This window comes from Gambusia affinis, linkage group LG09 (assembly GCF_019740435.1).
Source record: "Gambusia affinis linkage group LG09, SWU_Gaff_1.0, whole genome shotgun sequence".
NCBI lineage: Eukaryota > Metazoa > Chordata > Actinopteri > Cyprinodontiformes > Poeciliidae > Gambusia > Gambusia affinis.
This window is the reverse complement of record NC_057876.1, coordinates 23,946,843-24,052,019: the sequence shown is the minus strand read 5'-3', so window position 1 is coordinate 24,052,019 and position 105,177 is coordinate 23,946,843. Positions and strand designations below refer to the sequence as shown.

The 105,177-nt window shown below is 36.6% G+C and overlaps 7 protein-coding genes and 4 long non-coding RNA genes across 17 annotated transcripts; 3 read left to right on the top strand and 8 right to left on the bottom strand.

Moving 5' to 3' along the window:
• Positions 1-12,267: 12,267 nt before the first annotated feature.
• Positions 12,268-14,736, bottom strand: LOC122837327. Its single transcript, XR_006371757.1, has 3 exons — positions 14,710-14,736; positions 14,582-14,674; positions 12,268-12,414 (listed from the first exon to the last, which is right to left on the bottom strand). It is a non-coding gene; the product is annotated as an uncharacterized LOC122837327 (long non-coding RNA).
• A 2,301-nt stretch (positions 14,737-17,037) lies between these two features.
• On the bottom strand, positions 17,038-18,568 carry LOC122837326. Its single transcript, XR_006371756.1, has 3 exons — positions 17,861-18,568; positions 17,559-17,774; positions 17,038-17,276 (listed from the first exon to the last, which is right to left on the bottom strand). It is a non-coding gene; the product is annotated as an uncharacterized LOC122837326 (long non-coding RNA).
• A 5,635-nt stretch (positions 18,569-24,203) lies between these two features.
• Positions 24,204-25,399, bottom strand: LOC122837325. 2 transcript variants are annotated; one of them, XR_006371755.1, is made up of 3 exons: positions 25,384-25,399; positions 24,610-25,066; positions 24,204-24,481 (listed from the first exon to the last, which is right to left on the bottom strand). It is a non-coding gene; the product is annotated as an uncharacterized LOC122837325 (long non-coding RNA). The 2 variants fall into 2 exon arrangements; XR_006371754.1 differs by lacking the exon at positions 25,384-25,399 and having other exon boundaries at positions 24,610-25,343.
• A 3,399-nt stretch (positions 25,400-28,798) lies between these two features.
• Positions 28,799-33,988, top strand: LOC122837098 (serine protease 23). Its single transcript, XM_044127199.1, has 2 exons — positions 28,799-29,079; positions 31,260-33,988. Exon 2 carries the CDS (start codon positions 31,271-31,273, stop codon positions 32,399-32,401), a length of 1,131 nt encoding a protein of 376 aa, XP_043983134.1. The 5' UTR covers positions 28,799-29,079; positions 31,260-31,270; the 3' UTR covers positions 32,402-33,988.
• A 1,327-nt stretch (positions 33,989-35,315) lies between these two features.
• cfl1 (cofilin 1) lies at positions 35,316-42,496 on the bottom strand. The gene is made up of 4 exons (XM_044126173.1): positions 42,355-42,496; positions 37,482-37,792; positions 37,331-37,407; positions 35,316-36,284 (listed from the first exon to the last, which is right to left on the bottom strand). Exons 1-4 carry the CDS (start codon positions 42,355-42,357, stop codon positions 36,172-36,174), a joined length of 504 nt encoding a protein of 167 aa, XP_043982108.1. The 5' UTR covers positions 42,358-42,496; the 3' UTR covers positions 35,316-36,171.
• A 2,251-nt stretch (positions 42,497-44,747) lies between these two features.
• atl3 (atlastin 3) lies at positions 44,748-61,872 on the bottom strand. 2 transcript variants are annotated; one of them, XM_044126727.1, is made up of 14 exons: positions 61,852-61,872; positions 57,592-57,796; positions 56,119-56,253; positions 54,766-54,870; positions 54,640-54,690; positions 53,239-53,295; positions 53,046-53,138; positions 52,832-52,970; positions 51,112-51,239; positions 50,979-51,035; positions 49,628-49,699; positions 49,351-49,542; positions 47,235-47,474; positions 44,748-46,469 (listed from the first exon to the last, which is right to left on the bottom strand). In XM_044126727.1, the coding sequence occupies exons 2-14, from the start codon at positions 57,793-57,795 to the stop codon at positions 46,407-46,409; spliced, it is 1,536 nt and encodes a 511-aa protein (XP_043982662.1). In that variant the 5' UTR covers position 57,796; positions 61,852-61,872; the 3' UTR covers positions 44,748-46,406. The 2 variants fall into 2 exon arrangements, with proteins under 2 accessions (XP_043982662.1, XP_043982663.1); XM_044126728.1 differs by lacking the exon at positions 61,852-61,872 and adding an exon at positions 59,693-59,995.
• si:ch211-145o7.3 (forkhead box protein N2) lies at positions 60,892-67,746 on the bottom strand. Its single transcript, XM_044126729.1, has 5 exons — positions 67,610-67,746; positions 65,344-65,937; positions 64,020-64,141; positions 62,554-62,609; positions 60,892-62,178 (listed from the first exon to the last, which is right to left on the bottom strand). Exons 2-5 carry the CDS (start codon positions 65,923-65,925, stop codon positions 61,838-61,840), a joined length of 1,101 nt encoding a protein of 366 aa, XP_043982664.1. The 5' UTR covers positions 65,926-65,937; positions 67,610-67,746; the 3' UTR covers positions 60,892-61,837.
• Positions 67,747-68,917: 1,171 nt separating this feature from the next.
• Positions 68,918-76,845, bottom strand: yif1a (Yip1 interacting factor homolog A (S. cerevisiae)). Of its 2 annotated transcripts, none has more exons than XM_044126134.1 (9): positions 76,723-76,845; positions 76,319-76,367; positions 74,157-74,401; positions 72,765-72,869; positions 71,623-71,701; positions 71,483-71,540; positions 71,242-71,397; positions 70,903-70,996; positions 68,918-69,277 (listed from the first exon to the last, which is right to left on the bottom strand). In XM_044126134.1, the coding sequence occupies exons 2-9, from the start codon at positions 76,347-76,349 to the stop codon at positions 69,119-69,121; spliced, it is 927 nt and encodes a 308-aa protein (XP_043982069.1). In that variant the 5' UTR covers positions 76,350-76,367; positions 76,723-76,845; the 3' UTR covers positions 68,918-69,118. The 2 variants fall into 2 exon arrangements, with proteins under 2 accessions (XP_043982069.1, XP_043982068.1); XM_044126133.1 differs by lacking the exon at positions 76,723-76,845 and adding an exon at positions 76,488-76,620.
• fibpa (fibroblast growth factor (acidic) intracellular binding protein a) lies at positions 76,500-104,721 on the top strand. 4 transcript variants are annotated; one of them, XM_044126129.1, is made up of 14 exons: positions 76,500-76,622; positions 78,926-79,003; positions 79,903-79,997; positions 93,260-93,388; positions 98,965-99,049; positions 100,557-100,755; positions 100,855-100,981; positions 101,192-101,292; positions 101,704-101,837; positions 102,268-102,376; positions 102,495-102,558; positions 102,641-102,727; positions 102,798-102,895; positions 104,467-104,721. In XM_044126129.1, exons 1-14 carry the CDS (start codon positions 76,553-76,555, stop codon positions 104,534-104,536), a joined length of 1,446 nt encoding a protein of 481 aa, XP_043982064.1. In that variant the 5' UTR covers positions 76,500-76,552; the 3' UTR covers positions 104,537-104,721. The 4 variants fall into 4 exon arrangements, with proteins under 4 accessions (XP_043982064.1, XP_043982065.1, XP_043982066.1 ...); XM_044126130.1 differs by lacking the exon at positions 93,260-93,388; XM_044126131.1 differs by lacking the exons at positions 76,500-76,622; positions 78,926-79,003; positions 79,903-79,997; positions 93,260-93,388 and adding an exon at positions 98,525-98,870.
• Positions 79,917-86,468, top strand: fosl1a (FOS like 1, AP-1 transcription factor subunit a). Its single transcript, XM_044126135.1, has 5 exons — positions 79,917-79,997; positions 81,981-82,221; positions 82,904-83,161; positions 85,467-85,574; positions 85,676-86,468. The coding sequence occupies exons 2-5, from the start codon at positions 82,105-82,107 to the stop codon at positions 86,204-86,206; spliced, it is 1,014 nt and encodes a 337-aa protein (XP_043982070.1). The 5' UTR covers positions 79,917-79,997; positions 81,981-82,104; the 3' UTR covers positions 86,207-86,468.
• On the bottom strand, positions 83,251-94,608 carry LOC122836541. Its single transcript, XR_006371566.1, has 2 exons — positions 94,485-94,608; positions 83,251-86,269 (listed from the first exon to the last, which is right to left on the bottom strand). It is a non-coding gene; the product is annotated as an uncharacterized LOC122836541 (long non-coding RNA).
• Positions 104,722-105,177: the final 456 nt, after the last annotated feature.

Below are 105,177 nucleotides of genomic sequence, written 5' to 3'. Positions count from 1 at the left end.
ACTGCTGTAATACAGACTGCTATATACAAATCTAACAAGTAACTACAGCAATACACAGGAGCTTGTTTTAAATCAATAATTACTTAATAATGATTTAAAAAAAGTACTAGATTATTTCACTTAAGGTATTTCTATAAGAAAATCTCAGTAGATTACGTATTTAGTCCATTTTGTGGTGGTAGCTTGGCACATGCAGGGTGAGTAAAAAGTAAAGAAACTCGAGAGTGAGGGAATAAAGTTCAACAATAAAACCCACAAAATGAAAAGTGATGTTATAAAACCCAATTGAACAAAAATTCCATAAAAGTCAACAAGAAAATGTGTTTAAAACCTATAAAATAAACCCCACAAAAACTTTAGACGCATTAAAAAGATGTTAACATGCATTTAGTTTGCTACTCTCCTCATTATTAGGAGTCTGTGATGCTTCTGTTCCCTTTACAAGCTGATGCCACACAAGATGGGGAGAAAATACCTGCATGCCTGAACCGAAGGGGGGCTGTGATATATGCGTTATTTTCTATCACGGTGCTTAGTGCTGTAAATCACGGCTTCCCCTCCATTTTCTCATCCTTCAGGTCCAGTTTTAGCAAAAACCAGCTGTGAAAACAATTCAAAGGACACATCACACTGAAAATGTACGCTTTCTGTCTCAAACTTGGGTGTAAAGTAATTCACAAAAAGTCACACGTTTTTAGCAGCAAAATATGAAATATTTCTTTGCATCTTTTCCACAGAAATAGCAGGTCTTGTTCATCAGCTGTGAGGGGTTCACTGGTCCACAGAAGAGGTCCTGTGATGGCATGAAATGAAAGAGTTCAGTGAGCCAGCGTGAAAACATACACACTCATGCAGGGGTTGATTTAACCCAGCAGGGGGTTCGCAAATGAGCAGCTTTCACACTGACTCCAGAAGCTGCTCCAGTGCGTCTTCTCCCAAACGCAGGGATCATGACCGGCGAGGTCAGATGGCTAGGGAAGCCATGCGGCATCACTGTTTCCATAACTGAGCTGCAATACGGAGGGAGGCCTCCATTTACTGGGCCGTTCGTTTCTCCAGATGGCCCTAAATGCAGCATGACTGTAAGAGAGGCTCAGTTCTGAGAACAGGATGAGATCTCTGCTCAGAATGAAGATGTAAACATCTACATGTGTCAAACTAAAGGCCCAGAGCTCAAATCTGGCCCCCTATAACCTACATGTTCAACAACAAGACTGATTACTTGCTTTTGTTTTTAAAAAGATGTTTGAAATAAATAAATCTATTCACCACAAATCTGGAACAAACTTCCAGAAAACTGCAAAACAGCTGAAACACTGAGCTCCTTTAAATCTAGACTATAAACCCACCTGCTCAGAGTTTCTTTTGAATCATAATAAATGAAACATTGACCAAAATATTTGATAAATATTGGTGATTTAATTATGCCACTCATCAAAATGTACTTTCTCTTAATGGTTTTCCCAATTAAGTGTATGGTATTTTTTATGACTGTGTATTTTTATTTTTTTATGATGTAAAGCACTTTGAACAGCCTTGTAGCTGAAATGTGGTTTGCAAATAATACTGATTATCTGTATTCTTCCAAATGAGTCCTGCAAGTTTTTCACAATTTCAAAACTCACACAAAATGAACAGATCCCTTCAAAGAATTAGATGATAAGGTTTCTGAGGGTCTTTGACAAAATATTTTGCTGGTTTTTCAAGTACAAAAGCTGCCAAAATCCAAAAATAAAAAAATTGCAACAACATGTAGAAAGTCTGTGGAAATTTTCCTCAGGTCCAAATTAAGAATTAAATACTTTTGTCTGTTCTATAGACATATCCAAATTAAGAATTAAATACTTTTGTCTGTTCTATAGACATATAAATCATGATCAAAAAGAAGAGATCCTGGATCAAATTAGATGGTGTCAGCTTCCTTACGTTTATAGGCAACTGGGCACAGACTTAAGAATAGTGGTTAAAATTGGAAGACATTCATGGAAGATTTAAGACAGCTGCGTGTTTTCTCACAATCAGATGTTTCTGAAGAAAATGATAGATTAGATTGCCTATGTTTTTAAATGTTGCTAGGAGAAAGCTTTATCAGTCAGAACAGCTTTATTCATCCATTTTCAATGCAGAGACAAAATGGAAATTTTTTTAAAAAAGGTTCACAGACATCAAGTATTGCGTATCTTCTTTAGGGTATGTGAAAACACACTATTGTGCCATGATTTGTGCTGGTTTTGCAAGCACAGAACATTAGGACTCTGCAGTCACTGAAAAGACCCTGAACCCCAAAGTTTGCCAAAGTAAGAGTCAAAATGTGAGGTAATCTGAAACTAAATCCAAACTGGATCATGCTGCTTTGGTGAGTTCTTTCGAGCTGACCTAAGAACTCCTCCTGTGTGTAAAAGATGGACACAAGAAAGAGTTATTATTTAAGACTGTTGCTTAAGATGCTCTCATGAGCTATTGAGTCAAAGGGTTTAATTAGCCTTTAATTGACCACTTCTTTCATTATGAACAATGTTATAACATGTTGGTCTGAATATTTAAGGTTGTTCTGATCTCAAAAATGTCCAGTTTTATTTTTTCTAATGAACTGGAAAGTGAGAGGAACCTGGAATAACCAGGGAGAACCCAGATGTTAACGGAGAGAACAAACAGACTCCACTGTTGGGCCTCCAGCCATAAAAGACTGAATTTTTTTTTTCTTTCGAAAAATTTTTATTGTTACTTAGAACATTTTAAAAACATGGCATTTGAACTGAATTACAGAAAGCAAAGAGACTGGTATAAAACTGTTAATCCCAGAATGCACTGCATTGACCCACTTTCACGCTGCATTCCAGTTACCTGGGAAATGGAAATTTAGACTTGTCAGACTTCAGCCTTCTAGTTAACAAGCCCTGATTTCAACATGGCGACGCCCATTAGCATTGTTTGCAATAGCTCTTCTGAACATAATTTTGAGCTTTACTTTTTAAGTAAACACCACTTTTCGTTTTTTCGGTTTACATTTACAACATGTAACTTTGATTTTAGACGCCCGTCTATATCCGTGTCTTCACAAATAAACATGTTTCCGCGCATCTTACCACTGTTGATGTGAGGAGCGGCCATGTTGAAACGCGAAGTCGGAGTTGTTCCCAGTTTCCCAGTGAGAAATCCGACTTCAGAGAGCGTTCCAGTTGACTATTCCGACTGGTAAATCAGAATTTCCGAGTATAACTAGAATGCATCATCAATTTCCAGGAGAAAAAAATGTGTCGCCGCATGATCACATGACGAGACTAAAAAAAAAAACTGCTGGCTCACTGCTAGCCCCTCTCCGTGTAAGTCGCAGGTTAATTTGAACATTGTTAGTCATTATGGAAATGACTAACAGTCATTTTCCTAATGAAATATGAGCTTTTTCTATATTACCAGAGTTTTCCGTCTCACTAAACTACATTAAAAGGTCCGTAAAACCTGCGAAATACCAATTTTCTCCAAAGTTTCACTCTAACGGTTGATGCTAACGATAGCTAGTGCTCCGGCAATTCAAAAGTAGCGCCCGTCTCATCGGTCAGCCGTAGCACAGCAAAACACCATCTTCGTACGTCCGTTTAAACCGCCATCTTCTGAGAGAAAACACTGTAAATCCGTCATCTTTATATTACAAAATACAAACTTAGATTCACAACTGCGGCGATTGGTCAATAGTTGTTGATTTCTTATTTAGCGAAGTAATGAAATATTGCTTTAATTGGGAATACTAAGGAGTGTTTAATCTTTGATTATTTCATTTATACCAGTTGTTTGACTACATACCAAATGTTCTTACTTTAGAATTCATTTGGCTGCATTTCCATATTCTTCAGTACAAACATTTGTCATCAAGCATTCACATTCATACTTGACAGTTATTTTACTATACATCTTTCTATGAATCATTTCATGTTGTGAGTAATCCACATTACATTTTGCTCCAACATAACCTAAAATTTGTTGAAACCTAATTTGGCCTCATATCCAAATTCCTCTTTCTGACTCAACATTGACAGTTCATACTGTAAAATAATTTCATCATTTTATTGGTTCCATTCTTTTATATTTTTGCGGCTCTACATTTTATTAGTTTCATTATTCCTTTATATTTCACTTAGTAGTAAAGTTGAGTGTTGCTAGTTTAGTGAGGTTTTTTTTAAATCAAAGTAAGGTTAAATTTTCATTTTGCAAATAAGTTGTGTTTATTCCATACAAACCTAAACCTATCTTTGTCCAGAATTATGCAAGAAGAACTCGGGCTGGGATTCAAACTCACAACCTTCTTGCTGCATGAAAACGGCAAACTTTCCTTTTTTCTTTTTTTTTTTAACAATATTTTATGATTGGGCGTGCTGAGGTGGCGTAGGGGATAGCGCAACCCACGTTTGGAGGCCTTGAGTCCTTGACACGGCTGTTGCGGGTTCAATTCCCGGACCTGGCAACATTTGCCGCATGTCTTCCCCCCTCTCTCTCTCTTCCCTTTCCTGTCAGCCTACTGTCATATAAGGGACACTAGAGCCCACAAAAAGACCCCCTGGTGGGGAAAAAAAAATAAATATTTTATGATTTGGCACCATGTTGCTGGAACCTGAGTCTATACCTCCACTGACTGTTCCAAGTCTTAATGAGGTTAAGCATCAGCATTAGACAGAACAATGAAAACGCCTGTGGAAACCTCTGATTCAGAGCATGACTCCCAGGTCATGCTTGCATTTTGTGAATGTTTTTCAGTTCCCTCTTGGCTCCAGCAGTGGTCTCCTCACTGTCTGGCCAGGGCAGGCGGTCACTTGAGGGTACTGGCGTCTCACCAAACTTTCTCCTTTTGTTTGTTTCAAAATGAAATACCCAAACTGTGAATGGAAACATGCTAAAGTGATTACACCAAGAACCAAAGCCAAGGTGTTGCGGAGTCTCACTCATTACGCTCAGTCTCCTGCTAGGTATTGTTTGTGTACCTGCACTTTGGATTTAACACAAAAAGCTTGTTTAGTGTAATTTGTGTTTTATTCAGTATTTCATTAATCATGAGCCAAGCTTGTGTGTTTTCAATTTTTTTATTCTCACCCTGTTGCAGTTTATGGTCAAGTGAGTCAGGTTTTTACTTTAAGGCTCCACCTGCTCTGATCTTTTTCCAGGCGTCATTAAGGCGAAACTAGGACTGGGCAATTAATCTATTTTTTTTTTAGTTTTTGGAAAATGATATCAGCGCACCTAAGGCTTATTATTTTCTTTGGCAAATGTGTTTTATAAAGTTACCAGAAAAAATGCCATAATATTTGGAGAATAAAGTAGCAATTTTTAAGAAAATGCTAACAAAAAATAAAAGAAAATAAGGAATATTGAGCACTGTGTAAAGCATCAATGTCACAGATAATGCTAAATAGAAATACTCAGATTAACTAATTAGCATCAAATTATTATCAGTAGGAGGATTTTTGAAACAATTGTGCAAATCAGATCCTGATAAATAAGCATTTTCTCATTAAAACAACTTTTCTTCTTGCATTTCTCAGACATTTTTTCTGGTAAAATTGCATCTTTTTTCTGCTAATGTTAAGACTACATTCTCGCAATTAAACATTCTCATAGCCTGACTCTGATACTCTGTCATAGGAGTGACGCTGGAAATGAAATCCACAACATATTTTCTATCATTTGTTTGGTTTTTATCAGTTGTTTATTTAAGACTCTGCCCACGTCTGTTTGTATCTCTGTATCAAAATAAAATCGATTGAGATTGGATCTGGAGTGAAAAAATCAGGGATTTCATTGCTAAGCCATTGCGTCTAGCTCCGTTACTGAACATATTTAAACATGTTTGAGCATAATTTTGTCTATCTATCTGCTTTTCCTCTTGTCAAACCGCAGAGCTTCAAGACACTTCAGGAAACATAATATCTGTAAACATTGCTGCTCACTTCAGATTTACAGGCGCCTCTTCCCAGACTTGTTGCTGTGTGTATGTTGTTAATTAAGACATCGCAATGCTTTACAGTTCACTGCTCCGCTGGAGGCGGGGGGCTGTAATTCCAGTTAGTCAGGGATCAGATGGAGGTCACTACTGTGCACCACGAGCCCACCGAGCCCCTCCGGACTTTATCCCCACTAATGGGGTCTGTGAGGGGGGAATCCCCGGGGTTGGCGGGATTAGGATACCTGGCCTCGCTCCTGTCCATGTGAGCCGCAGCGAATCTGCTGGAGGAATCTTCATGTGTCTGAAGGAATGACAAAAATCTGTGGCTGGAGGTATATTAGCATTAGCAAGCTGTGGCTGACAGGCAGAGTCTGTTAGTTACATTTCCTCTATTACTTTTACTTGAGTAACTTTAACAGTAAAGTAATTTTATTAAGTTGTACTTTTTACTTTAACTTGAGTAACTTTATTGTGAAGTATTTCTACTCTTACTTGAGTAAAATTTCTGGATTTTCTACCCACTGAATGAAAAATAAAAATGTTTTAACAAATAATTCCAAGTACACCTCACTGCAGCACACAGAAAGGGACTGCGACGGACCACATGGCAGTCTCATACCTTATTTGGAAATGGGACCATTGCACTCCGGAAGTGAAGGGGCGCTATTTCCTATATTATTCGGGGTCTCCCGGTTTTATTTTCTTTTAAAATATGTGATATATCTTCACCTTAGGATAGATTTTCACTCTCAGTATATTTTTAAACTTCTCTCTCTTATTTACTTAAAATAAGTAAATAAGATTTAGTCTCTTATTTACTTAGAAATAAGTAAATAAGATTTTGTCTCTTATTTACTTAGAAATAAGTAAATAAGATTTAGTCTCTTATTTACTTTTTTTTTTTTTTTTTTTTTTTTGTCTCTTATTTACTTAGAAATAAATAAATAAGAGACTAACTCTGCTCCTTAGGCACATCTTTTTGGCCCTGCTACAGCCTCTAGTGGTGTGGGGGTGGTAGCACATATTTTCTATTAATTCTGGTATTACTGGAACAGTAAAAGATAAATTCCCTCAGAAGAGGACATACCTTTTAAGATTCTTAAGGAAGTAGAGTTAATTAAATGAAATAAATAAGACCTGAAAGTGATTCCAGTTTCACTTGATGGCCAACCTGTGGAAACTGTGGCAAATTTCAAATTCCTTGTGTCATTCCTGCACAGTCAGCTCAACTTTGCTGAAAACACTGTATCTTTAGGAACCATTCTCAGAGACTCCATCTTTTAAGAAGACCTAGTAATCTTCGGGTTACCCAACTTGAGGTTGTGTAGTTAGGTAGATGTTGTTGAGTTAAAATATTAAAACTTGACATTCTAACTTGAGTTTTAACTCAATTCAAGTCAAAACAACATTTTAAAAGTTTTAACTTTTCATCTCCTCAGCTGGTTTGGTCACATGTGATGTAGACTAACAGACAATCTTCTAAGAAAACTTTCAATGGCAGGTATTTTTATATAATTATTTTTCATGTCTCCTTATTTCCTTTGTTCTTCCTATTACTGATGGAGATATATAGATATTATTTATAATGTGTAAAAGTATTGTTTGTCATTTAATTAGCCCTACATCCGTAAGAATAGGAAAAAATATGGTATTTTATAAGATAATTTAGCTTTTATGTCGGCAGTAATGCCGAAATTAATAGTAAATAATAAAGACTTTATGGTATTCAGAATTAGTAATGTAATTAGTTTAGTTGTGTTCCCACCCCACGCCACTAGAGGCAGTAGAAGATACGACTATGAAGCAAATTTAGAAGTACATCAAAAGCAACTTCTTCAATCTTTAATATCATAGAATGTTGTTGTCTGCTTGAAAGCTGCTTTCGCTGTCGGTTCTGTTCAGGCGCTCTAGTTTAATCTTAAGATTTTCCACGGTCTTCTGTAGCTGCTCATTTTCTTTTTGCAGCTTTTCACGGTTCTTTTGCAAAATATCTACTCTGGTACACAAGAAATCCTTTTCTGCCATCTTCTCTCAAACTTCGGTCAAACTGCAAATGAATTTCTCTGTGGAATCTATGAATACAGTCACCAGTGATGTCACAGACAGGATGAGTGACATCACTGTTTGACATCAAAGCCACAAGAAGTCTGTTGGGGAGGTGGGAGAATGTTTGTTTTTAAACTTTATTTACAGACACACTGTATAACGACAGAGTGAAACATTTGTTCTGCCTCAAGAAAACACAAATACAGATAAACATATTCAAGAAAAAGAAAAAGCGAAGGGGCTTCGGTTCCCAACTGTACATACAAGGCAAAACAGATTTCAGTTGTTTTAGTAGCTAGTTTTTTGTCTTTGATAGTCGACAGTATAAAACTTAACTTCATTGTAAAATGCAGCAAGGCATGACTTCCCCTGACAATAAAGGATTTATGAGAAACTCTGAAATGTTAACCTGTCCGCCATCTTCCCAGAGCTCAGCCTCCTTGGATAATATAGGAAATAGCGCCCCCTCCACTTCTGGAGTGCAATGGTCCCATTTCCAAATAAGGCATGAGGCTGACAGTGGTCCATCCTGCCCCTTTCTGTTTGCTGCAGCCGGGTCCTTCTCAATAATTCAGTAGACACAAAGAAGCACCTGCAGTTTTTGTTGAAGTTTCATAAGTTTTTTTTATTGAAAGATACTGATTTGAAATTTTTTTTTTTGCCTTATTTTGTTATTTTTTGTTACTTATATTAATTATTGTCATTTTGGTCCTTAAAAGACTAACATTTCACTTAATGTTATAATTTGGTTCATCTGATTTTGTAATTTTTAAATATTAAATGATTGATAATTGGATCTGTGACTTGGTACTGGAATAGACTTTTTACCAAATATGTTTTACTTTTGCTTGAGTAAAAATATGTGGAAGTATTGCTGCTGTTACTTGAATATAATTTCTTGGTACTCTGTGGTTTTTCTGCATTAATCTGTCATATCTGCTGATTTGCAGGCGAAACACCTACTAGTTTATAAATTACAGACTAGTTATTCTTATTAAACATGGGGATTCAATATGTTGTACCAGGTTCACTGTTTCAGTTTTTTTCTACTCACTCCGTGTCTCTAAATCTTCCTCCTATAGATGCATATTTGATATTGATTAAATTAAACATTTTGAAAATTTGCATAAAGTTATTTATTTTTAATTCAGGAAATACCAGAATGTATTTAATGTCTAAATACCACTTTTAAAATACCAGAATTTGGACGCAACTCTATTTTTTTTCTGCCCCAACAATTTTTTAAAGATTAAATCAGATTTTTTTTTATCAGTGGCCTTTTTACCAGATACTTTCTTACTCTTTCTTGAGTAATTTTTGGACAGCTACCTTTACTTGAGTTAAAATATGTTAAAGTATTGCTGCTCTACCTTCCTCTTTCTTCTGAAGGAAAAGTCATGCTACCAAAGTAAAGAGAACCATGTTGTTCCTTTACAACATCAGATCAATTGGTGGTTTTCTCTGCAGAAAACAAAATAGTTTTGTGATGAAACGGTGTTTGTCGACCGATTTTTTTACAAAGGCTTTAATCATTGATGGTTACTTTTGGTTTGATGGTTATTGTACTCTTCGTTCTGCCTTTATTGTTTTGTTTTGGCTTTCATTTTATGTCTCAGATTCGCACATCAAACATTGATCAGCTTCCAATGTTTCCTTTCTCATTTGTCTGTTTTTTTTCTGATGTCGTATCATCTTTTGAGTTTAATTTGATTTTCATGTCCGACCTTTTGCCTCTGAGGGTCTGTTGATGAGTATTGTAGTATTTGTAAGTAGTTACAGTTACTCAATTCTAGGAGTATTGTTACCAAGCTGTACTTTTTACTCTTACTTGAATGAAACTTCTGTATTTTCTACCCACTGAATGAAAAACAAACCCGATTTAATCAAAAATTCACCATAAACAGGCACACACCTGCTGTTTTTGTTAAAGTTTCATAAGTTTTTTTATTGAAAGAAACCGATTTGGAAACATTTTCTTTTGCCTAATTTTGTCATCTTTTGTTTCTTGTATGAAATGTTGACATTTTTTGTCCTTAAAATGCCAAAAAATTCCACTTAATTAATATTTAATATTTTGGTCTGTCTGATTGTGTATTTTGCTATTATTAAATGATTAATTTGATCAGTTACACAGCACTTGAGTAGAATTTTTACTAAATACTTTTTACTAAATACCTTGAGTAAAAATATGTTGAAGTAGCGCTACATTTACTTGAATACAGTTTTTTACGTTAGCCTTCATAAAAGCGCCACGATGCCTTTTACTTCCTGAAAATTCAATTAAACGTTTGTCATTTAGAGAGATAATTACTTTAAAGTGTAAACAGGAACCATTGGGTGGCAGAGCGGCCTCAGTTGGGAGCAACTTGGCAGTGAGTGGAGCTGTTTTGGTCTTGAGGCTCTTAAAGTTGACATTTATTCAACACTCTGTCAAGTCAGAAGGTCGGAGTTCAAGAGCACCCTCAGGCTCCAGAGGAGGAGAGTGACAGCAAAACAAAAACACAGCCTGCTCCGTGGTTACTGCAGAGAATCACGTTGTAATCAAAGACGAGTAAATTTACCCAGCAAAACGCAAAGATGCTTTAAAAGCTTAATTTAAAGCATTTTAGGACATATTTATGAATACTTTGTAATTATTTCATGTTGAGTTTCTCTTAATCAATCAGCTCTGATAGGAGGGTGCTGTAAAACCTCAAGTTAAATTGATTAATCAAAGTGATTAATTGATTGTTGAAATAATCGTCAACTAATTTAGTAATAGATTAATCATTAATTAGAGTTTACAAACTCAAAAAGCGGCCTTTTGATGAAAGAATAACATTCTCAGTACAGTAATTAGGACAAAACGATAAAACATACATACATTTTGCATTTAAGACAAAAAAAACTAAAATTTTCTTCCCAAAACTCCTCAAGTGGCAGCTTCATTCAAATTTTGTAAAATAAAAACTTGGACAGCATTTTTTCTATCCAATTTGGATTAATGTAACAATCAGTAGATCAGCACTACACTGTATGGATCAGTGGAGTCCAAAATTTTTGCAATAAGTGCCAAAATTGTCAAGTAGAGATCACATTAGAGCCAATTTTATTTTATTTTTTTGACTCAAAGGATTCATTTATTAACGCATTTGTTGCTAGTAAAGCAAATCAGTCTAATTTTTGTACAAAAGGAATCTGTAATTTATTGCTGCCAAACAAAATAATCCCGTTGCCTGCAAATGGCCCCCGAACCACACTTTGGACATCCCTGGTACAGATGTTATATCAGGCTTTTAAATTTTTCACATGTTGATGTTATAAGTATATTTTTTAATTGCAGATGCATCCGTTGCTACAAATAGTCAAGCATTCACATTTTGGACAATGGAATGTTTATTTTCTTATCAAATTTTTTTTTTATGTATTTCTAAAATTAAACATAAAATCTGCATAATGTGCTAATATTTCATCCAATTAATGGTTGTTTCACTTAAATGTCACAATCTTGACATTGTCACAATAATAATCTCGGTGAATGTGAGAAACAAAATTTGAAGAACTCCAAAGATTAATGTCTTTAAGTTATTTTAATTCTTGTTAGTCTGACATTTAGCTTATCGTTTAGTCTAAATTAACATGAGACTGTAAAAATAAATGATTGTGTGACTTTTTATTCTCTCAGTGAATATTTAAATTAAGGACTGATATTTTAAATACTAAAAGTTCAAAACAATTTCCTCTCTGATTACATTTCATGGAAATCCATCCATCCATTTTCTATACACCCTTCATCCCTAATGGGGTCAAGAGGGTTGCTGCTGCCTCTCCAGCTAACGTTCCGCCAGTCTGTCGCAGGGCAACACAGAGACATACAAGACAAACACCCATGCGCACACACACGCCTAGGGAGAATTTAGAGAGCCCAATTAACCTGACAGTCATGTTTTTGGACTGTGGGAGGAAGCCGGAGAACCCGGAGAGAACCCACCATGCACAGGGAGAACATGCAAACTCCATGCAGAAAGACCCCGGGCCGGGAATTGAACCCAGGACCTTCTTGCTGCAAGGCAACAGCTCTACCAACTGCACCACTGTGCAGCCCTTCATGCAAACCGGTTTCAATATCAGTTGCTTTTAATTGGATTTTCCATACACTCTTCACCAATTCACAGATAAAACAGCAAACTTATATTACTTTCCATCAAACATGATGTTAAAACCCTGCAGCAACATGTTAATTTGTTCATACATGATGAAGACATGAGTGCAGTGCGTCAGAGTATTTTTATTCTCAGTTGCATAACGAATCTGGATCTAAGCAGGAGTTGAACGTCAGGACACACAGCTGCAGCCCAGCTTCGTCTGCTTGGCCGCCGTCAGCCGCTCTGCAGCCCGCCTTAAATATCAGGTCTGCTTTTCGTCTTGCATGAGTCAGAGGTCATCAATAAGAACCGCTGTCAGAGAGATTCAGACCCAAACTGAGTTTTAAACCTACAAAAATTTCTTCATGCTTTGCTCTAAGCAGTTTCCGGCTGTAAGTGATTTACTAAAGAGTGGTTTCATATTTCCAAAGGATTTCAGAGTTTTTACTTTTCTGATTTTTTTGCTGATTTATCACAAATGTACATTGTTGGATTTGGCATGAAATTAATAAATGGAGGCTGAACTATCTCCGACTTAAAGCTTTAATTCAGAGTGGCAAACAAAACAGCATTCCTCTGTAGGTGCTGCACTGAAAATGAGTGAAAATAAGTTTAGTTCAAAGAAAACCTCTGAAAGACCTCCAGAAATATCACCAAAAATCACTTTAAAGGTAGAAGTCAAGATCAAATCTAATATTAAACAACTCTTTACTCTCCATAAGTGCTGTACATGCAGAGAAAATAAATAATAAATTTTAAGAAACCAGAACACAAGGGAAAGTCTATATAAGAAACTGTAAATAAATGCCTAAAATATAAGAATCAGAGTTAAAATCACAGACAACTGGCATAAATATAAAAATAAGTCATTTAATTTTGTATTCTGGCTCAAGATCCTCAAATAAAAAAAGCTGAATTTATCTGCTTGTTCAAATGAAAATAATCATTCCCAGACTTTAGATCAAAGACAGAAAGTATGAAGTTAGCATAACTTCTTCCTAGAAGTTTATTTTTATTTTTATTCAGGCTTCTAAAAATAAACTCCCGAGTTTATTTTTAGTTTTGCATTTGAAACATTTGAGTTTGAAAACATTTTGTAACTAAGCTATGTAATGTCTTTGACTGAGTGAATAATGATGTTCTTATTAATCAAGATGAACCGGTACAAAGGAAATAAAAAGGATTTTGAACAGAACCCTGAGGGACGCCATATTGCTTCTTACTGATTGGACTGAATCAACTGAAAGGTGATTTATTATGTTAAATTCACATTTAGTTTTGTTTTGTTTTTACTTTCATTTGGATTTCCACTGCTTCTTAAAACAGATCACCTCCATCTGGTTTTTGGCAACAAGGATAATGATTTTTTGGTACCTGGAAAATGAGCCATTTCCAAAATTTGTTGAGTCACACTGCACTGTTACCTAGCAACCCTCCGGTCACTTTCTCGTTGGTTGCGCAGGAGGCTCCACTTCTGCGTTTCAAAGACGCACGGTTGAATAATTGCACATTTGTATGTATCCATTTTCAAGTGTGAGTGTAACAGTTGAGCTTATTTGAATTTAAAGTGACTAGATTCTCATTATTATCTAAGAATTACTTTGATCAAAAAGTCTGATGAACATGTTTTGTAATAACCTGTTCAAGGAAACATTATGGGTCACATTTAAGAATTGTTCTACTAATTAGAGAGCATAGATTAAGAAAAAATATGGATGACTCTATTTCACTCGGTCTTCCTTTTAGCTGTAAATTTTGATACAAATACAACTCTTACAATCATTTGATATCAAAGTTTTCTGGTCTGTTTTCTTTTTCTGATCCGTGCTCCAACTTTTTCTTGGCAACGTCTTTTCTTTTCTTTTCTTTTATTTTTATTTTCCCCTTTGTTATTACAAACAAACGATCATTTTGTGATCAAAAGAAAATTCCCAGGTCGTCTGAACCTTTTGTTTGTGAGGCTGTGGGTAACCTTCGGATTATTTACAATGAAGCTCTTGTCCCAGGAATGCTTTGTCCGTCCTCCGATGCCTCTTTAGGAGTTATAAATCTCCATTGCATGTCCTGTCTGTTGAATTTATAGACCACAATCAGGCGCAGATTAAGCGTTGGACAGAAACAATAAGCTCCATCTGAGCTACGAGTAGAAATGTTCCACGCTGGAATCCAATTATGAGCTTCATCAATCTGTCTGCAGCTGAATGGAGGAGCATAAAGCGAAGCTAGTGTCTGATCTGCATACAGATTGTCATTCTGAGTCGCGTTCACAACTCCGTTGGAATCCAGCGCTTTGTTTGTATGAGTGAAATGCAAAGTTTAAAGGATTAAACAATGATTGTTGAGTAGCCCTGAGCACTGGGACAGCCAAGTCTGTGGCTACTCCGAGTTCAGAGCTCGCATGGACAAGAATCGCTTGGCCTCCTATTCACAGAAGAACCGGGAACGGCTCCAGAAAAAAAAAAAAAAAAAAAGGCCAAACCTCAGTGAATTCCTGATGAAGGAAAGAATGCAGAGAAAGAAGCCACGTCCGATCCAGAAAGAAAAATTCATTGGCTTTCTGCAACATAAAGACCTGCAGAAAAAACAAAATATTGAACAAAATCTTACCAGGTATTTTTTTCTCCAGTTTCTAGTACACATACCTTAACAAGACAAAACTAATTTCTGTAAAATATAGAAGCTTGTTTTAAGTAAAATATACTACTTCCAATGGCAGATTATTTCACTTATAACAAGAGAAAAATGTCTTGTTATAAGCTAAATAATCTGCCAATAGAACTAATGCATTTTCATCAATATTAATAAATTATTGGCGTAAACAAGCTCCTCTTGAAGGGTGACGTCGTGCGTAAAATCCCGCCCCAATCTCCCTGCTAGCAGTTTAGCTGTTACAATCTCAATGTAACACACAAAATTATTGGGGGAAATGTTTGAGTGTTGAATCCTGAAACATAAAATGGCGTTGTTGTCAGTTGTTATGGCAACGAGTTTGCGCAGTAGCCGATACAGAGAGCGAAAAAAAACGCGGTTTTGAGTAGGCTAATTCTCTTGCGCTATTTTTCTCTTTGCTGTGGCGCACTGTACTAAATTAATAATACCAACATTTCCAAGTTTCATTTAGTTAATGGAATCGTTCAACCGAGGGACATGGATGGAATGTAATAGAATAGTCTTTTTGCCCTCCAGCTTTGTGCGCATGCGCAAAATCTCCGGATATAAACAATGACATGCATGGAGTCCATATTTTGTTGACAAGTTACTTCTAACTTATTTTTGTCGTATTTCAAAATATTTGGATTAGAAATTAGGCCAAAAAAACGTTTATGTTTCTGCAGAGGAATCCGGCTTTAAATCTGTTATGAAGGAAAAATGTTGAGTCTTTATATTCATGTTGAGGCTGTTTGGGAAATCGCCTCGGAAATGTTGGCTTTCTGATCCTCTCTGTGACCATGTTTAGCTGCTGTTTCGTTTTGTAGGAGAGCATTGTCAGCAAATTACTGCTGCATGTTAAATGATACGAACAAAGTGTCCCCATCCGGCAGCAAATCAGTTTGTTACAGTTGCATCTGGATCGTATGAGCGGCAGTCAGCTGAGAACAACAGCAACACGGATCGGCTTGATTCAAGAGATTAAATCCAGATATCAAAACATATGCACGCAAATTAAGCTATCCACATCCCTTGATTTTTTTTCCACATTTTGTGCCATTATAACCACAAACTATGATGAGTTTCATATGGGACAGACCAACAAATTCTAAATTATTAACTAAATCAGCGGTGTCAAAAATGAGGTCCAATGGCCATTTGTGGCACCTGGATTGTTTTTGTGCCGCCCCCAGCTGTAATTCAAAGATTTGGCAGCATTTATGGTTGATGGAGATGAAAACTTTTCACTTTTAATTGAGACTAAAATCATTACAGACAAATTAAAACCTTAATATAGAAAATAGGGTTTCACCAACTTAATTTTGGGAGATTGGCAATCAACCGATTCTTACACAAGAAACCAGTTTTATCCACTTAGCCAACATAGCAACTTTGTCACTATATTTAGCAACTTTTCAAAAAAAATGTTATAAGTTGCACTTGGTCCACCACTAATGGAAAATATTAGATAGAACGTGAAGTATTCATCTTTAAGTAACCTTCATTCTGCTAAAATATGTATAATATTTATTCTACATAATAGAATATGTAGATGTGAAATCTTTTCTCTCTTATGATAAACAAAATTTTCCAAATTATTGCTGTTAATTTTTGTAACACTATGACTTTATTCTTGTAATATTATACTTTTGTTTATTTATTTATTTTTTTTAGTCTGGCCCTGATAAGAGGCAATCTTAGAAATAAATTCAAATAAGCTGCTGCTGGCCACACACCCCAACTCAACGTTTACCCTCACATGTGAAAATGGCTGCAAACAGATGTGCATACATCTTTGAAAAGCAGAAGTGGAACCTCCTGCACAACCAACAGGACTGCAGCAAGTGGTTTCTAGATGGTAAGTCAACAAAACATTTGTCTTTTTCAGCAGCCGTTGTATTGTACAGCAGTAAAACCAACTGACTAAACACACTGAAACTCAGCTGGGGTTGCTAGGTAACAAACTGGACTTTGCTGGTGTTGCTAGGTGACGGCACAGTGCCTCAGGAATGTGTCTTAACAATTTGAAGGTTTTTGACACAGCACATTTTCCAGATACCAAAAAACATAGAGGAAAAATGACTGGGTGTTTTTTTAAGCACTTGGGCAGAAGAAATCAAAATGGAAGAACAAAAACGTGCACCCTTAAAAAAGACGACAAATAATCTATTTTCATAGATATCTAAAGAAAATACCACTCTTGTTGAATCACTTGACCTTTTTATTAATAAAATCAGCTCAGTAATCTGTGAGACTGTCCATTATGGAAGATGAATTAAAGTAAAAATGTGTGTAGAGATCTTTGCCACACTTCGTGGAGCCTGCTGCTGAGACTCTTATACAAACAACTTTGTGAGTCATTCATCAAAAAAGAGCCGCAGCTCAACGTTGACTGACAGCTGCAGTTTCTCCTGGCGTGATTCTGTGACTCAAACGTAAATCTGCAGAAACAGGATTTCTTTTCTCCAGGCTGAAGAGAGGAGAGGAACATTCAGATCTTGGCCTCCAGAACAAGAGCGCTATCACTGAAACAGTAACAGTAATGTTATTTCTGTCTGCAGATCAGGTTTCAGCAATAAATGTCAACTGAGCTAGAGAGCAACATAATGGCTTCCAACGTGTCTCTGAAGTAAAGGGCTATCAATAAAAATAATGAGAAAAATGAAATAAATATATTTCTGATCAAAATCCTATGCCTTAAAAAAAATATATATATATATATATATATATATATATATATATATATATATATATATATATATATATATATATATATATATATATATATAACTGGACTATTAACATACTTTTGAACGTAACTCTGGCTGTAAAAAGTGTTTCTCATTGCGTCTTCGAAGCCCGCTGGACAAACATGGACACAAACACGCCTCTTTACAATCATGGTGTCTTTGTTGCCTAGCAACCTCTTTGTTCCTGGACAGGACCTTCCAGAGGACCAAAGTACTGCTCAGCTGAGATCCGGTGGACTGTTGGACCTCTTCACGATGATACCAAAGGTTCTTCTGAATATGTTTTAAATCTTTTACACAATATTTATGTAAACTGGAGATATGTTTTCAATTTTTTAGGTAAAATGTGGATTTCTCACAAGGTAATGTGCAAGCTGAAACACCGAAATGAGGACACTGAAGTCATCCTTGAAACTTTTCTGCCTCATTCACAGCAATAGACGTTGACACAGAGGAGTGTCAGCAGGAATGTTCGCTCCCAGGCTGTAAATATTTAAGCTGTTTACCGAGTCCTTTCAGCAGATTTGTCCCTCTGCTCCATAGATCTGAATCCTTTTCCATTTCCAGTCCAGATCCAGAAACAGTGGGACATTTCTGAACCGTCTCAGATGTCCAGCATTCCCAGAGGAATGTTTCCCTCCTGGTTTTCATTTAAAGTATCCCAAATATTCAATCCAGATTCTGCTGCTTGTCATTCAGAAGTTTTTAACAAATATTTCAGCTCTGATATTTTGATCTAGCAGGGAGGTTAAGCGGTAAATAAATCACAAAGAAACAGGATGGATTTGCTTTAAATATTGACACCTGTTGGACTTCCCCACATTCTGTCATATTGCAAACACAAACCTGTTCAGAAATTATCTGGCAAAAACAAGGAAATTTCTGTGCTCCAAAATTAAAATATGTACAAGAAGAAACTCAGAAACTTTGAGATTACCCTCAAAATCTCTGAGTTTATTGGTGAAAGTTTGATCCAGGATTTTTGGTGATGGGATGCATCTAAAGAAAAACAGACGAAAATTAGGAAACTTCTAAGATTGATATAAAAATCTTTATTTTTCTGGTGAAAATTTACTCATTTTTTCTTTCTACAACTGCCCTTATGTGCTGTTGTAGTTTTTAAACCTGATAGTCCGGTAGACTTGGTTCAATTGGGGACCAAAATTGCAACATTTGTTACATTGTCAGCTGGTTTGGTTTGCTTTCTCACTGCTCTGTGTCAAACGAACCAAACCTTTTAAAAACCTGTTCACCTCCTCGCCTGTGAGGGCGCTGCCTCAAGTACAACTGAAGGAAACAACAGACAAATGTCTGAAGAAGACTTCTTCACAAAATGTAAACAAAAATGGAGTAGCATCAGATTTCAACAGTTGCAGGATTTCTTTTAGTCTTTGGTAAAAGGCTACGAGCTATTTCTCCTGCTAGCGCTAGACTTGCACGTTTGTTTTGGCTGCATTTACCCAGAATTCTTTGTGCTGTTGTCCGTTTCCTGCTTTGGTGTTCGTTTGGGGAGGTGTGAATATGTAGCTGTGATGCAGACCAAAAATACAAACTCCAAAGTTTGTTTTGGGTCTCGGTCTCTGTTCGATTGAAGTGAACTCAGGTACAGTTCGAATCCATATGTGGAGGTAAGCGGACCGGAGACCGCTCCAAAAGCAGGAAGCGGACTACAGAGCAAGGCATCCTGGGTAAATATAACCAAAACAAACATGAGAGTCTAGCACTAACAGGAGAAAAGGCTTGTGGCTTTCACAAAAGTGAAATCCTACAACCGCTAAAATATGAAGCCATTCCATTTTTGTTTAGATTTAGTGAAGAAGAAAGTTGCACTCATTGTCTTCTTCAGAGATTTTAATGTCGTTTCCTTCAATGGTTCTTGATGCCGCGCCACTACAGGTGAGGAGGGGAACAAGTTTTTCAAAGGGTTTGGTTTGTTTGACTCAGTGCTGTGAGAAAGTGAACTGCTTCAGCTGAAAATGCAACAAATGTCACAATTTTGGTCAAACCCCATTTGAACAGAGTCTGCTGGACTATCAGGTGTGGGAACGCCCTAAATTTCACAGTTCACTCTGTTAACTTCTGAAAGTAATTGTTCACACTGAATTTTATCTAGGAGCCTTACACATTTTCTTTCACCTCAAAGTTATTTTCACCTTTCACATAAAGTCCCAGTGAAGTTCATTTAAATTTATGGCTGAAACTTGATCAATTGTGAGAAACTTGGAGGGCGTTTAACTGCTTTTATTGTAATTTCTCTTTTGGACCAAAGTGTTTAAAGAGTCAAGGTCAGATTCTGATATTTTACCCAGGTTTGGGTAAAATATGCAGTAATATGATGAAATTAAGACTAGAATACACCCTGGTTTCTTCAGCAAAACTGAGCAGAGAAATTGCAAACGTAGATGTGTGGTCAACATCTGGCTGGTGCAAACTGACAGTTTTAAGAGTGATTTCATTAGAGGAGACGGGGAATAATTTTCTTTTAAAGAAGCTCACATCATCCCAGCATTGTGGCAGAAGCTCCAAGAACAGCAAACCGTTTGGGATGCCTCCCCACTCCTGCAGAAGACTCCCTCTGATTTCCTGCCCTGACTGGTTAAAGATATGGAAAGACTCCCCTCCTCTTTCCTGATGGACTTCATCGTAGTCAGTTTGCATTCCTGAGTTCATGTTTTTGCAAACCGTGCTTTCCCTCCTTTTTTCCCCCTTGTCCTCTCACAGCTCATGAAGCCAAACTAATATGACATCATGCTGAAGGGAAGTTATGCTGAAAACATACCCAGGAGGACCTGCAGGAGGACCAGGGAGCAACGGCGGAAAGGGGAAACTACCCACTAGAAGGAGGAAGTATTTATCACAGATAATTCCTGACACATGTCAAGCACTTTATCAAGCAAAAACTGAAAAAAATTTTGTTTTGACTCAAAGATGAGGAAAAACTGAGGACAGACAGATGAGATCAGATGTCTTGGGTGGAAAAAAATAAAAGGAAAGAAGCAATAAATATATCTGGATGGAAAAAAAGGGGGACATAAAACACTGCAGCTGAAGCTGGAGAGGAGAATGGGGACATTCTTTGAGCTGCTCTGTGAAAAGTCCAGCCTGAAGTGACAGAAAGGCTCCAGCCGAGAGCAGGTCAAGATTCGTTCCACCTCTTCAAACCCAAAACGGCTTCTTTGAATCACAGCCAGTTATCCGATTAAAGAGAGCAGAGAAAAACACTGTGATCCTGTTAATAAATTGCTAAATTGCTTTGAGAAACGGTCGCGGGGCCCTCACAGCAGGTGCTAAAGGCCTTCATCATTGGTCCAACTCGCTGGCATGAAAACGACACCAATTGAGCTCTAATGTTCCGTGAAAAAGTTTCATATCAAACAAAGTTTTACTCAAAAACAGATATCCTGAGTAAATACAAAAAAACTGAAAGTTATAAACGGAAAAAAGCTTCTAAAAGCAGCCTTAAAACATTTTTTGATGTCTAATGGTGAGACACATTTTAGCCCAGTTGTTTTCATTTAGTCACTTTGGATTATTTTCAGACAACCTGCTCAGCCACAGTGCCTCAATCAGCTTTGAGTCCAGACTTTGACTAGGCTGCTCCTTTCGAATCTATGCAGGTGAGTCTCTGATCATTGTCCTGCTGAATAAACAGCCCAAGGTTTTGGAGTGTTTATGGGGATTTTTGACCATTCTACCAGAAGCCCATTTGTGAGGTCACATACTGATGTTGGACGAGAAGGCCTGGCTCTCTGTCTCCACTCTAATTCATCCCAAACGTGTTTTATCGGGTTGAGGTCAGGCCAGTCATGTTCATCCACACCAGACTCTGCCGTTCTTGTCTTTATGGGCCTTGCTTTCTGCTCTGGTGCACAGTCATGTTGGAAGAAGAAAGTGGCCAGCTACAAACTGTTCCCACAAAGTTTGGAGAATGGAATTGTCCAAAATGTCTTGGTATGCTGAAGCATTCATAGTTTCTTTCACTGGAACTACGGGGCCAAGCCCAGCTCTGGAAAAACAACCCCACACCATAATGCCCCCTCATGTGCCAAACTTTACACTTGGCACAATGCAGTCAGACAACCACCAAACCCAGACTCATCCATGAGATTGCCAGATGGAGAAGGGATTCATCACTCCAGAGAATGGGCCTCCACCACCAGTGGTGGTGTACTTTACACCACTGCACCCAATGCTTTGCATTGCACTTGGTGATGTTTGGCTTGGATGCAGCTGCTCCACCATGGACACTCATTCCATGAAGCTCTCTGTGCACTGTTGTCTGGATCTAATCTGAAAGCCACATGAAGTTTGGAGGTCTGTAGTGATTGACTGTGCAGAAAGTTGGCGACCTCTTTGCTCAATGCGTTTCAGCATCTGCTAACCCCGCTCCGCTGACGTTCCCAAACACCTCCATTTTCTTATAATACATCTGACAGTTGACTGTGGAATATGTAGGAGCGAGGAAATTTTAATGACTGGATTTGTTGCACAGGTGGCATCCCATCACAGTTCCACGCTGGGATTCACTGAGAACGAGCCATTCTTTCATAGATGTTTGTAAAAACAGTCTGCATGCCTCGGTGCTTCATTTTATACACCTGTAGCCATGGAAGTGATTGGAACACCTGATTCCAATAATTTGGATGGGTAAGTAAATACTTCTGGATATATAATATGGCCACTGAACCCTCCCTGAGTAAGTTTTATAGTATGTACTTTCACTTGTACCCAGTTTGAACTTGTTCATCTGGAATGTAGCTACTCGTATGAGGAAAGTCAAACACTTCCGGTTTCCATAATTTGTTTTCCTCCATTCCTCCTTCATAAACCACTGACAGACTAATTAGACAGCTCTCTGAGAAGTGGTTAGATGTTAATGAACATGGCAACTGTTTCTTCAGAGGGCTTTATTAAAGGAATAATCTTGGAAAATGAAAGAAAATGGGCCTGTGAAAGTGATAATATTGAGGAGGGTTGGGTTGGAGCAGGAAGAACCTTCAGGGCTTTAAATGTGCAGAAGATGCAGTACAATGTAATCATCATTGAATCTCTCTTCTCTGCTGTGGTTGGCTGTTCACCACAAGCTTAATTTGGTATTTTTCATCTGCTTTTGGTGGAAAGCCGCTGTGTCTCATTTAAAAGGAATGCCATCCACAAACTGGCACCACAAAATTATTTATGATTAATCATTTATTAAAACAAAGTGTGGTCTAATCCTGGAGGATAAAACGGCACAAAGCCGTCTGCATTTTCTGCCTCAAATTAAGATTTATAGCCAAATACTCAACCAGGCTCAAATAGGCAAACTGTACCCAGAGGCAGCTTGGTTGGATCTTAAGCTTTAAATCTTGATAGGAGGAAAAAAATGCTTCACCATTTAGTGTTCTCGTTAAAAGACTAAATTAACTTTGATGATGCTTTGTCTCAAAGTGTAGCCCATTGTCTCCCCTGGGCCACTTCTCCACAAACAAGATGGAGTTAACTTGAAGAAAACAAAACAGATGCATTTTAGATCTGTGTTTCAAACAATTGGTTTCTTCTGGGTTGAAACAAAAAGATCATATCCAGAGTATGAACTCAAACGCAACATATTGATCACCAGATCTGCCATTGACTGAAGACCAGACTGACTGCAAAGTCATGGCAGCCATTTTGGAAATCCTTCGTCTTTGATGATGCGCAATAAACAGCAAAACTCAGAGCAAACATGTGAATGATGCAAACTCGAAAACATACAAGTACAGAAAACACAAAAATGCTGCACTTCCATTTTTGTTGCGTTTATGTTGCGTTATAGTTCTGGAGTTTGCATCACTCATGTGTTTTCAGAATCCAGATGCCTACGTTAGGTAATAAATCTGGATCTGGTCTGCTCTGCACCTCCACAACCAGAACCAAACATGGAGAAACGAGATTCTGTTTTCATGCTCTTCTCATCTGGAAAAATCTTCCAGAAAACTGCAAAGCTGCTGAAACACTGTATTCCTTTAAACTAAGGCTGAAAGCCCACCTATTGAGAGTAAATTAAACATTGATCAAGATATTTGATGTTTGCATTTGTGACTTTTATGATGGTATTTGATAAAATGTTATGTTTAATGCTTGTTTCACAATTGGTGAGTCATGTTTTTATGTTATAAAGCACTTTGAACTGCCTTGTTGCTGAAATATGTCATACAAATAAACTTGACTTGAAAGTGACTTGTTTTTGCAGTGTTTCTGTGTTTGTGGGCAATTTCTGCATAGTTTTTTAATTATGCTTTCCATATTTTCTTCCACTAGAGAATTCAAGCGAATTCTCTTTCTTCTAACATCTAAAGATAGAAATCAAATTGTTATGTCTTGGTTTAATCATAGAACCAGCATTTTTTATACTTTACTTCTGGAAAAAGACATAAACAGTTCAGGGTTTATGCTGAGTCATCAAGTGTAACTCTTGTGTGGTTGTTGGTAGTAAATAGTGTTAACTTTATTACCACTGTCTTTCAACATTATTATTGTCGTTTTTTAAAGTAAGTGGTTTGTCTCCATTCTGTGAAAGCATTTGAATTCATAACTCTTGTATTCTCCAAGTGTCACATGGATGCCGGCCCTGAATGATCATATTATTGTTTCTTTTTAGTTTCTTAGTCTAAATACATTAATAAATTTTTGTCCTGTTACTAATGTTAATATAAATAAAAATACAGAATATAGACAGTGTACAGAACCACAAACACTTTTTTTATCCACCAATATGTTAAATTAAGGACCTCTTTTGAAAACCAACTGGAGGTTAAAATATGGCTGATCTGTCAGCCATTTTGTAACATAAGCCTCCATTATGGTGGAAAATAAGCGATTGTTACCAAACTGTGACTGAACTGCTGGACCGATCTGCTCTTGAATGGCGTTTTGATCCCTCTCTTTATTAATGGCAGTGCTCTCACTCCCCTGGATGAGCAGCAAACCCGACACTTGGATTGCATCAGGATGCATTGCTGTGGGAAAGACACAGGAGTCATGGTAGCATTAACATTTTCCTCTCCTGGCAAATTATTTTCCACGTCTCGAACAATCAGACGGAGAATTCATCAAGTAAAACACCTTTGCAGTAACATTTACTCACATTCCTGCGGAAGTTCAGTTTGTCCTCGGTTATTTTTGAATGTGTTTTGGTGGTCCTGTCATGAACTTTCTAACAGTGTGTCAACCTGATGGAGTGAAAGATGGCGAACAGAACCCTGGTTCTACCCGGAGTTACATTAAACACAGTTTATAACGTGGCCTTTTTGATCTGCAGAGCACTTGGGGGTGGGGGGGAAATATGCCATCAAATTGGAGCAGAAGTGTATCTGTGTCATAAGATCATCTCTTGGTCCAGGAATTTCCTTTCATCTGGAGCCAACATGTTCTCAGTTGGGTTGATTTTCTATCAGTTTTGGTACCAGAGGTACGACAGCGAGGCAGATTTACAGCCTCAGATGTGCAAAATAAGTGCATTTTGGTATCAAGTGAGAATCTGCTCTGACATAAGCGCCCAAATGAATCCATCTTCTTCATTTTCATAACTCTTCCTTGTTCATCTAAGGTCCAGAGAAATAAAAAAATTAAAAAGCTGGTAGTTAGCATCAGTCATAACATAAATAAAACACAATAAATAACCCTAAACAGACTACAGAGCAATGGCTCCCAATGAAAAGTTGACACAGTTGACAGTCGTAAAATTAAACACGGCTGAAACGCGCAACAATCATTGTCATAACAGTTATAAAATATATACAAAACACGGCAAACTTAAACTTGAAACCTATATAATCAAATCTGTCAAAAAATATGCGCTAAAATATGTATATCCGTAAAGAAAACACGGACGGCAACAGAATACAGGGAAAGAACTGACCGTTACCAGTTGCCATGGCAACCACCAACCGTCCTTCGCAACGAAGCAAAACTTAGGAAACAATAAAAGTGAGGAGAAAATAACTTTCTGACTAAAGAAAATTAATTTGAAGAATAAATAAAACCCTTTGACAGACTTCACAATTACATTGTTAAAATAAAGCCCTGTTTTATGTAAATTGGTTTTATTTCAACAATATCAAAGTTGTGACGTTTTTCAAAAAGTCTGAAGGTGTTTTCTTATTTATTTATTTTTAACACCTCATTATTTTTAGCTTGACTGTCAATTAGAAATTTGCTTATTTCACAAAATGCTGAATGGCTTTGGTGATTTTTCTGTGACTCACAGTTAAAAGCAAAATAAATCTGCAATTGTAAAGAAAAGAAAATGCACTATAATTTTATCTAAGTGACTTGAGAGTATGGACTCCATCAAAAGCTGGTAAGCTGAGCGTGGCCAAGGCATGTGCAAGTTAAGCGGCTCTTCTTAGGCTCTCCACACCACCAGGGGGCCCCCCAAGAGCACCATTCCAGCATGAGACTAATAATTGTTGGATAAGTAGAAGATCTCAAACTTGTGAACTTGTTTACTGTAAATTTAGTATAGGCTATGAATTCAATCTAAATGTTGAATTCATAGCCACGATGTAAGCTAACAGTTAGCATAATGGACACTGGTTAGGATGAACGGTTTAAACGAAGGAAAGTGAAAGTGGGTAAATTTTTATATTTGAACCCTTTTAAATGGTGGAAATTTACTCTTGAATCAACCCTGCTCTGAGAATAATGTAAGCTAACGGTTAAGCTAACAGCTAAACCGTTGGATGCATAACATCCTTGCCTTCATCATGACTGAACTAAAATGATATCTCACTCCAGAGATTTCAATATTGTTATTTTGAGAATAAGTATATTTAAGTAACATACTCCTTCAGACTGATCTTGAGAGATTTCAGACTTTTAAGAGCTGAACTGGTAAGACAAGCTTGTTTTCTTCTCTATTCATTGCCTTAATGGTGTTATAATTACACCGTATCACATTCCACCACCATGTGATTTGAGATCAGCTTCCTCTCAAACCTTTTGCTTACACTTTCACGCCACCAAAGCATACTGGGAGCTCGCTTCTGCTCTCTAGCCAGTGACCCCTGGCAAGACTGAGCAGGTAAAGCCTGAATATTTGAATTAAGACTGACAAGCAGAACAAATCGCTTCGGAAATGAAAGAAATATTACCAACAGATGTTTATTTAACAAGTTTAAGACCCTTTTTTTTTTTACATTCCACAGGTGGCTCTTATGAAAAGTGAACCAAGAATGAACCTTGAAACATGAGTTTGACAAGGAACTGCTAATCGACCTACAGACAGGAGACAGATGGGATGTATGTGCTTTCTACAGGATGACAAACTGAGGGAGATGGACTGCAAAGGTTCTGTATATATATATATATATATATATATATATATATATATATATATATATATATATATATATATATCCAAACTTTCCATTCATTCTTTGGTTCGACTCTCCATCCATCCATCTTTCTCCTTGAAGTGCATTTACTCTAACATATATAAATTTCTTTGTGTAATTTGTTGTAGCAAAAATTGATTTGGAAAAAAAGTTTAACTTTTTAATTTTTTTTATAATTAAAAGAAAATATTTGGAATGTTTTTTGCTTCCTCTGCCTTAATAAGCTTTTTTGTAAAGATGTTTCTTTAATTTGTAAAAATACCAGAATGGGCCATATATTTATATTTCAATCAGTCTGATTATACTATTTTCTCAAATGAAATCAAATATTATGATTATACATTTACTCTGTACTTGAGTAGAAATACTGTTTTACTTTTAGATCTCCTACTTTAGAGATGTTCAATATTTCACATTGTAATATTAATGCCAAGTCCAGAGATAGTGTTACTGCGAATGTTGACGTTCAACAAACTGCTGATCTTTACATGTTTCTGCGGTTTTTCCTTTGAATTAGGACAGAATTTATATGTTTACAAAACACTTTAATAACCCATAAGACAATAAAACAATAGAAAACCAAATCAAAGCTGAATCTTTTTTGAGATAGAGATGAGAATCTACAGTAAAATAAAAAAGCAAGATGGAATTTGTAAAGTATTAATTCAATACCGATATTGACAATGTCAATAATTTAGTTGGATCGTCCCACTTTTTTAATTTCTTGAATGACTATTGTTCTCTCATATTTGAGTAAAAATACATTACAGTAATTCTTCTCTTACTTGAGCACAGGTTTCACCCAGAAGAGCGGACCAATCAGACCTCAGGTGACTAAAGGTCAAAGGACGGACTGAATGCTGTAGCAGACGTGCCGCAGCACTCCTCTGCCTGCAGGCTGCCATGATCTCTGAGCTGCTACAGTTGGTCTTTGACGTGAATCTATCAAAGCTCCTGCAGGGAACCATAATTGAAGAGCAGTAGTGCCAGAAACAAGATTTTTCTTGCTTGGGTGTATCTGTTGGCTATCAAAGCAAATGCCAAAGGCCTGTTATCACAAATACATATAATCTGTTACTGAGGCATGCAAACGTGAAACTCTCTCTGTTTCAGGGCCTGTAAAGTAAAGATACATTTCCACAAGTAAAAATGTCAAATCAGCGCTTTGCAGATTTACAGAGGGAACACAAATGTAGTGATTTCAAAAACTGTGAGTAATTAAGTTTTCTATTTAGATTTTAAGGTTTAATTAATGGAAGGAGTCAGAGTCCAGACAATGAATCTGTGGGAGAAGAAAAAGATTAGGGTGAAGAAGGGAAGTTAAACCATTAAAATACGAGAAGAAAGAAACAAAAAGCTGGTTTGATTGGTGTGATGCCAATAAATATTTAGCCAATGATTATGATTAAAAGTAAACTGGTCTTCACAAGAAGTTTTTCTCTTGAAAAGTAACAAAACATTTTTTATATCCTTTTTTAACGCTTTTACTCCTTTTAAATTGAAGTTTGTTTTGGGTCTTTTGTGAGTTTCTTAGTTGAATAAAAATGATGTAAAATCTTAATCTGCCTGGAATATATAAACTGAATTTATGTGAGAATATTTGTTTAAAAAAAACAGTGCGACTAATCACTTTTATTTTATTTTACTCCATAAATCCCAATAAAATTCACTTAAATTGGTTGTAACACAATTAAATATAAAAATACTTAGATATCAGGAGCAAATGTATGACAAGACATTTGTGTCAACAATAGAAAAGACAAAAGTCACATCTGGAGTACCCCAAGGTTAAATCCTGGAGCCCCCCTTATTTAATATCAACACTCCCGCTATCTCGACTTATCACAATAAATATAAGCTTGGATTAAATATTTGAATAAAGTCTTTTCTTTTCCAGGTGGACACTGACGGGTCAAATGTAAAAGAGGGGCGCTAGGACCATGGGGAGGGTCTGGGTCCGGGTAAACCCGCCTGTGTTCAGAGCGGATCGTGCAGACGCACATCAGTGACTGAACCGCACAGACTGCAGAGGAGCTCCGCACATTCACTGCGCACCTGGCGCTTCGTTTGCGCTCAGAGTAAAGAGAGAGAATAGGAATATAAGGGAGGAAGAGGAGAAACTTACCTGCGGATACAATGAGGGAACCCGGGAGAAATGATCCTGATGGAGAGGAAAACCTGACCGGGATGTGAACCGATCCACAGTCTCTAATCAGCAGGTAGGCATCAAAATAAAACGATTTACTTAAAAACAAAACCAGATTTTAAGTTTTCTGCTTCAAATCGGTGCTTGGTTACTTAAAAAAAGATTTAAAAAAGACAATACATGAAAAGTGCAACAAATTGCTGTCGTTTATTTTGAATTCATAGTCAAACTGAGCTTCATATTGCTTTCACATTTTCATCTTTATGACACAAATTTAACCCCAAACAAATTTAAGGTTTTTTGTTGTTTTTTGCTGCATGTTTTATCAAAATCTTTTTAATAGAATCAGCATGTGAATGTAAAAATCTAAGGAAGACAACTTTTCTGTCAGTTCAAAAGATAAAGAAATCAGCTTTATACCTGGATAAAAAAGAAAATCTGCATTTATTTTTCTTTGCTTGTGTGTGGCAGCTCATAGGTGTGTGGACGTGCCCCACCCTGTCTTGTTTCGGGAGTAATGATCTGTGTTGCCGCCCTGCCTCGACTTGCTGCTTTTTACTTTTCTGCACACCTGCTATAGTCCATGCGAGCCCAGGGATCCACAGCGGGGATCGAGTGTCTCTTTTCTCTGTTAATCTGCTCTGAAAGCCTCGCTGTTAATGAATGGAACCCTTTTTACCTGGTCTGCTCTTTATTAAAGGCCTTTCTCTGGAATTTGTTCATTGGTTGTTGAGCCAAACAAACATTAAAACGCTTGTTTTACTTCCATCGGGTGAAATCCTATTATCCTGGTAATCTATATTGCGGGGAACAAAAGGGTCATTGTTTTCTCGCCGCTCCAACTTCAGGCCCGGTTTGCAACACTGAAACGTGTGAGCTGCACCTACTTGCAGAAGTTTAGCAATTATGGTTGGCCAATATGGCTGAGTCAAAATCAATAATTATTCATTTGTGTTTTTGTTTCAAATATCTGAAATATTTAAAAACATGATGTTGTTTTCATTTTTATTTTTAAGCAGTAATGAGGCACAGTGGTGAAACCTGAAACTGCTGCTACTCAGCAGGCTGTTGCTAGGTAACCAAAAATAAGTGAGTGAGTTGATGCCACCAACTTTGCTTAGCTGCCTGTGAGAGGTTGGCTAAATTCTTTTTTCTGCCTACATCTCCCAGAATGCTGTGCAGTTATGGGTTGAAGTTCAGTGAATACATATCACAAAAGTCTGAACCGCCATATTGGTAGGCAAATGCAGCACAAAGCATAGATGAACCATGGCTTCGAGATAAACAAAAAGAAAGTAGCTATATTGACACTCTTGGCCAATGAGTGACAGAATAGTTTTTTGTTTTGTTTTTGCTGCTGTTGGGACCGACCTGTATGATGCAGAGAATGTGGCTTGCTTATTGTTGTCATAGCTACTTCATAGCAACTGTGATGACAGGTAGTTATCACAGTTGATCTACCAAGATCTGCCATCTTGGTAGATATGAATAGCTACCAAGATGGCAGCTTGTCAGCTACAAAGTTCCTGGTTCCTCACATGAGAACTATGTTCATTATGAATATACACAGTTCTCATATGATGACGCACTTCCAGTAACCTTGTTGCTGACAGCCATCTTGATAGGTATCTGTAAAGAGTTGCTATGACAACAACAAGCAACAAGCTCAGAACTAGCTCTTGCCTCATTCGTATCTAACTTCTAGACAATAAAAGACATTATAACTATTAAGTCTTAAACTTACTTTTAAATGCTCTTCGTTTTTGCTGGTCTAGAAGCTGCACTTGGCTACCAAGATGGCGGTTCAGTGCTGCAGATAACTTCTGATTCAGACTTGTGGAAACTATGTATTGAATATTGACTAAACTATTATCTATGGATATTGATCATCTATCACAATATGTATTGTTATTGATTTATTACCCAGGCCTTAATTGAACATACAGAAAAACATTGGTTTACATTATTCAGATTTTGTCATGTTACAATAAAAAAACATCAGTTTCTAACATTACAGATAATACAAGTCTTTGCCCCAACGCCTCAACCTCCGGGCTCAGCAAGTTTACTGGGGGAAACCCTGACTTGTTCTTAAAGGGTTAATGGGAAAACGTTGTGATATGTACTGAAGGTGGAGAGTCGGAAAGAGAAGTTTCTTAAAGAGTCAGCGGTCCAATCTGAAGGTGTTAAATTATGAAGTCAAATTTCTGTCAAGTCATGTTTGATAAATGATCATTTTGTGAATCTTTTCAGTGTTTTCCACCATGACGCCACGTAAGATCACCATCTCAACTCACCTGCTCCTCCATCACCTCCTCCCCTTCACCCTCTCTCTCCTCCAGCCTCCCCACCACCAACCCGTGCACGTGCCCACCCTGGTCCCGCACGCACCAACACCTCTGACCCGCTCGCGCTTCAGCGCTGAGGCCCAGCTGGACTTCACCACCCGCTGCAACTCCAGCTGCTTCCACCGAGCCGAGCATGAGGAGCAAATGACGGACAAACTGGCCTTCGAGACGCTGTACGCGGACGGCTTCCGCACCCTCACCACGGTGGAGGTGGAGGATGATGATGATGCTCTTCACCCGACTCACGCGCCCGCCTGGAGATGGAGGAGACGACTGAAGCGCAGGATGAAGCGGCAGATCTACGGAGCGGACGGGCGTTTTAACATCCAGGGTGACGACTTCCTGATGGATTATCCCTTCTCCACGGCGGTGCGCATCTCCACCGGATGCACGGGCGTCCTGGTGTCCCAGCAGCACGTCCTCACCGCGGCCCACTGCGTGCACGACGGGAAGGATTACGTTCATGGAGCCCGGAAGTTGAGGGTGGGCTTCCTGATTCCTCCGTCCGTAAATGGCACCAGAGCCGGGTTGATTCCCAACAAGAAGCCGATGGTCCGCTGGGTTCGGGTGAAGCGCACCCGGGTGCCGAAGGGCTGGATCCAGGGCCCGCAGGAGGTCAGCATGGACTTTGACTACGCCCTTTTGGAGCTGCGGTGGCCTCACCGGCGCCCCTTCATGCGGCTCTCTGTAGCGCCCTCTTCGGACGACCTGGCAGGGAACCGCATCCACTTCTCCGGGTTCGACAGCGACCGTCCGGGGGAGCTGGTGTACCGGTTCTGTCCGGTGGAGGAGGAGTCGAGCGACCTGATCTACCAGCACTGCGACGCGCGGCCCGGGGCCAGCGGCTCCGGGGTGTACGGCCGGGTGTGGGACGACTCGTTGGAGCGCTGGGAGAGGAAGGTGATCGGGATCTTCTCTGGACACCAGTGGCTGGAGATCGACGGAGAGAACCGGGATTACAACGTGGCTGTCCGCATCACGCCGCTGAAGTTCGCCCAGATCTGCTACTGGGTGCACGGGAACCGACTGGACTGCAGGCAGGACTGAACCAACCGAGGCCGAAGTGAATTAAAAATAATACAGGGTGAACATTACTTTTAGCTACTGCAGAACCATCCATAGGGTGATGTTAGCAAAGTTACAGTAAAACCTTAACAGCAATGAATTTGTTTTATTTAGCCTGTTATAAAACAAAGAAATGATCAGATATTCGAAGTTATATACTTTCATCATGTCAGTAAATCATTTATAATTAAGTAATTGAAGCTAAATATTTAGCTTCAAACTAAATATTTAGGAAGCATGCTAACTATGTAGCTAACAAGCTACATATTTAGCTTCAAACTAAATATTTAGGAAGCATGCTAACTATGTAGCTAACAAGCTACATATTTAGCTTCAAACTAAATATTTAGGTTGCATGCTAACTATGTAGCTAGCAAGCTACATATTTAGCTTCAAACTAAATATTTAACTTGTGAGCTTTCTCATATAAGACTTAAAATTAAATATTTGTCTTGCTAACTAAATACTTTGAAGCTAAACATTTAGCCTTCTAACTAAATATCTAGCTTGCTAACAAAAAATATTTAGATTGCCAACTCGATAATTGATTTAAAACTAAATATGTGGCTTGCTAACCAAATATGTAGTTAAGCCAGACACTCAGCTTCAGGCTATGCATATAGTTTGGTGATAAGAATTTAGTTAAATAACTAAATATATAACTTGCCAACTAAAGATTTGACTTCAAACTAAATAGCTTGCTAACTAAATGCTTAATTTGATGCAAACTATTTTGTGTGCTAACTAAATATTTAGTTTGAAACCAACTATTTGAATGAATGAATGAATGAAGATACTTTACTAATCTCAGAGGGAAATTGGCAATTTAATTTGTAAATTTGCTGTTGAACTAAGTATTTAGCTTCAAACTAAGTATTTAGCTAGTAAGCTAAATATTCAGTGTGCTAATATTTAGTTTGACACTGACATTTATAAATGAATGATTATCATGCTGAAAACATAAACCCTCATTTTCTTTCTCTTAGATTAAATAACCCAGATTATTGCTGTTAATTTTTGACAGTGTAACTTTACAAACGCACCTTATAAACATCCGAGTGCAACAGAAATATTTCCATGTAGAGGTCTTTCTTTACATCAGGGAAAAATCTACATTTGGCTCCGTGTTCCCTCTGCTGTGTTTAATTGGTAACCTCTGCGCCCGTTAAATAAATCTGCCAGTGAGATCACAGCTCTGATTTTTGCCTGCGGTCAAATTCATGTCAATGTTTCCACAATAATAGCTGAACCTCCTCAAGAAGAAAAGACACTTTCTCCTGGTACAGCAGCCGTCCCGCTGTAATTTACTGTAATTTACCGAGGATAAATTATAATCCTCCTTCCTCTTTCATCTGCATCCCGCTTTGGTGATGTTGGCAATTCTCCATTTATAACACATCTCCTTCTCCGCCCTCCTGCACGCATCTGAAAAAACAATAAAACATTAAAACTGCTTCCTACCATTTCGGCGGACACTTTAGACTTCTCATAGTTGACTGAGGACAGAATGTTAATTTAATTTTTTTCACAAATGCTTGAGATATTTTAATAAACAGAGTTTTAATTGTTTGTGTGAAGTTCTTTTGGTGTAAAGTGGGGTTCGACTGCCCCCTTGTGGCCATGATAAATACTGCATCTCTCAACTGTGAATGAGCCTCGTCGATGTTGCAGATAAATCGATTAAAAATGCTGCCCTTTAAAGAATTAACACGCTTTAAAACATATTTAACCACACTCTTGTTGTATGGATGTACAAACATAAATGTGAATACCCAGAGATGGAAGGATGAATGTATAAACAGCAGAAGACATATAGACTGAGACAGTAGGTAAAGTGTATAAACAGGACTGAAACGATTAATTATGATGAATTTATTATTGAAATAATATTTTTTAAATTAATCTTTAACTGGAGTGCAAAAAAAAGACCAAGAAGAATATATTCAGAACAGTAATTAAGGCAAAACTGTACAAAAAACTCAAAAAACATGTGTATTAAAGAGCCAAAAAAGAACCTTTGTAAATATGGTCTACCCAAAACTTCTCAGGTGTCTTAGCTTTACCCAGAAGAAATTACGCAATAAAAATATTTTTAAAACTACCTTTTTATATAATTTTATTGATTAATCCAAAAATACACAGATCAGCCTTGAATTGTATTTTTCCGCATGTTGGTGCTAAAAGCATTATGAACATTCAAATGGATCCTTTATGATCAAGTATTCTCTAAAAGAATGCTACATTATTGAGTTTTAGGCAATAAAATTAGTTTATTTGCATCTATTAATGTATTCTATTTTAAAAATGTAATTTGTATTTTTGAAATATTTTTCTATTGTATGACTTTAGTTCAGTAAAAAAAATAATCTAGGGAATTCAATCCAACTAATCAGAATAAATTAATAGATCAATTACTAAAATAATTAGTTGCAGTTAGATGTACTAATATAGAAAAATATAATTTTAAGATGAAAACTGACAATACTTGTTTCAAAAGTTAAAAAACTTTTGAAACTCATTTTCTTTTTCTATAAATTTCTGATATTAATCTCAAAATGTAATTATTTTTTTTAATTTTTCAAACTGAAAAATTCTTTGTTTTTCCTTCTGTAGTGAAAATGAGCATGTACAGTTTTAAGACAATGGATGAATGGGAGGACAAACCAATTTGAACTGGATGGACAGACGGAGAATCAAGACAGATGGGATTGAAAACAAATGATAAAATGACTGATTGATAACCAAACTGATTGCTAGATTGATAAACAGATGGATTTTTCCAAAACACTTAAATATCTTTTGTCACAATTTCTATATATTATGCAGCACAAATAGAAAATGTTTTTTGAAAAATTAAGTGACTGATGTCGAGTTTAAAAGAACCAAAAAGCAGAAGTCAGTAGTTTAGTGCTTTTATTAGAGATAAGGAGACGATACAAAACATCCACCCTTCGCTTCAGTCTGCTTGTCCGTCATTTACACGTCGCTCCATGTCAGACCATCAACAACACCACAAAGCTTTTTAAAACGAGGAAACCTTTTTTAACAAGTACGAGGAATGTTATGTTCACTACATCGAATGCCGAGTTCTCCGACACAACAGGAAATAAAACGGAATCACTCAAGTTTTCGGGATTCCATGAAAACAAAACAAAACAAAAAAAAAAACCAAACCAAAAACCAAATGGAATGACAAAAACAAAAAAATATTTAACCGTGTTCCCCCAGAGAAGGTTTTCATCCGTCTTGTGCAAACAGGAGTGAATTAGTTCATACTACGTCTAGTGTCAACTACACACAAAACTTAACTAGAAGTTTGGCAAAAAACATAAAATAAAATGTAGTTGGAATAGTTTTCATGATTTTAAGAACTGTCCCTTTCTCTGAAATATTTCAAGTGGAAAGAACAAAACCCTGTCCTGAAACGTGAATAAGTGCATTTAAATTTCATCGTCTTCATCACCGCCCTTCATCGTTAGTATCTTTAGGTGTGTTTTGTTCATAATCCTTATGTTGCATGAACTGGAACAACAGTCTGCCTGTTTGTGTTTTTTTGTTTGCTTTTCTTTGTCACTTGACCCCAAACCCACCCCAGGTTTCCCTCCCCAGGAGACCCACAAATGACGCTGGTTCTCCTTTTGCCCCGTTTTCTCCAACCCGACTGGAATGAACAGCTAAACCCAACAGATGTGTCTGAGAGGCTTCGACCGAAGCCGGTGGGAGGAGGAAGAGGAGGAGGAGGAGAGGCGTGTTTATATAGGAGATCCTTCCAGGGTGACTACCGACGAGCCGCCCAGCTTCTCCGCCAGCGTGCGTCGCTCCTTCAGGTCCTCCAAACCGTTCACCTGCCACTCGTGCTTGATGCCTGGAGAAAAACAAAAAATACACTGACCCGTCAAAGACTGGGAATATTTAATGAGAGGCGAGGTTTTCACCAGATTATTCTGACCAATATCTCTGTGATTAAAAGATAAAATTAATGATTCCCAAGATAATTAAAAAGAAAATGTACCAGTCAGCCCTACAGTACATAAAAGGAGTAAATTTTCACCAAAAAACTTTTAAATTTTAGTTTTAAAAGCTGAAAAGTTTTGACTTTTGAAACTCAAAAAATTAAAATGTTCAACTTTTTAAACTCAAATGTTTTCCTACAGTGTGTGAAACTAAACTGGGTTTTAACAGCATATCATTTACACAGAAGGAAGGATAAAAAAAGGGAGTAAATTTCCACTAAAACCTTCAAAATGTAGCTGCCTGGCCTTTTCTAAACAAATATCACAGAATCATTCAAAATAGTGATAAAGTATTACGTACACTTGATACTTTAGTATTAATGCAGTATGACGCAGTAATAAATACATTTTCATGGCGCTTCTCTAAGCACTTTATAGTAATCAAATAACAGCAAGTACATCAAACAAAATCATAAAAGAACAAATATATACGTTAAAAATAAAAACTAGCAAATAGAAAAGATGTTCAGCTGAACGCATTTTAAAAATTTATTTCTGAGCATTTTGAATCTATTCATAATTCCCAGAAATAAGAATTGCAATTCTTTATAGTGTCGATTTTTTTCCTGCACCTCTAGATTAAATCATCATCATCATCATCATCACAACTACAGATAATTTTGCCCCACATCTCTAGAAACCCCCGCTGTCTCTGGCATCTAAAAACAAGAACTTTGAACTTCAGACAGAAACATTTTGACGGGTTTTAAACCTTCAGCTGGCTTGATGCCGTAACCCAGATGGACTGAAGTGCAGCGAATGCTGGATGAATGTTGCAGGAATCGACTCGGACCACCATGAATTCAGAATCACAAACCAACCAAAACATGTTTAACGGAGGAAAATCCTGGAAACCGTCCGACAGAAGTAAAACCAGATAAAGTTCCCGGCTGCTCACCTTCAAATTTCCTCTTGATGGCGTCTTTGGAGCTGGCGTAGATCATCTTGCTCTTCAGCGGAGCGCTGTCCGGTGCCCTGAGGAAGAGGAGGAAAGGTTTAAATCCAGCGCCACGATTCCCTGAAAACATTTCAGCAACAACGATCCTCACCAGAAGATGAAGACCAAGTCCTCTTTCTTCGTCTCTTTGGTCTCGTAGGTGGCGTCGTACAGGGCGTAGCGACAGTCGTCGGGCGGCAGCATCTTCACAAAGTCCTGGTACGGGTCCTTGACGGTGTTGCCGATGTCGCCCAGCAGGATTTCTTTGCCCTCGTCCAGAACGATGTTCTTCAGGTCCTTGCTGAGGCAGAAGAGGATGGCCTTCTTCCTCTTCCTCTTCTCGTCCTCGTTCGCCTGAGCCTTACGGACCTTCATGTCGTTGAAGACGGCGATCACTTCATCTGTGACTTTCACACCGGAGGCCTGCGTCAACAGAAGAGACCTTAACAGGAGCCGGGCCCGACCCGATCAATCAATCAACTGATCGCTCGATAGGTCAGAAGGATTCCTCTCTTTCTACCAAAAATAATGATAAACGTCCTCAGTCTGGGGCTTTTTGAAGGATAATTTTGTTTACAGAGAATTCATAATTTATTTTGTCATTTCTGTTTTTTATTCATTCATTTAAAATGACTCCAATTCCAGTGTTAAATATTCATTTTAATTTAAAGTTTATTCATATTTGAGAATGTCTTCTTGCATTAATATTACTTTAATTACATTCATACTTGGAAAAAACAATATAATCACTTATTGTAATAACTTCTGGGACAGTTTGTTGTCCAGTAAATTTGTTAATGTCTTCTGATTATAAAATATGGAAAATGTTTTTTTAAATCACCCATTTACTCTATTGTTTATTATTTACAGTGAAGAACGTCACAAGAATTTTGATGCATTATTGTCTCGATAAATTTAAAATATAAAGTAAAATAAATAGAGAAAATGGTAAAAACAACATTTCCAATAATACAGTTTTGCAAAAGCATCAATTAATATCAGCAAATTCAAAAATAGGATTAAATGCTGTTACTGTTGGAGATAAAACTACTGCAATCAAGGAACCTGAAGCATTTATTTTATTTATTTTAAATGTTACGTTTAACTCCTAAAAAATGCAAAATTTTATATTTTGTTGAAGAAAACCTGAATCCCGGTGAGTTTAAAGAAACACCATCTTAATTTATACACAGACACGCTTTCCTTGATATCCATCTTATAACTTTTTAAAAATAGAAACTCTGGGAATTTGTGCTGATTAAAGCGTTTGCTGCAGGTTTACGTTTGCCAGCTGTGACCGAAGAGAGAGACGACTGGAACCTGAGAGGACGACATGTGACCGTCACGCACGGCACGAATCCTCCCAACGGCGGCGACTGATAAGACAGACTGGAGCAGCGAAAGTTGTGGTCACAACCGGCTGTTAGCCGTTAGCAGAGCTGGCGCCAAGATAAACCAGAACCCAAACAAAACTCCAGAAAGAGGAGAAACAATAAAAAGTACCATGTAATTACACAAGTAAAAAAAAGTACCAAATAACTGATCAAATTATCAATCATTTAATATTTAAAAATTACATCAACTGATGAAGCAAAATATAGAGCTAAGTGGAAATTCTTTGTATTTTAAGGATGAAAATGACAATAATTCATATAAGTAACAAAAAATAAAATCAGGCAAAATAAATTTTCCTAAATCTTTCAATACAAAAAAGGAAAAACTTATGAAAGTTTAACAAAAACTGCAGGTGTGTGTCTGTGTTTGATGAACTTTTGGTTAAAACATGTTTGTTTTTCATTCAGTGGGTAGAAAATCCAGAAATTTTACTCAAATAAGAGTAAAATTACTTTGTAATAAAATTACTCATAAAAGTAAAATTTTTTAAAGAGTTACTTTAGTAAATGTAATAGAGTAAATGTAACTAGTTACTAACAAACTGACAGACAGACGTAGTGCGGTAAAAGCAACCTAAAACAAACAACTTAATCAATAAAAATAATAATAAATAAATATATTTAATGTCTAAATCTGAACATGTTTCTGACTCCCAGTCGGCCTGTAGGTATAAAACATTACATAAGCTCCTTTGTGTCATGCATTCCTGCAGTAAAGATGGCCATGTGTGAGAGGCTGCGGTCAGGAATTAAACACCCAAAAAAACCAACAATAAAGCCTCTGTTTAAAAAAACTGAATCCAAATCAGTCCCAAACGGCCCATAAAGACACTCAGTCAGGTCTCCTGACTCTGCTTAGCCACTTCATGTGGAGAAAGCGCCGTCTCAGGCCGAGACGACAAACATATCAGTGGAAAAAAACACAAAGAGGAGGAAGTAGGCCAGGAAAGACGGGAGCCGAGCCGACTGCAGCATGTCTCTGTTTGCTCAGGGTGTTAAAAGCTCGTAGTGGGAATCATTAACCAGCAGACTCCTTAATAAGTAAACACTTCCTGAATATTTATTATATCATCCAGGTGCAGATATTCCCCCATTTCCTGAGCTTTTCATTAAAGGGTTAAGAGTCCATCATAATAATCCCACCTTCCTGTCAGACAGCTTAAATATAAAACTGGCTTTTTCCACACAAAAATTAGCATTTTATTTAGTTTCTTTTTTTTTTCCACTCATCTGCTTTGTTAGATTTTAAAAAATACCCTTTTTTTTAAAAGAAAACATGAAGTTTTTCTCTGTTCAAAAGAGCTTCACTTTGCTCTCAGCTTATCTAATCTTAACCATTTATTACACAATTCAAAGTTCAAGATCCACAGTCCCAGTGTGCAAAGCCTTCATTACCAGCTGGAGTTAAAATAAGGCCTTCACACCTTTAACACCGAGCATTTTCATCATTTCTGCTCATGTCAGACTCAGAAGAGAAACAAGTTAAACTGAGTCAGCGTTTATAAGCGTCTGCAACAAAAACTCAAAAGTATAAAATGATTTTTAAGCATTAAAACTGAATTGAAACTAAATTACACACATTACTTAGATTCGCTGACCAAGCTTTCCAGACGGTTACAGATTTCCTGGTTTTTTATTTTATTTTTCCCATTTTGACGGAAAGGAAGAAGTGTGTTGTAGTTTATATTTTAAGTTAATTGCAATATTTTGACAATAAAAGGACAGACTGGCATCTGATCTGCCAAAATATATTGACAATTTTGACATTTAGAACATTTTCCCTTCATATAATAAAAACAAAACCTTTAAATCTGAGAAATGATAAAATCAGAACATAATTTGCTAGAATTTGAGTTTGCTTTGAGGTCCGACCTGCCATTTTCATTTTTTATTGATTCCAATTTACTTTTGTAAGGGCAATGAAACAAAAATAAAGGATCAGGTGTGGTTGAGGAATTTACAGACCAATTGGCGGGACGCAATAGTCATCAAAACCAGTCTTGTTGCAGCTACGACCAAACCAACCTGTCTAACTTGTTTTTATTTCACAAGAATGATAAGTTCTGCACAGATTCAATAATTGGCCCTGTAATATACAGACTTGTGTAATGCTGTGGGTTCTCAGAGGGAAACTGGAAACCAAAGACGATGAAACATTTACACTCAAAGCCTGATGTGGTAAATTAACCAGTGGGTGGGTGACAGAAATGAGTCAATCTTTTGTTTACATTTAGAGTGATGAGTTGTTGATCATTAGAAAATCAGATCTAAATCTTTTAGAAAATAAAAAATAAGTCAGGTTTTTCACACTTTGAGTTTGGCAGTAACTAGTTACATTTACTTCAGTGACTTTTTGGAGGGGAAAACAAGTATCTTTAGGAGTATTTTTACTACGCTGTACTGAGTAATTTATTACAAAGTATTTCTACCTTAACTTGAGTAAAATGTCCGTATACTGTAAGGTAAAGTCTCACCTCCATACTTTTGATCCCTTTAATACAGCATGCATTATAAATCTACATCTCTATTTTGGTAAATTGATGTGGTGGGCCTTCATGTTACTGGCAGATGCGCAGCTACAAAACAAGATGCGGCAGTCTGCTTTAGCCTCTGCTAACCCTAATGTTACATAACCTAGATTATTTTGGGCGTCATTTCAGAAGAAAACAGCAAAAAAAAAAAAAATGCTCACAGCGAGCAAAAGAGCATGGAAAAGATGAGAGTGGCGTTGTAAAGCAGTGGGAGACAAAATGGTCTTTGCACCAAATTCAGGGTGGGGCCAAGAACGCAGCACATGTGAGCGCTAGCTTGCTATATAAGGCAAAACTACCCAGACACACACTGTGAAATATCACTTATTTATTCAGCATTGCTAAGGAATACTCCGTATGTTTTATTTAGAAACAAACTGGCTCAAATTGGCTTCGTCTGCAGCGCTGGGGTGACAGAAACTGAGCGCGAAGAGGCGGAGTAGAGACAAAGAAGGAGAAATCTCAGCTAGCGCCAGTCATACCAGTAGCTATGAGTGCTAACGCCACGGTTATATCTAGATGAAGCGCCGCTGCACCTGCCAGCGAGGCAAGTCTAGAGGTGTAATAACAGAAACATGATGCAGTGAAAACATCAGCGCAGTGTCATGGCAACGCCGCGAACGTTACCTCACACCTTTCCCTGCGAAACACACCAAGACTGCCGAAATGGCGCCAGTTTCAGGGCAATTGGTACTTTATCTTCCCCATTACGGCAGAAAGAATGTATCCTGCTGGGGTTATTCACTGAAGCGGAAAAAAAATATCATAACATATGTGAATGTTTCGGGAAAGCATAACCGGCTAAACCAGCAGGGCAGCATTAGCTTACCCTCTGGGTTGCTAACTGTGGCTGCTGCGGCAGCCAACCGGTCAGGAGAGTGTTTTGCTAAACCAACAAAAACACCAGCAAAATAAACACAAATTTGACCTGTTAAAAGAAGAAAACACCGTGTACTTTCAAAACATATCTATAATGGGGAACGGGAGCCGCGACGCTATTTAAAACCTGAACAAAAGCAGCAAAAAAAAAAAAAAAAAAAGCAGTAAAAAAAACACCTACCATTGTCAGAGCAGCGAACAGTTCAGAGTCTGAGAGAAATTGAATGGACCGATGACGACACGACTATATACACCGCGGGAGCGCGCGTAGAAGCGCGTTCTCGGCTGTAGCGGCGTGCACGAAGCGTGAGCGCATGCGTACTGACGGCTATAATCTGCTTTGTCTGAGCTGAGTTTGATCTTTGATGTTTATTATACTGACATATTTATTACAACTGGGTTTCGTTTTTATATATTCTTGTAATATTTTTATTTGTTTTTGAACGTGCCTTTATATTTTGCATTTGTTTTCCCAATAAATTACTTCCTACTCAAATTAAACTACTTTGAATAGTTAATTAAGCTTACTGTACTAAGTATCAATCAAAATGTATATATGGTACAATTTAATATAAATAATTATTACAATTTTTATATAGTGCCTCGAAATGACATTTGTTGTGAATTTGCGCTATATAAATAAATTGAATTGAAATTAATTAAATTCAATACATTTCAATAATAACACTCGACAAAAGGTAATGTTTGTTCTGGTTTCTCAGTAGGTACTGCATGTTGTTTTTATATATTTTTTCTATTTTTGTGTTTTTATGATGTAAGCACTTTGAACAGTCTTGTTGCTAAAATGCGCTGTACAAATAAACTTAATTGATTGATCGATTGATAATTTCCCCGGGCTTTGTGATAACAAACAAATATAACCCGTACTACTTAAACAACTAAGTAGTAAATTATTTTAGTAAATGTAAAAATGTCCATTTATGTATTAAACAACAACTATTATTATTATTATTATTATTATTATTATTATTATTATTATTATTATTATTATTATTATTGGTAGTAATAGTAGTTGTAAGCATGTATTCCCAAGTATTTTTTTACTTGTTTGCTTTTTCTTTACGTTTTACTCGCTATAAAATCTTACTACGCATTATGTGTGCAACTGTTGGTTTAATCAGCATTATAGCTGTTCTTGTAAGTGAATACGTGCAATTAATTATCTCATTAATGGCGAGAGGGTTGACTGATAGTTAAATGGCAGTGGGAGGAAATCCTCCTCAGCCCCTCCTTCCTCCTCCCCTTTGGGCGGTTTTCGTTTAACTCACTTCCAAATATGGAAATCGAACGATGAGCGGCGGGTGCACGCGCCTCACTCACGGCACAGAGGAGGGGGGGGAGGGGGGGCGGGGGCGGGGGCGGGCAACGGCGCCGAACACCATATAAGGAAACAAGGGACAAGAAATTTGCTGCACGAGATTTTTGTGGAGCATCGAATGGCGGAGGGAGGGAGAGAGAGGCAGAGTCAGCGCTTGGTTGAGAGAGGTGGATACCTAGCAGGAGCAGCAGCAGGAGGAGGAGGAGGAAGCCGGGAGCCGGATAATGAGAAACATGGATGACTCACGAAATTCAGATATTTGTAGAGCGGATACAAACACTTGAAAATCCTGGGGACCTAATAAATTATTCGGAGGCTATCTGCGTGGAAACGTATAAAAAATACGACAAAAGAATAGCAGGTGTTTCAGGAGAAATAGTTGCCTAAAGCCCTTTTTTATTGAGAATAGAGTAGACCATTTTTTCCTGAATAAATTACCAATTGAATACCTTTGTCTTAGGCAAACAAAACAATGGTTAGGGTTTACAGATCTCTTTCCCTCAAAAATGTGACTGCTTTATTTGTCAAGTTAAAATACTGCTTGTTTAGTTTATGGCATATCAGTACTTTTAAGTTTTGGATATACAATAAATAACACCTCCATTTTACACAAAAAGATTTACTGCTTTTCACATTTAAATAAAGTACTGCCACTTATTTTATTGTTGACTAAATATAAAAAACAGACAGTATTTTTATTTATTTTTTTTCTCTTTTTTTGTCCTTTTTTGATCTGTGAATCATTTTGGTCCACATGACAAAATGTTTGCTAGACCTATCATTTTAGCTTTTTATTTTCATTTTAAAGTTAGTGTAAGTTAACTCCTGAAATTGAAGGGAATAGTGAAATTCTCTCACTCATTAGCTTTGAATTTAGCAAACAAATATATTTTGTAATTCCAATATTAAACAGGAAGCATGTAGTCAGAAAGAGAAAACAATACAAATATTTGGCTTCAATTATACAAGTTTTCATTTGCTCTACGGGTTTATTAGAAGACTTTTGACTTGTTGTCACAATAAATTCTAATTAATGATGTTTAAAATCCCACAAACATGTTAATTTTACTATTTTCTCCACTGTTTGTTCAGTGAGAGAATCAGTACATGAAAATAAACCTCAAAATATGATTCAATGTTGTTACATAATGTGATTTTTATCACATTATGATACAAATCACACTTTTGTCCAAATGGAGTGTAAATAAGGTCAGATACAAGCTAACAACAGCAGGAACTGTGTGAACCTCTGTTTATTCTTTATAAAACAGCATTATGTCAAAGTCATGGTCATCAGATCAATGCAGAAGATTGTTACATTTGCCGTTACTACAATATTGCATGCATTTGTTTCTCACATTTGGAATGAGCTGTGTGCAACAAGCACCAAAGAGGAGGCAGAGTGCAAAAATAACTGCTTGTAAGACGTCCACAAGCTCCCTCTAGTGGACAAAAACGAAAAGAGAAACACAAAGAAACGCACAATGGTGAAAAATCATCTCAATAGTCACTTTTGGCCCTGAACACTTCAGACTTGCATATATAATTTAATGCATTCACTAAGAATAAAGCCCTAGTTTCAATCTTTGTGTACACAAAATATGATCAGGTGTTAAAGTGCACATTATGGCCTCCATTCCACGCGGCACTGGATATTTATAAAATACCTAGTGCTTTCTATTTCACTTCTCTAATCATATCATACTTAAAAATGACTTAATCTATTCAGAAACGGAGGACATTGTTGGAAATAATAGCAGCCCTTTAATCCGCCACCAAATTCCTTCTGATTTGCTGCAAAAATACCAAGTAAATCCAGTTTATGAAAACTGAAAGTCAAAACTGATCAGTCAAGCAGCAGATGCAGATGAATGAAGCCTGTCAGTTTCATTCATCTGCTCCACATGTAGGACATTTCACACAGACAGTTCAAGCTGTAAATACATCGTTTTTATGAGTAAGAGACCTTCAGACATGCTACTGTTGTTCCTCAGTATTCCCTGAAAGCTCAGATTATAACAAGTGAATATAAATATTACTGACGACGTTTGATGCAAAGATGATAAGATTTGCAACAATCAGAAATTTTATTTTGTGTTTTTGTATTTAAAGACGGTGGGTGCTTTGTGTTCAGGTAAATAATTATACCAACATGTAGAAGACATTACAGTAAAGTTTCATTATATTAGGACGTTTAAAGCTAACTCTTTGGCTGACTGATCGCTTGCTTTCGTATGCTGGTGATTTGACCTCATTATTCCAGAACCGTTTTCTTTTTCAGCTAGAACTGAAAAAGCTGCGTCTGGTTGAGTCTGTAGCGCCCGGCGTATTTCCATCAAGGGTATAACAGACAAAAGAATAAAAAATAAAAAAAACTTAGTGTCAATGACACAAAGCTCCCAAGAAAGTGTGTTTCTTTGTCTGCTAGTTTATCTTTCCTAGGAATGCTAGCTTGTAACATCTATAAAGCAAATCTACAAGGAGAACTGGAGGCTATGAGGAATGGCAGAAAATAAAAAAGAAGCTACAGAAGCAGGCGTTTATGTAAAAGCTTTAACGCTGCATTTTGAAGTATCTTTAAGACGGACTACAAAGTGGACCCACGTCTCAGCCCGGTAAGGCTTAAAAAACTGAATGTTCCCATGAGGTGAGAAGGTAAACATTGACCTTTCTGTTAAGACAAACTGTAAACTTGTAGAGAGGGTTTTTGTTTTGGCATGTTCCTGGACTTTAACAGGCTGATGCTGGTGAGTCAGGATGGGGCAGTCGTCACCCAGGGCCGGTGAGGAGGAGGAGGAGGATGAAGAGGATGACGATGATGATGATAAGGCTTTTGTGCTAGAAGTGTGCTTGGGTTTGTGTGCCGTCTGTCTGGAATAGAGACCCCCGGGACTCTAGCTGGATTTCTTCTTGACGCTCACTGGTGCTCCTCTCGATTTGTTCAACATCTCCGTAGCCTTAGAAAAATTACACAAAGATTATTTATTAGATTTGATTAAATGCTACCTTCTATCCATTTATCTATGAAGATAAAGAGACAGTGAAACAAAGATGGAGATTAGGGCTCCAACTAATAATTTTATCAATTATTCAGATGAAAAATTTGCACATTCTGCAGATTTTTTATTTAATTACTTTAACTTATTTTATACAATAATAGAAATACATAAAAAACTAAATTAAATAGGTAAGAAATCACATTATTGCCTAAAAGTCAACAACACACCATTATTTTAGAGTGTATGCTTGATCATAGGATGCATTTGCAGCTAAAAATACGTCCAACATCTACTTGACTTAAACAATCAATAATCAGTTAATTCACTCGATTTAACTCATTTCATCATTAATGTACAAATATTCTCTTATAACACTGACTCTACATGAGTGAAAATAGAGCAGGAAAAGAAGACAATCATGTAGAAACCTGCCTCTTCCTCAATAATTACAAAATAAATTTGTCATGGCCACATACATTAAATTATCTCCTCATTAATTCAAAAGTGTATAAAACGTAATAATTTTTTTATTTTGAATTGGTTTAAAGTGGAGTATGTTTCCAGGTCCTCATAAATAAATAAAATAATACATTTTTCTTGTCTGTAATATTAACTTTTTGTTTTCATACCAACCTTCCCCCACCCACACATTTCATATTCTGTTTTTTATTTGTAAACAAATATGTTTTCTAAATAAAAATCAATCAATAGTAAAACAAAAACCTGTTCTAGGACGACGCCGGCAGCCTGGTCGATGGCTCCGCCCACAGGCCGGTACTGGCCGGAGTAGCGGATGAAGGCCCACACCAACATGGCGACCATCAGCAGCCCCAGGCCGCAGTCGCACACCATGGCGAAGGTCGTCAGGCCGATGAAGAGCAACACGCCCGACACGATGTAGAGGAGGCACATGAGCACGAAGAGAACCGCCGGGGTCCGGAAGGCGCTGAACAGGTTCTTAGCCTTTTTGACAAAGAAAATATTTAAACATCACGTTATGAAACAAAACCAAATCAAAATCAAAGTTCTTCATGGCTTCTGGAAACATTTTGACTTTGGCTGCTTTTTTGTTTCAGATTTTTATACATTTTATGTGAAACACATTTTACTCAGTTACATTAAAAATGTTTTAGACAAAAATAATTACTTTTATTACATTGTACTTTTAACTTGAGTGACTTTATTATGAAGCATCTCTACTCTTACGTTCTGGATAATCCATCCAACTTCACCGAATAAAAACAAACATGATTTAACAAAAAAATCACTGATCTGCAGTTTTTATTCCAGTTTCATGAGTTTTATATTGTAATAAACTGACCTGGAAAATTGTTTCTTTTGCCTGATTTTGTAATCATTTATATAAATTGTTTTCATTTAGGTCTTTAAAATACAAAAATTACTCTCTCTCGCTCTACAAACCTCTGACCTCTCCACAAGTAATAATCCTTTTGGCCTAAATAGGCTTTAAAACTGACGCATTTATAAAAAGCATTTATATCTGGATTTCTAGCCACATCAAGAGATCACAAATAAATAATTTATTATGATTTCATGACTTAAATATGGAAAAACAAGATACCACAGATGATAAAGTCATAAGATAATTCCCAAGTTATCTGGAGATCTGCCATTAAAGACTCATAATCTGATATTTCTTCTTTTTCTAGTCTTCTTTTCTTTATTTCCTCGTTGAAGCCTTTATTAAGTGTCAAGGAACGCACAGAATAAAATTTAATGAAATAATAAAAAAAAAGATTTAAGCTCACAAAAAGTTTTGTTTATGAATAAAAAGGGGTGAAATGGTAACACGGCAGAACAAACTGTAACAAGTTTTTGTTTTCCACGTTTTTATTTTTTATTACTGAAGTTCGGTAAGGGGATGTTTCTCTACTAACTGCAGCTGATGATGATAAATGAGATTGAAAATAGTCTTTAAAGTTTTCTGTCATTTTGAGGGACAGTTTCTGTTTCTGAACACCAGTCCGAGGCTCTGTTGTCGCGTTCGGTTCGCTTTAATCAAACTCCAGTTTGTTTGTGTAGAAGGTCTCGTTCGTTTGCAGAGATGTGAAAGGAATCGAACACTGATGTGAAAGGAATCGAACACTGATGTGAAAGGAATCGAACACTGATGTGAAAGGAATCGAACACTGATGTCAAAGGAATCGAACACTGATGCGAAAGGAATCGAACACTGATGCGAAAGGAATCGAACACTGATGTCAAAGGAATCGAACACTGATCTGGACCAAAAGAGTGAACTCTGGTGCGGTTTAACTTTCAGAAATATAGTCCACTTTCAAGAGCAGAAAGTGGACGATAGCGCAGGGCATTCTGGGTAAATACAAAAAAACCGACACACATCTAGTGCTGGCAGGAGAAATGGTTCGTCGTTTTTTACCAGAGACAAAAGAGAAATCCAACAGATGCTAAAATCTGACGCTACTCCACTTTGTTTACGTTGTGTAAAGAAGAAAGTTGTGCTCCATGTCGTCTGAGGTTTTTGTGTCGTTTCCTTCAGCGGTTCTTGGTGCAGCGCCCCCGCAGGCGAGGAGGGGAACAGGTTGTTCAATTTGTTTGGATAGGTTGACACAGTGCAGTGTGAAAACAATCCGCAGCAGCTGAAAATGCAACAAATGTTGCAGTTTTGATCCCAAATCAAACTAAATCAGGTGTGAAAACGCCCTTAGGTAAACTAATATTTAAAAAAATGTTCAGGTTGAAAAGCAGGGGAGGTCCAAAGAAAAAACATTAAAAGTCACTTTAAAGGAATGCAGTTTCGTTTGAAAACAAATTATAAAACTAGATATGGACTTCAGAAATAAAGAAGAAGTCTCACCTCGTTTTGCTTGCTGAGCGACTGCCACATCTCGTTCAGCTCCTTCTGCAGCTGAGCCTGGTAGCGATCGCAAAACTCCTGTCCTCCCATCTTCTTTGTGTTTGCAAACATGTGGATGGCTTCTCCATGGAAGAAGTTATGCTTCTCCTCCAGCATCTCTGGAGCCACATATGGCAGATCTCCTCCACAGATCTAAGGTGGGATAAAAACACAAACATGCTGAAGAACCGGAACCGTAGAGATGCATGATGTGGTTCATGCATGGCAGAAAACTCACCTTCTCCATGTTCTTCTGGTACTGATCTTTAGCTGCTGCTACAGCTGCCAGGTTGTTGGCTTCTGCTGTGGCCTAGTAAAATCATAAACACACGTGTTGCTCATAGTGAAGAACAAAACAAAATAATTCAAACTCAGAGGCCTGTTCAGCTCCATAACACACAGTTTGTGCACTTTTCCCACAGCAAATTTCAATAATTTTAAGGTAGGAATTCAAACTTTTTCAGCACCAAACTTTGAAGATAAACAATACAAACTAACTAAAGAAATGACACTATTTTATATAATTTACCACCATGATTAAGAGTCTCGTGATATTATTCTACAGTCCTACAGCAGGGATATGGAAAAATAAAACAATAATTAAGATTTATGTGTTGAAATGTCTCTTTTACACACATCCTAAACTTCTGACTGGTTTGAGAAAGTTACAAAACTGTTTATAAGGTGTATGAAAATATCTGATTTCAATAAATAACATTTTACAAATTCTGGCTTTTAATTAAACATTATATTGCACCTTATTACCAAACTGTGTAGTTTGAATATCCATCACTTTCAACAACTTTATAGAGAAATTAATCACATTATTCAAAACAATCCAAACAAATTGTGTTCCTGCTCAAATTAAATGTTTAAACAAAATACACAAAGAAAGTCTAAAAAATGTCCTCAAGATGTTTTCTGGCATTTAGCAAGTATAAATATTTCTTGTAATTCTATCAGATATAAAATAAGAAACATTTAATTTGATTTAACTTCAGACAGAGAGGGGAAAAAAGGATTTTTATTTTATTTAAATATCTGGTTTCAACTATAATGAATGTTTTGCAAAATTAGACTTAATTAAATATTAGATTAGACAAACTGTGCAGTTTGAAAATCAACAAATCAATCACATACAAAACAATCAATAAGTGATTGGGTCACTAGGAATAATAAATTATAAACATAAACTGAAACAAACAAACAAACAAATCTTAAGGTAAATGATTTTTAAAAGTTAAAACACAATAAAAGTCACAAATAAAAAAAAATCTCTAAAAATATTCTCGAAACGTTTTCTGGTATTTAGCAAGTAGAAATATTTTCTATAATTCAAACAAATATAAAATAAGAAAAGTTTAGTTTTATTTAACTTCAGACAGTGAAAAAATTTATTAGGTGTATAAAAAAAATCTGGTTTCAAGTGTAAATAACAGTTTGCATATTTAAGTTTTTAATTAAACATTAGATTTATGACCAAACTGCTTGTCTTTAAAGGTCTTCACAGAGAAATCAAGAACTTGAAATTCAGGCATTTTCAAGGATTTGCAGCAGAAAACAAACCCTGCCAGCATGTGGACACGTACCATGAGCATCGTCTTTGGTTGAGGCAAATCTTCTCCTTGGTAGATTTTAATGTAAGCCTGGAAACCAAAGCAGGACGGAGTAAGAAAAACGGAGCGGGCTTCAGCAGAACTGCAGAGAAGCGGGAGATTTCACCTTGAAGAACTCCAGCAGGCCTCTGCAGGTCACTTTGTTCCCGTTTATTTCCTTCTCAGCCAGGTTGTCCGGATGCAGCAGTTTGGGAATCAGAGACTGGAGCTGCGTTTTGAACTCAACAGCAACATCTGGAAACAAATTAAACGTTTTGTTATTTGGTTAATGTGTGCAAAAAATACTTACAGCATGAAAGATAAAGTAAAAACTCATTATCTACCCAAGTAATCTTACATTTATAGCATGTATAATGCATATATAAAAAAACTTATCAATATAGTATCTATTTAGTTTTTATTACAGCGGCTGAAGAATAATTATTTCTTTAAATTTCAACAAAAAATATCAGTAACAAAAATGCCAACAATCAATATTATACATTATATCCAGGAGTAATTATATCTTTATGTGATAATTTGAACATTTTTATGTCTTTTCGTTGACAATGTGTGGTTAAAATTTTCCTACTGAGTTGTTTATTTTCTATTGTAATGTTGTTTATATTTGTATTTTTAAAACTATTTGTGAAACACTTTGCTTTTCTGAATATATATAAATATATATATAACATGCATATAAATATATATGCATTTTATTTAGATTTTTTTAATCTGGAACTGAAGTGGTTTTGTTAAAAGAGTTTGAATAATAATCATCGCTTTCATTGTTTTGGAAATTGTTCAATATTTAAATTATCACAGTTTGGCTCCATTTACTGAAACACAAACCTTTTTTTCTACTTGTTCTGAATTTTCATATTTTAAACTGTGATTTCTCCCTTAAATTATACATTTTGCTCCTTAATCTTAAACAATTTTTAGATGTTTTTCCAAAAATATTTTTTTTTAGCTTTGTAAAGAATTAAGAGTTGTCTATAGTTTCACTATATCAATAAATGTGATAAATAAATAGTGTTAGGGTTTGCTAAAATGGATTATGGGTTATTTTTATTAGGCTGTCAAGATAATAAATCTTGCTGGACGATAAAATGTCCCAGAAATTATTGCGATAAACAATATTATTGTTATTTTGAGAATATTTTCATCTAATATAGTAATTATAAAGGCCTGTGAATGCATGTAAAAAACTTTAATTTATAAAAACAAAAAGTAACACTGGAACCGGAAAACATTTTAGACATTTTAAGCATCCAAAATAAACAAAGTAATAATTAAAAAAGTGATTAGAAAGTCTCTGTAATCAATATTGCATTTAAAAAATACTAATAATCATTCAGTTAAGACGGGAAAACAGGCAAAACTAAATACTTCCTACTGGGGGTTAAATGTTTGCAGAATTTCTCAAAATGGCGGCTTTTCAATTATATTAAAAGTTAGTATCTCTTCAACATTTGGAAATTATTACACTCATTTTGTTATGCTATTAATTGATTTATAGCATAATACAATATGCTATAAATATTTTATTCTAGCATATTTTGTTATAATAAAATGTTTGCAGAATTTCTCAAAATGGCGGCTTTTCAGTGATATTAAACGTTAGTATCTCTTCAACAATTGGAAATTACTACACTCATGATATTTTATTATGCTAGTTAATGTCTGTAGTGCAGATTCCTTCACAATAACTTAAATAGAAACAATTCGTAAACATTAGACTCATCTTTGTTTAGTAACTCATATTTACTTCCAGTTTTTATCGAAACTCATCAGCAGAATCAGCAACGTTTGGATTTTCTCTATTAAAATCAAGCCAGTCTCACCGCTCAGTTGCCCCCGGAAAGCGGGGTGGGTGGCAACTTTGAGGCCAGGGTGGGGCAACAAGAAGCAGGAGATCTTGGTGAAACATGAATGAATGTGTTCCCTCACAGTCTGCAGCTCCTCATGTTGAGACTCCTTAACCTGAACATACATACACAGCGCTCTAGAAACGTGGCAGCACTTTTAAAATCATTTTAAAAACATTTAAACTGGTACCTGCAGCCGTTTTTCCAGAAACTCGTTGCCACCTTTGAAGCCGTACTTGTATTCGTAGGGGAAACTCCAGTCTCTGACCAGAAACATCAACGACTGCGGGATGAAAAGAACAGTGTTGACATGAAAAACATATCTATATTTAGCAACAACAACACTAGCATTAGTTAGTGTTGGATAATGTGATTCATGGTACCTGAAACGGCTTCTGAAAGATCTCATCCATGGCCAGACGGCCGTACTCTGTGAACAGCTGAGAGGAGAAAACACCAAAATGATGCAAAATGTCACAATTAACTTCCGTAATATGCTCCGATACGCCCACAAATAGCACTCCAATATAAAAATCTATTTTTTGGGTTTTTTTTTTACCCCTCCAGAGGGTCTTTTGTGGGCTCTAGAGTCCCTTAAATGAAAGCAGGCTGACAGGAAGAGGGAAGGAAGACATGCGGCAAATATCACTGGGTCAGGGAGTCGAACCCGCGACAGCGGCGTCGAGGACTCAAGGACTCCAAACATGGGCCATGCTATCACCTACGCCACGCCAATAAAAATCTGTTTTTAATATAAAAAACAAACAAAAAAAAAACACGGTATTGTGTGAAAATTCTGGGTTTTCTTTAGCTAAAAGCCATAATCTTCAGAAACGCTGACATGGATCAATGTTTACTGAGTCTACTGTGTACAATGGGCTTAATTTTTTTAAATTGAATCATTGAAATCAATTAACTCTATTGATGATATTCTAAATTACTGGTGAGAAAAGCGACTGAACTTTGGTTCCAGCAGCTGAAACCAAACTGAACTCTGGTTTCTGGAGCCTCTGTCGCTTTAAATCCAAACAAGCTGCTGCTGGCCACGCCCCCTCCAACTCAAAGGTTAAAGTGGCTGCAAACAGTCGCACAATTATACAACTGCACATTTTTGAAAAGCAGAAGGGGCGCCTCCTGCGCAACAAAAATGCCCCAAGTGGTTTATGGATGGTAAGTCAACAACAAAGCACTTGTCTTTTCCAGCAGCCATTGTACAGCGCAGACAGAGGTAAAACCAGCAGACAAAATATGCTGGAACACTGCTTGGGTTGCTAGGTAACGGGCTGAAATCGGCTGGGGTTGCTAGGAAACGGTGCGGTCCCCATGGAATGTGACTCAATTGGGAGGACTTTGAAATGCCAACTTATAGCCAAAAACTAAATGAGTTTGTTTTTTAAGTGTTTAGGCTGTTTGTAGATCCGGTTTAGAACCAAATGGAAGCACAAAAATGTGCAAAATGTGAAAGTTTAAACTGCGAAGGCCAACCTCCACTTTCCCTTATGCTTTAGGGAGGGAAGGCTGGACTGTACGCTTGGCATCTTATTTCATTACATGGTGGTTAGCTTCCTAGCTTCTGTAACAAAAATATACACAGATGTCTTTAAAATCGCCACACAGCTATTATTTTATTACAGCATTCATACAACAATAAGATCCAGGTGGGAATAAAAGTAGTAAACTTAGGTTGGAACTATAAGATGAACTGTTCTTTCTGAAAAGCTTTTATGAAACTGACTCATCTCTTAAGTTAAGTTAAAAAAATAACAACATAAACCCAGACTGACCTGGAGCTGCTGCAGGTCGTCCTCCTGGATGTTCTGTGAGAGATTGTAGATCTACAAAACCAGAATTCATGTCAGAAAACTCAACAATGACAAACTAATCAGTAATGATCACAGAAAGATGTTTACCTGGACTGAGCTGGTCATGGTGCTGAGAGCAAAGATGGTGGCACAGTCCTTCACTGTGGACTGGTCATCAAACGCTCCCTGAGTGTCCATCAACACCACTGCCACCTACAGGCGAGAGACGGAACAGCAGCAGACGTTCTTATTTTCTGTAATAACTGACTTTTTTTTAACTTTTAGAGTAAATAAATAAATAAACTGTATTTAATTAATAATATTTATTTACTGTGAAAAAAGTGGTGACAAGAAGCCCTGCGGGGTTGTTTTGAGGCTGCTGATTGGATCGCCAGCCACATGTAGAATGACATCATGACTGAGTGTATGACCAACTATAAAAACATCTGCGTGGACAAAACTATCCCCATTTGAAAAATCTTGAGTTAAAATGAGTCACAGCAACATTTAGTTTCCCTTTGGAAAGTATTTTTGAATTGAATTTGAATTTAATGTCAATTTAGATTAATAAAATTGTGTCTGATTACAGCAAAAAATAAACTCAAAGATGTAAAATACTGACTTTGAAGTAAAATAATAAATTGCTAGGTCTTTAGTTTGAAGAACTAGTAAAAAAGAAGTGTAATAAATTTCTGAAATAGCTCACTGAGATAAACTGAGTTGATACATTCATATCTGTGTGCTCTAAGGAAGTCTGACTAATAGAGTCGAGATACACAGAGGTATCTATAGATGTAAAACATTTAGAAACAACATTCAAAACAAAAACGGCCACGGGGGTCCGGGTAAAAACCCAAACAGAGGGAAACTTAATTTCAGAAAGCAGATAAAGGCACACAGATGTACAGACTCACCCAGCAACAACCTGCTTTCTCAACTGTTCTGCTGCTAAACGGAAACATCTTCTGTTTCCAACAGAACATGTGTTCATTTCTAAGTAAGTGGATTTGAAAGTTGCTGCAGTTAATAATTAATAATAGTTAATAATTAACTGGCTGAACTATATAAAAGAAGCACAAACTTTAAAACCATTAAAACCAAAAGAACACAAAAAGCTCAAGGCGCCTTAAGATGACCTGTATATAAATAAACTTTACTTAAGTGAAATAAATTCACTTTCATATATATTCTTATTTAATAAAATGTACCTGTGCTACAGAACAACAGATAACAATCCTGAGATAAAGTTTCTTTCCATTTTAACTATTGTTTATGTTTCCTGAGAAGAAAAATGTTGCGATGTTCTTTTTAAATTCAACATTTCCTGCTAACAGTAAATGTTTTTTCTCTCTATTTGCTCATTTTAATGTGTGCTATAACCTAAAAATCAAACTTTAAGTGACATCTGCTGTTTGCTACAGAGATGAGAAGTAAATTGACATCTCTAGATGACGTCAGTACCTCCGTCCCGTCACTCTTCTGAACTGTAAAAACTTTGCTCCACAGCTGGATGCCTGTTGTCTCTGGTTCCGACCCGCCTCTCCAAGAAAACCCAGTCAGCTCCTCGTCATCCCGACCCAGCCAGTTATTGTCGCTCTGCAGACACACAAGTTAAACCGTAAATATCAAACATGCAACAGACATTCAGATAAAACCTTAGAGCAGAAACCACTTCCATCTGGGTTTGTGTTTTGGGTTTTTTTTCTCACCATCTTGCCAGCAGCTCCAACTATCATTACAGCCTGCGCTATAAATAGACATCTCCTGTGTTTTATAACAAACAAAGTGGAGAGCAGAGCTCTCAGGTTCTGATTAGCGCCGCACTTAACAGCTTGTTTTACTGTCCACTGGAAGCTGCAGTTTAAAATTTAAAATGGTGCAACAGGAAACATTTTAGTGGAGGAGAGAGAGAAAAAATGTAAAAAAAAAAAATCAATAGCACTTATCAATCACAATCTCAAAGAGTGGTGTTTGTTGGACGCATACGAACAAACAGGAACTAATACATGCTGACTACACTTCATATGAAACCTGGCAACAAAAATCTAAATTATTATTCATCAGCAAACGGCTTTGGTCACAAACTGGACGTTTCACATTACATGCATGTTTTCATGCTGTGCTAATGAATCACTGCTTCCCAGATTCTGGAGAAACCAGTCGGATCAGGACCTGAGCCGTCACTTTAAACTGTCCCAGAAGTTATCATCACAAATGATAAAATTATTGTTTTTAGGTAACATAATGGTGACGGAGTAATAATGGAAGTCAAACTTTAATTTTTGACAAACATTTAATTCTGGAAGTGGAAGACATTTTAAATATAAAAAATAAACAAAACAACCGAAACAACAAATAAAATGAGGAGAGGTCAGTGATGTGGACGTAAAGTTTTATCACGATATTTATCACGATTATCACAATATAAGAATTTTTTACTACTTTCTTACGTAACTCTGTGGCTGCGGCTGTGTCACAGCTATTACAGCCCCACAAAAACAAATTCTGCTCTTGAAAAACATTCCCACTTACTTCTTTAGGAGAGCAGTCAAATAAAAAGTGTTTAATCATATTTTGAGATTTATTTATATTTGCTGAAACACTCATTGAACAAACAGTGGAGAAAATAATAAAACTAATGTTCTTTTTAAAAACGTTAATTAAAATATATTGTGACAATAAGTCATAATTCCTACAATAATTTAATAAAAAAACGAGACATTAAATGTTTCTGTAAACTAAATTGTCTTTCAAAAAACAGGCAAGTTGAGACCAAACCACCAAATTTAAAACTTTTGCCATCCAGTTGTTAGTAGAAAGAGAGAAAATAAAAACTAATGATAAAAAATGGACATTATCGAGCTTGTTTTAATTTATCAAGAGATTAACTGATTTACTGCGACAGGTGTCGTCATGGCAACACCTCAGGCTCACCTTTCTGTACATGTAGCGGAGCATGAAGTCCAGTAAGAAGCTTTTTCCCTTCCTGAAGGCGCCAGCCACCGACAGAACCACCACATGTTTGTCTCGGACCTCCGGGTCCAGCAGAATCTGAGCTAAAGCCTCGGTGTTCAACGTGAAGGAGTGATCGTCCTTATTTACGTCCACAATCTGAACCGGTCGCGCATCACTCCCCATTCTGTAAACAAAAAACAAAACCATTATGGTCAAATAAAAGCTTTACGAAGCTCTACATGAAAACATTAAATAAGCTTAAAACTTTACCAACATTTGGCATAAACTTCCTTTAAATATTTTCTTTAAGGATTCATTTAATAAAATTTTTGCTAATAAACATTAGGGCTGGGTGACTGATTGATTAATAAAGTTTTTGAAGATGTAATTTTTGGAAATCTGTATTTTTCTTTACCAATGCACTCCTTGGGTTTTTATAGTTCAGACTGGGGCTGCAGCTAACAATTATTTTAGTTATTGATTAGTCTATTGATTATTTGACAACAAGTTAGAAAATGGGCACATTCTGTAGATTTTTCTTTTAACCACTTAAACCTTTTTATACAATATTAGAAATACAATAAAAGATGCATTTTACAGCCTAACATGCAACACCACCGCATTCCTTTAGTAAATGTAAATGAGTCTATTTTAAAGAAAAAAACTACACAAACCGAGGTGGTCACATCAGATCATGATGACTCTACACAAGCTTTTTATATCATTAAAACTATTTTTTCTTGTATTTTTTTGCATTTGTATTCTGCTAAAACTCAGTTACACCCTCATAACTGAATAATTACAAAGAAATTTGCAGCCAGGCCTTACTACACCATCATGTAACTCACATAAGATTTGACAAAATATTTGAAAATATGTTCTGTCATTTGTAATTTCTTTTTCAGAAAATATATCAAGAAAACAATAGATTATCATTTAAAAGTGTTTTATGTAAAAGTGGTTTATAAACGCACCACAATACTGTACAAAAAATGTAAATAATTTATTTCTCTCACTTGGCTTTCGTAGTTTTTTAAAGCACCACAAACTTTCTGAAGTTTTTATTAGATCTCATTGTGAGAAAATGTACAGCATGGATGTAAATATAATGCTTTTAACAAGCAGGTTTCATGGTTACAACATTATCCTCCACAGTGCATCAAATCATATGTTTATTTTCTTAAAGTTTAATCAAAATTTGATGAATTTGATGCCTGGACAAATAATCTGCAGTCACTCATATCATTTTTAATTTTAAGCATTTATTTCATTAATGAACTTTGACGATAGTTGAATGATGAGCAATTTTGAATCAAACAGAATCTTTTCCAGCCAGCACATCTCCAGATGAGATAATTTATCTTAAATAAAACCCAACAAAGCGCATTTTTCTGTCCAGATCGAAACATGCTTCAACATTTTCTGCTAACAGATCTCCGACAATCACCCTGCGGGCATTAAAATACTAATCCAGCAAGTCAACCAATACAAAGTTGAGCTCTGTGTGGATGTGAATATGAACAGCCTGTGGCTGCAGGCTGTTCATATTGGTGTCATGCTGCTCTGCCTGCAGCTTATGGATTTAGCATGCCCTCCAATAATCTGGTCATGTTTCTTTCCGCATCAAAGGAGCGCATTGTTACGAGACTTCGAGGGAAAACCGTCCTCCATGGCGTCCATTAGGACAAGAAGGTGAGACGATGTGTCATCAAACTAAGGAGATCACTCCCTACTTCCAAGCACCTTGAGGGTGTGGCGTTGATGAGCAGCATGCCAGCCATTTCCTTGCAATGAATGTCCAGAACAGACTGGATGCAAAAAATGAGCACGATTAGAATTTATTACCGCTATTGTGCAACATCAACAGCTAGCAGAGTGAGTTTGGCGCAGTAAAGTTGAGCTGAAATACACTTTTAACGCGAACATCTTCGAGTCTGCATAACTGAGCTAACATAGCGGTTAAAACAACGAGAGTTCGACAAAAACAAAGAACTAGCTGTTAAATGAGCGCAGAGTAAGAAAAAAAGAATCCACGAACACTGTTGCGTTCAAAAGAACATAAGTGGAAAAATTAACATACGTGTTTGTTTTAGCTGAAGTTTCACGGTGCCGTGTTGTCTGTGGAGTCTTCCAGAAGCGTCTCCAGACACTCAAGAGAGCCGAGAAACGAACAACTTTTCACACTGACACGAAAACAGTCATGAGAACTTTTTTCCACAACTAGACTGCCCACTTCCGGCTTCAGTCCGCGAAACGTCACACGGGGAATGTAGTTTTCTGTGTGACCTCCTTCCCCAGTTCGAGCTCTAATGAAAACTACAAGCCCCTTCGAGTGAAATTCACCGACAGGAAATGGGAAATGTAGTTTTTATTCAGTGAGGGAGATGTTTACGCAACGACCGAGCAGGTAATGTAAAGTAGGAGCGGATACTTTGCGTTTATCCAAATCACATCCGAAAGGTTTCCACAACTGACAGAATCGGTATCCTAGCAACCGGAATTCGGTTGAAGACAAAAGAGTCATGCACAGTTGTGACGTAGCTGTAGCGCCCTCTGCTGTTAATTTAACCAACATAGGAGTGACGTCATTCATCACAGCACATCATAAATCTTCTGATTTTTTTTCGCTTGTTTTAACTAATCCAAAAAAATTTATTTTTTTATAAATATATTTTTAAACTGTATTTTTAACATTAGACTATGAAGAAAGTGTCTTTGTACATTGCTTTGAAAAAACAAATTTTTTTCCTATTGCAGAAATGCACATTTATACTTAGAGTAACTTAAAAATATCTTTGACAAGCAGAAAACTAAAAACATTTAAATATTTTAAAGGAATATCGACAATAGAGAACACATAACTAAAAACAGGAATAGAAAAGTAATACTTAAGTGAATTAAAATCAATAATTTGAATAGATGCCAAATTGAATAGAAAATAAAGAGAATATTTGAAATGGAATACAACTAAAAACCTGGGTTACCTGGATAAATTAGTAACAATAGATATGTTTTATTACTAAAATACTTTTAGAAATAGTGTTTTAGAAAAAGGTACAGTACTTTTTAGGAGAGTTGTAGAAGGTGAAATCACACATGAATTCAAGTGTTTTTTATTTTTGTTAATTTAATGGTTTTGTACAAGCTATCTATAATTAATTTCTGGCAAAGTATAGAAATTATGAAAAGAGAAGACAAAAATATTATCTTGATCAAACAAAATAAAGATTTTATTTCACAGAACAGAAAATGAGAAACACTGAATTTACAAAAAAAAAAAAAAAAGTTTTAGCCCAACTTATTACTTTTAAACTAAATGGCAGTGGTTGTATTAAACTCACAAAGAAACTAATGCTGTTTAACGACAGTTTAGCTTAAAAGTCTTAAAATAATCAAGAAGAAAGGAAATCTGGGATTTAAAAACATACATGACATCAAAACCATCAAACTATCTCTAACAAACAGGATCAGATAAAAGAAAAGAGATTATTTATATAAATATCACTACCAGTACTTTACTGTTATTCCTCTTATGCTTCTCCATACTTCTTCAGTACATTTATGATTAATAAGTACATAATAAATTAAATACACTTTATTGCCAAAATACTTTTAGAAACCATTTTCAGAAAAGAAAACAGAAAAACATAAATTTATTACAACTGTATATTAGAAAATGCAATTTTTCAACTAAGTGTTCGTGTCTTGATGTGGTTTTATTTGTTAAACTTCATGGTTGACTATAAGAAACTTTAACCAAGACGTAATAGTAACAGTACGTCGTCTTGGTTTGGAAGCGCTCTTTCCACCCCTGAGATTGATGAGCTCGATATAGGGGCGCACCAACGAATCGGACCAGATTTCTTTAATTTCGCCCAATACTTGCTGCCAACAATATTCAATCATTTTTCAGACAAAAAAAAAAATTGGTATGAGCAGGTCAGCCTTTTTAAACATCGTGATCGGCAAGAAAAATGTAATCGGTGCACCCCTAGTTCGAACTGTTAGAAACATTATAGCAAACACTGTAAAACTGAACTTTTAATACTTCCAGTTTTAAAAACATTTGTTCTGATCTGCTTCAACAAGAGTTCAGGTTGGGCGTCCAAAGTGCCTGAATACAGGAGGATTTTTACTTCAAACCTTTCCATTCTAATATCTCATAATACAATAAAGTCTAAAGGGGAAACACCTGTTAATGACTGAAACATCTGGGTTAATTGAGCTAATATACGCCACCTGCCAGGTCCAAGAGGGACCCAGCAGCTTCCTGGGCCTCCACGTCCAGCTGCAGGATCTCCACAGTCTCCAGGTCCAGTTCGGACTCGCTGGGCAGCACCAGGTACTGGCACTGGTCGGACTCGTAGTAATGCAGCTCGATGTAGCCGCTGTCGGACAGCGGGTCCTTTTCGGCGTCTTCGCTGACTTCGTGCGGCTGGTATTCGTGCGGCTCCATGGTGACCAGCTCCTCGTGATCCGGGGTCAAAGGGCACGGCAGGTCTTCGGAGAAAGGCGTGTGCATTTGGGGAGAAGAACTAGAAAGGAGCAGGGCGTGAGAAAGAGAGTCTGCGGGAGGTAAAGAAGAAAATAAGAGAGATTAATCACTAAAACCGCAACATCAATAATCTATTTAAGAGTCAGGATTATTAACAAAGCAGTAATTAAACACGTCACGAAGCAAATTATTGCGTAAAGCGCAGAGATATAGGTGTAAAACAATGCGGACTAATGACGAAGCCCGTTGCTAAGGCGAAGAAAGGCGGTTGCCACGGCGACAGAAAACAAACACGGGCACAATGGCGCGCGCTGAAAAAAAGCCGCTATAAAAATGCCCCAGAAAGCTGCTCCTTCCCTGACGGGAGCTGCGGGCTTTAGGAAAGGCTCACAAACGAGTCGGTCCGTGTCTTTTCTTAGAAACGTGACGCTGGTGTCGGTACCGACCTGAGATCTCCACCGTGTCGCACACTGCAGGCACCTCGTAGCTGGTTCCATCTAACCTGCAAACAAAACCGCAAGACAAAAAAGTATAAAGACAGCTGGTTGGCGTAAGATTACTCAGAAAATCCTCAGATTGTACCTGGAGGGAGTGACGATAGGGAACAAAACAGCTTATGTTTTAAAAATACTTTTGAGAACTAGTTAAATAACTATAACTTTAAATGTTTTCCACTCATACAAATCTCACAAGTTTACTGCTTTACTCTGAAACTACTAAATGAAAAAGATAAATAAACAACAACTGTCCTCTTGTTGTCTTTGTTTCTGTTACTCTTCTTACCACCCAAAATCTGATGGACTCAGACAATGAACCTTCAGAGACACATAAAGTTACAAAGTCGGTCTTCTATCACCTGAAGAATATTTCCAGGATTAAAGGACTACTGACCAAACAAGATCAAGAGTAACTCATTCATGTATTTCTCTTTATTCAAATTCAAAAATAATTAAATGATCCCAAAGGAAAATAAAATGTTGTAACTCCATATTAATTCAGATTCTTCAAAGAGTTATTGTAGATAGTGATGGCTGTTGGCAGGAAAGACCTCCTGTAGCAGTCTGTATTACATCGAATTTGAAGAAACTTCTGACTTAAGTTGGATTGAGAGTCCCTTTCTGAGGTTAAGCAAATTAGAAGAATAATATAATGTAGTAATATAATGAATAAATAATCAGTTAATTTACAGTAGGGCTGCAACTAACGATTATTTTAGTAATCAATTGTTCTCGATTATTCTGACGACTAATCAGATAAAAACTTTGGTACAGTCTGCAGATTTTTCATTTAACCATTGTATAAAAATGATTTTTATACAATGTTTGAAGTACATTAATAAAAGCAAATAAACTAATAATTCCTGAAATGTTATTGTCTAAAATGTAATAACAGCATTACTGTTGATCAATTGAAGGTTTTGTTTGGATGCATTTGCAGCTAAAGAAATTCTCCTAACTGAGCTTTTCGTAGGTGAAAAGCTCAGTCCGTTCTGCTTGACTTAACGTCACTGCAGTTTAAGAATGATCTGTTATTTTTTTATTTGATTAAACAGTTAATTATCGGAAAGAACAGCTCTTAATATTGATATATTTCTTTTTTATAAAGAATTTGAACTAGGTCAACATAAAACAACTTTTGAGAAGTCCTGGGTAGAACATATTTACAAAGATTTTTAAATGCAAAATGTACATATATATATATATATATCTATATATATATGTACATTTTATATATTTCTGGTGTAACTGTTGGTCTGTGTTGTTCTTTCAGCAAATTGCCTCTTTTTTGAGTTCTTATACTGCAGTTAATGATCCACTAGATTAAATTAGTTGATTATTTGAGTAATAGATTTATCATTAATATGATAAATCTGAATTGCTTCAGCCCTAAATTACTTTTTGATTGAACTCACAGTGCAGGCTTGTTGATCAGACAGCTGCTGGTACCGTGATAGCTGTGGGTCTTCCTCAGACCCTCCAGCAGTGCCGGCCGATACTCTGGACACACACACCACAGCGACCCCTTCCCCACCGACTGCAGCAAAACACACACATACACTTTCATAACACATTTGGCTGGATGATACATTTTTCCAGCAATTATTGCGATAAACAATAATATTGATGGTTTGAGACCATTTTCAAGTAATACATATGGCTGAACGATATGGCAGAAAAACACATGATACAAGCGTGTCATATCAGTCGGTACTGATAACTGTTAGTTATTGATTAGTTTTTTATTTTAAATATCTGAAATACATATGACCTTTCCTGTTTACCCAGTTTTCACTTCACTTCATAGTTTTTTTATTTTTAAGTAGTTATGAGGCACAATGACAGAACCTGGAACTGCTGCTGCGCAAGTTACTCAGCTGGTTGTTGCTAGGTAACTAAAGAGCGAGTGATTTAGTTGATTCCACCAACCTTACTTAGCTAGCTGTTGAAGATTGAGCAACTAAAGCTTTTCTTCTGTCTACATCCCCCAGAATGCTGTGTGGTTCAGTGATTGTATTGAGTATTGAATATTTTATCAGGTGTACTATCTATTGATATTGATCACGTGTCTATTACGTGTTTCATGGCATAAAAATGTTAACCTTGCAAAGACCAATAAACTTTAATTCAGTAGCGAACACTAAACACTGGAAATAGAGTATATTTAAAATCACCAAAAGAATAAATGACAACAAAAAACAATAAATAAAACAGAAATGAAAAAAACTAAACAATTGAAACTATAAATAAAATGATTATGATGTCTCTGTAAACTAAACTGCCTTTAGGCAAGTCACGATAACAAATTTTGCTGGATGATAAATTGTCCGATGATATCCGATAATATTGTCTTGAGACCATTTTAAAGTAACAAAATGATAATTACATAATAATGCAAGTTCAACCTCTCAAAGATCAATAAACTTTAATTTCAATAAAACTTTTAACATTGGAACTAGAAGACATTTTAAATATTACAAATAAGCAAACAAAACAACAAATAAGATGAATTATTAAGTCTGTAAACAAAACTTTCCCTCATAAAAATGGTCTAGTTGAGATAAATCTACCAGACTGAAGACTTTTTAGTAGAAAGAGAGAAAGATGTGGCAAATTAAAATAGTTTCAATGCAGTTCATTGATTTACAACTTTTTGCGGCAGGCTTACTTTTATATAATATAAACATTTGGATTCAGTCTTATAATTTCAGCTGACTTTTGTGGAAATTGTGCACACACCTGGCTCTTGTCCCTCTGAATGCGCCGGAAGCTCTTGCTCAGCGACAGGTTGTGTCTCACCGAGTTCCTCCAGCCGCCGGTGGCCGTCCTGTAGTACGGAAAGTTGCTCACGATCCACCCATAGATGTCCTTCACCGGGAGCCTCTTCTGAGGAGAATCTTCTATCGCCATGAAGATGAGACTGCTGAAGGAGTATGGCGGCTTGGAGGAGGCCGCCGCAGGAGGAGGAAGCTGTCCGGGCTGTCGCCAAGGTAACGGGGTCACTTTGGTCAGAGGCTGCAGGGGCAGCAGGTCGCCCCTCTGGTGCAGCCAGCTCAGACAGGTCAGGTCATCCTGGTCGGATGTGTCCCCCTGTCCCAGGCACTGAGAGGCAGCAAGGTCTGAAACAGGAGAGGACGAACGAGCGGACTCGGCTGCAGCCGGAGACAGAGACGTGGGGGAGGGAGGGAACGAGACGGGTGACAGAGGGAGAGACGGGGGTGAGGAGGTCAAGGTCAGAGAGCCTCCGAGAGCAGCGGGAGACGAGGACAAAGGTGGCAGCGTGTGAGAGCTGTTCTTCATTTCTGTCAGATCCAGACTCATTCAGCTGCCTGGCTGTAAAAGACAGAAATTCAGAAATACTTTACTGATCCCACATGTTGCAAGTTTTAATTCAAAATGATTCAAAATAAATGTTGCAGATGGTGATGGAAGAGGGCAGGAAAGATCTCCTGCAGCAGTCTGTATTGCAGCAAATTTGAAGAAGCCTCTGACTAAAGATACTCAGCTTTTCTAAAACAATCTCATAAAATTACTCAGTGACGACTTAAGCAAATATGGTAAAACAAAAATCAACTAACAGGCATCAAGCCAATGGAACAGAAGTGAAAAGAAAAGAACAAAAAGACATTTATTAATCCCACGGTGCAGAAATTAACCTTTTACAGCAGTATATAACAAAACATAACCCATTAAATATATATATAAAACAATATAAACAACTGTGTACTACTAAAATAACAATAGATAAAATAAAATAAAATAGAATCCTAAAAATCTGGGAGATTTTTAAAAACAGAATATGGTTTTTTTGGATGTTCATTTTGCAGCTTTACAAAGCTCACCTGCAGTTAACAGCACATGTGATATATTTTAAAAGTCCCAAATGCAATAAGTCTTATGTACAAAAGAAATTAGACTTATGTGGCAATTTCTATATTCTTATTAAATATTATTACATCTATAAATAGTGCAGTGGTGACTCCAAGGGGGGCAATGGGGTGCCAGAGTACCCTCTTAAAAACGCAGAGAATCATCTTTATGTCATAGAAATGAATAAAGATCCATCTTCTTCTTCAATGAAGAAATAAATGGAAAAACAATACATTTTGTATGTGAAATAATAAAAAATTATTTTATTTAGCTGTGTCCCACTAATTTTTTTACTGGCCTTAAACAATAATAAAAAAAACAATACCAAATAATAAAAAATCTCTGTGTATGTTATTAGAATTTTATATGATAGATGAACACAAAGCATAACTGAGATTAATTTAATTTTACAAAAAATTAGTTAAAAAGTGTGGTGTGTGCATTCGTTTTCCGCTCAGTCTCTGACGTCTCTAAATGATGACTAAGTGGAAACCACATGCAGTTTTCCAGGAGATTTGTAAGATGTGACCAGAGCATGTTTCACCATTCTCACTGTGAAACATGGTAGTGGCAGCATCATGCTTTGAGGATGCGTTTGTTCTGAATACACAGGTAGGCTGGTCAGGTCATTTTCTTTTATCTAGGTGTGCAAAGCATGTTTTTTTTAAGACTTCTATTTGTAAAATGTATTAAATATATATTCATGCAGTACTTTGTGTTAATCTAGCATCTAGAATCTTCTGTAGTTTACATTAAAGTACAACCTTAAGAATGTTCTCTGACATCCCAGGTTAGATGAGTAACATGATGGCCAGCAGTTTCCCTCTGATGAGCATCCTTTCTTTGTCCAAAATCCAGACTCACAGTCCCATTAACTTAAACCTTGAACTTTAAAGATGATGTGAAAATAAACTCATATCCTTCAGCCTAACCAGGACTATCATAAGCTGCATTTATAACGCTCTAAAACTTTGTATGAAGCCACATGGCTCTGTTGTGGGGCAGGAGGCAAATGGCGGAACAATATAAAGTTTCATTTAGCTATACAAGAAAGCCGCCTTTCTCCTCACAGGTAACCCCCCTGTCGGTGCTTTTCGCTCTTTAAAAAGCAAAAAATAATATTTTTTTTACTCACCAGATACCAACAAAGATCAGTCAACCGGAGCTCAACTCTCATCCGAAGTCCAGCAGGGTTCGGGTGGAATATTTAAGGCGGAACCCAGACGGGTCAAAACGTGAAGAGTCGCAGCCGGACACCTCTTCCTCCGTGCCCTGTTGATATCTGCCGTAACCATGGAAACCGCAGAGAACGCTCTGCGTGCTGCGCGCTCCCGTGCGCAACCCCGAGAATAATCACGCTGCCGCAGTTAAAATAAAAAAAACTTTAAATATGGCTACAAACCGTAGGAAGAGTCACAACACAACCCCAATAAGAAAAGAAATGTTTTGTTTTCTTTTCTGCAAAATGTCGGATTTAAATGGAAGGGATTTGTTTTCATTAAATCTAAAAGTAAAAGTAATTATTTAATTCAAAAATACTTTATTGATCCTACAAAGAAATTAAATGTCGCAACTTCCATTATTACAATTGATTTTATGAAAAAAAAAAAAAGAAGGTGTAGATGCAGGTAGCTGAGCGCAGAAAGGATTTCCTGTAGCAGTCAGTGTTACAGCAACAGTGACAGAGCAGCAGAAGACGAATGTGACTTTTATGGTAGTCTAAATTGATTAATTCAGATATTTTCGACATTTTCATATGTGGTACCAAATTGGATCCTTATTTCCATATCTTGATACAACAAAACCTGCACCAAATCCAAGAAATACAGAGGCTGGATGAAGTACAATCGTCCAGCTAAAAATGTTTGAGTTTGTGAGAAAAAAATAGAGATAAAATTATTTTTTTCTTTATTTCGAAAGGGATATAGTTGATAAAACATATAAGTTTTTAAACAAAAATATTTACAGCAATCAGATCTCAACGCAGAAGAGAAACTGGACTCAATCTTGTCTCAAGATGTTTTGTTTCTAATCTGAAACAATTTATTCATTTCCCTCTAGTTTGGGTGTTTTTGGTTTTCAGATGAGTGGAGAACAGATTCCAGGATGTCCACTGACTTTTCCTTAATTTGGATTTTCACTTTCTGTAAGCACTGTAAAATCAAACTTGACTTTATTACATCTTTACAGGAGAAATCTTACCACAAAGAGAAAAAAACTAGATAGACAAAGCTATATATCTGTTTATTTTTTCATCACACAAAATCCAAACTTTATGATGTTTTGTCAAATGTAGATAAATAAAAAGAAAATAGGAGCTGGGCGAACCGTTTGGTTTAAACACTGAGAAACATGTCCAGAGACATAATATGAAAACTAATCTGCACACAATCGGATCTGATGTTAAAAACCTTGGAGCCCTTTTAGTTAGGTGTTTAAAAAAAAACAATAATTTACCAGCGTTACTTTACAACCACGCAGCAGACAGAGAGGCGCTTCATTTCACATATTCTGCTCGTTTAGATGAAGCAGAAAAGCTTCGTAAACACGCTGCAGCTCAACACCAAACAAATGTTCTCCGTTTACCAACAAAAACAGTAAAAGGGCGAGAGCACAAACAGTCAATAACCTTCTAACCTCACGGTCACCTGACTAAGTGAGACGTTAACCAGTAGATAATGATTGGCTGGAAGACGGCGGTTGCCACGGTGATGTAGAGGCGGAGCTGAGGCTTGGAGTTGGATCCCATTCCCATCGAATCCGAGGAGATGGAGGGCAGGATCTTCATTTTCAGAGATCGAACCTGCGGGGTTTGTAATTAATCAATCACATTTTAATCATAAACTTTTAGTAAGTAGCACTTTTAATTCAAAAACACTTTTTGGTACTTCATTATTGAATAAATAAATAGACGTATAAACTAAACAACAAATAAATTTATTGTATGTAATCTGTTATTTAACCATCATATTGGTTCAAAGTTTTGTCATATCCAGAGTTGAGTTGAGATACTTGAAGAACTTTTTTGAGAAAAAAAATTTACTTTTAGGAGTATTTTTACTGATGTGCTTTTTAACTTCACTTGACAAGTTTTATTTTGAATACTCTTACTAAAGTAAAATTTCTGAATTTACTCAATAATAACTCAGGCTTGTTTTTGGAAATAAGATTCCTTAAGACATTTGCCCAGATTCTTCCAAATTAAAGAATTTATTTCACCCAAAGCAGAAATTAGATTCTCAAAGAAACACTAGAAACTTGAGCTCTTTGATATTTTACAGTGCACTAAACAGCTTGGCTGGATCTCAACAAGTGTTCGGTTTGGACATTATCCCTTCAAAGCAGGTTTAATCAATATACAAGTGCAGTACCTGAAGCTGCCAGAAGAGGACACAGATTTCCTATTCATGTAAAATAGAAAACATAAAAGTGTAGCTGGGGGAAAGTAGAGAACTGCTGACAACCTTTAGGGAAGAGATGCACCGAATTTGTCCAGAGGTCGGTGGATTTGTCCAAAGTGGAATTAAGCACATTAAAATGGTATGTGTGTGCTTTTGCAAACTAAAAAAAACTTGAGCCCAAAGTAAATTATTTACCCTAAAGCAGTGGTACCCAACATTTTTATCACGGATCGGTCAAGATTTTTTGCTGCGGCCCAGGGGGAAGGTGAGAGGGACCGTCAGATAATGCTTCTGCATGTTGGTGTTTTCTTACAACGTCCTGCAGTGTGTGGTGTGTTCAATGTGCCCGATCTAAAATCAGACACATTCAACATTGTCTTGGCCTGATTATCGCAGCCTGTGGAGTTTTCCCTGACTGGGAGCCTGTTGAACGTGACAGGTAGCCGATCAGAAAGCGCGGTGACGTAAGAACGGAAGGGGGGGGGATGGGGGATCCCAGACAGTTGACATGGCAACTGAGAGTCTGGTGGACATCGGAGGTGATATGTGGAAATGTTTATTACTATATGTAAAGGTCATTTCTATATATGTTTATTATATGTGGTTAAGTTTATTCAGTTAAAAATGTTAACTATGAAACAAACATAACTCACCTCCAAATCAAAGCACCGCAAATAGAGCGGCTGCTCCATCTGTCTTTTATCAAAGGCCTTTTCTTTTTGTTCCGTCTGCTATAGATTAAAATGAGTCCACAAACTCTCACTGCTGCTTCTACATCGTCATCCGTGTTTGATTATTCTAAATTCCCGTACGGTTTGTTGGGGGTTTTACTGGATTTTCTTCTGGAATCGGGATGTTTGTGACTGGAATCGGTTCGTGTGATAACACTGCAGTAAACGACGCATGCAGACTAAAACACCAACTACAACTAATTTTCTAAACACTTAAAATAATAGAATAAAGTTTGTATTTAGTGTTTAAGACCATATTTAGTGTTTTAGGGGAAAATGCAGGTATTAATACTTACAATGAAGAACATCAGGGCACAAGAGGACCAGGCCAGGGCAACATAATACCCGTCGCTGCCGAACATTAAGCCACACAGCACCGTGAAGATCATTCTGGGTGAAATACAAACACAAAGACAAATTAATTAACTGGATATTTTAACACATTTCATTTATTTAACAGTAGAAATAATAATAGAACCAGGGCTGAAACGATTAATCGATTACTGAATTACTTGACAATTATTTCAATAATCGATTAATCGTTTCAGATGTGACTATAAAAGAGGTGATTACAGCGTTTTGATGGATACCTGATTTAATACATTTAAAATATGAGCATTAAAATGTGTATTTACCCAACATATTTGTATCCACTGTAGGCGATGAGGTCAAAGGTTGAAAGGTCGCTGTGTACGGTCAGCAGGTACAAACTCAGCAACATGACCAGAACCTCGATGATCACCCAAACCAGGGCGGTGCTGGCACACAGGCCCAGAACCTCTGGACTGAACCTGCACACAGTCAACAGACAATCCTGATTAAGATCATCCGACACAAAAACAGCATAAAAACGTGAATAAAGAGAGAAATGTTCACCGTTTTTGAATACCAAGAGCCATTCCAGCCAGTAAAATGTAAGTAATGAAAGCCATGGCTGTGAGAAAGAGGAATAAATGTTAAATAAACAAACATCGCAGAATTTCCTGGTCCTGATTGAGTCTGTACACAAAACTTACTGGGTATGTAAAGATCAGGGGCATTTACGTCTTGCCTTGGAGTGAGCGGAGTGTCGCGATGGTACCGGACCTCCCAGTCCTACAGAAAAAACACCACAGAAGAAGAAAACTTAATTTAGCGAGACCATGTGAAGAGTAAAAGGTGATTTTAGTTGACAAGAAGACATATTTGAAAGCAATTCTGCTGAAGATTTCTGCTGAAAAAGGAAAACATTTTGAAGCACATTATTTGTGTAATTACTTGTTTTTCTGTAATATTTTATTTATTAATTTAAACATTAACTAAACCGCAGTAACTTATTTGTGAGGACTAATTTCTGCTGTGTTTGATACATCACTGGGTTCTTAAGCATTCTCCATAAACTAAATACAAAACCAAATGTTATACAATTTATGAATAATAAAGAGACTCATTTAGGTTTAGCCCAACTAATATCTCTCTCTCTATATATATATATATATATATATATATATATGTAGGGATGTACAATCTAACCCCATTATTTGTTAATTTCACTTTTGAAAGGACAGAGAAATTTATGTAATGAATTAATATCAGTAAATATCGGATAAATATCAGCCATATTAAAAATCGGCCCAACCTTTTCAGATTGGGACGTTCCTATTCAAAACTGCAATTATTGTGTTTTATATCAGTTTATGAGAACAGAGCCTCTAAATATCTGGTTTCAACTGCATGTCTGTAAAAGTTGCTACGGGAGTAAATCTTTACTTTTTATAAGATTTATAAGATAAATGCAGTTAGGAAGATCAGAAATATCAGCAGAAGTTTATGAAATCTTTAATACAGATTTGATTAAACTTCTGTTGTAACGTTTTAAAAGACGCAGAAAACATTTTATCCTTGTTTTTTTCAGAAGCGTTTGCATCATTTATACTTCATAAAATGTTACGTCTCTTAATAAGAGTAAATGAACTCTGAGTGCTTCTAAATACTCAGATAATCGCATCCCATAAATCTTCATAAACAGCAGTGAGTGACTGATAAGGAGGCAGATTGTCTTGTCCAGTTTCAGTGTAATAAACATTGAAAAATAAAACAACTCTGGATCACAAAGTACTGAGCGTTTTGCTTCATCGCAGGGCGTGACGTGGAGGGCGGTCAGGTGTAATCAGATTACCTGATGTGTGTAGGGGAACATGAGGATCATGAGTTTCTTCAGGACGTATCTGGTGTCCACTGCGAAGAAATACTTCAGCTTGTTCACAGACATGAATCTGTTAATCTGAAATGCAGAGTGTAAACATTAACAAACACAAACTGGAAGTCTGAAGAGATGAATGGATGGAAATGAGTCATTTATTTGAACAAAAGGAAGTAAACTCCTTTGCTTTTAAACTTCTAACCAAGCAGAACACGCAGGTTTAAAGTCATCGTGAAAGTTCAACCATTATCTTCAACTTTAGGTAAACATTAACAAACTTTTTTCTTTTTTAAATCAGCTGTCCTTTGAATAACTGAGAAAAATAAAACTACTTTTGGTTGTACTGAAATATGTAATATATATCCAATAAATATTATAATACTAATGAAGAGCAAATTTATTCCAGGAACTTAATTATGATAATTCACAGTTCGATGGAGATTAGAGAAACAAGTGGCCATTATTTTAGTTATTGATTTATCTATCAATTATTCCAACAATTAATCAGATAAAAACAAAATGGTTCCTTCTTTAAATACAAAAATAAACCTTTTATTGCCTAAAATACAATAAAATAGCTTGATAATTTGTAGCAGAGGAAGAATCTTCAGCTAAAAATAAAACTTAAAGTCATTTCTGTTAGACTCAGCATCAGTACGGTGGAGGAATGATCCGGTGATTATTTATTGGATTAACTGATTAATAACTGGACAGCAATAAATGCTTAATAGTAGATATTTTTTACAGAATAAGAACCAGGTGAAGCTAAGTCTAAGCCACTCGAAGAGTTTAGGTAGAAAATAATTACAGACTACTTTTTCTTTTATCTTAAAAGAAATTATATATTTTTGTACAATTTTGGGCCAAAAGTTTCTTTGAATGTTCTGTTCTTTCAGGAAATTAACTTTCTTTGACCCCAGTTAACAAGTAATCTATTGCTAAATTAGTTTATGATAATTTCATAATTAATCTGATTATTTGTTTCAGTCCCAATGGAAACAGAGCATGAAAAAAACTTTCTTTTACCTGTAAACTTAAGAATACTACATAATCTCCAAGACACTTAATTTAAAAAACAATAATCCAGTCACCTCTAAAGAAATGGTTATAATCTATAGTTTAATGAATACATCATTCTGACAGTTTTGCAGAAAAGTATCGTCTTCCTAATTTATGAAAGTCATCTAAATTCTCAAAAATCACTTGCATTCATTATGTATTTTTGTAAAGAAAAATAGGGAAACTAAAACTTTAACCTCATATTGCCAAAGTAAACAATAAGCAGATTAATGAAGAACATAGAAGTTTAAAAGCAGTAAAATCTCTGGAGCTATAAACGGCTGAATCAGTCATGCTGACATCCCTCACCTCCTTGTTCACAATGTCTTTCCCCTGATTGGCTAAAGACGAGCCGTACATCATGGCGGCGCTGGCTACCGGGTCGGCGAACAGGTTGTTGACTCCCGGCCCTCCCTGCACGTCGTTCGAGGGTCCCGCCATGTTGTAAGCGGGAGTGTAGAAGCCCTGGCTGTTCATTCCAGGCGCTGCAGAGCTGGTGTCGTCAAACAACACCGAGTCTCCAGCAGAGGGCGCTGCACGCGCTCTGGGCTTCGCTGTCGACAAACAGACACAACGCAGTTCAGTTTTCCTTCTTCTAAGACGCCGATCGATCTCCCCGCGGCGCTGCTGAGGTGCAATAGAAGCTTTGGAATAACTTCTCCAGCATATGATTACTTCTGATACAGAATTTACAGTTTTTATCATCTGTACACTGCAAAAACTTATTTTTTGGTGTAGCTTTTAGTGAAAATATCTTACTACACTTGAAATAAGACAAAACTAACTTTTAAGTAACTTTTCAGCAAGATAAAGGAGTTTGTTTTAAGTAAATAATTTCCTAATATTAACAAGAAAAATACTTGTTTCATTAGCAGATTATTTCATTTACGATATGGGAAAATGTCTTGTTGTAAGTGAAATAATCTACCAATGGAACTGGTACTTTTTCATCAATATTAAAGAATAATTGACCTAAAATAAGCTTATATTTCTTGATGAAAAGTTACTTGTAAGTTAGTTTTGTTTTACTTCAAGTGTACTAATATATTGGTACTAGAAACTAGAGAAAAAATACTCAAGACTGAGTTTTTGAAGTGTATCAATTATCATGATAAAGTTGTTGTCATGATGGGAATTTTTGGTAACATTTTATTTGAAGGGGTGTGCATAAAACAGTTACTATGAAGCGTCATTTGGTAAATAACGACACTTTTAATGCAAAGTTGCACCAAAAGTTGCATTAAATGTCCATTAAATGAGTCAACTTCGTATTATTCAGTAAATAATGACACTTTTAAAGCAAAATTCCATTAAAACTTGCATTAAAAGTTCATTACAAATGTCAACTTTGCATTAAAAGTGTCTGTATTTACTAAATAACACTTCATGACGACAGTCATAGACATTGATGAAGACTCCTTCATGTTTGTAACAGGTGTTATGTCAGTCTTTTGCACACCCCTTCAAATAAATTACCAAATTTTGATTTATCACTGTTACAATACGTCACAATTAATGATGTTTATAACCTCCCAAAATTTTACTTTTTGTCAGGATTCATGGATTTTCTATTTTCTCCCCTCTTTGTTCAATAAAAACATCAATAAAGACCAATAAATTTGAAAATACTGTGTGCAGCTGAGTGATACAAATCACACTTTATGTGACTGTTGTCTTAGAGAAGTTCATCACCAATAAAAGGGAATGTTTTACAAGAGCAGTATTTGTGTTTGTGGGACTGTAATTGTTGTGACACAAAGTCACAGTCATGAAAAAGTAGAAATAAATAGTTCTTAATGTCACTTTTAATGTTATCCCATAGCAAAATATTGAGATAAAACTTTAAGTTTGTATCGCCCAACATTATCTGTAACCCATAATTATAAAATTACAAGAAATAAAGGCTTTTATATAGTAAAATGAGTAGTAGTATCATTTTTGTTAGTCATTTATGATCTGACTGTGTTGCATCTCATTGATAAGAAATGGATCTTTTTGTGACTAACTCAGAGGGCATGAGGGTAGAAGATGATGATTCATGGTGGCGAGAAGAAGTCTTGCAAGATGCTTTAAGATGTTAAGTTGTGCTAAATTTATGAAAAGAAACAAAATCTGTTTAGACTGGCTATTAAATACTGGCTATAGTGGATTCATTTTATCAGATTGAAGTTGTGCAAGTTTTCAAATAGCTTCATATCATAACACATGATCTGTCTCATACCATTTCCATGAAGGCAGGAAACTTCACCCTAATGACGATCATGTGCAAACTGCAAACGTATATCTATACATTTTGCCTTTACAATACACAGCATCACTTGCGGTAAAAATGACGTAAAACTGATCTTTAGCAATACGTCATTACTCAAATTAACACACATTTAAAAAGGAAGTAGATACTATGACTGGATTTTTCTGTAAAATCTTGCAAAGAAGCAAAACAACAGTCGGTGATTCAGATTTCCACTTACTTGCTCTGTAGCTTTGATGAGGCAGATCCATGACTCCAGGAGACGTTAGCTTCAAATTAAAAACAGTAACACGTTAGCTAGTAGCTAGATTACCTTTCTCATAACTCCAGGTAAATTTTAGGTTATCTAACTGTTAAGAGTTTTATTCCAACTTTTAAATCGATACAACCTTATTTTTTATGTACATATTATTAATGTTCTGTGTTGCTCCGAACGTATTCTTGCTGAAACTTGATGCTAACAGACAAGCTAATATTAACGTCATATTACTTCGCTTTTTTTAATTTCGCGTCCGAGAAGACGGGTGAGTAAGCCACCTCAGCAGCGTATTATAAAAGCGTAGTTTATGTTTAAATAAATTGTTTAGTATTAAAAAACACTGCGCGGCAGGGAGGAGTACTTACCTGCAAAGCTAACGGTAGAGGCTACAAGCTACGTGGCTAACGAAGCTAATCCCTCCCATTCCCTGCGATTGGTTGACATCTGTCTGCCTGCGTGGCAGAAACTGTCCAACTCCTCACTGAATAATACAAACAGTACACAGTCTAATTTAACTCTGTGTTCAGTGTTACGGGACATAAAGTAGCGTCCTGTGGACATTTCGCACATTTTGTAATGTAAGATTTGGAGAGAGTCAAGTTTATTTGTATCTGGCACAAGGCATCTGGCACAAGGCATGCCGCTTTCATGATATTACAGAGATAAATTAAAGATAAATAATGAAATGTGCTAGTCCAGACTAAAATTATTCAATATTCCAGTTGTTATTAATCAAATAGGACTTAAGTCTTGATTTAAAGGGACTCAGTGTTCCAGCAGTTTTCCAGTTTTATAGAAGTCAGATTTATTTGTTGGTCAGCATAAACGTAGTTCATAAAAACATAATAGTCACCGATTATAAAACAAGTGATAAATATTACATTTTGTCAAACGCCATCATTAAAAATAATCAAGTGAATTTACATCAAATATATAACCAGTGTTAACCTCTACTAAACAAAGGCAACTCTTAAAAATAGATCTTTAGCTTTGTGTTTCAGCTGTTTTGTTATTTTCTGGAAGTTTGTTCCAGATACAAGAAGCATAAAAACTGAATGTTGCTTCTCCATGACACTGTTGGAGTAATCAATGTGACTATAGATAAACACATGTATGAGTTTATGAAAGTTTAGAAATGTTCTTCAGGTGATTGAAGGCTTATTTTGTGACCATCTTTATGTGACGCTGAAGGTTCAGGTCTGAGTCCATCACTACACCCAGATGTCATTCCTGTTTGTAGTGTTTGACTGTAATGATTGAAGCTGTGTGCTGACTCTTGGTTGTTCCTCTTTAGGTAAAAAAATAATAACTTCAGTTTTGTTTCTGTTCAGCTGGAACAAGTTGTGGCACGTCCATATATTGATTTGTGATACGTATCTCAATGGGTTCATAGTCTCCTGCTGACATTGTAATGTGGAACTGTGTGTCATCTTCATAGTTATATTAACTAATCTTATTATTTGTTATAACCTGAACTAGTGGGAGCATGTAGATATTAAATAGAAGAGGTCCCAGGTTTGAACCTTGGGGTACTCCATATGTGACTTCTGCCTATTATTATACAGTTCTTTATACTGAGCTACTATGTGAAACTAAAGTTAAATTCATTAAAGTTTGTGGTTGTAATATCATAAATGCAAATACTGAAAAGATTCTATTACTTTTGTAGGGTACTGTTTATACTAATAAATGTTTTATAAAACATTTCTTAGGACATTGCACTTTGACATCACAGTTTTTATTTTCATCAATAATGTTCTGGATTAATTCACTCGATATTTAGTCTTGGCAAAATGTAATTATTTTAGGTCTTTTTTTTGGCTTCCAGTACAAAGCTTTTAAGGACAAGTAAGAGTTTTTACATTCAAAAAGCTCAAAGATTTACTTTTTTCTCCACTTTAAAACCAGCTTTGCTCCCATCAGGACCCAAATTTCAGCCACTCAGCAAAAGAGATCAAATTTTGCCAAGTATTTCTGGTCTATTTTCTAGTGCAAATATCTTAGCACAAGTGAAATATAACAAAATTAACTTAGAAGTAACTTTTCAGCAAGATATAGCAACTTGTTTTAGGCCAATAAAAAATACAAAACTGTTAGTTCGAATTGCCGATTAGCTCACTGATAATCAAACATTTTCCCAGTTAAAAGTAAAAAAATCTGCTAGTGAAACTAGAACGTTTTCACCAAAATTAAGGAGTTGTTAACTTAAAACAAGCTCCTCTTTCTTACTGAAAAGTTGCTTGTAAGCTGAGTTTAAATAAGTTGCTATTATTATTATTATTTAAACTGTACTAAGATATTTGGTAAGATTTGTGTTTTTTCAGTGAATACTTGAGATGGAGTTGAAAAAGTTAAAATGAATCGTTTTCTTTATTCGGTCCACTTTCTTCTTTGCACCAGCAGCCATGTTGGTAACACACCACCACAGCATGACACTGCCATCACTTTGGTTCAACTTTAAACTCCTGGAAATATGCAGGACTTCTTGTAGTTGTGGTCAAATTGCTCAATCTTTATACCATCTCAGATAAATCTCTTATCCAGATGTTTTTCCTCTTGTCCATCCAGGCAGCTGGAAGTTTTTCTCAAGCTTCAACTTTGGCGCAGCAGTTAATTCTGGAAAGATGCTGAGGTTTTTTCTCAAGAGTAAGATAGTTTCATTTTTGCTACTTTAAGATTTAGGTTTCAACTTACGGCTTCTCGGAAGTCTTAATTTGCTACTTGGGGCAGTTTATTCTAAATTTTATTCAATTTATACTTGTCATTGGCATAAATATTTCCATAAACTAAAAGTGTGTCATATTTTACATAGTGTAATATGACATTGTGAATAATGTAGATATAAGGCACAGTCAGTATATTTATGTTCGGACTTGTTCAGATAATCTTTTTTTCTTTGTAATGCGTAAGCATAAAGTTGGCATGGCATGACTTTAGAAACCTATCCTGCTTAATAAATTAACCTGTGGCATGGCAGCATGTTTGTGTGGGTGGGATGAAGGCGTGGGTGAGTGTGGGATGAGTTATGTGACGACTTGCAGAGATTTCTAGATGAGTAAACTGCAAAGGAATCCAAGCTTCCTTTATTCCCCACCTCGGATCATGTTAAATTTTTGGAGGAAACTCAAAACAGAAAAAAAGAATAAGGAAGTTAGTCAGAGTTTCATCCCCTGAAAACCTAAACATTTAATTAAGGAAGTTAGCGCTGGGTTCCCTTATAAAATTAAGTGTAGAGGATAAAACCAGAGGGAAACTGAAGGTGTAATAGGAAGAAGACATGTTGTGGCATGTCACCACTTCACATGTCTCATCAGTGAATTCCTCACAGCTGACTCACCTTACGCTCACCTTTACCCTATTTTATTTTTTATTTCACCTTTCAGCATATTACAAACACATCTATGTTCTGATTTAACAATGTTTAAACCTGAAACTTTTAACCCAGAGACAAAAAGCTACAGGTCTCACTTGTTGTTTCCAATGTAAACTATAAAAAAATGTGACTCCAGCATAAAATATTAACAACCGTTGTTCGAACTTTGCAGGACTGGAGTTAATAGTAACACGAGACATGAATGCAGCAGTCAGCCACAGGTCGGATCAGCCGATGCCGGGAACTCTGTCCCCGAGGGACTGCAAGGTCAGCAGCTGTTGTGACAGACTAAGCTTACCAAATCTGTAGTTTGCACAATTTTAATCTTTACTAGCTACTATAACATGCTTGCATGTATTTAAAAAAAAGGGAAATGTGGTAAAACCAGTGGTGAAGTAACTGAGCTGCTTTGCGCCATTTAGGTGACTCATTTCCACAAGAATGTGTGCTTATTGATGTGGTTTATAGTGAAAGTGAAAAAAACTCAAGTTTTACAGTCACGTGCTCAACTCTCTGCCTGACTGTACAGCCTCAGTCAGATCAACGTGGATTCAGTCAAAATACACATATAGGATTATTTATGACATTATGGGAACCTTTTATCACAAATATGTTGTTCGTATGATGAGTATTTACATGTTTAAAATTGCACTGCGCCTCACATGGATCCACATTAATTTATACTAACTTTAAATGCTTTATAATAATTTACAAGTTAATATTTAATAATGATAACAATAGACTCAACTTCTTTTATTCCTAATTTTTACCGTATTATGGACCAAGAATCTTTGTCTTTGTTAAAGACAAAGATTAATAAACTTAATATTTATTTATATAGATAAATAAAAAAAATTAAATAAAAGTAATATTAAAATAAAACAATATAGATTACAAATAAAAACCAAGAAAAGCAAGATAGCCATTAAAATTAAATGAAATAGGCATTTCCAATAAAAATAATAAAATAAATTTAATAACAATTAATTAAAAAACAAAAGTATCTATCTATCTATCTATCTATCTATCTATCTATCTATCTATCTATCTATCTATCTATCTATCTATCTATCTATCTATCTATCTATCTATCTATCTATCTATCTATCTATCTATCTATCTATCTATCTATCTATCTATCTATCTATCTATAATAATAACACTAATACTTATTATTGTTGTTATTATATTACTCTTGTTGCTAACTTACACACTGTATTAAAATTTGGATTATACTTGTGTAATCTCCCACACAAAACTAACAAATAAGAATAATTTCTGAGCTGAACTGTTTATTTTTTGTTCATATGTATTCATAGGGTATATTTATACTATTACATGACATTTACATGTTTATACTTGTGTCTAAACATTATCATTGCCTTAATGTTCTATAATGTTCAGTATAGTAACATAAATAAATATGTATTTTTAAAAATACATATATATATTTCTGTTTTATGTATACATAAGCTAACAAGATGGAGTGGATTTCTGAAGAGAAAGAAAATTATGAAAAGGTGCCCTAAGGCTGTTAAAAATATAGGAGCTCTCATGTCAAAGGTTTTAGGAGGAAATTACAAGTTACTCATGCTGTGTAAGAATGTAAATGTCTCTCTTTGAAGGAAAATCAAACCCATTTACAAGTAACAACCTCAAGAAATACTCGAAACGATCATTTTATAAATAGATGTATTTTAAATTACAGTATGATAGCTACATGTAAAGTTATACAATTAACATATCATCTCACTTTCACTCGCTAACAGTTGGTCTGGCCTTTGGAAACTGGCTGTTTCCTGTGTGAGCCGGTTAGAGCAGGAGGCAGCTGGAAATATATTAACATTTCCACTTGTACGTTTGATAACAAGAGAAACAAAACAGCTAGTTTTGACCATGAGGCGACGCCGCCTGAGGAATCCCTGTTTGTAGTTGCGGGGAGGAAACTCACCATATATGGGCAGTGACGTCAGCCGCACGTGGTTTGAGTTCGTGAGAGATTCCAGACAACACTATTTCCCGTAAAGTTCGGAGGGGCGTGGCAAACCAATTCTCCGGCTTTAAGGGTTTACAACTTGACAATTACTCCCAGACTTCCGATTCTACATGGATGACTAGAAAGCGGCAGGTGCGGTTTGGACAACTTTCGGACATTTTAGCTCGATTTAAACAAAAGTCAAACACTTTTTCCCTTCCTTGCTCCCCTTCGGATCGAACTCGTTTGGACTCTACCGACTTACGGCAATACAGTGGGCTTGCCCCAAGAGTTTGAATTAACCTACAAGACTCATCCTGAAAGCTACGATCTAAAGCTTATATATACACACGCAACGGAGGTTGGGTTCGGTTGCCGTTTCACAGAAAGCCGGAGAGGATGTATCGAAACTTCGAGAGTCAAGGGAGAAGCAACCCGGCGTACGGAGGCAACCTGTCCGGGTCAAACTCCGCATCACTGGGAAGCACCAGCACTTCCACCACACAGCAGGAACAGGTAGGTGTGCGCTCACCAAACTGGGCTACAAGGTCAGAGGTTGGACAGGATTACACACATAGGAGGAATTTTAATGTAAAATTTCTTTAATGTGTTATATAAAAAAAGAATATATAACAGAGAGATTTTGTAATTTTAGTGTGTGAATGTCAGAGTTGAGTAGTAACTAGTTATATTTACTCTATTACATTTACTTGAGTAAAATTTCTAGACTCTGACAGACACACACCTGCTGTTTTTGTTAAAGTTTCATAAGTTTTCTATTGAAAGAAACTGATTTGGAAAATTGTTCTTTCACCTGATTTCATTTTTTGTTACTTATATGAATTATTGACATTTTCATCCTAATTTTCAGTTATCTTTTTATCTTTGTCTGTCTGATTATGTCATTTTTAAATATTAAATTATTAATAATTTATAGCATTAGTTAATTTATACTTCAGTAAACCTTTTACCAAATACTTTTTTACTCTTACTTGAGCAATTTCTTGGACGGCTCCTTTTAACTTTTACTTATGTAAAAATATGCTGAAGTAGTTATACTTCCCACCTCTGATGACTATATCAATTTTTATGTATAAAGACAAAGCGACAAAGTCTGTTTTGTCACTTTGTTTTTAGTTTACTGCTACATAACAATGTTTATTTATTATTATTATTATTATTATTATTATTATTCCAGAAATTTACAATGGCAGGCAGCAGCCACTTTGTCCCAAGCCTGAATGCCATCACAACAAACCAGGACCTCCAGTGGCTGGTCCAGCCCTCACTCATGCATCCTCCAGGACCTTCACGCTCACCGGTTCCGCCTTACCCATCCATCATGGCGGCTCGGCCGATGGGTCCACCGCTACCCCAGTCCCATCTCATCAGACCCGGGGTCATAAGGGCAGCTGCTAATACCCCACCGTCCACAAGGCGCAGGAATGATGAGCAGGTAGGTTTGAGATGGAAAACTGACATTTGACAATAAATTATCTTTCAACACACCAATTACAAAAAAAACAACCAACTTTAGTTTTTTGATCGTGTCGAAATTAATTTATTACACAAAACTATAATGGAAACACTTTTTTTCGCATCACACGATTAACAACTGGCTGTTGCTACTGGCACAAACCACGAAGAAGAAAACAGGAAGTGGTAGGAGGATCATAGCTTGTAACGTTTTTAATGACTTTACTTATTCATGTCTGATTTTTAATGCCGTTTCTTAGTTAATGGAAACACTGCAATTGCAAAATTTTGTTTTTTCGACAGTGTTGTACATATTTGTAATGTAAAAACAGCTATCTATTGAATTAGAAGTAAAAATAAAATATCTGGGACTTAAGGAGGTCAGAGGTGTGACCAGTGACTCAATCAGTTCTGTGTAACCATCATGTAACATCCTGTAACATTGTGTCACACAGTCACTTTTTCCTGAATTTCAGTAATTTAGAAATAGATTTTGCTGAGAAACTGTTGAGAACTTCTCTAAGCTCTTGAATAGTTTTTATTCCCTAATGTAAACATCCTCTGTTTACTTTACGGTTATTGTTTACACATGAAACAAAAAGCTTCCAGATGCCAGAGGAAATCTAAAATGTGGATCCCTCTTGTTGCAACTTTTCACCCTTGTAGCTTCATTCATTTAGCAATTTCTCATTTTCAGCGGGCACTTGCTGATTGGCACACATCCACGTCACAGAGCTGCGATTTTATGGTACAGGAAGTACACAGTCATGTGACTCACATGGGCAAGTCATTTTCTGTGACTCACCACTTGACTAACCCTAGGGGTCTGAGTGTGAGTCATGGACCCGAAAGGGCAGGAAATATAGGACACAACTGTAATTATTCAATAGGGTGTCGGATAAAACCAGACTTGTCATGTTACAAGCACAAAAAGAAGCAGACGATACCGAGTTATTCAGACGCCATGATTGTTATGACTCAGAGTCCACACATGGTGGTGGTAATTCTCCATTTACATGATACAGAAGCAAGAGATGCAACTCATCATTCAGCTCTTCTATTTTTGCTTTTTGTCACATTTTAATGTTTCAGATTAAAATCTTATTTTAGAAAATGTTGGAAACAACAGTAATTACTTGTCTTTAAATAAGTAGGCTTTTTGCTTTCTCCACATCTATCCAGCAACTTTACTGTACCCAAATCTGATTTTGATTCATAAATACAGCTAGCATTTCTCACAGAAAAATCCAGATTTTATTGATTAGAATTGACTAGATTGAGCTAATTTTTCTTCCAATTGATCCTTAGAAGATGTGCAAAATTTATTTTAATAAGGCAAACCAGCAAAGCCCTTTTTAAATTTTTGATCTTAAAATAATTTAGAACAAATCTGACTACTTTATTGTCGAGTAGATAAAATAATAATTTTTTGACTTGACAATTTTGGCACTGAAAGCAAATGCTCCTCTTGCTTTTTTGCCAGAGTTTTACAAAGTTGAATTTAATTTTTCTTTACCAACTCACACCTGATTACTTTGTAATCAAAAGTATCATCACCTATATGGAAACCCATAAGAAAACAAACTGTAGGATAAAATACCTAGAAAAGAAACAACAAAAATCACAACTAAATGAAAAAAAGAGAGTCAGAAATGGCATTTTAGTAAAGTTCCACAGCACAAAAAGACAACGCTCTTCTCATCTTGAGTTTTAGGAAATATTCTGTCTAGAAATCAGTTTGTGACTTTAAATGTAACAAATCTGCTCCTGAATGGCCGAGGACTGTTGGTGGAATCAACGAATTCTCTTGCTGTTTGGTTACCTAGCAACAACTTGCTGAGTAACTAGTTACTCAGCAAGTTGAAGGTTACACTAGTTGAAGGTTTTGTCACTATCTGTGAAAAAGAAAAAGAACGGGGCGTAGTGAAAATAGAAAATAAGTAAAACAATTTCAGAGTAATTTATGTATAAAACAAGAAACGGTAGTATTTCAGATATTTCAAACAAAAAACTAATCAATAATTATTAATATCAACTTGAAACTCTTATATTGTAATATGTTATTGTCCAGTTTTAACCCTATTAAAAACACTTTTAGGGTAAATACTTTACCCATAAAACCAGGTTGGCATCTTTTAAAAGTTTAAATGAGGTCAACCAGGTTTAGGTCTGAAACATGTAAGTGACACAAACAGAAGAAACCTGTAAGGGTGTAAATACTTTTTAACAGCTCTGTAGCCTATTTTCTGATATGTAATAGTTTGTACTTCTCTTTTTAATCACAGTTGTCATTTGAAGAACTGGAAAGACGCAGGATCAGAAGGGAAAGGAATAAAATGGCAGCAGCAAAATGTCGCAATCGCCGCCGCGAGCTGACTGACTCATTACAAAGTGTGAGTAAAGATTTTACAAGTGTCATAACACTTAATTCCTAAAAAGTGCAAATACCTGAGTCAGGCATGAATGAACTTGATTGTCCTCCCTTCCGGAGCAGGAAACCGATCAGCTGGAGGACGAGAAGTCGCGTCTGCAGAAAGAAATAGCTGAACTGCAGAAGGAGAAGGAGAAGCTGGAGTTGGTCCTGGAAGCTCACCGTCCCATCTGCAAAATTGACGACTCTGACTCCGATTCTGATTCCACGCCTTCGCTTTCCTCTTTGGGAGCCATCAAACTGGAACCAGAGGAATCCATCATTCCGAGACCCTCCACAAAAAAGCCAGAGAAGCCCAAACCGAAGATAACAATCCCGGCCAAACCAGTGGCGTCCACCGCCTCGGTCGTCGCCTCCGAGTCCGAGTCGCTCCACACCCCGGTCCTGATATCGACGCCCTCCCTCATGTCCTTCTCCGCCGGCATGGTTTTCACGTACCCGTCCTCCACGTCAGAAGCAGCAGCGCCCGCCGCATCCCATCATGCCTTGCACCCTCAGGCCCAGCAGCCCTGCGGAGTCGCCCATCGGCGCAGCAGCAGCAGTGGCGACCAGTCGGATCACTCCCTGCACTCGCCGACCATTCTGACCCTGTGATCGCCCGGCGAAACACTACAGCTGGTTCCAGTTCCAGCCCAAACGCGGGATCTCTGCGAAACGCTGATGGAAACAAGGATGATGACTGTTTTAGGCATTTCAAGATGATCAGCTGCTTCGTTATTTAATCTCTGATCTCAGCTGACCCTCAAGGCCTCGTGCACACGTAGCCGGGTTTTTATAAAAACGAATATCTCCCCTACATCGATTTTAAAAAACAAATTTCGCACACGAGAGATCAGTTTCAGAAAAGTTTCAATCACATGAACCCACACAAACATACAACAGTACGACGGAGTATCAGGGCCAAACCAAGAAAATTAAAACAGTCATAATATTACGACTTTATTCTCAACTTTTTAAAGTATGGCTATAATACTCAATTGTACAACAGAGTATTAGGGCCATGCTAAGAAAATGAAATAATAAAATTATGAGAATAATTACATATTATGAGAATAAAGTTATAATGTTATGATTTTATTCTTGTAATTTAATTTTTTTCTAAGTATGTCCACATACTCCTTTGTACGACAGATTATTAGGGCAAGGCTAAGAGAAATTAAAAAAATTTTTACAAAACAATTATAAAATTATAAAAATAAAGTCAGAATATTACAAGAATAAAGTAGTGTTACAAAAATATGAAAATAAGGTAAAATGAGGAGTTGAGCATCTTGTAAAGTTATATTTTGCAATTTGTTTTACAGATGAGGAAATACTTAAGGTATTAACTCAGCAGCATCAATAGCAGGACTCTGAAACGATTGTCAAGCGACTAAGTCTGTTACTACAACTTTACTCTCTATAATAAAATTTTATTCTTGTAATTTTATGACTTTGTTCTTGTAATTTAAATGTTTTTTTCTTAGCCTGGCTCTAATACTCCATCGTACAAATACACTCTTAAGCTTGTTTTAAGCATGCCAAACCCACAGGGGGCAGCGTAGCGCAAAGCTAAAGTCCATGTCAGCTAATCAGGTTACTTCAAAACAACGACTTCCTGTTAGGATTTAAACATGGCGCCAAGAGGCTCATTTGTGTGGATATAAGTTTAACTACTTTGAAACAGCTTATATTTATTTCATATAAATAATAAAATACAGGACAATGTTGATTGGGAATCATGTCAAAGCAGGTTTGTGGATATATTTCTGCATTATTTCCTCAAATCTCAACTCTGGTTGGATGAAAGGCCAAAATGTCTAAAAATGTTTTGGTTTTCCCAGATATCTGGTTACATGCGGACTGGACCTTGGATGGCATGAAAATCTGTGGCATTATCAGAATTTGAATGTTACACTCTTTGTTTTTTTTGTTTTAACATAAAGTTTATATATTTTTTACTTTTTTAAGCTATAAGATGAAATGAATGTTTCTTTTATTGGGGAAAAACTGCATGCACTATATAAATATATATAAAAAAATATATATACTCTAACAGAAAAAAACTCAGGCTCTCTAAAAGTATAACATGAGAACTGAGTTAATGCAAGAATAATAACTATATTTTTTATCTTTTTTTATTTTGTGGAAATTGTTAACGGCCGATGGTGAGCTCATAACTACCAGCCTTACTGTGTGTGGATCCGTTTAGACTACAGATATTTATACATTTATTGACAACTAAGGCTGGACCGTAGGAGTTGATATAGATTATATAATCATCTATTTATTAGAGTTTTTAGAGTGTAATATATTTTTGGTAATGTTTAGATTTTTTGTTTTGGTGGGCAGTGCCTTATTGTTATTTTTATCTTCAGACTAGTATGAAGTCACAAAGAATAAACAAGAAAGGTTTGCATGAAAAATTGTGTGAATTTGTTTAGTTTGATTATAATGCAGATATTAATGACTTATAGAGTGATATGGATGCAAAGTTTCATCAAAATAGTTTGTGATATTTACTGTGATGATCTCTTTTTTTTAATTATGCAAAATTCAACGCAGCTACAGTCTTCAGTCAGAGGCCTCATCAGATTAGTTGCAGCACTGACTGCTATAGGAGATCCTTCCTACCCAAAGCGTCACCATCTACAAACGACTCTTTAAAGATGCGATGAGTTACGACAACATTTAACTTCCACTTGAAACGATGTGAAAAAAGTGTTTCCGTTGCAGTTTTTCAAAATAAAATGATTTTTATACAGCTAAAAAAAACATAATTCTAGAGCCAAATCTTTTTATCAAAAAACCAGAGTTTTGTCCAAATTTTAAGTGAATTTATTTTCAAGATGTGGAATTATGCATCTTGTTTTAGCACAAGAGTTACTTTGTGATACTTTCCAGCTCCAGTGTGTATAAAAACTTTAAAGTTTAATAAAATGAGCAGCGATGTGTTTTTAATTCTAAAAATCAAGAATGATCATTTGATGCCAGTCAACTGCAACTACTTTTATGCAATTTAAGCAGTATTTAGCAGTCTGACAGCTGATTTTTTTTAATTACATTTGCTTTTTTGCTGCATTTTAACTTCACATAGTTTGGATCTTAATAAGACAAAATGCACTGATAGTGGAAATACTTTCCAGAATAGTGGCAGACAATTTAGCTAATGAGTCTGACCAATTCTGGCATTGATTAGATAAATGCATTTAGACTTTTGCTGATGGCCGTTTCCTGACCCCGAACTCTCCTTTATCAAAAACTGAAGCCAGAGTATTGCTAATTCATCAACATCTCTGATTGGAGCTGCAAAATGAGATTAGGGAGGCAGAGGCAGACGGAAAGCTGCAGAGGGGAAGGAGAAAATAAATATAAAAATCAGAGTTTATGCCGCTGTAGAATGACGCGTGTGGATCGCTAAGAGGGCACAAGCATTTACAGCCCTCTTGAGCCAAACAGATCCAAAAATAAAACCAATGAAGATTCATGAACTGTTCCTGCATGACAAACAGGGCGCATCAATCAAGTGAGGAGCAGAAATCAATCACCTATTCTGTGTCGTGAACATGTAAATAAAAGGTCAGAACAGCAGAGGGAGTCAATATCGACTGTATTTAAAGCTCTTCAGTGCACTACAAGCATAGCCCACCAATAAACAACTGACGACAAAATAAATCTTCTCTAATCCATGTGCATCTATCTACGGTTTAAACCCAAAAACAGTTAGTAATTCTATAATTAACACAGATAAACCGAGATAAAGAAGAGTCAAAGTTAGTCACCCTGAAGGGTGCAGGTTAAATGCAAAGAAAGAAAAGAAGAATTGGAATAAAAATCATTAAAGTTTGTAGACCTTCCAGTTTGATACAAAGAGATTCCAGCTGGGTTTTAAAAACAGGATAAAGTAACTACTAGTTCTGCTCTGAGTGAACTTTACCTTAACCTCTACCATGAACCAAAACTTAAACTGTGCCAGAAATTGGCAAATTTTCCAAACTGCACTACAACCTGGAGTAAAAACAGTAACAACCATCATGCACATATGGCACTCCAATCCTGCCCTGAGGAAGAGAGAGTGCATAAAATATTACACAACTGGGCATCTATGTAGCAAAGGCCGATATCAAATCACCAGTGGACTAAATATGGCTCAAAACTGGATTAAAATCTATCATTAGATCTGTGATTTAATGATCTAAGACGAGGCTCTCCAGTGCATTAGAAAAGAAGGCTTCTACCAGTGTGGGCTAGTCCAGTGCATGAGATAAATTTATATTCGTGACCCAGTTATTGGTCCCTTTTTTTTTCAACAACAAATCACTGAAAAAGGAGAAATCTCAGAAGATTCATTAGAAAAAACACTGTAAAACTTAGATACTTTGTCATCAGGTCCTGAAGTTGGTCGGGTGATAAAGTTTCTCAAATCCTATTGTGGCACAGAAACGTTGCAGCATTCAGAGCGCCTTAAAGGGAAACCTCAGGATTTTTAAAGTTCAGTTAAAAGGTTATAAACATTTAATATCTTATCTGTAATAAATAAACCAAACCAGACTTCTACCAACAACGCCAGTATCTCTAAAATGTCACAGCAGTTTATGTAGTTTATTACAAACCTTTATAACATCATTTAATTTGCATCTGACATTTTTATATAGAATCCAATGATTATTTACCAACCAGACGAAGGCTGGAGGCGGTGCGTCACCAATTATCTTCCTGTCTCTACCCCTGACGCAACAACCAATTAATCAGATGATAAATTAAAATGAGTAATTCTGATGATTAATATTTTTTGAAAGGCAGTTCGGTTTTCAGAGACATCATAATCCATTTTATTTATGGCTTTGTGGGTTTTTTTATTTTTTTTTTTTATTGTACTGGTTGTTGAATATTTTAAAGCTCTTCCAGTTCCAGTGTTAAGAGCACTTTGCAAAATTGACATCCATTATGTACTCAATTTATTACTTGAAAATGGTCTCAAAACAACAATTTTATGTTTATCCCAATAATTATTGGAAAACTTTCTCGTCCAGCTAAATTTGTTATTATGGCAGACCTTGTAAATGGTAAAAATGCTAAATGGACTGAACTTATATAGCGCTTTTCCAGTCATTTTGACCACTCAAAGCACTTTACACTAGAGTCACATTCACCCATTCGCACTCACAAACACACACACACATTCATACACCGATACGCAGATCGATAGGCAATTTGGGGTAAAGTGCCTTGCCCAGAGGCACATCGACATGTGGCACAGTCGATGTGCCACAGTCGCCCTTTCTTAGTGTTTGTACTAAGAAAATAACATAAAGTAATCTCAATTAGAGTTTTTATCTAGATGCTAGGATTAAATTATGCCCCATTTATTGTGTATTTTTTACTTCCTGTTAGCAACAGGTGCTAACCTTGTTTTATCCATCTCAAGATAAAAACTTTCTTTAATCAATCTAATAGCATGTTAATCTACTTTTATGTACTTTTATAGCTAAAATAAAATGTTTTTCTAGCCCTATCTAAATAAAGGGAAAGTGCTAGAAACATTTAATTTCCCTCTGGGATCAATAAAGTGTTTTTGAATTTGAATTTAAATATTAGAGTTTCACACCACAGTCATCTTAAATAAATTTGAATATATGAGTCTCATTTTCAGATCAAAAGCACCTTTTGAAAATATCCTTCAAGCAAGTATTTAGTTTTAAAGTACATAGTTTTCTGCGACAGACTGGCGACCTGTCCAGGGTGAACCCCGCCTCTCGCTCGGAACGTTAGCTGGGGATAGGAACCAGCAACCCTCCCGACCCCGTTAGGGACAAAGGATGTATAGAAAATGGATGGATGGATGGAGTACATAGTTTTCATAAAACCCACATTTCTGTTATTAAAAACATTTTTAATGGGTTTGATCTACTATTCTACTCTTAAATGCCATGTTTCCATTAACAGTAAGCTGAAAATGATCATAATTAACAGAAATAAAGGCTTTCAAACACCCATCTGTGTGTAATTAATCTATATAATGTTTCACTTAATGATAAAGTTCCTAAAATAAAAGGGCTTTTCAATAATATTCTAATTTATTGAATAGGTTTGTACATTTTTTTACATATTTGACACTGATAGGATAAGTAATAAAAAATAATTAGACTTTCCGGCTGGAAAAAGAACTACGAGAATGTAATAAAGTGATTCCTTTCATGAACATGTAAAAAAACTTCTATTTTTTGATGTGATCATATTTCTTTACTTCTTTGTGTACAGTAGGATCCTATGCTGAAGACTAAAATATTTCATAGTTCTATAGTTTAACCTCAATTCATGATCTTAGCATAATTATTATTTTTTTATTCTACATTAACATGTTCCGTTCTCAATAAACGTTTCATACAGGAAGAATATTGCTGTTGCACCACGTCCAACCAATGTTTTTTTATGGAAATAACCATTGTCTTCTTTGTAATAACGACCAACGCAAATTCAAAAAATGTTTTAAATGCTTGTATGTAGAGTTTACATAAACATATATAATTTTTTTTAGATTTTTGTTGTTTTAGGTTGAGGAAGTCTGATTTGGTTAGTTTGTCGTTAGTGATTTGACAGATACAAATTTGAAAACTGTTCTATTCTGTTTTACAAATAAAATAAATGTAAATTAAAGTGTAAATTTAAGGATCTGTGTTTAACGTAGGATAATGTAGGAATTCTCAAGTCTGAGAGGTGTTAAAAAATGGCTTATCTAAGTTGCTAATAAACGCTGTGAAATAGCCCTTTACCACAGTGTGAATGAGAAGTCAACTTCAGTATTTTAATAATTTCTAAAAATTGTTAAAATGTGTTGGACTAAAATATGCGAAATGTTAGAGAAATGCAGAAAGTATTTCGAGATTTGAGGGTTGGAAATATAAACTTTAGAATGAGTAGCTGAGCTTTCCTTTCAAATGTTAGCAGAACTTTGTCAATATTCTGCTAATGTAAGAAAAGTAAAATTTTGTTATTGCAGTGTTTCCTTTAAAAAAGAAATTGAAATCACGTGAATAAGTTTGTTCACCAGATAAGTAATTTAAAAACATGCCACCATCCTCCAGCTACTTCCTGTTGTCTTCTTCTTTGTGGTTTATGCCAGTGGCAACATCCGATTCACTTTTTTTTATTTTCAAACTAAATATTTATTTTCTAAGCTGGGACCTAAATACCTAGAAAGTACCATTTATGTTGCTACAAGCCAAATATTTAAGTCCACATCAAATATCTAGCTAATAGTGGCTTGTCCATAAGTGGAAGTGATGTGAAAAAAGTGTTTCCATTGAAGTTTTTCAGAATTAAAGGCAAGTAGCTTCCTTTCCATTGACCATACATTTTAACTTGACAAATTCCCTTAATGGAAATACGATCATTTTGAAAAAAACTAAAAGTTTGGCTAGAATGATTTGGGTTTTTTAGCATCACATTACTCATGTACTACTGGCGGAAACCACGAAGATGAAGGGAATTGGAAGTATAAACTTATTCAGGTGCGATTTATTAAACGGAAACGCCGCAATTACCAAATTTGTGTGTTTTTTTCGGAACTTTTTGCCCACATTTATAGCTAGTGAAGATATTAGCATCTAATAACCTTTTAACCTTTTTTTTAAAATCCTGAAGTATCCTTTAATGCCTCCAATTTAGTCTGTGGAGTCCAAAGCCCCTCCGGCGGCCGTCAGTCGTCAGGTGAGCACACCAGGTGGAGCTGGTCTGGACTACCCACGCTGCCCGTGCTGGAGCTTCCGTCCCCCAAGTCCCGAGCCACCATGCAGGGTAGGTTGAGCTCCGTGGAGCCGCCGGGGCTGGAGTCGCTCCTGCTCACACACTCCTCCTCCAACACCAGGCACAGCTCCTTCAGGTCCAGGTTCTCTTTCACCAGCCCGTCCTGCATGCGCTCCAGATCGGCGAGCTTCTTCAGGTAGCCGCCCAGGTCCTCCCGCATCACTTTGGCGGCGTGGTGGCCAAACAGCTGCCACTCCCTGGCCAGCTTCTTCACCTTGAGCCTGTCGTCGTCCAGGAAGCAGCAGAGATCCCGCAGCTCGGTGTTCTCCTCCTGCAGTCGCTGGTTGATAACTTTGAGTTCCCTGATTTCCAGGAGGTGGCCCTGCAGCTGCTTGTTGACCTCCTTGATGAGCCTGCCGCGCTGGATCAGAGCGGAGATCTTTTCTGACTCCTCCTTACGCAAACGGCTCACCAGTTCCTCTTTTGAGCAGGCCAGCAAATCCTCATCAGAGATCTTAGACAGCTCTCTGGTTATGATCTCACCTTCACTGCCCATTGTGAGCGAGAAAACCTACAGAGTCCCTGAGAAATTATTCAAACCCCCCACAAATGTTGCTGTATTTGATGCTCAGCTGACAGTTTTCACATCATCCTGTTCTTGTGTCATGTGATTTCTTTATTTAGACGGCTTTCTTCAAGGTAATGAGGTCGGGTGTGAGGATGCACCGCAAGCTCCGATTAATGTCAGTCCATCATCCTCATCATCATCATCATCTCCTCAGCAGCAGGCTGTGTTTTCCAAAGGCCTCTCGGAGCTCAACAGTCCGTTTTCTCGAGAAAACATCCGCTCTGTGGAGGCGCTTGTCTCCGATCGGGTCCGCCGAGATTTTACCCCGCTATCCACGGATGCAAAACCTCGCAGATGTTGTGGGTTTTCAGGTCGGCGGCATCGCGTCGTCAGGCTCCGCTCTGCTTCGGCTGAATGGAGGCAGATTTCCGTTGACGGAGCGGCGGTGTCTTTTACCGGGGGCGGCACGTTTTATAAAAACAAAACAAAAAAAACCCCAAAAACAAACAAACAGAAAAACGGTAAAACAGAGAAAAAAGAAAAAGAAAGGAGATAAAACGGTCTGATCCGACCCGTTACCTGCTCATTACGGGCGCTTCATCCTCCGGAGCTGAGCTGCTACCACAACAATGTCTGCCTCCACCAGTTTAACGAGCCTGCTGAGCTGCGCGTGAAGCTGCACCACTACCGGAAATACAATAGGAGGCCTTCAAAGTAAAAGCACGAACGAAACATTCAGATAGAACAACTGGATTAGCTGAAGAGTTGATGGGGGATGTCTGGGGATTATCTGGTAGAGGGACCTTGGCTGCAATTTTAGAGATGAAGAATGGTTGAAAGTACTTTCAAATAATGACAAATATATTAAAGAATCGAGAGGGAAATCTACGCACTATAAGATGGTACATAGATTTTATTTCACCCCATCCAGGCTCCATAGAATGGGCCTGTTCGCCAATAACTTATGCTGGGAATGCAAAACGGAACCAAGAACCTTTATACAATGTGAATGTAAACGCATTTCCCCATTCTGGAAAGCAGTATTACAACACATTGGAAAGTGGATAGGTGTGGGGATACCAAGACTCTGCTAATTGGGGAATCAAACAGTGACGCCTAACATGTCAAAACACCAAAACACTGTGGTGCAGGTGGGGACGGTCACGGCTGCCAGAATAATCCTCAGACTATGGAAATCTTCAACTGTTCCAAATGTTAAAAGCTGGTTGGAAATAGTGTCATATGAACAAATGCTGACCAAGCTAAATAATGACATAGAAAACTTCAAGAAATCCTGGAACTGTTTCCTCTCCTGCAATACTGGGACAAACAAACTCCTTTGATGAACTGCTGTTTTGGAAAATACTGACGAGTGACTACTTCTGTTTACTGTGGTTGTTTCTGCTAACATCGAGGATATTTGTATATGCCAGTTTTCTGTGAAACCTTTATTGACTTGACATGCGCTGACCTGGTTGTTTTGCTTTGTTTTTTTTGTGGTTTTTGTTTTGATGGGGGGGTAGGAGGGCTGGGAGAGGTTATATACATAAATGTTCTGAAATAATAAAAACTTTAATAACAAACAAAAATCACTTTTAAGAAGCTCAAAGTTCCAGACAGAAGTGAGAATTAATCTTAGCTTTAATTTCACAAAACTGACATTTTCTCTCAAAATCTTTACATGTTAGAAAGAAAAAAGAATTCTGATCTGATTAATTCATTTAAGTTGACAGATTTTTTAAATATAGAATTCTGACTTTTTCCTTTGAATTTAGATTTTTAAAAATCAGATTCTTTTTTTAAATCTGAATTTTCTTAAACTAAATTCTGAGATTAAAAAGTCAGAATTATAAATTTCATCTAAGAAGACTGATGTTTTTGGAAAATAAAAATCAGAGATTCTGAGATTCAAAATGTAATTTTGACTTTAATCTCATAACTCTGACTTTTTTAGACTGTTGAAAAAAAATCTGAATTCTACGATGAAAGCCTGATTTTTTATTAAGTATTTAAAAATATTCCTGATTCAAGTGACTTGGTTTTGTTTTATTTTGAATTATCCTTCTTTACAGGAACATTAATGTTGATAGTTGTTAACTTGACAGACTCCAGTAATCTGAAGTGTTAATCTTTCTAGTGGTTGCTTGACACACCATAGATATGCGTCAATACTGTATCTGACATTTTTGAACATCTTATCTTTCAGATTTAAATAGTTTGAGTTTCTTTAAGCAACAGATTTATTTTACAACTTCAGAAACATTTGTACTTTTAAATTGAAGGTGTTTTTTTATAACCCTTTTACTATGTTAGACCACACAGACATGCAAAAGTTCAGTTTACAATGGAAACAAATAGGAAAAGTTCTGTGTGTGACCGTACTTCCTTTGGATTTATCCGTTTACAACTGTGATCTCATCCTCTCAGCTCAAACTATCTCTATTGTGTCCTAAAGGCTTTTGGAGTTCACCCGAAAAGCACAGTACATTGTGTCTGTATCAGGAGACACGACTTGTTTCTTTTCAAAGAACACAGTTGGAAAGTTTGACTGCAGGCGTTTGTGTGTGTGTTTTTCCCATCGGTTTATGCTGAGGTATTCGGCCACATCCTTCCGCCCTCTGTCCCACCTCCATTGTTTCACGGAGGCCGTAACAATGTAGGGTGTTAACCGCGCTCAGAGGAATCTAGGGATGGAATCAGGGTGTCATGGGAGTTTAGAAATGAGAGTGTTGATGTGCAGCGAGAGATCTGACAAAAAAACGAGTTGACCGGGGGCGTGGGTGGAAGAAGGGGGTTGGTTTTTAGTTTTATTTTTTTTCTCCCACATGTTGTCATTCTGAAGGACACATGCAGAAACACAGAAACGGGAGGGTGAGGAGAAGGATTTACAGGGATTTATATGGATTAATCTGTGCAGGAAAAGAGAGCAGATTGTGTGCAAGCGAAGTGCATCCTGTTGAAGGGGCCTATTCTGGATCTGACACTTTCCCCAGTAACGGAAAGTACAAATTAAAGGACAAAAGTCAACAAAAGGCTCTATCTCGCTGCCATATGTCTCATGTAGTTTCAGTCGTCACATTTTATTTGTAAGTTTCAGTCTGACCACTGAAAACTTCCTCAATAGAATGAACAGTTTATGCTGAGTCAAGCAATTTCACACTGTGCAGGAAATTTCCAAGTCTCATGTTTTCTATTAATGAACTCATGCAGCTTTGTCTACAGCTCAGTTTTTTTTCCTTCTTGGAGAGTGACAATAAGCAGGATTTAGTGAACTCATTTAAATTAGTGCAGCTTGTCTTATGACAGAATAACCTTTCAATCTCAATGTTTTCTAGCATATTTTTATTTCCTTCAGATTTCAGCAGCTCCAACACTAATTATCTTTGCCATTTCGTTGTCAAAGGCATTAAAAATTTACTTCTATTCACAATAGAAATTAATTAAAAAGAACATTGTCTGTGCTATTCATAAAATCTATGAAAATAGATTAAATAAAAGGTCCACTTGTATTATTTAATCCAATTTGGGGAGTTAAACTTTTGGAATAGTTGGACATGCTATAATGAGAGACATAGCTGACTGACGTTCATGTTTTGCTTTTAGCACTTAATTTAAAAAATAGTTTGAAAGCCAATGTTATTTTAAAATGATCTTAGGTATTCTTCAGGCTTTCTGAAGATCTTTTATTTTTCTTCTTTGGACTTTGGCTGCTTTTAAGCTCATTTTCATTCCAATGTTTGACTGTTTTTTTATTTTGTTGTCGTTTGTTTAGCCACTAAATGGATGTCTGTCATCTTATTCCTTTGTAATTGAGTGATTTTGGTCATTTCATACCTGAAAAACATGCAAATGGATATGTGTTAATCCCAAATACAAATTAAACAAATTGAGGAAAATCTTAATATTTGAGGACCTTTCAGCATGATTAGCATTAAGAAATGGAAACTCCAAGTCAAAACTCAGAATGTTGAGATGCTTTGAGGATTTGTGGGATGCAAGTCTCTCCTCATATATCTTAAAGTTGAAAGTGAAGAGTGGGGTAAACTTTCCTCAGAGTAATTTTAGAAACAAATGATGATAGATGTGTTCCAGTTATAGGGGATTATATACCAGATATAAATAAATCAAATTTTTTTCCTAAAATAGAAAATATAAATTTATAGATAGAGATGAATCAGGTAAAAACATTTGTTGTTTTGATGTAAATTAGAGAGAAATTAGACACTGGTGAACATTTCTTGTAACAAAGAATTTAATATTTAACAGAATTCTATTTTTTTTCTATATGACTGTATTAAGGTCCCTGGAAAACTTCCTACGACAGAAATAGCACAGTGTTTAGCTTGCTCTAATGTCAAAATGGAAAAGAAACCTCTCCATTACAGTCAGCGCCGCATCATAGTCAGATCAGCGCGCCTTAACTTCACCATGGCAACCACAGCTACCGTTTGAATCACATAGTAGCTGTTTTACCAACCATAATACAATTACTGTAAAATAAAAATAAATAAATAAATGTTTCTAAAGAGCATATACATGATAAGATTATGTATATACTTCTTGTATTGTTTTTATTTTTATATTTAAAAATCCAAACGATTTACGTACGGCGTGACGTCACCAATGCGGAAGCGTGTGCTGCTGTATGTCTGCTGTTGTTGACACTGCGTACTTATTAGGATGGAGCCGTTTGATCGTTATTCCTAGTTTAATCGCAAAAGTTTGAGCTGCAGCTAAATTTTTATTCAGTCCTAATTTACAGTTTTGCCTTCTGATGATCAGTTTGATGTCGCTAACTCTTGCTCGTTTTACGAGGCTGCTAACAGAGAAGCTAACGTTGAACTAATTTAGCTAATGAGTAAAACTGATTAAATCCAGCTGACAGGATGAACGTTTCACCTTGAAGATCCACTTTTATTAAATATATACTGTTAAATCAGTTTTTTTTACACCCCTAAAATCAAGGTACAAATATAATATGACATTAGGTCTTTTGAGGCAGCTACGTGCAGATCGCTATGTGTTAATGTTGAATAGCTTTTCTTTTTACTCCTCGCAGATGGCCGTAGAGCTTGATGTGTTCGTTGGTAACACCACCATCATGGATGAGGAGGTTTACCAGCTGTGGCTGGATGGATACACAGGTATGATCATGAATCCTTAACTGAATGTGTTTACTTTAATAGGTTGGTAAATAGAGCAGTACAAAAGTACATATTTGAATAAGCGAGGGAATAATATCAGAGGAGCAGAATTTATTTTCATCCCAACGAGGAAAGATTACAAAGGAATTTATTTAATTAGGTTCATTAATGCCAAATCAATGCAAAGAAATCTAGTTTGTATCCAGCTGTGTAGAAATGTACAACCAGATTAGTTCAAAGATTCAGGCTTGTTGATTATATCACAGTACAGACAGCTTCATTTAATCATACAATGCCAATTGATTATAAGTTATTAATTTAAGAAAATACCAATTGTATGAAGCTGTTGACTTTGCAGCAGTCGCACATCAAGCTTTGGGGGACAGTGGAGAGGAACCATCTTCGTTTAGCTGGATGAAACCTCCAGCAGAAACAGAGATGTGCATAAAATGTTGCTTCCTAAAAAAATAAGATAGAAAATTTACTTCAACTTTCCTGTGAAGACCAAATTTTAGTTCTACAGTTATTTGTAATTTTCAAAACATTCTGTATAAGAAAAGTAACAATAATCTATTTGAACAAATTTTATGTTTCTTTGCTTTTTATTAAATCCTAAAAGTAGGAATAAATTGGTTGCATTTTAAAAATTACAACCTAATTCCTGTAGTAGATATTTATGAAACTTTATTACATGTTATTTTTCAAATGGTCAGATAATATTTGTGGCTCTAAACCCGTTTTATTCAATTGGACTGGCAGCAAAAACAGTTCTTTGGATTGTAAATGTTGCAGGAAAAAACAAGAATTTCAGTTCAATTTAAAAATACTTAATTTATCTGTAAGGGAAATAAATTTTTCTAAATTAAAGTATTAAAGTAACCAATTAAGGTTGGGATGACAGAGCAGAAAAAATAAACAGAGAATGAAACATTTATTGTTGCTTCTTCACTCACAGCTTCACTGCAAAGCCTCTGCTCTCTTCCTGCATCCTTAAAAATAATGTTACAGTCCATCTAATGACATTTTGTTTCCTGGTGCCATGAAATGATCTCAGTGCAACACCTGCGCAGAACTAAGCCACTGAAAGCGCTTCAGTCGCTTTAGCAATTCCCAGGAACTAGAGATCTAAAAGAAAAAGTACGTGACACACGTGGGAACAACGTGCAAGAAATGTTGTTTTCCTCCATACCCTAAATATTAGGAGCAACATGGATCCACTGTAAAGTTTCAGTAGCTGCTGATTATTTACACAACTTTGTTACATGATAAAATATCTAATTAAGCCTAGAGTGGATTACTGGATAAGCATAGCTGGGAAAAAAAGCTTTTTAATTTTTTTTAACTGCATCTTGTGACCATGTTTATGTTGTAAAAAGTACTTTTTGTTCCTCCAGTAGTCAGTCTGGTGTTGTCATGGACATGATTAACTTCTCGACCAGTCCCACAACACAACATGTAAACAGGAATATGATACACATATCAATGGGGCTTGGATTTTATCCGACAGTGAATGATGCTGTGAAGGTGCGCATGGCTGGAGGCGTGCTGGACGAGTGTGAAGCAAACCAGGATGTTCTCCTGAGCGACACCATGGACCAGTACAGGACTTTCCAGATGTGTGAGCGTCTGCTGCAGAGTCCGGCCAAACTCGCAAACCAGCTGCTCTTCCAGATCCCGCCTCACCGGCAAACCATGCTCATAGAGAGGTGACGCTGCCATCTCAACGTTTTCACTTCTTTTTTTGTCATGTACATTTTTTAATTTAGATGAGAATGCATCTAAAGTATTTGTGTGTTTTTGTTTAGGTATTATGCCTTTGATGATGTGTTTGTACGTGAGGTCTTAGGAAAAAAACTTTCCAAAGGAACAAAGAAAGACTTGGACGATATCAGCGCCAAGACAGGTGTGACTCTGAAAAGCTGCAGACGACAGGTAAAAGAAGACAGTGTTGAGACATTTATTCTCAGGCTGTAAAACTCTTTAAATGGGAAAAAGAAATCCCTCCAAGCTCTTCTTTTTTGCTTTGTGTGAAGTCATTTCAACATTTTCGACAGAGCAGAATTTATTGGCTGGGATTGGCTTGTTGTTCGAGTCACGATGTTGTAATTCAGCGAGCCTCCTGCGTCATCTGCTGTATTTCAGTTTGACAACTTCAAACGTGTTTTCAAAGTTGTGGAAGAGCTGAAGGGACCCCTGGTGGAGAACATACGTCAGCATTTCCTTCTCTCTGACAAACTGGCAAGGTATTGAGTGAACACAGCTGGGTTAAAAATGCTTTGGATGTATTTTATATATTTATCATGAAGTCAGAATATTTTGGAATAAAGTTGTTATATTACGAGTATAAAATTGTATGAGAATGAGGTCACAATATTTCTAGAACAAAGTTGCAATATTAAGCATTTTTATTTTTGTGTTTTTATGACTTTGAATTGCCTTCTTGCTGGAATGTACCATACATATAAACTTGATTGATTAATTTTCATAATATTATGACTATTCTCATATTATTCTGACTTTTTATACTCACATTAAGTTGACTTTATTCTCATAATGTTATTACTTTATTCTCTTTTTATTGCAACTTTTTATTCTTGTATTATTAAGACTCTAGTCTTGTAATGAAATTTATAAAAATATTTTTGTTTTTGCAGGGATTACGCTGCCATTGTTTTCTTTGCCAACAACCGCTTTGAGACGGGGAAGAAAAAGCTGCAGTATCTCACCTTCCAGGACTTTGCTTTCTGCGCCGGGCAGCTTATCAACAACTGGACAGTTGGGGCTGTTGGTGAGGGATTTTACTTGTTTGCTTTGGCGATTTTTACTGACATAAAACATAAACACTATTTTATCATGTTTAGCTGCTGCATTGCTCATTAATCAAATGTCACATCATAATTGCTCGAGATTTAACGTTTATACAGCTCTGAAGTAATAAACCTGCACATCCAAGTTTTTTTAAAACTTTGCTTTAAAGACACTTTAAAGCAAAGTTTTAAGCTGTACTTGAGAAAACAAGTGGTTCACTGTGGCTCTCTCAGTGACCACCAGAGGGCCTTCAAGTCTCACTCATCCCTGTTTGAGTTAATTCTGAGTCTGAATGGTTTCAGTTAGGAACAAGACAGTTTGATAATGTGTGTTTGACACAGAGACTATACTGAGAAATTAATTTGTTCTAAAATGATTTGTGGAAGTCTCAACTCGAATGCTCTTTGTAGACAACATGGTGGAAGACATGGACGTCGACCTGGACAAGGAGTTTTTACAGGAGCTGAAAGAGCTGAAGATTTTAATCACCGACAAAGATCTGCTGGATCAACACAAAAGGTAACAAAAACACGCTCCAATTTTGCGCAGATGGCTGAGAAACAGCCTGGCTGTCTCACAAAGCTTTATCAGCACACTTTTATCTAATTTCCTGTTTCTTTCTCTGCTTTGCTCTCAGTTTGGTCTGCACGGCTCTCAGAGGAAAAACGAAAGCTTTTGCAGAGATGGAAGCTAATTTTAAAGTGAGGAACACTTCCTGGTTTAATGTAAAATGTAATCTGTTAACTGTCCCGGTGAAAGAGTTGTTCCTCTCTTTTGCCACAGAATCTCTCCAGAGGCCTCGTCAACATTGCCACAAAGTTAACAAACACCAAAGATGTCAGAGATTTCTTCATTGATCTTGTAGAGAAGGTTAGTATCTGATCTCAGATCTGTCTGTCTGCAGGGCTGCGTGACCTCCTCCTCTTCTTTTCTCTTGCAGTTTATTGAGCCGTGCCGTTCAGACCGATGGACACCCGCAGACATAAAACTCTACCTCACCCACTACACCAACTCGGCACACATTCTGGACTCATTCAAGTGAGTGAATGCGCCTTTATAGGTCGGAGTGAAAGTCAGGAAACTGAAGAACAATCTGAAGGTGTTTTCACACCTTTTAATCCAATAGACTGGAGCCAAAATTGCAACATTTGTTGTATTTTCAGCTGCTGTGGTTCACTTTCAGACTGTGCTGAGTCAATCGCTCCAAACAATTAGAAAAGTCTGTTCCCCTCCTCGTCTGTGGGGGCGCTGCACCAAGAGCTACTGAAGGAAATGACACAAAAACCTCTGGAGAAGACATGAGCGCAAAATGTAAACAAAAATTGAGTGGTGCAGATTTTAGCTGGGTTGTTGGATTTCTTATTTGTCTTTGGTAAAAGACCACAAGCCATTTTTCACGGTAGCGCTAGACTAACATTTGTTTTGGTTACCCAGAATGCCCTGCGCTGTAGTCCACTTCCTACTTTTGGAGCCGTCTCTGGTCCGCTTGGTGTTCACATATGCCTTCAAACTGCACCAGGGTTCACTTTAACCGAACTGAGACCGACGTTTGTAGGCAGACCAGAGTTTGACTAATCCTGTTTTAATCAAACTAATAATCAAACTATGTTTGTCTGGAAAGTCCAGTTTGTTTGGGTAAATGTGAATGTGCAATGAAACTCTGATATGAATTCTAGTCTGCCTAAAAACCTCTGTCTCTGTTCGGTTGAAGTGAACTCTTCTGCAGTTCGAATGCATATGTGAACACCAAGCAGACCAGAGACCGCTCCAAAAGCAGGAAGTGGATTACAGTGCAGGGCATTCTGGGTAAATACAACTTGTGAGTTTAACACTACAGTGAGAAATGGCTCATAGTCTTTTACCAAAGACAAATAAGAAATCCTAAAACCACTAAACCCTAAAATCTGACTCCCATGTCTTCTTTTGAAGTTTTTGTGTGGTTTCCTGCTGTGGTTGATGGTGCAGCGCCACCACAGTGCAGTGTGAAAGTGAACTGCACCAGCTGAAAATGCAACAAATGTTGCAATTTACCAAATCTACCAGACTATCAGGCTAAAAAAAAATTTATATTACAATGCACAATAAGATTTTACTAGCAGAAAATGTAACATGAAGACTCCATAACAAGGACAATTAGTTATCTAATGGAAACGCCAGAATTGCAAAATGGTGTTTTACAAACAAAGATTTGTGTGTTTGTAAAGGAATCGCAGATGCTGTGAACTCCTTGTACAACTTCTCTTTTGAAAAAATCCCAAAAAAGATTTAAAACCCCCAGAAAAGGCGACGCTCACCAGCAGAATCCTCTGCTCAGGTCGTGATCATTGAAGCTGTCATCTCTGTTCTGGAAAGTCTTCCATGTGGTTTCTGTAACTGTAGTCGCCTTGTTTCTCATGTAAACTCTCAGGAATGTAATTAAAGGTTTACACAGCCCCGCTCTGCTTCAGGGCTAACAAAGAGATATTCATAAATAGCAGCAAAGACCCCCTGGTTAATCTCAGGGGACCCCGGTTGCCTCATTTACTCTCTTTGCACAGATTTCACAATTCCTGCTTGCCAGCTCTGACTTTGCATCATTCACCCACTGGCTGCTTGTTCTCTGCCCTCAGACACCAGGCTGTGTGGGACAGATATATGGGCGTGATCAAAAGCTGCATCTACAAAATGTATCACGACTGAGGCGTTTCCCCTCCTCTCTGCTTTTTGTTTCCCGGTTCGTCTGCCTCCTCGCTGAAGCCCTTTTTCTCTCTCTCTTGGTTTTGGCAGAGATCCATTTCTTATGTTCTGTGTTGCATTATTGTCACATTCATTGCTGTGTTTCTGTAAATTTGGTTTATAAATAAAATAAAGGTTTTACCACTGGAGTGTCGTTCTGTTTTATTTTTCCCATTTAACACGTCTTTGTGTTTTATGCGTGGCATTAAATGGCAGAGATGTTCCCATTAGCCCAGCACAGGACACAAGATTTATCATCTGCTGGGTGTTGGGTGGAGATAAGAGACCAGGAGGGGAAAAAGTGAATCAAATCCTTTATTTTTTTTTTTAAACGGTGCATTGAGTTTGAACTATTTGAGTGTTTTTAAACAGGATCTGAACATCATGTGTGTGGGATGTCTGTGTGTGGCCGTGGGGGAGAAACCAGGATGGGCAGTTTGGAGAGGGGATGGCCGTAATGACAGCTGCCTTTTCTGCCACCACACATAAACAAAGCACACAAAAGGGCTGAGGCTTCGAAAACCCAAAGATACTGAAGGTTCACATTAGAAAATGTGGAATACATGAGAAAACCTAATTACAAAAAAGCATTATTGTTTTTATAG

Excerpts from the sequence above, each read along its gene's own strand:
- LOC122837098 (XM_044127199.1), top strand. The coding sequence starts at position 31,271 with ATGACGCCACGTAAGATCACCATCTCAACTCACCTGCTCCTCCATCAC.
- cfl1 (XM_044126173.1), bottom strand. Across the intron at positions 37,408-37,481 it reads GACTTGGTCTTCATCTTCTG|GGCACCGGACAGCGCTCCGC; the intron begins GTGAGGATCGTT and ends CCTCTTCCTCAG. Across the intron at positions 36,285-37,330 it reads CATCAAGAGGAAATTTGAAG|GCATCAAGCACGAGTGGCAG; the intron begins GTGAGCAGCCGG and ends GTTTTTCTCCAG.
- atl3 (XM_044126727.1), bottom strand. The coding sequence starts at position 57,795 with ATGGGGAGTGATGCGCGACCGGTTCAGATTGTGGACGTAAATAAGGAC. Across the intron at positions 56,254-57,591 it reads TCCGCTACATGTACAGAAAG|AGCGACAATAACTGGCTGGG; the intron begins GTGAGCCTGAGG and ends GTGTGTCTGCAG. Across the intron at positions 46,470-47,234 it reads CCGGCGTCGTCCTAGAACAG|GCTACGGAGATGTTGAACAA; the intron begins GTTTTTGTTTTA and ends AATTTTTCTAAG.
- si:ch211-145o7.3 (XM_044126729.1), bottom strand. The coding sequence starts at position 65,925 with ATGAGTCTGGATCTGACAGAAATGAAGAACAGCTCTCACACGCTGCCA. Across the intron at positions 64,142-65,343 it reads TTCAGAGGGACAAGAGCCAG|TCGGTGGGGAAGGGGTCGCT; the intron begins GTGTGTGCACAA and ends GTTTTGCTGCAG. Across the intron at positions 62,610-64,019 it reads CTGATCAACAAGCCTGCACT|GTTAGATGGAACCAGCTACG; the intron begins GTGAGTTCAATC and ends TTTTGTTTGCAG.
- fibpa (XM_044126129.1), top strand. The coding sequence starts at position 76,553 with ATGCTAACAGACAAGCTAATATTAACGTCATATTACTTCGCTTTTTTT. Across the intron at positions 100,756-100,854 it reads CAAACCATGCTCATAGAGAG|GTATTATGCCTTTGATGATG; the intron begins GTGACGCTGCCA and ends GTTTTTGTTTAG. Across the intron at positions 101,293-101,703 it reads CTCTCTGACAAACTGGCAAG|GGATTACGCTGCCATTGTTT; the intron begins GTATTGAGTGAA and ends TTGTTTTTGCAG.
- yif1a (XM_044126133.1), bottom strand. The coding sequence starts at position 76,583 with ATGACGTTAATATTAGCTTGTCTGTTAGCATCAAGTTTCAGCAAGAAT. Across the intron at positions 72,870-74,156 it reads AAGACATTGTGAACAAGGAG|ATTAACAGATTCATGTCTGT; the intron begins GTGAGGGATGTC and ends TCTGCATTTCAG. Across the intron at positions 71,702-72,764 it reads TGTTCCCCTACACACATCAG|GACTGGGAGGTCCGGTACCA; the intron begins GTAATCTGATTA and ends TTTTTTCTGTAG.
- fosl1a (XM_044126135.1), top strand. The coding sequence starts at position 82,105 with ATGTATCGAAACTTCGAGAGTCAAGGGAGAAGCAACCCGGCGTACGGA. Across the intron at positions 82,222-82,903 it reads CCACCACACAGCAGGAACAG|AAATTTACAATGGCAGGCAG; the intron begins GTAGGTGTGCGC and ends TTATTATTCCAG. Across the intron at positions 83,162-85,466 it reads GGCGCAGGAATGATGAGCAG|TTGTCATTTGAAGAACTGGA; the intron begins GTAGGTTTGAGA and ends TTTTAATCACAG.